This window comes from Eleutherodactylus coqui, chromosome 2 (genome assembly GCF_035609145.1).
Source record: "Eleutherodactylus coqui strain aEleCoq1 chromosome 2, aEleCoq1.hap1, whole genome shotgun sequence".
Lineage (NCBI taxonomy): Eukaryota > Metazoa > Chordata > Amphibia > Anura > Eleutherodactylidae > Eleutherodactylus > Eleutherodactylus coqui.
In genome coordinates, this window is record NC_089838.1 from 118,333,349 (window position 1) to 118,448,658 (window position 115,310).

At 45.5% G+C, this 115,310-nt stretch overlaps 1 protein-coding gene across 1 annotated transcript; it reads left to right on the forward strand.

The window, feature by feature from the left end:
- Positions 1-36,324: 36,324 nt before the first annotated feature.
- Positions 36,325-102,547, forward strand: WASHC4 (WASH complex subunit 4). Its single transcript, XM_066591450.1, has 33 exons — positions 36,325-36,450; positions 43,470-43,609; positions 45,881-45,934; positions 58,106-58,171; positions 59,167-59,212; positions 60,328-60,395; positions 65,599-65,681; positions 65,843-65,885; positions 66,005-66,108; positions 68,642-68,762; positions 68,924-69,047; positions 72,667-72,794; positions 76,428-76,588; positions 78,016-78,142; positions 78,600-78,725; positions 81,589-81,696; positions 82,515-82,661; positions 82,750-82,829; positions 82,950-83,055; positions 84,636-84,752; positions 85,219-85,387; positions 85,628-85,782; positions 86,415-86,489; positions 88,120-88,224; positions 91,900-92,034; positions 92,166-92,274; positions 92,493-92,559; positions 94,221-94,307; positions 97,750-97,897; positions 98,406-98,502; positions 98,932-99,128; positions 99,296-99,395; positions 101,939-102,547. Exons 1-33 carry the CDS (start codon positions 36,384-36,386, stop codon positions 102,001-102,003), a joined length of 3,525 nt encoding a protein of 1,174 aa, XP_066447547.1. The 5' UTR covers positions 36,325-36,383; the 3' UTR covers positions 102,004-102,547.
- The last annotated feature ends 12,763 nt before the right edge of the window (positions 102,548-115,310 follow it).

Sequence of the window (115,310 nt, forward strand, 5' to 3'; positions counted from 1 at the left end):
TATGTGGCTCAATGACCATGGAATGCTGACACTGAATAGTGTGAGGAGCAGGTCACCTGTACAGCAGTGGAAGGGTTACAGCTCAACACATTTCATCAGGGGATAAGGAGCTATCTATTATATATATATATATATATATATATATATATATATATATATATATATATGTATATATATATATATATATATATATATATATATATATATATATATATATGTGTATATATATATATATATATATATATATATATATATATATATATATATATGCCAGGGGTTCCGGCTGCTGTTTTTGGACTGGGTGACACATTCTTATAAAGGCTCTATAAGGACCCCTTAAAGTTTTGATCTCAGTTCATCAAGCTTTTTTTTCCCTCTCCTCCATCCCCCTGTCCCCATGTGCTGATGATTACACTCACTATATAGTGGTGCTGGTAGTGGGCATGGTGTGGTGGTATTATATACAGTATGGTGGTAATATTTAGTCCTGCTGTTTGATAACTAAAAACATAAGTAAATAATTTTTTGTAAAACCCTACAACCCTCTGGAAGTACTAGAGCTCGTCGCTGCAGCACTCCGCACGCCGCCCCCTGAATATCTTGAATGTGACTGTGTTATTAATGCAGTATTTCAGTATTTTGGGGCCCCATTTCTAATTTTGCCCAGGGACACACTTTAAACCTCTAAAACCATCCCTTCTTATAGAATAAGCAGTGTAAGCCCAAAGTGGAGGAAAATGGTCACCCCATTGGTATTAATGTACCTTGACGCCACCGGAAGCTAGGGCTTTGACAGGAGAAACGCCCCTGTCCCACCCCCAGGCTTCTGATAGGGTGAAGGGACGAAGGTCCTAGTTGCACAGTGTGGATTTCTTACTGGCAGCGCTGCAGGTTTACATGGAGGGCTCCTATTCTGCTTAGGCTTACATTATGACATTGAAATTCTGGCATGTTATAGTGGTAACATGCCAGCATGTACATGTCATAAGTTAAGCCTAAACACAATAGGAACTCTCCGCGTAAGCCTGCAGCGCTGCCAGTAAGAAATGCAGACGCTGTAGCGTGTGTGCTTGCTCGTGGGCAGCATTTCAGCCATGGCCTCATTGGCAGCTCACCCCTCCGTCCCGGCTGCAGGCTCTCCGCTGCATTTCGCCGACCGCATCACTGCTCGCTGAGGGTCGCTCCCGGAAAACAACCACTGGCGCCTGCATCACTGGTCCCTCACTGCCGCTCCCGGGAAAGTCACTTGCCTGAAGTGGCGCGGCGCTTGTGCAGTCAGGGGGGATCCGCCTTGTGGTCCGCCGGCGGGGAACCCACTTGCTGCTGGAGGTGCGCGGCAGCAGTGGCGCCAGCCGCTGTATGGCTTCTCTACAGATCTGAACACGCATTCTAGGACCTGCTGCCGAGAACGCTGTCCAGCCAATCAGCTGCAGTGGGTGTCACCCCCTGGTCAATCTTAATTCCTGGTGGCGTCAAGATACACCAATACCTACCCCATTTATAATATATATATATATATATATATATATATATATATATATATACATATATATATATATATATATATATATATATATATAGTCACAGCACATTTTACTTTACTAGGTTAGAACGGTATTATTGTATCTTGTCACCACCAGGAAGTGGTGGTGGAGACAAGACTGTGGAGGCTTGACACGCTGGTGACACCCCCTGTTCATGATTGGCTGCCCCATTCCTCAGGCTCCGGGCACTCAATACTGTGGTGTACTGTTGTGATGTTCCAATGCCATCTGCACTGCAGCTGTGACTGTTGCCAGTATCGCCCTGCCAGCACGACTGCTGTCACTGTGGGTGGCCATCTCCCCTTACAATGTTCCTTTAGCGACCCGCTGTTAATGTCCCCGGGCCCAATAGTGTGGCACCTGCGGTCCCCTTTACCGACCACGCTGTGAGGGTCTCCGGTGGCAGTAATAATAATAATAATAATAAACTTTATTTGTATAGCGCCAACATATTCCGCAGCGCTTACATAGACGGGGGATACAGAAAGACAAAAGTACAAAAATTACAGAACCACGGTTACATAGTAATCAATTGATGGAAACAATAGGGGGTGAGGGTCCTGCCCCAACGAGCTTACATACTACAAGTAATGGGGTGATACAGAAGGTAAAGGGGCTGGAGATTTGCACTGTATGGCGGAGAGTGAGGGGTGATATACACATAGACAATGGTCAGACATTTAGCCGTGTGACAGCAGAAACAGTATGACTGCAGGAGCGGTTTATGATGGCTAGCAGGGATTGCAGTCAGTAGGTCAGGGAGCATGTTATCAGGCGGAGTACAGAGGGGTTTGTTTAGGGAATGCGGTATGCCTCCCTGAAGAGGTGCGTTTTTAGAGCACGCCTGAAGTTCTGCGAGTCCTGGATTGCTCAGGTAGCCTTGGGTAGCACGTTCCAGAGGACCGATGCTGCTCTGGAGAAGTCTTGGAGGCGGGAATGAGAAGTTCGAATTAAAGGGGCGCTCAGTCTGGTTTCGTTAGCAGAGCGGAGAGCCCGGGCTGGTTGATAGATTGAGATGAGGGAGGCGATGTAGGGGGGCGCTGCACTGTGGAGGGCTTTGTGGATGAAGGTGGCAAGTTTAAATTGAATTCTGTATTTAACAGGCAGCCAGTGCAGTGACCGACACAGGGCAGAGGCGTCCGAGTAGTGGTTGGACAGGAAGATGAGCCTGGCTGCCGCATTCAGGATGGATTGGAGAGGGTAGAGTCTGGTGCAGGGGAGGCCGATCAGCAACGAGTTGCAATAATCGAGCCGGGAGTGGATGAGGGCAACAGTAAGCGTTTTTAGCGTGTCCACAGTGAGAAAAGAGCAGATTCTTGCGATGTTCTTGAGGTACAGCTGACATGTTCGGGCCAGAGATTGGATGTAGGGGGCAAAAGAGAGATCAGAATCAAATATGACTCCAAGGCAGCGGGCATGTTGTCTAGGAGTTATGGTGGTGCCACACACTGAGATGGAGATGTCAGGAGGAGGTCGGTTAGTGGAGGGTGGAAATACCAGTAAGTCAGTTTTAGAGAGGTTTAGTTTTAGGTAGAGAGAGGACATGGTGTTAGAGACAGCGGACAGACAGTTAGTGATGTTTTGGAGTAAAGGTGCAGAGATGTCACGGGAAGAGGTGTATAGCTGGGTGTCATCAGCATACAGGTGGTATTGGAGGCCAAATCTCCTGATTGTTTGTCCAATAGGGGCTGTGTAGATAGAGAAAAGAAGGGGCTGGGGACAGAGCCCTGGTGGACCCCAACAGCAAGGGGAAGAGGAGGGGAGGTAGAGCCAGCAAAGGAGACACTAAAAGAGCGGTCAGATAGGTAGGAAGAGAACCAGGAGAGGGCAGTATCCTTTAGGCCAATGGAGCGTAGCATATTGAGGAGGAGTTTGTGGTCAACAGTGTCAAATGCTGCGGAGAGGTCGAGGAGGATCAGTAGGGAGTAATCGCCCCTCGATTATCTGTCAGTAGGTCATTGGATACCCTTGTAAGGGCAGTTTCTGTCGAGTGTTGAGGTCGAAAGCCAGACTGTAGGGGGTCTAGGAGAGAGTGCTCTGATAGGTAGCTTACAAGGCGGGAGTAAACCAGCCGTTCTAGTAGTTTGGAGATGAAGGGGAGGTTTGAGATGGGTCGGTAGTTGGCAGCATCAGTCGCGTCCAGAGTCGGCTTCTTTAGCAGTGGGGATATGATGGCGTGTTTGAAAGAAGAGGGAAAGATGCCAGAGGTCAGAGAGAGGTTGAATATAGTGGTGAGATGGGAGATGACCACTGGGGAGAAGGAACGGAGGAGGTGTGAGGGGAGGGTGTCGCTAGCGCAGGTGGTGGGGCGAGCAGAGAAGAGCAATTTGGAGACTTCTTCCTCTGTCGCTGGTCTGAGTACAGACAGTGAGCAGGAGCTAGATGCAGTGCTGACAAGACTAGGGTCAGGGCTAGTCTGGGATTGGGAAGTTATTTCCTGACGGATGTCATCAATTTTCTTTTTGAAGTAAGCAGCCAGCTCTTCAGCACTGAGATCCGTCACCGAGGGCTGTGGTTTAGGGCCGAGAAGGGAGTGAAAAGTATCAAAGAGCCGTTTAGGGTTGTGGGATAGTGAGGAGCCTAGAGAGGTGAAATAGACTTGTTTGGCATGGTGGAGGGCAAGGTTGTAGGTTCTGAGCATGAATTTGTAGTGGAGGAAGTCTGCGGACGTTTGCGATTTCCTCCACAGCCGTTCAGCACTTCTAGAGCACCGCCGGATGAAGCGCGTTTGAGGCGTGAGCCAGGGTTGCCGTGGTCTACATCGGATGGCTCGGGTCCTGGGGGGCGCCGCTTCATCCAGGGCATGTTTGAGAGCGGTGTTGTACTGAGCGGCAGCCAGGTTGGGGCAGGTGAGGAGAGAGATGCGGGACAGAGAGGACTGTAGGGATTCAGCAAAGTTCTGGGTGTGAATGGCCTTAAGGTTCCTGTAGGTACTGTAGATAGGTGGGTCTGGAGAGATGTTAGGGAGCGTGACAGAGAAAGAGAGGAGGTTATGATCCAAGAGCGGGAGAGGGGAGTTAGTGAAGTTGGCAGCAGAGCAGAGCCGGAGGAAGACCAGATCCAGAGTATTGCCATCCCTGTGAGTGGGAGAGGCTGTGAGTTGAGCGAGACCAAGGGAGGAGGTGAGTGAAAGAAGCTGAGAGGCAGATGGGGAGATAGGGTCATTAGTGGGGATGTTAAAATCACCTAAGATGTGGGTTGGAATTTCACAGGATAGGAAGTGGGGGAGCCAGGCAGCAAAGTGGTCCAAAAACAGGCGAGCAGCACCTGGGGGGCGATAGATAACTGCTACTTGCATGGACAGCGGGCGGAAAAGCCGTAGCATATGTACTTCAAATGATGGAAAAGTGAGTGAGGGTACAGGGGGGATGACCTGGTAGGTGCATTTTGGGGAGAGAAGAGCACCTACTCCTCCGCCACGCCTGTCATCTGGTCTCGGGGTATGGGAGAACTGCAGGCCATTGCAGAACAGTGCAGCAGGGGAGGCCGTGTCAGACTGCTGTATCCACGTTTCTGTGAGAGCTAGCAGATTTAAAGATTTAGCAGTAAAAAAGTTGTGGATAGTGGGGAGTTTATTACATGTTGACTGGCAGTTCCAGAGTGCACATTGGGGCAGAGGGCAGTAGTGTGAGACCTCCTGGGCCGCTGTTGGCCGTCGGTTTCCTCATGCTGTGGTGGAGCAGGCAGGGGCGCGACGCGCCGGTGGGCAGATGGGAGTGGTGCGCAGCGCCACTGGCCCGTCTAATGCAGGTTAGGGGGTGAAGGCTGCGGACAGACCCGATGGCCTATGTGAGTGCTGCTGAGCACCAGTGCAGCGCCTCATGCACTGCTGGAGAAGGCAGCGCACAGACCTGGCGGTTCGCACATTTCAGCGCTCCTGACCAGCCGTGGCCCGCCTGATGCAGTGGGGGGACAATCCTGCAAAAAGAGCCGGCGCTCCATGCCAGCGCTGCTGAGCGCCAGTGGCCGCAGCTCATGCACTGGTGGAGAAGTGAACGGAGTGCAGGTGCAGCGTTTTGCCTGCCCAGGAGGGTTAGGGTAAGAGGTCTGTTTTACTATTAGGCTTACATTATTAGGTGTAAAGGCTTCTGCATTTATACCTAATAACAACACTAACAACACTAACACCTTACACTAACCTGGCCAGGCAAAAAGCAGTACATACACTGCAGCTAGGAACTTCAAGGACCTTTGAAAAGTCACCAATCGGGAGCTAGGGGTGTGACAGGGTTGTTCCTCCATCCAAGCCGTGTCAAACCCCTGGCTTCCTGGTGGTCAAGATGTAATAATACCGATTAGAACGATACAGTAAGCTCGCAGAGGTAGCACTTGGATTAGCAGAATATGGATGTCCTGATATAATATTCACACCAGCATATATTCACACTAATAGTCGGAGTTAGGGCGGCTTCGTGCAAATACACTCACCGCAGTGTAGCATGTTTGCACCTGAATAAGGTTTGGAGAGGGCTACAATCAGGGTTTTGCGCACGTGCCAGCGCATATTACTGTAATTTTTGCATGTGCAGGGTCACACGTGACACACCCTTTCTGTGGAATTGAATGGCTATTGAAGCGATTAGGGGCCAGCTGTCTGCTTTTTCCTGCATCTTGCACACCCTTCCCCTTGTGTATTTGCGCATCTCCCTTATACTTTTATCGGATTTTGGCTGCGGAAGATACGGCAAGTCCTACTTTTTTGTGTGCACAAAATGAGCGTGCAAAACTCACTTATGACAACAAACCCATTAAAATCATGTGTAGATTTTACACAAAGGGGTTGCAGTGGCCCTGGGCACACTTGTATGGTGGAGCCCTATATAGTTGGAACCCATGGTAGAGCAGGAAGTCATGTGCTCCTTTTCCTACCATTCAATTCAAAATATACAGTACTCATCTAAAGCCTGGTTTAGACACAACGATAATCGCTCAAAAGATGTCTTTTGAGCAACTTTCGAGCGATAATCACTGTGTGCCTTTACTGCGCAGAGTGATTGCTCAAATGTTGAGTGATCACTTTGTGCTCTGAGTGGGGTATGCAGAGAACAAGCGGGGCCGTTTGTCTTCTGCATCCAGCTGTTATCTGCTCGGAGCGCTTGGCTGTTATACAGTCGAGCGCTCCAAGCGGGGCATGCAGAACACAGCTGGAGTGCTGTGTTTTCCATACCCCGGTTGTTCACGGAGCGCTCAGCTGGTATATAGCTGTGCGCTCAGTGTGGAGTATGAAGAACACAGCTGGACCGCTCTGTTCTTCATACCTAGCCTGTGTTCAGGGAGCAGGATACAGCTGAAACAATAGTATCAGCTGTATCTCGCTGTGAACTCATGATAAGGCTGATCGTTGTCTTTCAGCACGCTGAAAGATCAGCGATCAGCGACTGGTTAATGAAAACTGCACGACGTCAGTTCAGTTAGACACGATTATCACTCAAAAGATGGCTTTTGAGCAAATTTTGAGCGATAATCGTTGTGTCTAAATGCGCCTTAATGCTGCAGACTGAACTCCCCTGTCCGGCTTACCTGTTGGTAAGGTGTCCAGATTTTCCCAGGGTCAAAGCTGGACAAAGGGGTGTGGTCAAAGGCGGGGCTTATCATGACATATGAGTTTACCTCCGCCATTATAAAAAATACAGGGCCGGTTCAAAAAAGACAGGGAGCAAATTCTGCAGCATTTCTGCATCCAAAAAACTGTCAAAATCTGTACAATTGGTGCAGATTTTGACTGGAAATCAGCCACATAGCTGCAGCTGATTTCATACTATACGGTGCTTCCCCTCCCCTCCTCCTTGGTTTCACACTGTCAGCGCTCCCTGCTTCTGGTTCCCCCAGCAATAAGTGACCCCACAGTACCCCAGTAGTATTAGCAACCCTTATACCAGCCCCAGCAATAATAGTAACCCTCACAGTAGCCCCAATAGTATTAACACCCCTATACCAGCCCCAACCATAATAGTAACCTCCATAGTAGCTCCAATAGTATTAGCGCCCCCCTATACCAGCCCTAGCAATAATAGTGACCCCCACAGTAGCCCCAGCCAGCAATAATAGTGACCCCCCACAGTAGCCCCAGCAGTAATAGTGACCCTCCCCACAGTAGCCCCATTAGTATTAGTGCCCCCTATACCAGCCCCAGCAATAATAGTGATCCCGACAGTAGCCCCAGCAATAATAGTGACACTCCACAGTAGCCCAAGCAATAATAGTGACCCCCTCCCATAGAAGCCCCATAGTATTAGCACTCCGTCTAAGACCCATATACTTACCTCTTCCTGGTCTTCACAGTACCGCTGCTCCTCTTAGCTCTGCTGCCAGCGTCAATCTGTGCAACCGGTCCACAGCAGTGCCTCCTCGCCCTCCTCTCCTCTTGCGGAACCAAAAAAGAGTCTTGAGGGGACGAAGATCCCAGATGCCGACACTGCTGTCAGTGTGTGCATCTGGTCGCGGCACTGCAGAGTAATTACCGGACAGGGAGCTGCGGCACCCCGTCCGGTAATCACTATAATGGTGACCCGACGTGACAAAAGCCGAACCAAACAGCTGTCCCGCAGGGTTCCCAGTGGAAAGCGAGACACAGGGTTCCACAGCGGAACTGTCCCGCCTAAATCGGGATGTCTGGTCATCTAATTGTTGGAGTCTGTGCTCACTTCTGGGGCCAATGGTCACATGGCCGTTTAAGCACATGACTACTGTGGCCATTTACTGGTCTCAATATTGTTACTGTGACCATTATTGGCCAAAGCAGTCAAGGAATTAGATTAGGCACATGATCACTGCACTTGGAAGTGAAAGGAAATTGCGCAGCTGCAGTGGCCAGTGTATTGAAGAGGTGAGTGTCAGTTATTTTATTATTTTTGTATTTGTATCCTGAGGATGTGGATACAGTTGAAAGTATTGCTGTCGCTATGGGGCTTAGTGCTGCCAGGAGGCCCATTGCAGAAGCACAATCTGTCCTATGGTTAAAGCAGCCATGATTGTAAGCAGCACAATGATATCAGTGTATTGTGCAACCTGCACCATACCGGCATGAAAACCGAGCCGATATACATTCATGTGAATCCAGCCCACAGGGGACTTGCACAATAGCAGCTTTGATTGCTATGTTAAAGCATTGTAGGACTTCTGTCCTGCAATGCCTTATCGCTTGTTATAGTGATCATAGGCACTGGAAAAGCAGGACGCCTGTATCTGGCGTCCCGTTGCTATAGCAACCCATCTGATGACACAACAGAGGGAAATCCTGTTAGATCATGTCACTAATATGACAGTCGTTTTAAATGCTGCCATCTTGGATGCAAATCTAATTTTTCCAGTGGGAAGGTAGATGTGTGATATATCAATATGGTAGAGAGTTTCACCAGAAAAACAATGGTGTGTATCATTCTAATGTAACTTTATTCATTCTCATGTTACCACAGTGATTTTTCTTCATTACAGGCAATGTGACTGATGCTGTTATCACAAGCAGAACGTGTTGAGATTGTCCTTAGGCCAAGTGAAGGAAGCACATGGTCATCACAGCAGATTTCAATCAACAGCACCAACCAGTCCTCCCATTATCCACAGTGTAGTGGCCAAACCTCTTTCCAAATTCCAAGAAACAGGTTCTGTCACCGATAAACCAAAATCTGAACGACCAAAAGAAGTTACTAATGAAGCATCAGCAAATGCAGTTCTGGACTCATTCAGCAGATTTGGGTTTATATCGCTACAGCAATGACAATGTTATTTATGGGGTTTGACAAACTACAAAAAAAAATTCAAAAATTAGGTCAGGATTAGTTTTGTCACCGTTTTGTACAATTGTAAACCTAATATAAACATAAAAGGAAATGTACTGCAACATTGTAACTGAAAATGTCTAAAAACATGGCATAATGTAGCTACATAGACAGGAAATTGTAGAGAAGATATATTTGGACTGGAATGTGACAACAAAAAAAGGTTATTTTGCCTGGAAGGCCAAAAGACGTTAATGTGCTAAGCAGATAAAGAATATCTGCAGGCAGTTATTCAGTCCTGTCCGGACAGCTGGGCACGTCCCCGCCTCTATAACTCCTCCATTGGTGTCTGCTTGCACATAGCTTCTTGCTAGCAGAGAGTATTTCTTGGAAATGCCTGGCAGGCGACTGCATGGGGGACAACTGTTTGGCTACTGGGAAGGAGGGCTAATGTTACCAATGGATAATTGTTTATTCCTCTTCTTTTGAGAATTAAACATTTTGGGCTCGTTCACACAGACATATTTGTGCAACATATTATCCGCATATACTTTACTTATGTAATACTCTGTGGTAAATTCCCATTGATCTACATTGAGACAAGCATATTTTTCACACGATTTTCAATGGCATGAAAAAATATGCAGTATGTCCTATTTTGCTGCATGTAAGGGCTTACTTAGGCCGCCTGTCCACGGGCGTATATTCATTGCGATCCCCGGGGCGATAACGCAGTGAGAGCTTTCTATAGTGTTGCTATGGAAAGCGCTTCCCCCTCTCCACGAGCGGAGAATCATAGCGATTCTCCACTCGAAGGTGGCAATTCGCTGCATGCTGCAAATTACCGCGATTCTCCGTCAGATAGGCTAACAGATCTGTCTGCCGGCTTCTGCTCCCGGGCGGCGGTATCCCGCGGCGGATCCCATAGAGATCAATTGTTTTGCTTTGTCCCATTATATTACTGTGAGTATCATGGCAGTATAATGGAAGAAAAACACGCTCGTCTGAATCCGCCTTAGGCTATAGAAGTAAGTCGGCCAGCGCAAATTTGCAGATTTCTCACTGCTTATTTACACATCAAAACAATGGCCCTTCTGTGTATTTGCTTGCATATATACGCTGTGTAAGTAATTGTGCAGATACCCCACAAAAAGACCAAAATACGCAGGGAATATGCATATTTTGGTCGTGTAAGTACTGAAATATGCATACGCCTGTGTGAAGTAGCCTTAGGGCTTATTTAGACAAGCGTATGTGTATATACGTTCGCCCGTATGGAATGTATATGCGCATGAACACATTTTTAACAAGCTCAAGTCCCGATTGTATTTGGCGATTTTAAAGCCGTTCACACCTGGCGCTGCAGTGTGCATGTAAAAAAACACGCTGAAGCAATGGCAAGCAAAGACTGGAAGAAATGCTTGCAATGGCGATAAAATACCTAATTGGGATGGGCTGCCTTCTTTTCCCAGCGTTATACGCAGGGTAACTCCCTCCCCCTCCCTTTTTTCAGCTACCATAGAAGTCCATGGCAGCTTTCTGCGTAACACGACAAAAGATATGTCAAGACTAGGGATGAGCGAGTATACTCGCTAAAGCACTACTCGCTCGAGTAATGTGCCTTAGCTGAGTATCTCCCTGCTCGTCCCTGAAGATTCGGGGGCCGCCGCAGCTGACAGGTGAGTCGCGGCGGGGAGCAGGGGAGAGCGGGCGGGAGAGAGGGAGAGAGAGATCTCCCCGCCGATCCCCGCTCCACGGCGGCTCCCGAATCTTTGAGGACGAGCAGAGAGATACTCGTCTAAAGCACATTACTCGGACGAGTAGTGCTTTAGTGAGTATACTCGCTCATCCCTAGTCAAGGCCTATCTATCCACGCCCCGTATAAAAGGTATGGCCGAGAAACATAGAGCAGTGCTATTTTTTTTATTGCACAAATATTTTGCGTGGAAAAAACACGTTTGTCTTTTGAACATGCTGCGATTTTATTTCTGCTTGCAGAAATCGTATTCGCTGTCCGCTCATGTGAGTAAACATGCGAATATTCTTCAGACTCGGTCGTGTGAGACCGGCCTGAGGCTCAGACAGACCTGGTCATTAAAGGAGTTAATGTTATTGTTAAAAGATCCTACATATTAGCATGCCATACCAGTATTTCCTGAATAACATTCCTCCTGGGGAAAACACAGGAGCATCATGGGAATTTACTAGTGGGCATGCAAATACCAAGGCAATACCATCCAGGTGGGGTGAAAAGTTGACCACTGATACACGCACATTGATATAAAACTTTATATTAAGGGCTATTTCACACAAACGTATTTGCGCAAGCATTTACACATGTTAAAAGTTTGCGCATTTAATGCAACCAAGTGATGCATTTGATTTCAGTAGCTTCATTCAGAAATTCCCATGATGCTCCTGTGTTTTCCCCAAGAGGAATGTTATTCAGGAAATACTGGTATGGCATGCTAATATGTAGGATCTTTTGACAATAACATTAACCCCTTTAATGACCAGGCCTCAGGCCGGTCCCACACGGCCGAGTCTGAAGAACATTTGCATGTTTACTCACATGAGCGGACAGCGAATACGATTTCTGCAAGCGGAAATAAGATCGCAGCATGTTCTATTTTAGCGCGGATTAAGGATGGACGGCTTCATTGAAGTCAATGGAAACCGTCTGACCCGCGCCCCTCCGCAATTGACATTGCAAATAGGTTGCAGGTACCAGTGTCATCGTCTAGCAATGCCACAGGAAAATTGGATTTTTTCTGCTGCTCTAGGTTACATATATAGTATATTACTGTGCAAGTTGTATTATTTTTTTGCTGTACAGATAGAGAAAAGGAGCAATTTCTTACTTTTTGTTCTAACATTGTTTCACACTGAATAAGCTGTTAAATTCTTCAGGTTATTATAGTTGTGTGGATATCTAATTACTGTAGACTTTGTATGTAACGTATATGTGCAAAAAAATGTATTTCAGAAGAAATTACTTTTTTTGTAACTTTTTGTAGATTTTTTTAATTAGATTTATTTAGGGTAGAAGGCAGCTATTAAACATGAGCTGTTAAGCCACCTTCACATGGCACATATATGCTGTAGGTTTTCCACATCAAAAACCCTCAGCAAATATGCTGTATATCCACAGTAGCCAAATCCACACCTAAAGGGCTTATTCACACGAGCGAGAATCTTGTGCAAGTTTTGTGTGTTGCGAAACGTACAAAATGTGCACGAGTATGCACTCTATTCTTTTAAATGGACTCGTAGCAATGCTACGAGGATAAAAATCCCAGCATTTTCTGTCGTTGGCCGTTCCCATGGAAAGCCTCACACATTGTTTTCAATGGTACCTTTAAAGACATTGCATGGCACTCACAGGCCGTGTGATGCCATGTTTCGCATTTAAATCAATTCCGTTTTCTGCATGCATTAACACTGGACGACGATCGCTCAAATTCTTCTGAACGATAATTGTCCTATATGAATGGTCCTTTTGCTGCTGGATCGCAGGCTTCTCACTCAGCGCTTCACCTTCTAAGTGAAGCTCTGAGCACGGAGCGTTTACTCAGAAAGAGAAGTCAGTGATCCAGCAATAGTTTTATGCTGACTGAGTGTGTTAGGGAAATTCAATGGATTGCTTATATGCTGCTGGGCTCGAAATTAAAGTGATATGACCGGTCATGAGAACGCAGGGACACACAGAGATGGTGGTATCTGTGTAGCATTCTGGTCTATTGTACAATGTACTCAATCTTTATAGGATTTTACAAAGCGAGTGGCTTTATGCCAAATACAATTAAAAATACAATTAATATTGGTATCTTAATACATCAGTTTCTTATCAAAAATGTAAAAAGATATAAAAAAGATATAAAAAAATAGTCCACGCATTGGAAGTCTGAATCAGGAGCCTACACTGCTAGCTATACATCTAAGACACGTGGCGTGGCCATTCTTTTTCGAAGGCGCCTGCCATACTCCATAGAAGAAGAGCTGGTTGATGAGGAGGGTAGATATCTGCTGTTAACAGTAAATATCTACAATAAACACTATACTTTCCTCAATTTATATGCCCCAAATCATCCAAACACTAATCTTTTGGCCAAAATTACTTCCTTCATACTCCAGAGAAAGGACACACACTTGGTTGTAGGGGGGGACTTTAACACCACTATTTGCCCAACCCTAGACAAATCCTCACTAAATGTGTCCCACACGCAACGCTCTAAAGATCTGACATATCTTATGGAACTGGGAATGCTTTGTGACCCCTGGCACACAACCAATACCACCTCCAGAGAATATACCTTTTACTCCTCGGCCCACCAGAGCTTCTCCAGGACAGATTTCTTTCTTATCATGCTCTCCCTGTTTGACAGGCTCTCTGCCACAGAAATACTTCCCATAGCAATCACGGACCATGCCCCGATTACTATGTTCCTCAGCGGTAGAAACATAGCAGTGAGGACTAGAACCTCGTCTTTTCCCTCACATCTATACAATTCAGAGGACTTTTGCGAATACTTAAAAACACACTGGGCTAACTATTTGGACGACAATATCGAACACTTAAACAACACCCCTTTGGTTTGGGCGGCGTCAAAACCGGTGATGAGAGGCCATGTGATAAGCTATGTCTCATTTAAGCGGAAGCAGATCAGGTCTCAATTCAGTAAACTCCAACTTTCCCTGCTGACTGCACATCATCATCTTGCTTGCTCCCCTTTCCAACAAAACAAACTGACCTATGAACACACTAAACAAACATTGGAAGCTTTCGTGCAAGGGCAGGCGGTTTGGCTCACTAAACTGGATTAGAATAAATTTTACCGCCAAGCCAATAAACCTGGCAGATTGCTGGCTTGTATAGCAAACTCACAACAAAAATGCAAACCAATCACACATATTACAGACCCAAACACAGGGGTGAGATACCCCGAACAAACAGACATAGAGAGGACCATATGCAACTACTTTGAAGACCTTTATAGGGCAACCCCCACTGACATAGAGAAGATAGATTCCTGGCAACAGTCTCTTACATTGCCCAAACTCAAACCGGACCAGATAACCTTCATGGAGTCATCGTTCTTGGAACAGGAGATACGTGAGGTGATCATGGCTGCACCAAACAATAAAACGCCAGGCCCCGATGGCTTTAGTAATGAGTATTACAAGATCCTGCTAACAGAGATGGTTCTCACAGTAACCAAACTATTCAACGATATATACACCCAGAATATACAGGTTGACTCGATTTTAGACTCCAGGACCATACTCATTCTTAAACCCAATAAAGACCCCACACTAGTCCAGTCCTATCGCCCAATTTCCCTACTAAATAGTGATTATAAATTTCTGACAAAGGTATTGGCCAACCACCTCCAAAGCCTACCCTCCACTCTTATACATCCCTCCCAATGAGGATTCACAATACACAGACATTTCACCAAAAATGTACGAATGGTCATCGCTGCAACGATAGACGCTGGTAAACCGCACGCCACTCAGATGTTACTACTGGCCCTAGACGCGGAAAGGGCATTTGACAAAGTATCTTGGCCTTTTCTAAATTCCAACCTACAGCATAGGAAATTTGGAGCAAATTTTTGCAATTTCATACAGTATATCCAATCAGAAATAAACACCACTTTTATGGTAAACGGTCATATAACCCAACCTATAGATATCTTTAAGGGAACTAGACAGGGGTGCCCCCTCTCGCCCCTACTATTTAATTTTTCACTGGACCCCCTACTATATCATTTTCAGCCAGTGCCTTTAGTACAGACGACTCAAGCAAGTCAACCTGATATTTCGGTAGGAGCGTTCGCGGATGACGTACTTCTAATCATTACCAACCCATCTAAGTCTCTCTCACTGATCCTGCGGGACCTTCGGCAACTGGGCTCTCTCTCTGGATATTTTTTTAGTCTGGAGAAATTGGAGGCTCTATTGCTGAATGGCCCATCGCGACCGAGCTGGACTCATAGATACCCCTTTCGATGGTGAGAAAACTCAATCTCATATCTTTGTGTACAGATACCCAAATCTTACCACAGAATATATGCACTTAATATCAAACCGTACATCACAACCCTAGAACAGACTTTAGTAAAATGGCGCGAACTCCCGCTGTCATAAATAGGTAGAGTCCACTTAATAAAAATGGAAACTATACCTGCTCCATGTTCTCTCAGTCTACCTCACCTTCAAAGATGGAAAAAAAATCAACTACTTGATGCGCACATTTATTTGGAAGGGAGGGAGAAACAGAATACTGTTTGATGTCTTGAGACAGCCAAAACTCAACGGTGGGCTTAACTTTCCCAATATAAGACTATACAATGTAGCGACACTCACGCGTATAATTATTGATTGGGTACAACATACTTCCCTATTCGTAGATACGGACTTGGAACAAAAATTCCTCCATGGGATTGCACTTCCTAATTTTCTACATCTCGCATATCAGGTCATCCCGTTAGACTGCAGAGAGGCAGGCATGGCAAAAATTACGAAAACTGACCTCTTCACATCCGAACTATTCTACGTTCTTAACTTTACTAAATAATCCCAGTTTCCAAAGCAATGCACCTCGGGGAGAATTCCTACGATGGAGGGCTGGAGGTATAACATAAGCTGCTTATTACAAAAAAAAGCGCAAAAGATGTTAACCCTTCCAGAATTACAAGACAAATACCCACAAATTCACATAACTCATACCTACAAGCCAAAAGTTACATTGAAAAAGTGCTCGTTAATGTTCAACCACGGGAGGGATTGTTGCCTGATAACATTTGTCTGACCCATCCCCCACACATGAGTAGACACACAACAAAAATATATAGTCTCCTGCATACGCCCATAGATCACACTACTTCTCCAACGGCCATTAATAAATGAACCGCTGATATTCCGGATTTAACAACATCCCAGTTATTGAAGGCCTTGAAATATAGCTTGTGGGTTCTCCCCTCAAGCCGATACGTAGAGATGACCTTACAGGTTTACCACAGGGCATACATCACCCCCCTCAGGGGATTTAAGATGGGAGTATTAACAACCAATAATTGCTTTTGCTGCCGGGAGGCGGGGGTGGGTCTCCGCCATTGTTTGTGGGACTGCCCGGTAGTTCAGACCTTTAGGATCAGAGCACATAGATTCACTAATACACATCTAACATCGTCCTGTCCGTTTAACCCGACATGGGCAATTTTTAGATACATTAATCAGGACGAAATCAGATGTACATCAGGCAGTCGAAAACTATTACACATGGTGGCCATGGCAGGGGTTAAAGCAGTCCTGCAGACGTGGATTGACGCATCCCCCCCTCCGTTATGGCCCTTTATGGAAAAACTATCTTTCCTCATGCGCATGGATTGGGCGGAGGCAACATTAGCAAAAGAGCCACAGGTCCAAAATTTCTTTGAAACATGGGTAAGCTTCATTGAGATTTTGCCTCAATGGGTAAAAGAAGCTATTAAGGAGTCTTTTAAACTAACTTGCTGGTACTTGGAGAGAGAGATGGTGGGAGACCCGCCAATAAACACCACATAGGAGTGTTCTGTGACATGGGTCGGGAGACCTTGGCGCCACGTTATGGAAACACTGCTCTCGGCTCTTCCAGCCTCCTCCCCCTGCAGAGAGAGACGCCGTATATCGGCCTGTGAGGGTATATATATATATTGCCATATGTTTTTTATGCTTTTATACCTGTATGCAAGTTCTATTCAAAGTTAAAATGAGAAAAAACTTAATCTGTCGCCTTACATCAGATATTCCAAAGGCCTTGCGAGACAAAGACAAAATGTATATTAAAACCCAGCAAAGGAAGAACCAGACACAAGGACGCGTACTTGGCTGTTTTTCCAGAGGCGCCGTAGCAAGATAACAAATGTTCAACTATGCATCTGAACTTTCACTGTCTCAGGCCGGAAATCCGGACTTCCCATATATGGTTATGAGCCCATCACCCATTCCTGGTGATGAGACAAAGGGTATAAGATCTCATGTAATCTGTAATAAAGCGCGAAGCGCAGTCATGTCCCCGTGTGAGAAACTATACCAGACCTCCGTGTGGTGTCTCTTCTTACCGCCGGCAGCGGGGCAAGTGGGGTGGGCCTGATTGGTGCTGTACTTAGAATTACCCTGACAATTTGGCGCCCGAACGTGGGGCGGTAAAACACCGGAGCTTACAACGCATTCCACCTGGATCCACGCCACGGAGAAGCCGTCCTGCTGCAAACCGAGCCTGATCAACTCACAGAACTCCAGGTAAGACCAGCATATATTTATGTTGTGTTTTACGCTGAGAGTCTTGCAGCGGGACTGACTATCTGTGTTTTGTGACCGGACGGGTTGGGTTAAGAGTTCTACACGGTAACTCGTGTGGGCTTCGGGTTTGCCGTCATGGACCACTGACCGTGATATGCGCACCAATCGCTCACCCAGAAACTAGTCTGTAGTCTATTTGTACTTTGAAGTCCGTAGTGTTTTAGCAATAGTGAAGGTTGTTTGTTGTATCTGCAGAATTTTTTCTCTCTTACTTTTCATTTGGTCTCACAGAAGAAGGAACCCTCGGTTATTTTAGTTGTTAATGGTTTAGCTAAGGAGAGGGAAGCACTCTGTGAGACAGGTCCCATAGAAGAAGAGACCCTCGGTTTTAGTTTAGTTTAGTTGTTGATGGTTTAGCTGAGGAGAGGGATGCACTCTTTAGGACTGGTTCCATAGAAGAAGATGCCTTCGGTTGTTTTGCCATATATAAGGGGCTGACAATTCGGGTCAGAAGGATGCACTCTATGGAGCGTGTTATTATTATTATTGTTGTTGTAATATGCGTAAGACCTTATTAAAGAAGACAGAGCCCCTCAAGGGCCGCCGCCGTGCGGATGAATTTTTAAACTGTAAGAAAACTCTAATGAAAATGTGTGACATCGACCCGCACGGTAGATTACAGTATGGTGTCTAGGAGGAGGTCTTTAGGACCAAGAGGCGCCTTGAAAGACCAAGGTTTGCTAGAAAGTGCTGGAGGAGGAGAGAGAGACAGTCAGAGTAAGTTAAGTATGTACACGTATTAAGAAAGTATCCGTAAGTGAAATGTTGAAAAGTACAGTAAGTGATCAAGAGGGTGTCGGGAGAGTGTCTATTAAAGGTTACATTGGTAGTTAGGGAGAAAGTGCTGAAGGAACAAGCAAAGTCGAGAAGAAAGTTACAATGCATGTGATTTGTTGGCAGAGAGAAAGAAGAAAAGGTGTATAATACAAGATAGATAATAGATATATATATGTGTGTATATATGTATATACTGTATGTGCAAATAGTTAACTGAGCTTGCTTTTAGAAGAGAAGGTTTTGTTGACATGTAGCTGCAGTCTATGTAAGCTTTTCAAGGTCAAGAAGATAACAAAGCGAGAGAAAATGCAATAATAACCCTGGATAATATCTTTGCTTGCTGTAAAGGAATGAAGGCTTGAAATGAATTTAATTAATTATACTGTCTTAGTAGGCAGGAAATATAGCAATTTCTAAGGTATATTCTTACTTATACAGGGGTTGAAAATGAATGTTGCAAGGTCCCAGCATATGTGTTAATTATAAGTTCAAGTGCAGGGAATAGTTAAGCTAAAACAATTCAGTCTGTGTTTCATATTCGTAGAGAGATAAGAGATGTTTTGAAAAGGTGGGGGCTTTCAGACTTCACGTTTTGTTCAGGGTCAAATACAGAGGAAGAAAGACAAGGGGGGCTGAAAGATACCCACGCATTCTAAAACACTTCAGCGTTTAATACAGCATATAATAGTTTCAGTAAATAAGAAAGATAGAATGTCTCAGTCACTCAGCAGATTTTTTTCACATAATTTGTCAAAAATAGCGCTCATTCACAATCTCATCTCAATAGAATCATGTACTTTATAACATTATAGCACTCACCTCAATGTTTTTCAACTGATGTATGTATGTTTGTCAAACTTTTTTTGTCTGTGCATCTGCATGTACTGGGACACCTTCAATGGGGGGTGACGGAGCAGACTTGAGAGCATGGATGGATGAGAGTTAGTGACCCGTGTTCGGGCTGTGGTGAGTGTGTGATGCAGGTAATGACTGGGGATAAAAGTTCCTACCCCATGCATGGGACTTTGCTTGGTTGAGAGGTGGACGTGTAGACTGTTAAGCTGAAATGAGCTGTGAAAAAAGACGCACGGAGCCAATATCGAAGGGGTGGAGCTAGATGATGTAATAGTATGTAATGTTTCATCCCTCTTCTCGACAAGGGAGGGGGTGAGGATCTTGAGCAGCTAGTAAACGTTTTTTTTTTGTTTTTTTTTCTCCTGTCTCAAATTTGATAAGACATTGCAGGCAGGAACAGACTAATAATGAATTCACTTAAAGGATCTCACATTTCAAATATGAATAGATGTTTTGTAGGTTATTCTTCCCCGGTGTAACTCATGTCTCTGTTATTGGTGCTAACATTTTACAGGCCTTATCTGCATCCATCAAATCTTTTTACAATGTTGTACTAACTTAAACCCGGCTACTATTCTTCCAATTAAGTACCCGGGTTCAAAGGGGGGGAGGAGAAGGCATAGGTGATCCAGGTATTGCAAATCAGCCATTTTTAAATTTTTTGCAAATCAGCCATTTTTAAAATAGGCATAGGTGATCCAGGTATTGCAAATCAGCCATTTTTAAATTTTTTGCAAATCAGCCATTTTTAAAATTTTTTGCAAGCCATTTTTAAATTTTTTGCAACAAGGTTCTGATCTTTTTGAAATAAAATACCAGCCTGATTGTCTAGCAGTGATGCAACAAGAAAATTTAAGTTTTAAAAAAGTTACTGAAAGCCCTTGTTAATAATGCATATTTTGAGTTGTTTTTTATAGATGGTACCAGGGTGATTGACGACTCCACACTGGATATGCAGTGGTTACACAACAAGATGTCCTAAAAAGCCGAATGCCTCCGCATGTCGCAGTACAAGAAGTGGAACTAAAAGCCCTTGCTGAGGCGTGTAGACTGGAGGAAGGTAAGATGGCAAACATTTACACTGACTCCCGGTATGCATTTGGCATAGCTCATGATTACGGCCCAACATGGAAGGCCAGACAGTTTTTTACCTCAGCAGGACAGCCAATTAAGAATGATGCAGCGGTGCAGTCTCATGGAGGCCCTACTTCTACCTGACAAAGTGGAAAGCTCACACCAATTCCTACACCAGAGAAGCAAGAGGCAACGCCATCACAGGCCACACAGCAAAGGCAGCGGCCCTCAAGCCGTGGAAGAAAAGAAGAAAAGAAGAATTTAACAATAACTTTGGACTTTGACAAAACTTGGACTTTGATAAAAACTTGGACTTTGATAAAAATTTGGACTTTGATATGAATTTGGACTTTGATAAAAACTTTGAACTTTGATATCCTAAAGACTTTACAGTTACAAGCCAGCAAGGAAGAAAAGGAAAAATGGACTAAAAAGGGACGGCGTATGGCGAACAGTCAACAGCACTTGCCTACCACAGTCCCTGTGCCCCATGATGGCCCAGCTGACGCACGAAAAGACGCACCTCTCAAAGCAGCAATGATGTCGGTGCTTGAACAAGGACGGGTGGCTCTTGGGTTTTCTGTAGCTGCTGCATCATCATTTGTCCAATTTTGCATGATCTTTGCCGTAAGCAACAGGGCAGAAGTAAATTTGCCACATAACACTTGCCTAGACCACTCTACCCATTTCAGGGATTGCAAATTGGCTACACTCAGCTCCTACTTGTTGGGAAGCATGAATATGTGCTTGTTGTTGTTGATGTTTTTCAGGTTGGAGACCTACTCTGTTACCAAAGTAGATAAGCAGGTAACCGCACAGAAGCTCATGAATGAGGTAATCCGCAGATACGGGGTACCGGAAGTGATTGAGTCAAACAAAGGTACACACTTCACAGGTGAAATAATGCAACACAACATGTCTGCTTTAGGTATATTCCAGGCTTTTCACACACCCTACCATTCGCGGAGTAGTGGGAAAATAGATACAAAAGGCAATGAAGAAAATGGTAAAATTTTGAATTGAGTGTCTTCCATTAGTTTTTCTTTTTCTCCGGAGGGTACATGCCACAGTAGCTGAATTTGGGGAATGATTTTCTTGTTAATTTTGTCATAGGTTTCTCCAAGGAATTGTCAATAATGTATTCTGTAGTCTCTGCTTTTCTCCCAGGTCCTACAGATGAGTGTCACAATCTGAAACCAGGTGACAGGGTCTATGTGAAAACGTTTGAGAGAGAAACCCGGTTTGAATGTCCCTACCAGATGTTGCTTACCACCCCAACTGCAGTCAAGCTCGAAGGAAAGCCCACTTGGATCCACACTTCGCACTGAAAAAACTAATGATCCTGCATATCCTTTAAATGCTATAATGTGGTACAATTCCTCTAACACACACAAGTAGTCACACACACCTTTGACTACTGTACACTAGCCATCCACATGTATACATAGATGTAATAGGAGTGCCAAGGGGGGTGCCAGATGAATTTAATTCTAGAAAGCAGGTTTTGAGTCCTTATTTGCTTTTGTCACTGTTAATAATAATGTAGATTGGATGAATTATATCTATTACAATCAGCAGAGGTTTGTAAACTACACCAGAGATGCTTTGAAAGGGTTAGCTGACCAGTTAGGGCCCACTGCATCCATGGCGTTCCAAAATAGAGTGGCCCTCGATATGATTTTAGTAGAAAGAGGTGGGGTATGTAATTTCCTGTATGTGTATTATCCCTTTGATCAAAAAGAGTATGAGTAAGGGGCTAGACAATGTGACACCAACATTTCCCTTGTTTGAAAAAGATGAAGAGCCAGTTCCGATAATGTCAACCACTATGTTATCAGAAGAATGGAGAAATGTACTAGTACTGCGCCGCCTCAGTCTCCTAAGATGGACTGTCAGTGGAATTCCCATTTGCCTAGGGTTAGTGCAGAAGACCTTAGGTTCCGGCGAGGGCACACCCTGTGGGGTGTTAACTTGTACAGATAGAGGGTATGGATGCCCGGAAATAAGCCCAGGGAATCCATGGCCTCCTTCTGAGGTGAGGTAGGGATCCCCCCTTTTTAGGAGTAGGGACTTACGGGCAGTGGAGAAACCCTGACGCAAGGGAGAGGCGACCGAGGAAGAGTGCAAGGCCTGGTACTTGATCTCCATATTAACATATTAAGTTTTTTAGGGGGGTTTGTGAGGGTATATATATATATTGCCATATGTTTTTTATGCTTTTATACCTGTATGCAAGTTCTATTCAAAGTTAAAATGAGAAAAAACTTAATCTGTCGCCTTACATCAGATATTCCAAAGGCCTTGCGAGACAAAGACAAAATGTATATTAAAACCCAGCAAAGGAAGAACCAGACACAAGGACGCGTACTTGGCTGTTTTTCCAGAGGCGCCGTAGCAAGATAACAAATGTTCAACTATGCATCTGAACTTTCACTGTCTCAGGCCGGAAATCCGGACTTCCCATATATGGTTATGAGCCCATCACCCATTCCTGGTGATGAGACAAAGGGTATAAGATCTCATGTAATCTGTAATAAAGCGCGAAGCGCAGTCATGTCCCCGTGTGAGAAACTATACCAGACCTCCGTGTGGTGTCTCTTCTTACCGCCGGCAGCGGGGCAAGTGGGGTGGGCCTGATTGGTGCTGTACTTAGAATTACCCTGACAGGCCGGCGTGAATACCTGGCTGATATATGGTAGTCTGAATGTGCCCTTAAGGGGTTAAAATAATCCCACACTCTCCACCTCGCTGTACTGTGCACATCTCCAGACCCTTTACCTTCTGTATCACCCCATTATTTGTAGTACCGTATGTAAGCTCGTTGGAGCAGGACCCTCACTCCTACTGTCTCCATCAATTGATGTAACCGTGGTTTTTGTATTTTTGTCATTCTGTATCCCCCTGTTTTTGTAAGTGCTGCGGAATATGTTGGCGCTCTATAAATAAAGATTATTAGAATATTAATATGGTGGTGTAATCTTACAATGTGGCCCTATGTTATATGTGGTAAATTTAGGCTAAGAAAGACACTGCAGGGGGCGTATGAATGCTGTACTATATATTGTGGTCCCAAATTTCAGGATTATGAAAAATGCATATTTGGAAACTGCCCTAAGGATATAGCTATATTGATATGTGACTCTGAGCCTATAATACATGGCCATGGGCATGCCATAGGTGCTGTATTCTTGCCTGGAAGCAATGATTCTGGAGGAGAATAGCTCTGTAATATGGCATGTGTTGCAGCATCCAAGACTAACTAGGTAATTCAATAATCAGTATAATACTAATTGCTGTCAGCAGCTCCACTAACTACCCAGACGAAGCAGTAATCCAAACAAGAAATAACGTATACAGCACTGTTTAATGACAATCAAGGATTTACAATTAACATTTTCTTCATAGAAGTATCCAATTATTAACATCTTGGATTAGGGAATGTCACAATAGTTCCCCCAAAACTTTGCGGCCTGCCTTTCTTCAGGGTCCTATACTGTACATAGGTAAGGCCATGTTCTTCCATTTATCTTGTGTTTATGTGGTGTGCACATTGACATTTTTCCTTATTAGGGTAGAAGGTCTCACAAGGACAGATTCTAATTGCAGAATCCGTAATCGCCATCCTTGTGGAGGATACGCGGCAAAACGCAGGCATTGAAAAGCATGAAATTTAAATTTTTCCTTCACACTCGTGGATACTTACGAATGGAAGCAAAATCGCAGCTGCTCTAATTCGCAGCGGACTCCGTACGGACAGCATTCATTGAAGTCAATGGAGGCGTCCAATCCGCAGCCCATACGCAATTACCCATGTCATCGCTTAGTGATGTCGCGGAAAATACAAACTTTATCTAAGCTAGAGGCAGTGCAACGGGGTACTAGAGCCTATATGCCTGTCTGCATCATATCTTGTATCGAAGCTAGAGGAGACCCAGTAGGGTACTAGAGCCTCCATTTCACCTGTATCACATCTTGTATCTAATCTAGAGGCGGTATAACAGGGTACTAGAGCCTCCATGCCCGCCTGTATCACATCTTGTATCCAAGCTAGAGGCAGTACAAGAGTGTGCTAGAGCCTCCATGCCTGCCTGTATCACATCTTGCATCTAAGCTAGAGGCAGTACAACAGGGTACTAGTCTCCATGTCCACCTGTATCACATCTTGTATCCAAGCTAGAGGTGATACAACAGGGTGCTGGAGCCTCATATTGCCTGTATCACATCTTGTATCCAAGCTAGAGGTTGTACAACAGGGTGCTGGAGCCTCCATGTCACCTGTATCACATCTTGTATTCAAGCTGGAGGTGGTACAACAGGGTACTAGAGCCTCCATGCCCATCCGTATCACATCTTGCATCCAAGCTAGAGGCGGTACAACAGGGTACTAGAGCCTCCATGCCTGTCTGTATCACATCTTGTATTCAAGCTAGAGGCGGTACAACAGGGTGCTAGAGCCTCCATGCCCGTCTGTATCACATCTTGTATCCAAGCTAGAGGCGGAACAAAAGGGTACTTGAGCCTCCATGCCCGCCCGAATCACATCTAGTATCTAAGCTAGAGGCGGTACAACAGGGTACTAGAGCCTCCATGCCCACCCGTATCACATCTAGTATCCAAGCTAGAGGCGGTACAACAGGGTACCAGAGCCTCCATGCCCACCCGTATCCCATGTTGTATCCAAGCTAGAGCTAATACAACAGGGTACTAGAGCCTCCCTTCAAGTGTTCAATTGTCCACAATAAATTATTCTTTTGCTCTGACATTGTAATCACTTACTTATATCAACCTTACAATCACATACATACATGTAATAGCTTCCGAGGAGTCCTTCTAGGGCAGGGATTATTTTGACAATGAGTGTACTAGTTGGTTCTGTGTTTTGTGAACTCCATCTGTGATCACTCATGACGCTCGGTGTCACTGTGGCATATTACATAAAGGCTTACAGCGGAGCGGTGTGTAACTGAAGTCATATCATGCTCAGAGGACACCAGAGTGTATACTGAAGTGTACAGTGAGAGGCTGTCAGGCGCGCAACAGAGGAGGTCTGTCAGGGCATGTGGCCTGTCTGTATTTGTCATAGAAGAGGTAGGGCACACATTGCGAAATTGCTGCGGGCATTCTGCAACTGAATGCCAGCAACAATACTTGCAGTAGCCAAATTCATACCATTTAGGTGCGGATTTAGCCACATTTTTAATTTGTAGATCAGCTGCGGAATTATGACCACTGTACTTCTAGGGATAAATTCTGCAGCATACATTGACATACTGTGGATCTAAAATCTGTCGCAGAAAATGTTCCCATGGGGGCGGAGCCTGACCGCGGAGTGTGATGGCCGCTTAGAGTGAAAGCTCCGTCACAGAGACAGCAATACAAGCACCCTGCTGTAGCGCATCTATCCCAACATGGGAAAACTGAACAAAGAAAAGAGTGGAGACCACCTGGGGACCCCCCGACCCGCCCGTGGACAGGCTGATCTCCAGAAATTCCTCAGATGGCGCCGGCGGCTGCAGCAGCACTACAGGCTGAGCGGGAAGGTGAGTCCTCCTCGGAGGGGGAAGATGAGGAAAGGATTTCAAGAAGTTTCAGGAGACATCTCATCTCCAAAGCCATGAGCCCAGTCCTGGCCGATTTGGCAGAAATTAAAGAAGAGGTGAGACACATGGGGAGAAGGGTGGAGGATCTGGAGGGTTGTTCTGCTGCCATTACCACACACTCACTTGAAATGGCACATGTTTTGAAGGCACAACACCTACAGCTGAACAAAACACTCCTTATGCAAGAAGATTTGAAGAACTGTAATCGCCGCAGTAATGTGCGCATTAAAGGTGTCCCTGAGTCGTGGGCGACTGATGTACTTCCAAAAATCACACTGGAGATCTTCTCGTCCCTGGTGGGAGCAGATAGAGCAGCGTCAATGTCCATTGAAAGGGTCCATAGAGCACTACGACCACAACTGTAGCTACGGACCCGCCAAGGGACATCATTTGCAAATTGCTTGCTTTTCCAGACGCAGTGGCCATCTTGGAAGCTGCCAGAAATCACCGAGACCTGCAATACGCTGGGGCGGCGATTTAATTGTTCCAGGACTTAGCCCCCACGACTCTGGCCAAACGCAGGCTACTAAAACCCCTGCTGGACGTATTGAAATCTAAAAATATTAAATACGCCTGGCTGTTTCCTTTTGGTTTGGGGGTGACCCTCAGAGGAAAGACACTTAATATCCGTACACCTGAAGACCTGCAGCACAGCTGGCAGTATCTCGATTTAGAGCCTAGAGCTCTCCCAGATTTCCCTACTCTGCCTCGCCTGTCGGCTCCCGAAAATTGGCGCGTGGTGAGTCATGCGAAATCTCCTAGGAGCAAACAGAAGAAAATAACCCAGAGATGACAGCACAGCAGACGATACCTGATTCGCTGATTAACTCTTTTGTTTGACCATTAAATACCAGGCAGAGCACGGCCGAAGCCAGGACTGTACGTTATAAAGCATGTTTATCAGTGGCTTTAAACCCGCTCTGGGTTAAGTAAAATATGGCTCGAGTATGGGCTCTGGGGGGGCCTCTCCCTCCCTCTTATATCATACAGAGGCTAGTTTATTATAGCTCCCCTAAAGAAGTGAGAGAGTTTCTGCTTTCCTTAATCGTACTTTAAATCCATTTTTTTTCTCAACTCTTCCTTCCTTACTTTCCCGCCTACCCTTTCTTACCCTTCCCTCCCTCCCTTTCTTACAATCTCTGCCTTCTTGTCAGCCCTCCCCGACAGTGTAATCTTACCCCAACCGGCTGGTTGTACAAAGGTGCAAAGAGTAACATCACACCTTGGTATATCCCGAAGCAACAAACAGCTAATACCTTTTCAAACCCCTTGTCCTGTATTATAGGTGCTAAGCTTTGTTTTCTGATTACGTGTTCCCGTCCTGCTCACAATGTCTGCGGAAACGCTACAATGTACGTCCTTCAACGTCCGGAGCCTCAACTCGCCACAGAAGAGGTATGGTGTCTCCCAGCTACTAAAAAGGTACCACACAAAAATCTTACTCCTACAGGAGACACACTTTAAGGGGAGTAGGTGCCTGGCCTTGCCTGGGAAACTCTTCCCACAGAGCTTCCATAGCTCCCATCCTCTCACGGCTTCCAAAGGAGTCTCGATATTATTCCACAAATCGGTGAATTTTATCCCCTTGTCGGAATTTTCTGACGAAGAGGGCAGGGTGCTGTTTCTAAAAAGTACAATAAACAATGTAAAATGAACCATCACAAATTTATACGCTCCAAACACCAATCAGACAGAGTGGCTAACCAAACAGATCAAAATCCTCAAGGAGTTTGCTACTGGCGCTGTTATTCTGGGTGGTGATTGGAACGTGACCCTGAATACGCTATTGGACTCCTCGAGGGGTAGATCCCAGGTCTCGCAGGGGCGATTGAGTAAAGTGATCAGAGCTCTAGGGGATTTGGATGTCGCGGACATATGGCGAACATTGAACCCCTCAGTTAGGGATTACACCTACTTTTCTCAGGCACACTCCTCATATCAAAGATTAGATTACATCTTTGTATCCTCAAGTCTGTTGTCATATGTTGAGGGGGCAGACATAGATGTAATCTCGATCTCAGATCATGCTCCGCTACATATGGACGTCAGGATTGGCTGTGATGGCCCTAGAGAGTGGAGATGGCGTATAAATGACTTCTTGCTAGACAACGAAGAGGAAAGAACGAAACGCGCAGAGTTTTTAGAGGAATACTTCCATTTAAACAATGGAAAGGATCTAAAACCACCTTTAGTCTGGGAGGCCCACAAGGCCTACATGAGGGGCATCCTCATTTCCTTGGGATCTAGAATAAAAAGATTGCAACAGCAGGAGATAGATAATCTATTATCCCAAATAGCTAAAATGGAACGAATATCTAAACTCTCTCAAACAAAAACTAGCTTGGAAGAACTGACTGACAGGCGGAGCGAACTTGGGTGACTTTTGAGATCTAGATTCAATAAGAAACACCGCTTCCTAAAACAGACCTGTTCATCCACGGTAACAAAGGGAGTAAGTTTATGTCTGCACTACTTAAGAAATCCCGTTCTAGAAATCACATTAACGCGGTCAAAGACCAGACAGGAAAAGTAGTAACCTCATCTCAGGATATTGACAGAGCTTTTCAATCGCTTTATACACAACTGTATAATTTGAGAGACCATTCTGGACCAGTTGATCAGGAACTATTAAAAGGTAAAATAGATTCCTTTTTGAATACTCCAAAACTCCCGAAACTAGATGGAGAAGCCGCACAGTCTCTGCTGATGCCAGCAACAGAGCAGGAGGTCGAGTAGTTGATCACATCTTGCCCCTCAGGCAAAAGCCCTGGACCTGACGGCTTCTCCTCCGCCTATTATAAAACCTTTAAGACAATCTTAATCCCGAGATTAAAAGATTTATTAAACTCTTTGATACAGGGCAAAGACCTTCCTAAACAGTCTCTGGAAGCTCATATCATTCTTATACACAAAGAAAACAAAGACCCAGAATCATGTGCCAGTTATAGGCCAATATCTTTGATTAACTTAGATATGAAACTATGGGCCAAGTTACTCGTTAAAAGAGCGGAGGACTTTGTTCCCAATTTGATTAATAGTGAACAAGCAGGTTTTATAAAGGGAAGGGAGGGTAAAGATTATTGTTACAGACTACTCCATGCTATGAGACTCGCACAAACACGTAAAATACCAATGGTGCTAATAGGAAGGGATGCAGGAAAAGCATTTGACCGCGTGAATTGGCTTTATTTGGAAAGGGTTTTAGCTTGTTACAATTTCCCGCCGCCCTTGATCTCAGCGATCTTCTCACTATATAGCAACCCATATGCGAGGCTGAGAGTTAACAACACCCTTTCACTTGCTTTTGACATCCGGAATGGCACCCGTCAAGGGTGTCCACTCTCTCCGACCCTCTTTGTCCTTGTATTGGAACCACTTCTACAGGAGGTGAGACAGCACCCGGATATAAAGGGGATTACAGTTGGCCAGCACTCACTTTCCGCAGCTGCGTTCGCCGACGATATCATGTTCGTGATATCAGAACCGGAGAGAGGGGTACCGAATCTAGTCTCGTTATTGGAGACCTTCAGTGCCATTTTGGATTTCAAAATAAACTTCTCTAAATCCACTATCCTCAATGTGTCCGTTCCATCAAATCTTAGCAAAACCCTAAAGACACAGTCACCCTTTACTTGGTCGGAAACCACAATAGATTTCTTAGGTATTAAGATTACAAAAAAAGTAGAGAATCTCTATACCACCAATTTCCAACCCCTCCTCCCATATGTCAAAAATTTACTCCGTACATACGATTTACCCTACATCTCATGGTTTGGGAGAAAAAACATTGTTAAATCTTATGTCCTACCCATCATTATGTACAAACTCCGTATGCTTCCAATTTTGATTCCCAAATCCTTTTTCCACTCTCTCCGCTCTCTATTCTTTAGCTACATATGGAGACAGAAGAGACCACGAATAGCTTACAACCTCTTGGTAAGGAGGAGAGGGGAAGGGGGGATTGACATGCCATCTGTCCACGACATTTACAGGTCAATTCAGCTCAGCTATTGACTAGAATTGATTCGTCCAATGAGAGATCCTCTTTTACAACATCTAGCCAAGAATACGCACAGTGATACTCTGCTAGACGACCTCTGGTGCCCCGCTAAGAGTCTATATAATTCTAATCTGTTCAATCCCCTGGTAAGGGGCCCCTGTGAAACCTGGGACACGTTGAGGAGCTCCTTGGCCCCAGAACCATTGCCAATAGCGCCAATAGGCATCATATGCAAACTATTAGGATTCCCTATGGATTCCTCAGTCAGGAGCGTCTGGGAAAAATTCTCGGGTTTAAAACTAGGGGATATCCAGTCATTGGCTCACGAGAAGGCTTTGGATGTGCTCCAATCACTGAACCCGGACTTACATCTCTCCTTTTTACAGAAAGCTCATATTACTAAAATAGTGGAGGATTTCTGTAAGTAATACAGGTGCACCAGACCAGTTACACCATTTGAGAAACTCTTTCAGGAAGGGGTTCCTAAACATAAATTAATTTTGCAATTCCACAGGAGATTCATCTCTCCCCCATTGTTCTTTAAACCGGCTTTCCTCGGCTCTTTCCTTGGCTGACACGAAAATCATTCTGCGAATGGCATTTGGCCTTTCTCCGTGTGCCCTCCTCCAAGAAAGCCATTACAAATTATTAGCGAGATTGTATAGGACTCCACAATGGTTATATGCACATAATCTGGCCACCCATGAAAGATGTTGGAGATGCGACTCTGCTGTGGGTTCTTACCGACACATCTGGTGGGAATGCTCCGCACTTTCCACCTTTTGGAGAGAAGTTGAGAGCTCAGTTAGGTGTATCAAACCGGGCTTCTCACTATCGGCTGAAAGAATTTTCTTGTGGAGGCGGTCAGCAGACTTTCATCCTCTTAAAGACAAACTAGTGGCTCTTCTTATTGATGCTGCTAAGGCTCTAATTCCTGTCCTGTGGTTACAGAAGACCCCCTCCCTCACTATCCCAGTGGAAAGAAAAGGCTGATCGAATTTACAACCTTGAGGAACTTACTAGCTGGAAAAGGAACACACATGATAAATTTGTTAAGAAATGGGAGCTCTGGAAGCCGATGTCCTAGGGCCCTACTTCAACGAAGTGAGAGTGGCGCTTTACTAACCTGCCTGGGGGTATCGTGTAGGGGACTAGCCCATGGACCTGGCAGTGGAGTGGCTCCCTGGGTGACCCCTCAGGAGTGGCTCTGGAGAGGCTTCGGATGTTGATAAAAATCTTTTGCATGATCCCATGGAGGAGAGCGAGTGATGCGGATTGAGTGGAGTGGGTGAAGAGATGTGGAGGACGAGATGAAGGGTATTACCACCGACATTGCCACCCCCCTCCCTACCCCCCCTTCTCTTCCACTTTCCTCCCCCTCCCCCGTTTCTGCTTTTCTTTCTTCTATGTTCGTATATGTTTAAGAATTCTTTAATGGTGCCCTGTGGGGTATACATGATGTTATGTGAAAGACCTGAGATTGACTAGTTGTATAATCTTTAGGCCTGATTTTTTATGTCTTGTCAGGAATACATATATAGACATATCTTCATCATCTGTGATTTATGTTGATTAATGAAAAAACTGTAATAAAAATTTGATTTGAAAAAAAAAAAGAAAATTTTCCCACAATGTTAAGGATATTACTTGTACTGTTAAGGCAGCAGAATTTCCACAGCGATTCCACCGAATATACAGCCTGTGTGAAGGCAGCCTTAGGCTGGGTTCACACAAGGCGGATTTGCTGCGGAAATTCCGTCTAGAATTTCGCCGCAGCAAATCCACCTGCCGCCACTAATCCTGGGATTAGCCAGCCATGTGGACGAGAGTTCTCAGAAATCTCGTCCACACGGGATGGCAAAACTGTTGCAGAAAAACCGGCAGAAGCCGGCATTGCGGTGCGGATTCGTTGGCCGCAGCATGCCTATTCTTTTTTTTTTTTTCCGTTCATATTCATGCGAGATTTGTGCATCTCGCAACGCACAAATGTCGCGTGATTTCCTCACCTGTGTGAAGCCGACCTTAGTCTCACTTTTCTGCTCTGACCCCTTGGTTTTTATGACCGTCTAAAGGCCTATTTACACGCAACGATTATCGCTCAAAATTCGTTTAAACGACTTCAAATTAGCGATAATCGTTGCGTGTAAATGCTACCATCGTTCACTTTTCGGGCTGAACGATGACTTTTAGGTGAGCATAAAATCCATCCTTCAGCAGGTGAGAGATAACAAGGACCACACAGTGTGTTTTGCATGGGAGTTGGAGATAACATTGTATTCTGTCGACAGCCCATGCGAGAACAATGGAGCTGTGTGCAGAGCTCCGACCACATGCTGTGCTCCACAAATAGCTCCAGGAGGCGCCTTTACTCGCAAATGAAGCTGATAAAGTGTTAATGGACATTAGTGTCCATTAACACTTTATGCAAAATGATCACTAAAACTTTCAATCATTCAATCGTTTGAAAGATTATCTCTGTTTGTAAATGGGCCTTTATGCCGGGCTGCACACAGACGGATTTGCATTGCATAATCTGGAGCGGGTGTCCACACCGGGATTCCGCAGCAGATACCGCCCATAGCATGCTATGGAAAAGTTGTTTTTCCTACACGAACGGAAATCAATTGTGATTTTTTGCTCACAAAGGAAAAATTGCAGCATGCTCTATTTCTGTGCGGATTCCACACGGACATCTGTCTGACCAGCGGCCCTTCCGCAATGACATTGTGGAAAGTTAGTGGATTCTGCATCAACGCCTAGCAACGACACTGGAAAAGCAGGGTCGTGTGGAATCTGACAAGGTTGTATGCAGCTGGCCTAATTTTACTTTTACTTCTTGTTAAAAAAATGCAGCGTTAAGGCAACATAAAAAAATGCAAGTGTGTGGGAGCCCTTTGTGGGGTCTCACATGACCGGATTTGTATTGCGGATTCCGCGATCGCCATCCACACGGACGATCCTTGGGGAAATGCGGGCATTGACAGGCATGAACTTTCGATTCGCACAAGAAAAATCCCAGCATGCTCTATTTTACAGAGGAATCCACACAGATGGCCTTCATTGATGAAAATGGAGGCTGTCCGACCCGCAGCCCACACGCAATTATCATTGTGTATGGGCTGTGGCAACCCGCATCATCACTAAGCGACGGCGTGGGAAATACAAAGAAAAAAAAACCTGTACTGCTCATGACCGTCTGCGTGCCTCCATGGTCAAACGCAATATAGTTACTTGCCACACGCAAGGACACTTGTTAGGCTCACAGCCATAATCCGCTGTGGGCCTCCTCCATGCGGAATCCTACCCATTTGTGTGAGTATGGAATAAATGTTGCTGGTGGATACAGCAGAGTGAGTAACAGAGAATGTAAAGAACGTACATAAAGATGCCTTGGGTTTAAATATTAGCAGTGACTATAAATGTTATGTAACTGCTATATAGTAAAGATTTATACTATTGCAGTTCCATCCTACTTTTGACTTATTCCACCGAGAACAGTTGTAAGTGATGGAACACCAGGCACCTGTATGTGGTAAGAAATCATTTAGATAGCTCAGAATAGGAAATTTCCCATTTCAAATTTATCTCATTACTCAAAATTTTCATGACCTGCAACTCATAACGGGACACATTTATAAAAATGATCATAATGCTGGCAGTTTCAGGGCTTATTCCGACATGCGTATATCAGCCGGGGTTTCACGCCCAGCCGATATACGCTGTCCCGTTCTGCAGGGGAAGGAGGCAGGCCAGGCCAGGAGCAGTGCACTGAGCTCCTACCCCCTCTCTGCCCCTCGCCACTGTTTGCAATGGGGGGGGCTAAGTTCCGCCCCGTCCCCTCCCATTGCAAATAGTGACAAGGAGCGGGAGTTCAGTGCACTGCTCCCCCTGCAGAGAGAGACAGTGTATATTGGCCAGGCGTGAAAACCTGGCCGATATATGCATGTCAGAATAAGCCCTTAGGCAGGATTCACACGGGTGTCAGTAATATCACAGAAAATCGTGCTTCCACACATGAATATTTTTTTTTTTGTGGGCTTTCATCCTAATATATTTAAATGAATATTTTGCTACATATGTAACACAAGCCAGAACAGAAAGTCTATCACAAATTGTGAGCAATTTTCTGCTCATATTTAGTAGCGTGATTTTACATTTGCGCAGAACCCCTTTAATCCTGCAGTGACTATCCAGTTTGCTATGGACTGAATTTACCTAGATGTTGCCTGTTGTTGAGGATTACAATGGCCCCTGTAAGCTGCCTGTATAAAGTATAGAGGCTGCTATGATCTAAACGTATATTCTGCTTTGGGCAGCAGTCACCACCCAACAAACCCGAGCAGGCTTTGGGTCCAGCGGTCCGGGTCTTTTAACCCTTTCCAATCCAATTTGTATCCTGATTTTCCTAGGGGGCTTACTCTTTTTCTGCTGTTATACAATGGCGCTATCTGCTGGCTAAACCCAGTACTGCATGAGGTGACACATTGGATAGGCTCCGACAACAGAGAGGCTGGCAATATACAGTAAGAGAACCCTGACGGATGTCTTCCAACATCAGAGCTGTACAGCCTTAAATCATTATGTCTTCAGAGGTCAAACAGTGGATTGGAAAGGGTTAAATCATCTGTACCCACGTCTAAAAGGGAACATGTTGTCAACTGTAAGCACAATAAACTAGATTACAGTGCTTATAGTTTAGGTGGCATGGAGTCCAAGGAGACTCTTTTCGTGCTCGTTTGGTACCTGACCCCTGTTCCTGCGGTATTCCCTGAAGAAGCGGCCGACTTGACTCTTTTTGGAGGCTGTGCATGCACTCTCCCATTTATCTCTATAGGGGTGCGCACATGCAGTGTTCTGGGGGGAGCTAGGGTGGTGGAGCACACTCTGGCTTTGCCAGGGAACACTGCAGGAATGGGAGATCGGGTAGGTGTGGGGGAGCTAGAGGTATTAAGGAAAACCGCAAAGAAATTCCACCATACCCTACACTGTAGAATGGCTGTTTGAAAACTATATTCCCGGACTCTACTATGTTATAGACAGCCTCCAAATCTGAGGAACCTTATAATCAGGAGTACATTGCCCTCTGACACACAAAAAGGAACTTATCCCTGTAATTTATCTAAGTTCAAATTAAGTTCACCATGTTTGTGCCCTCCCATGTGATCATGTTTTAATATAAATACGTTTTTAGATTCGTTCTATTATGCCTGAGGAAGAACCCCAAGAAGTTGGAAAGCTCACTATAACCTCATGTACTTTTGTTAGCCATTAAAAGGTATCTTATCTACAAGATTACTTGGTCTCTCTTGCTGGGAACAATCACGCATTGCCTTCAAAGAAGTGTGTACAACTGACTAGGACAGCGTCACTGCAGGACGCTGAGCACTTCTTGCTCCGCCACCTTGTGCCTTCTCTGTCATGCAGGCGGGGTGCCAATGTCATTACACTGCCTGTGGTGTTCCACATGATTCTGGCCAAATTTGCCGACGACACAAAGCTAGGAGGGATAGCTAACACTTAGAGAGAAGATTCAAAAAGATCTAGAAAAGCTTGCACAGTGGGCAGCGACTAACAGAATGGTATTTAACAAGGAGAAATGCAAAGTCCTACATCTGGGCAAGAAAAATGAAAAAAGCACATACAGAATGGGAGGAATTGGGCTAAGTAGGACATGTGAAAAAGACTTGGGTATACTAATAGATCATAGACTGAACATGAGTTAACAATGTGATGCAGCAGCCAAAAAGGCAAACACAATTCTGGGATGTATTAAGAGAAGCATAGAGTCTGAATCGTGGTTATACACGCAGCATTTTACCACACGCTCGTGTGAGCCCGGCCTAAGACTGGTACTGGGCACAGCCATCTGAATATAGCTTAAGGCCAAGTTCACATGAGCATATTATTTGTGCACTTATGCAATACGGATGAGTCTCCTGACCTGACCCTGGGTCTACTGACTTCAACTTAGAGCATCGCAGATCCATATATAGTCATTAGACTCGCGGTCGGGCTGGGCACTTACCCATAATATGCCTGCGTGAGATTGCAGGCATACCACAAGCTGAGAACCACTTCGCTACACAAAACAATAAAGATATGACTTGTAGGTCAGCTATATCAGAGCTAGAGGACGGGACAAGTGGAGGAGTCCTCAGCAGCCAATCAGATAACTGCTTTCATTTTTCCAAAAAGGCCTTAGAAAAATAAATCTGGACTATTCCTGCCTTCTATCAGCAACAACTCCGCGTCTCTTGGCATTTACTTCCCAAAGTTTCCTTGTAAAAGAAATACAATAACTGGAATCTGCCAGCTAAAAAGATGGCAGCGAGTGAGCCTCTCCCTGTCTCTACGCATGCCCAGCTCCTGAGGCAGGGGGCGTGCCGAGGCAGGAAGTCACGTGCCACCGAATGTCACGGGGGGAAGCAGGCGGGCGGGGTCAGCAGTCATCCCTCGGTTCTGGACGGTGATGGCGGCCACCACGGAGACCATCTCCCCGGACTGGGAGTTTGATCGCTTTGATGACGGTTCTCAGAGTAAGTGTGTGAACGGGGAGCTGCCGGATCACTGCTCGTACTGACTGCACCCTTTATTCTCACTTCTTCTTATTAAAGGTCCTGTGCAACTGAGTGCATGCAGCTATTGTTCTCTGTGATCAGCTGGTGTCATGATGAGCTGTAGTATTGCATGGCTGGATGATGTCAGGTTGGAGCCCTGCATCAGCCTCCAAAAGTTGTTCTATTTCTTCCTTCCACCAGAGCTGTCGCTCTCCGAGGAAGCGACTGCATACGTGATCCGGCGTACGGTATTGTGCAATATGTCCTTTGATTTCTATACAGGCGACAAGAAAGTTGCGCCATTCAGATTTTGCGAAGATCACATGACCAGCAGAAATCAGGCTGGAAACGTCTCGTCCTCCATTTCTACATAGGAGTGAAGTTCCCGCACTATGGCAGCTGCTCTGTGAATAGGAGCCGCTGAATGAATGGATAGACGGACGTGGGACACAATCAGCGAGACGTTCAAAGGAGCGTCTGTGTGCCGAGCGTCCGTGCGACGGAAGATGAGTAACGTGCCGCTGTTCCTCAGCGCTGCAGTGTATTATAACGCCACTAACGCGGTTCAGTCCATCAAGGTTGCGGCCCGTGATTGGGAACGCAGTAGATCCTCTCCGGACGTCAGAGGTGTCCAGTGTGCACCGTCCTCTGTGAGCTGGAGACACCCTCTGTCTTCACTGCGGAGGAGTGCTACAATGTATCAGTTTGTGTTCCTTCACATCAGGGGTTTTTGTTCGGAACCTCCATTGCTGATTTCCGGTAAAAAGGACAAGATGAAATGGCGCACGTGCCGCGCTGTCTCATCCTGGCAGATGCAGCAACAGGGAACAGGGCCTATTTTAGCCAGTGGGGTCCATTCAGTGCCATTTGATCACGACGGCTCTATTCGGCCAAGGGTTGCATTTTCATGTCCCCCAAATGGAGCATGAAAATAGAAACCCCTAGCGCTAATGTGAACGGGCCCTTAGGGGGCGCTTTCGCAGAAGTGGAATATTTCCGCAATCAGCACCCCAAGATGTAGAGAATTCTGCATTAAAATCCACATGTCAACCTGCAGGTTATGGCGTGGGAAAAACCCAGCGGCAGATTACGGCTGGGCTCACAGAAGTGTGTTGGAATTGTGTATTACACGCGTGATGTGCAATATACAGTATATCGCCGCAATTCTCATTGCAAAGACTAATCATCCTGCAGGGTTGGGAATACTCAGTGTGCTTTGAATTCTGCTCATTCTTTCCCACAATGAGTCAATGGGGTTTAAAAAAAAAAAAAAAAAAAAAAAGCCCCCCTGTATATTGTACTGTAAGGCTGAGTGCCCGCCGCCGGGTCAGATTCAGACTGCAAGATCTCACGGCGCACCGCTACACATGCGCGGTGCAGAGAATGACGCGCCGGCGAAGATGCGGATCTGCGGCAACTTGCCGCAGGACAGCTGGCTTCCATTGACTGCAATGGAAGCCGTCCGTGTGAGGCTCGCACTAGAATAGGACATGCTACGATTTTTTTCCTGCCCGCAAGCAGAAAATCACAGTTGATTTCCGCTCGTGGGCATGGAAAAGCGTTTCGCAAAGCATGTCTATGGGCTGCATTTGCTGCGGGATCTGGGTCCTGAAGACATCTTCAGTACAAGTGGAGTAACAGTCCCCCCCCCCCCCCCTCCCCTCTCAGCCGGCGTGTCGCCTCTACGGTCTGCTCCTGGGACCACTGGGACAATGTACAGCGGTCTTAGTCCAGCGGCTCCTGGACAAGGACATTCACTGTAATACATACATCTTCTTCATGCTGGGCTGTTCAAGAAGAGGATTTCAAATTACTGTCAAATGGTATCATAATTCTTCATTTCTTCACTCCATTTACCCAGAATGCCCTTCAGTGTGCTGGTGATGTGGAGTGGAGGAAGGCTCGGGGCCCCATATTTGGTGGCAGTGTTCTAGAGTTAAACCTTTTTGGGAGTCCATTAATGGATTGTAGAACAGGGTGTGTGGCTCTTCGTTGGACAATGGAGCTGGCTGTACTCTCTATGGTCCCGAGATTTCCTGAAGAAGGGTTTATTACACCTTTTCCTTCAGGCCGCACGCTTAGTCGTCCCCTGGTACACGAGGTCCACTGTAATTCCTTCTGTTCGGGAATGGTTGGACACCTTTGAGAACTTGCATCACATAGAGGAGCTTATTGCGGAGCACTCTAATGTGCATGATGGATATTTTGGGGTGTGACTGACCTGGCTGATATTTCGGGAATCGCCATCTTTTGAAGAATGGATGCGCTCTTGTGACTCCTACATGAGTCCATTCTTCCCTTACCTACTCCCCCTATTCCTCTTCCTTCCCTATGTTATATCCTCCTGTTCTGTGTGTCTGGTACTGTTTGTGTGTTTATTTTACCCCACTGCTTTCATGTAAAACCTTTTTATTTTGGACTTGTCATATGTGTATTTTGCTCTTTTCGGACTTTGACGATGGCTTCCAGTATGTTGTATATTTGGCCTTTCCATGATAACCATTGTATTACATAAAAGTTATTGAACCATAAAGACCTGTGCTAAAATACATTCTTGTGCAGAACTGTGGCTCTTCATGGCAAATTTCACACTTCGCAATGCAGAGAGTGAAATCCGTGGCAAATGTGCCTACAACACAGGCGGTTGTTGTGGATTTGTGACAAAAACCTCAGAAGTATCCGCCAAGGCTGGATGTAGCCTTAGGAGTCTACATGTGGTCAGCTTCTGGATGTACATAAAATTGTTTCCATTCACTGACTGAAAACAGAGATCCTAAAAATGTGGGGAGGAGCAGGCTGGTGTCTGAAATATGGTTAATTGGAACGTTCCAAGTGTTTCTTCACACAATGGGTTATATCAAAATCTAAAGTTATCCTGAGAACAGGGACCCCAACAGTCCTCGCATGGATGGAGCAGAGGACTTGATGTGCGCCGCTGCTCCATTCATTTCATTGAGTACAATGCAATTTCCATTGCTGTCATTGAAGTGAATGGAGTGCTGACACACATGTACTGCCACTGCTACATTCATTACTCAACACTCCGACCCCTTGGTTATTGCGATTGTGGGCGCCCTAATGGCTGGACCACCACCGATCATAAAGCTATCCCCTATCCTGTGCATAGGTAATAAACCCTTTAAAAGGAACCTGTTTGGCAATTGGGTGCAGTTTTCCTGCTCCTATAATAGAGCAGGAAAACGTAACCCATTGATGAAGATATGAACGAACCCTTTGTGTGTAATATACACTACGTAGACAAAAGTATTGGGACCCCCACCAATGCTGTGCTGTCAGACGAGGGGGATATGCAAATCGGATGCGTTTGCATTAGGTATAAAGGAGGGTATCGCACAGGTGTATTGCAGTACAGAAACCATCAGAATGTCACGAGGTGTACAGTTGATAGACTTCCAACAGGGTATGGTGGTGGGGCATCACCTGAGCAACCAAGCATTACGGAACATCAATGCAGTTTTGGACCTTCCAAAAGCACTTTTGGCAATGTTGTTTGAAATTGGAAAGTATCTGGTGTGTGAACAGCTTAGCCATGGTCGGGGAGACCTTGTAAACTGGCAGAACGTGGGCAACGAAGCCTTGTACAAGCTATGAAGGCATCACACACATCGTCAATTGAAACGCTCACCTAAGAAAGTCTCTCAGGCCATTGGAACATACACTACCACAAGAACTATGCATAGGGAACCACATGTGAAGGGTTACCATGGACAAGCGGCTGTACACAAGTCCAACATCTCAGCAGTGAATGCACAGGGGCGCCCGCGATAGTGCTCAGAACGTCATTCTTGGACTGTAAGGCTGGTTCACACAGGGCGGATTTGCCGCGCGGCATTTGGCCACAGCAAATCCACCCGCGGCCGCTAATCTCGGGATTAGCCAGCCATGTGGACGAGATTTCTCAGAAATCTCGTCCACACGGGACGGCCAATCCGCTGCGGTAAGTCCGGTTTCAGAAGATGCACCATGTCTATTTACCTTTCTTTTTTTGTTTATTTTCGTCGCGGCCGCGCTCTCTTCTATGGGAGCGCCAGCCGCAACGGAAAAGCGAGCGGCCAGGCCGCTTCAAAGCCGCCGCGGCTTAAACCGCGGCGGTTCTCCCAGCGGAGATCTCACGGTTTTTGGTGCGGCCAAACCGCGAGATTTCCGACGGGAATCCGCCCTGTGTGAACCCAGCCTAAGTGAGTGGAAGCAAGTGCTATAGACAGATGAATCACGGCACACCATCTTCCGATCGGATGACTGCACTTAGAGGTGGTGGTTGTCTATAGAGCCGTTTCTACACAACTGTTCTGTCCCCACAGTGGCGTTTGGAGAAGGTTCTGTTATGGTACGGGGGTGTTTTTGCTGGGAAGAACTAGGGCCAATGGTTATAGGAAAGTCCAACCTCTACACCAATGGGTACATAGACTTTCTAGACAATATGGCATTACCTACCCTGTGGCGATACTTTGATACAGCCCCATGTCTCTAGCAACATGGCCGAGCACCATGCCATACTCTACGCAGTGTTTAGGCTTGATGAGTGGAACGTCTACAAACTTCGTTGGCAAACCCAAAGTCCAGAACCCAATCCCATCGAGCATCTTGGGGACAAACTAGAATGCCGTATCCGTGCATGGCCAGCATCACTATCTGAACCTCTCCTCCAAGAATGGAGCCAAATTCCTCCATACATCTTTCGGGACTTGGTGGAAAGCATGTCTAGGAGGGTTACTGTAGTCATTAAAAGGCCAAAGGTGGCCAAACACCATATTGTAAAGTGTGAATAAAGTTGTGCTGTGATTGGTTGCTATGGGCAACAAAGAGATTTTCTTTCAGACAGCTTTCATAAGAGTGTGGTGCTGGGCTACATTTCCATGGCCCGCCATGTGTATATTTCAGTGTAGCTTTTACTCATTACCATTCATTGGGTGAAATACACAGTAAGATCCAATTAGGAGTTGTTGGTGTTCCCCAAGTGGCACATGCAGGCATTTCTATAGAGGAGAGATTTGTAGATGAGATCTTAGTCCCAGCGAAGCACTTTTCTGCAGCACTTCACAACAGGAAATCTTTCTAAATCCAGTAACTGTCTTGTCTGCGGATATTACATGGTATCCTCATTTACTAGTGAAATCAGCATTTTTAGTACAATAGAACTGTTGAGAATCTGTGAGGAGCTCAGGGATGATGAAGGCACGTGTTCTTTCACTAGGATCTTCATGTGACTTCCATCAGTATGACATGTCCCAGACGTGATCGTTTTTCCTGCCTTTTGAGTAGTGTAGTTTGACTTTTTGGGTATAAATCTGAAGTCCTTGTAGTTTATTTAAATATGGCGACTTCATGGCCTCACTGGTTCAGCTCTTCTGTACGGGCGGCTCTGCCTGGCACTTACAGCTTGTCTCTTTAAGCTTTCTACAGTATTGTCCGTATAGACAAGCCCCTGTACTTGTGTAGAGATGGGAATGCGTGCCCAAGCATGGCACTTTTTTGTACAGTGTAGACGTTAGGCTGCTTTCACATCTGTGCTGTTCGGAGGTTCCGTCGCAAATCTGGCGAAAAATACCAGAAGTCGTCGTCCTGCGTGCCGGACTTTTTTATCCAGTAATATGTCAGCTGAACAGAAACTGTAGGGACCCCTTTATAATCAATGGGGTCCGTTCGGTGCTGTTCATGTTAGTCATAAGACGGATCCATTCTACCAGGGGATTCCCCCTTTATACTCCTATAACAGAGCAGGAAAACTCGACCCCTGAGCACAGATGTGAAATCAGCCTAAAGGGAATGGAAACTGAAACTCTGCATGGAGGACTGAAAACTGATTAGAACCGGTGCTGGGCAGCTGAATGCAGTGTGAAAGAAGTGTAAATCTCTACCTTCTTTCTGCTGTCCTGAATACTCACCTAAGCTCAAGACTGATCAAATCGTATAAAATCAACCCAAATCAAATCAGATTTGAGTTTAGATGAGCAGGTAGAAAAGCAATTAAAGGGGCTCTCCAGTTGTAAAATATTGGTGGCCTATCCTCAAGTGAGGTCACCCATAGTAGATGGGCTTGCGTCTGTCACTTGAGACCCTCGCCAAACAGCTTTCCACCTAGTTGTGCAAAGAGCTGATTTCTGCAAGAAGCAGACAGCACTGTTGTTGCTGCAGTGGCCAGGCTTGGTATTGCAGGCCAAGGTTCCATTTATTTCAATGGGAATTTGGTATGCAATACCAAGCCTGGCCACTGCAATAAGAACACAGATTTCTGCTTCCAGCAGAAATCAGCTCAGTACATTAGTGCGCACCAGCCTGGCCAACAGCTACTGGGTAGGAGTCACAAATGATGGACCCGCACTGATCTACTATCAATAACCTACCCTGAGGATAGGCCACTACTTGTTTACAACTGGACAAACCCTTAAAAGGGTGCACATCTCTGATTTGGTACAGATCTTCAGAAAATGTTAAATTGAATTCAAATTGAAGGGGTGAAGTCTTCTGTAGATCCGCACCAAAATCTGTGACAACATCCGCAGAAAATCAATGACGTTTGAATGGGCCCTAAAATATTACAAAAAAATAGAAATTCTCTCGATCCTGAAAGCCTAATCTTCATTTGTATAGTCAATGACGAATATAAGACGGCCACAGGAAAACTGTAGAGGTCAAGTGACCCGATGTTTCGCTTACTCTCTGTACGATGATGCTCCACATGGCATCCGCATTCAGCTTGTTTGGCTGAAACATGGAATTGGAGAAGTACAAATCCATCCTGTCCCCCTACCTGGAGACATGTTGTAGTTAGTAGATTATTGCTGTAATGGAATAAACTGACGTTCCCGGGACGAGCTGACGTAATCACTGGACACATGTCAAAATTGTAGCTAAATCAAATCTAGTACCTTCATATTTAAAAGATGTAATTAATTAGGGAATTTTGCCGGATTCAGCTTTAGGTTCAGATTAATTCCATTACCCAGAAATGAGACTGTTTTTCTTTTTGTTTACAGAAATTCATGCAGAGGTACAACTTAAAAACTATGGAAAGTTTCTAGAAGAATACACGTCTCAGCTTCGAAGAATAGAAAAGGCTCTGGATGATTCTATCGGGGATGTGTGGGACTTCAGCCTGGATCCAGTAGCACTAAAGGTATTCTCACATTGAAGATGACCTGTCATGTCACCAGAAAAATAAAACTGCCGCCATGCCTTTTATTGCCTGTTGTCCACTGATTGTACATCCAATTTTTTCCCTTTAAGTGCCCCAGTTCCCCTGCAATCAGCGCTGTTACTTTTCCACGTCTGACATACAAATTAACCCTTTACAGTCCAATTTTGTTTTCAAGGTTTCCTAAAAGGCTTTCTCTTTTTGCTGTTATACAACATTGCCATCTACTGGCTAAAGCCAGTGTGTGTGCGTCAGAGAGGCTCCGACAGCGGAGTGGCTGGCAATAGATGGTAAGAATACCCTGTCGGACGTCTTCTGACTTTGGAGCTGTACAAGCTTCAATCAGAATGTAGGAAGACATCAGACAGTGTTGGAAAGGGTTAATGAATAAACTGATAACTAGTGATCTCCCCTGACAAATGCCAAAGGGGAGTGATCTTAATCTGCTCTGTCATTTTCCAGTCAGTGCAAACAGTGATAGAGCAGCTCCAGCAGCGTGACGTCAGGAGACCTGAACCTTCTCTGGAGATCACGCTGTGTTCTGACAGCAGCCCACGCCAAGCCACAGGCAGCCAGCCGGGAGAATCTACTGCTCTTCAGCGGTGTATGGGTCTACTCTGCTGTGCCGTGGCTAAATTTAGACAGGTTCCTTCTGCAACTCTCATAAACTCCCATAGGTTGAGCTCAAGCGTTTAAAAAAGTCATTCAAATGAGTAAAAGTGAGTGGTGATCACTCAGTGTAAATGCAGCCAAGGATTGAGCGACAATCGCTAAAACGTTCACTTTTTTTGCTCATCATTCATTTTCTGTAGGTGTAAAAATTGTCTCGTTCACTTATCACTTAGTTTAAATACAGATCATTCAGTCCTTCTCATTCATTTATAGTCATTGTGAATTACTGACCGATGTCTTGTGTGAACAAGCCAACGATATATTTGCTGTATAAGCAGATTGTGAAGGTGAACTCTGACCTTGTTGGCTCCTTCGAAGGACAAATCCAGCAGGTCTAAATGGACTTTAACCTTCTATTGATTCTTTATTTGGCAGCAATTTTCCACGCCTCTACCCTCCTCTTCCTCCAGCTATCACTGGGCACGTCCTGACCCTGCAGTTAGCATTTGCAGTATCTCTCTTGAACATAGTGCCTAAAGCTGCGGTCACACGGGGCGTAAATCCTGCAAAAGCTCGCGGAATGACCGCAGCAGGACCGCACGGAAATACCGCTGGGCGCAGGTTTTAAAGCGGCTTCGCCACCTGCATTCTGCTGCGGCCGTCTCTCCCTGGTTGTAGTATATAAGGGGTTAAACTGCCACGATCTGCTGTTTGTCCGCCAGTAGCGGTTGGAGCAGGAGCCTGGCTGTCAGTAGTTAACCGAGCCACCGCCTTAAAAAGATGTACATGCAGGTTTAAATCCTATTTGTGAGGTCAGTAAAAAGACTTATTGACATCACTAAGGGGTTAATGTAATCTTCAAAAGGCGTATATATGCAGCATCTATGGGTACAAAAACATACGCCAAACACACCTCATGGCCAAAATGTAATTTGAACGGACATTTGGGTATCCAATAGAGGAAAGCGGGTATCTTGTGTAAACCTAGTATATTATGCTGATTTGCATGACTTGTTTCCTCTTTGACATTCACAAAGAACTGGCTTATACAGATTGATACAGTGTAATTACAGTGTAGCGTCTGTAATCGGCAGTAACCTCTTCACTCTTCTGCCAATTTCCGTTTTTTTCATTTTGTTTTTCCTCCGTACTTTAAAAAAAAAAAAAAAAAAATCCTAACGTCTTCCTTTTCTGCCGACCGAGCCATCTGAGGGCTTGTTTGTTAAGGGAAGTGTTCTTTTTTCACTCGGTAACATAGAATGTACTAAGAAACGTTTAAACATTCCTAAGAGGAGTGCAAAGGAAAAAAAACTGCCATTTTTTGGAGGCCTTGTTTAAAAACAAGTGTTTGCTCATTCGCACATCATTGCATGTGAACAGCGCCCGTTTAGTCGTTCGGAATTGCGTTCTCATGTCGTTCAGTTTATCTGTATAAACAGGCTGCAGGAGTGAATTCATTATTTGATTACTTTATTGATCCATGTAGTAGCAGCCTATGGTAATGCTTTTTGTTTTATTTTCTAATTTTGTGTGTTTGCTTTTATTTTCATTTATTTGGATATTTTTATTTGTTGTTCTTTATTCTTCGAATGATGTGTTTTTAATAAACCAACTTTAATCTAGTTTTATTCCTTATTTCAGCTTGTACCCTATGAACAGTCTTCCCTTCTGGAACTCATCCGAACAGAAAATAAGGTAATAGAAATATACTAAAGGTGACATTTCCTAGTTATATGGTTAAAGGGGCTATGTAGGCTTTGAACATTGATGGCCTTCACTATCTGTTCAGTGGAAATTCAAATTCTGCCACCCAAACGGCCCCCCTGCTTATCAGCTCAAACAGCTGATATGCTTGGGTGACAGGCCAGTGACGCCCCCCTGTTCCTGATTTGCTGCACGTCTGGCTCTCCTTCCTCAGCCTCACAGGTCCTGGTCACTCACCACTCCGGTCTCCGATAAGAGTGTCCCGCTGCCTTTCACACAAGCCGCAGATGTGAGTGTGCCGCTGCCATCTGCTACGGCAGGGCTGCTCCGGCCCCCGCTCTGACTGTAGCTGTCGGCTGTGCCTCCCCCAGCAGCGCTGCTTTGACTGCATCTACCCTACCATCTCCCCTTACTGGCCCTGCTGTCACTTTCTTCCCGGCAGCAGTCTCCCATCCCTCCGCTCCCCTTACCGGCCCCACTGTCAGTCTCCCTTGCAGCAGTCTCCCACCTCCGCTCCCCTTACCGGCCCCACTGTCAGTCTCCCTTTCAGCAGTCTCCCACCTCCGCTTCCCTTACCGGCCCGCTGTGAGTTTCCCCGGCGGCAGTCTCCCTCCTCCGCTTCCCTTACCGGCCCCTCAGTGAGTCTCCCCGGCAGCAGTCTCCCTCCTCCGCTTCCCTTACCGGCCCCTCAGTGAGTCTCCCCGGCGGCAGTCTCCCACCTCCGCTCCCCTTACCGGCCCCTCAGTGAGTCTCCCCGGCGGCAGTCTCCCACCTCCGCTCCCCTTACCGGCCCCTCAGTGAGTCTCCCCGGCGGCAGTCTCCCACCTCCGCTCCCCTTACCGGCCCCACTGTGATTCTCCCCGGCGGCAGTCTCCCACCTCCGCTCCCCTTACCGGCCCCACTGTGATTCTCCCCGGCGGCAGTCTCCCACCTCCGCTCCCCTTACCGGCCCCACTGTGATTCTCCCCGGCGGCAGTCTCCCACCTCCGCTCCCCTTACCGGCCCCACTGTGATTCTCCCCGGCGGCAGTCTCCCACCTCCGCTCCCCTTACCGGCCCCACTGTGATTCTCCCCGGCGGCAGTCTCCCACCTCCGCTCCCCTTACCGGCCCCACTGTGATTCTCCCCGGCGGCAGTCTCCCACCTCCGCTCCCCTTACCGGCCCCACTGTGATTCTCCCCGGCGGCAGTCTCCCACCTCCGCTCCCCTTACCGGCCCCACTGTGATTCTCCCCGGCGGCAGTCTCCCACCTCCGCTCCCCTTACCGGCCCCACTGTGATTCTCCCCGGCGGCAGTCTCCCACCTCCGCTCCCCTTACCGGCCCCACTGTGATTCTCCCCGGCGGCAGTCTCCCACCTCCGCTCCCCTTACCGGCCCCACTGTGATTCTCCCCGGCGGCAGTCTCCCACCTCCGCTCCCCTTACCGGCCCCACTGTGATTCTCCCCGGCGGCAGTCTCCCACCTCCGCTCCCCTTACCGGCCCCACTGTGATTCTCCCCGGCGGCAGTCTCCCACCTCCGCTCCCCTTACCGGCCCCACTGTGATTCTCCCCGGCGGCAGTCTCCCACCTCCGCTCCCCTTACCGGCCCCACTGTGATTCTCCCCGGCGGCAGTCTCCCACCTCCGCTCCCCTTACCGGCCCCACTGTGATTCTCCCCGGCGGCAGTCTCCCACCTCCGCTCCCCTTACCGGCCCCACTGTGATTCTCCCCGGCGGCAGTCTCCCACCTCCGCTCCCCTTACCGGCCCCACTGTGATTCTCCCCGGCGGCAGTCTCCCACCTCCGCTCCCCTTACCGGCCCCACTGTGATTCTCCCCGGCGGCAGTCTCCCACCTCCGCTCCCCTTACCGGCCCCACTGTGATTCTCCCCGGCGGCAGTCTCCCACCTCCGCTCCCCTTACCGGCCCCACTGTGATTCTCCCCGGCGGCAGTCTCCCACCTCCGCTCCCCTTACCGGCCCCACTGTGATTCTCCCCGGCGGCAGTCTCCCACCTCCGCTCCCCTTACCGGCCCCACTGTGATTCTCCCCGGCGGCAGTCTCCCACCTCCGCTCCCCTTACCGGCCCCACTGTGATTCTCCCCGGCGGCAGTCTCCCACCTCCGCTCCCCTTACCGGCCCCACTGTGATTCTCCCCGGCGGCAGTCTCCCACCTCCGCTCCCCTTACCGGCCCCACTGTGATTCTCCCCGGCGGCAGTCTCCCACCTCCGCTCCCCTTACCGGCCCCACTGTGATTCTCCCCGGCGGCAGTCTCCCACCTCCGCTCCCCTTACCGGCCCCACTGTGATTCTCCCCGGCGGCAGTCTCCCACCTCCGCTCCCCTTACCGGCCCCACTGTGATTCTCCCCGGCGGCAGTCTCCCACCTCCGCTCCCCTTACCGGCCCCACTGTGATTCTCCCCGGCGGCAGTCTCCCACCTCCGCTCCCCTTACCGGCCCCACTGTGATTCTCCCCGGCGGCAGTCTCCCACCTCCGCTCCCCTTACCGGCCCCACTGTGATTCTCCCCGGCGGCAGTCTCCCACCTCCGCTCCCCTTACCGGCCCCACTGTGATTCTCCCCGGCGGCAGTCTCCCACCTCCGCTCCCCTTACCGGCCCCACTGTGATTCTCCCCGGCGGCAGTCTCCCACCTCCGCTCCCCTTACCGGCCCCACTGTGATTCTCCCCGGCGGCAGTCTCCCACCTCCGCTCCCCTTACCGGCCCCACTGTGATTCTCCCCGGCGGCAGTCTCCCACCTCCGCTCCCCTTACCGGCCCCACTGTGATTCTCCCCGGCGGCAGTCTCCCACCTCCGCTCCCCTTACCGGCCCCACTGTGATTCTCCCCGGCGGCAGTCTCCCACCTCCGCTCCCCTTACCGGCCCCACTGTGATTCTCCCCGGCGGCAGTCTCCCACCTCCGCTCCCCTTACCGGCCCCACTGTGATTCTCCCCGGCGGCAGTCTCCCACCTCCGCTCCCCTTACCGGCCCCACTGTGATTCTCCCCGGCGGCAGTCTCCCACCTCCGCTCCCCTTACCGGCCCCACTGTGATTCTCCCCGGCGGCAGTCTCCCACCTCCGCTCCCCTTACCGGCCCCACTGTGATTCTCCCCGGCGGCAGTCTCCCACCTCCGCTCCCCTTACCGGCCCCACTGTGATTCTCCCCGGCGGCAGTCTCCCACCTCCGCTCCCCTTACCGGCCCCACTGTGATTCTCCCCGGCGGCAGTCTCCCACCTCCGCTCCCCTTACCGGCCCCACTGTGATTCTCCCCGGCGGCAGTCTCCCACCTCCGCTCCCCTTACCGGCCCCACTGTGATTCTCCCCGGCGGCAGTCTCCCACCTCCGCTCCCCTTACCGGCCCCACTGTGATTCTCCCCGGCGGCAGTCTCCCACCTCCGCTCCCCTTACCGGCCCCACTGTGATTCTCCCCGGCGGCAGTCTCCCACCTCCGCTCCCCTTACCGGCCCCACTGTGATTCTCCCCGGCGGCAGTCTCCCACCTCCGCTCCCCTTACCGGCCCCACTGTGATTCTCCCCGGCGGCAGTCTCCCACCTCCGCTCCCCTTACCGGCCCCACTGTGATTCTCCCCGGCGGCAGTCTCCCACCTCCGCTCCCCTTACCGGCCCCACTGTGATTCTCCCCGGCGGCAGTCTCCCACCTCCGCTCCCCTTACCGGCCCCACTGTGATTCTCCCCGGCGGCAGTCTCCCACCTCCGCTCCCCTTACCGGCCCCACTGTGATTCTCCCCGGCGGCAGTCTCCCACCTCTGCTCCCCTTACCGGCCCCACTGTGATTCTCCCCGGCGGCAGTCTCCCACCTCCGCTCCCCTTACCGGCCCCACTGTGATTCTCCCCGGCGGCAGTCTCCCACCTCCGCTCCCCTTACCGGCCCCACTGTGATTCTCCCCGGCGGCAGTCTCCCACCTCCGCTCCCCTTACCGGCCCCACTGTGATTCTCCCCGGCGGCAGTCTCCCACCTCCGCTCCCCTTACCGGCCCCACTGTGATTCTCCCCGGCGGCAGTCTCCCACCTCCGCTCCCCTTACCGGCCCCACTGTGATTCTCCCCGGCGGCAGTCTCCCACCTCCGCTCCCCTTACCGGCCCCACTGTGATTCTCCCCGGCGGCAGTCTCCCACCTCCGCTCCCCTTACCGGCCCCACTGTGATTCTCCCCGGCGGCAGTCTCCCACCTCCGCTCCCCTTACCGGCCCCACTGTGATTCTCCCCGGCGGCAGTCTCCCACCTCCGCTCCCCTTACCGGCCCCACTGTGATTCTCCCCGGCGGCAGTCTCCCACCTCCGCTCCCCTTACCGGCCCCACTGTGATTCTCCCCGGCGGCAGTCTCCCACCTCCGCTCCCCTTACCGGCCCCACTGTGATTCTCCCCGGCGGCAGTCTCCCACCTCCGCTCCCCTTACCGGCCCCACTGTGATTCTCCCCGGCGGCAGTCTCCCACCTCCGCTCCCCTTACCGGCCCCACTGTGATTCTCCCCGGCGGCAGTCTCCCACCTCCGCTCCCCTTACCGGCCCCACTGTGATTCTCCCCGGCGGCAGTCTCCCACCTCCGCTCCCCTTACCGGCCCCACTGTGATTCTCCCCGGCGGCAGTCTCCCACCTCCGCTCCCCTTACCGGCCCCACTGTGATTCTCCCCGGCGGCAGTCTCCCACCTCCGCTCCCCTTACCGGCCCCACTGTGATTCTCCCCGGCGGCAGTCTCCCACCTCCGCTCCCCTTACCGGCCCCACTGTGATTCTCCCCGGCGGCAGTCTCCCACCTCCGCTCCCCTTACCGGCCCCACTGTGATTCTCCCCGGCGGCAGTCTCCCACCTCCGCTCCCCTTACCGGCCCCACTGTGATTCTCCCCGGCGGCAGTCTCCCACCTCCGCTCCCCTTACCGGCCCCACTGTGATTCTCCCCGGCGGCAGTCTCCCACCTCCGCTCCCCTTACCGGCCCCACTGTGATTCTCCCCGGCGGCAGTCTCCCACCTCCGCTCCCCTTACCGGCCCCACTGTGATTCTCCCCGGCGGCAGTCTCCCACCTCCGCTCCCCTTACCGGCCCCACTGTGATTCTCCCCGGCGGCAGTCTCCCACCTCCGCTCCCCTTACCGGCCCCACTGTGATTCTCCCCGGCGGCAGTCTCCCACCTCCGCTCCCCTTACCGGCCCCACTGTGATTCTCCCCGGCGGCAGTCTCCCACCTCCGCTCCCCTTACCGGCCCCACTGTGATTCTCCCCGGCGGCAGTCTCCCACCTCCGCTCCCCTTACCGGCCCCACTGTGATTCTCCCCGGCGGCAGTCTCCCACCTCCGCTCCCCTTACCGGCCCCACTGTGATTCTCCCCGGCGGCAGTCTCCCACCTCCGCTCCCCTTACCGGCCCCACTGTGATTCTCCCCGGCGGCAGTCTCCCACCTCCGCTCCCCTTACCGGCCCCACTGTGATTCTCCCCGGCGGCAGTCTCCCACCTCCGCTCCCCTTACCGGCCCCACTGTGATTCTCCCCGGCGGCAGTCTCCCACCTCCGCTCCCCTTACCGGCCCCACTGTGATTCTCCCCGGCGGCAGTCTCCCACCTCCGCTCCCCTTACCGGCCCCACTGTGATTCTCCCCGGCGGCAGTCTCCCACCTCCGCTCCCCTTACCGGCCCCACTGTGATTCTCCCCGGCGGCAGTCTCCCACCTCCGCTCCCCTTACCGGCCCCACTGTGATTCTCCCCGGCGGCAGTCTCCCACCTCCGCTCCCCTTACCGGCCCCACTGTGATTCTCCCCGGCGGCAGTCTCCCACCTCCGCTCCCCTTACCGGCCCCACTGTGATTCTCCCCGGCGGCAGTCTCCCACCTCCGCTCCCCTTACCGGCCCCACTGTGATTCTCCCCGGCGGCAGTCTCCCACCTCCGCTCCCCTTACCGGCCCCACTGTGATTCTCCCCGGCGGCAGTCTCCCACCTCCGCTCCCCTTACCGGCCCCACTGTGATTCTCCCCGGCGGCAGTCTCCCACCTCCGCTCCCCTTACCGGCCCCACTGTGATTCTCCCCGGCGGCAGTCTCCCACCTCCGCTCCCCTTACCGGCCCCACTGTGATTCTCCCCGGCGGCAGTCTCCCACCTCCGCTCCCCTTACCGGCCCCACTGTGATTCTCCCCGGCGGCAGTCTCCCACCTCCGCTCCCCTTACCGGCCCCACTGTGATTCTCCCCGGCGGCAGTCTCCCACCTCCGCTCTCCTTACCGGCCCCTCTGTGATTCTCCCCGGCGGCAGTCTCCCACCTCCGCTCTCCTTACCGGCCCCTCTGTGATTCTCCCCGGCGGCAGTCTCCCACCTCCGCTCCCCTTACCGGCCCCACTGTGATTCTCCCCGGCGGCAGTCTCCCACCTCCGCTCTCCTTACCGGCCCCTCTGTGATTCTCCCCGGCGGCAGTCTCCCACCTCCGCTCTCCTTACCGGCCCCTCTGTGATTCTCCCCGGCGGCAGTCTCCCACCTCCGCTCTCCTTACCGGCCCCTCTGTGAGTCTTCCCGGCGGCAGTCTCCCACCTCCGCTCTCCTTACCGGCCGCTCTGTGAGTCTTCCCGGCGGCAGTCTCCCACCTCCGCTCTCCTTACCGGCCCCTCTGTGAGTCTTCCCGGTGGCAGTCTCCCACCTCCGCTCCCCTTAACGGCCATTCCACTGTCACTCTCGTTTCGGCAGCAGTGTCCCACCTCCGCTCCCAGAGTGGCCAATGATTTATTGCTGGGATGGAGGGTTACGGTTAGGGTTAGTTTCTGTGTAAGGCTTACATTATTTGCTGTGAATACTTCGATGTTACTGCAGCCGTACAGCTAATAATGTAAGCCTAAAACTAACCCTAACCCTTCATTCCAGTCATAACTACATCCCCACGTTGCTAGGACCTTCCTGCAGGCAGCCAGTAAGGACCTTTGGGGGCGTGCCCTTGACCCTTAGCTCTAAGTCTAGGTCTCCACCCATTATTGTGGTAGTGACAAGATACAATAGAACCGTTTGACTTCCACTGATCAGATGTTGATGGCTTATCTTAACCCCTTAACGACGGCCCCATCGGGAAACTACGTCCTCAGAAAGTGGGCTTTAATCCTAGAGGACGTAGTTTTATGCATCCTCTTTGGATTAATGCCCACTTGCCTGAGGACGTGACAGCTCCATGCTGCCGGTGCCCGCAGGTAGCCGACAGCATGGAGCTGTCATCCCAGGATGCGAGCAGTCCGCCCCGGTATTGCGATTGGCGCTATCCAATGGATAGCGCCGATTGCAAAATAGTAAATAAAACTGTGAAAAAATGTAGATATTCAGCTGCCCTGATAGATCGGATCCATCAGGGCAGCTGAAAATACTCACCCGGCTTGTCGGCGGTGTCCCCCGGAGATCTGGTCCTCCCGAACCTGTCGGCGGCCTTCTGCGCATGCGCGCCAGACGATGACGTCACGCGCATGCGCAGAAGCCCGGGAGCCCCCGGCAAATTAAAAATCTCCTGGCTCCCGGCTCCTGAAGGTAGCTGGGAACCAGGAGGTGTTGCCGGGGACCGCTGTGAGCAGTCCCCGGGCCCGCGATCGCCGCTATTGGATAGCGGCGATCGCGAAAAAGTTGGAAAAGTAAAAAAAAAAAAGTTAAGTTTCACCTCCCCTCATGGATCGGATCCATGAGGGGAGGTGAAAATACTCACCCCCGGTCCTCTGCGATGTCCCGAGACCCGAAATCCCCATTTGCGCATGTGCGCCCGATGATTGACAATTCAAAATTCCTCTGCTCCTGGCTGCCACGTGTAGCCAGGAGCAGAGGGATGTCACCAGGGACATGATCACTGTCATCCAATGGATGACAGTGATCATGTAAAGTAAAAAAAAACTGCAGAAAGTAAAAAAAAAAGTTTTAAAAAGTTAAAAAAACTTGCGTTTCATCTCCCCCCACGGATCATATCCGTGAGGGAGGATGAAATGACGTACCTAAGGCTCGCGGATTTATCCGCGGACCTTACCCCAGCTTCTGCGCACGTGCCCCTCGCCAATATGGCAGGCGTATGCGCAAAAGCTGTGGTAATTTAAAATCTCCCTGCTCCTGGCTACAAAACTTAGCAGAGAGCCTGGAGATTTCACGGAGAGCCGCGGTGAGCGGTTCCTGATCACGTGTTCGCGGTTATCCAATGGATAATGGCGATCATGTAAAAGGTAAAAAAAGGTAAAGGTTCATCTCTAGAGATGAGCGAACCTACTTGTTTCGAGTAATTACTCGATCGAGCACCGCGATTGCTCTACAACTACCTTGTATACGGGCTGCGGGTACCTGTGTCATCGCTAAGCGACGGTGCGGGAAATACAAATAACAAAAAAAAAGTGTACTGCGAATGACCGCCTGTGTGAGTAGGCAGTTATGCGCAGTACATTACGCGGCCGTACGCAGGGTCACAGCCGGGCTCATAGATGGGATCCGCTGCGGGCCTCCACAAGCGGATTCCACCTACGGCCGTGTGAGCCCGGCGTTATTCAGACCGCTACCTGTAATACGTATTTTACAAGAAGCCCCGGGAACACTTGCCTTCATGCAGTTCCAGGAGCAGCTTGTTGAGCGTCTTCTGTGTGAGACCGCCGCACCTCATCAAGCTTACGAAGACTTACGAAATGCTACTTTTTACACCCCATACCCGCCGCTGAGGTCAAGAAATGACCCCCAAAAAGCATGGGAGGAGGGAGGATACCCGGTTTTATTGCCCCATGGGCCCATTCCAACCAGCCTCTGTAATTACCCCTGTCTTTGGAAATATTACACAGTTCACATTATTACTTTTATCTAAGATTTGGGGAATGCCGAAAATGGTGGAGGGGGGGGGGGGGATTTTTTTAAGGTGTCAATTTTTATTCTGTACAAGTGGGCAATGGGGCCTGGAATTTATTCAGTTGTGCCCTGCAATCCAACGGGTGTTCCCTCCATTATAGGCCTTGCCATGTTTCCTGTAAGTAGATTAGGGTCACAATGGGTATGTTTTTGAACACGGGACAAACGGGGGGATCCATTTTGGGGTGAACATCTTCATTCCTATGTACACTGTACAAAAAAACTGTTTTAAAATTGACAAAAAAATGAAAATCGTAATTTTTTCCTTCTGCTTTGCTTAGATTTATTCAAATACTGTGGGGTCAAAATACACAATACACCCCTAGATGAATTCGTTAAGGGGTCTAGTTTTTAAAATGGGGTCATTTGTGGGGGTTCTTTATCGTTTTGGACGCTCAATGGCTCTATAAGTGGGCAATGGGGCCTGAAATTTATTCCGTTGTACCCTGAAATCCAACGGGTGCTCCTTCCATTATGGGCCTAGCCATGTGTCCTTTAAGTAGATTAGGGCCACAAAGGGTATGGTTCTGAACACGGGACAAACAGGGGTATCAATTTTGGGGTGAAAGTCTTCATTCCTATGTGTGCTGTACAAAAAAAACTGTTTTTAAATTGATACAACTGCCAAAAAAATGAAAATTGTAATTTTTTTTCCTACTGCTTTGCTTAGATTTATTCAAAAATTGTAGTGTAAAAATACACAGTACACCCCTAGATAAATTCGTTAGGGGGTCTGGTTTTCAAAATGGGGTCACTTGTGGGGGTTCTCTTTGGTTTTGGCCGCTCAAGAGCTCTACAGATGTGCTAGGGGGCCTAAAACGCCTTCATGGAAAATTTATGTTCTGAAAACCACTGACTACTGTTTTCGTTTTGGGCCCCGTTGTGCATCCAGACATAAGATTAGGGCCACAATGGGTATGTCTCTGAACACGGGACAAACAGGGGTATCCATTTTGGGATGCAAGTCTTCATTCATGTGTGTGCTGTACAAAAAAAGCTGTTTTTAAAATGACAGAATTGACAAAAAAAAGAAAATCACAATTTTTTTCCTTTTGCTTGGCTTGAATTCATTCAAAAACTGTGGTGTCACAATGGGCAGTACACCCCTAGATAAATTCGTTAAGGGGTCTAGTTTTCAAAATGGGGTCACTTGTGGGGGTTCTCTTTGGTTTTGGCCGCTCAAGAGCTCTACAAAAGTGCTATGGGGCCTAAAACGCCTTCAAGCAAAATTTATGTTCTGAAAGACACCGACTGCTCCTTTCATTTTGGGTCCCGTTGTGCATCCAGACATAAGATTAGGGCCACAATGGGTATGTTTCTAAACACGGGAGAAACGGGGGTATCCATTTTGGGGTGTAAATGCTAGGAAAAAAATGTCTTTAAAATGACATATTTGCAAAAATATGAAATTTTATTTTTTTTCTCCTCTAAATTGAATTAATTCCTGAAAAAAACTGGTGGGGTCAAAATACTCATGACCCCCCTCAGTGAATACATTAAGGGGTGTAGTTTTTAAAATGGGGTTATTTGTGGGGGTATCTATTATTCTGACACTTATGAGCCTTTGCAAACTTGGCTTGGTGCAGGAAAACAAAGTGCTCCTCAAAATGCTGAAAAGTAATGTTAAATTTGTACATCCTCTAAATGGTTAAAAAAAAAAAAAAAGTTTTTCAAGTGTGCATTCAGAATAAAGTAAACAGATGGAAATATATATCTTATCAAAAATTTGTACAGTATGTTTGGACATATTTGAGATATTACGGTTGAAAATGTGAAAAATGACAATTTTGTTCAAAATTTTTCCAATATTGGTACTTTTAATAAATATACACAAATTATATCGGTCTCTTTTTACAACCTAAATGAAGTACAGCATGTGGCGAAAAAACAATGTCAGAATCACTTGGATATGTAAAGCCTTTACGGAGTTATGCTACGTTGAACGACGCATGTCAGATTTCCAAAATTTGGCTCCGTCACTAAGGCGCAAACAGGCTTCGTCACTAAGGGGTTAAAGATAGGCCCTCAATTTTCAAAGCTTGTATGGCCATTTAAAAAGTTTGTGAACATTTCAAGCGTAACATTTAAACAACTTGTACTTATGTGATAGCCAACATGATAAATGTCAAAAGTGCAAATCACGTTATCAAAAATGACATTTTTGTGTTGAAAAATGCCAGTGCTGGCCATAAGGGGTCTCCCTTTTTTCTAATTTACTGTCAATTGGCTGTTGTCAAGTGATGCCTTTCTCTAGTAACAGAGAAAACAAGAACAGGAAGCGAAAGCGTGATGCTCATGCAGCCTATTAAAGCCTATAGAGAGGAGAGCGTGGAGAAGGAGAGAAGCAGATGTGCTGATAGAGCTAATGAGAAGTTATTTACTGTTCACATCTCCACTGCTCAGTATTTCTCTATGGTTCTCCCTGATGTTGATATAGCTGTGCTTTCTATAGATTTTTAAGTCAATCTTGGTGCAGTAAAAATGACTCTTACACATTTCTCTGCGGGTCGGTGCGAGTGCAAATTTTTACATAGTGTTGGTTTTTTTTGTTCTTTTTTTTTTAAGGCATTACTACTTTTGAAAAATACCCTGAGCCCCATAGATTAATTTTTCCATTGATGAGATGCATGCGACATTTGATCGATTATTACATTTTTATTTTAGAAGCAATGTACCGAACACAATTCTGATCTTTTGTGTCAATTTTATTTTATTTTTTTTTAGCGCCACCCATTACATAGTATGTTAGGTTCAGTGAAGACAATTGGTTACAATAATGTAATATCTTAATAGTTCAAACTTTTGCGAACACGACAATGCCAAATGTTTATTTTTGGGGGGGGGGGGGGGGGAGCGGGGGGAGGGTTTTTGAATGTTAATATTTTAGTAGATTAAAAATATTAAAATGCATTGAACTTATTTTTTACACTTTTATCTTTCTTTAGTCCCCATCGGGGACTTGAACTTTTGGAATAGTTAGATTGTTTATACAATATTCTGCAATACTTTATATATTGCAGTATATTATATTCTTAAAGTAAGCCTTACTTTATTCCATGGTAGCCCTGGGAGCCTTTGCTGGGCCCCAGAATGCCCCAGGGCTGTCTCATCCCCCTCCCGTTTACCAGGTTAGGTGCCACAGCCATCAGCTGTTCAACGTAGCTGCCAGGTATACAGTGGGTTCAGCTCTCTGGCCTATTCCATACGCCCCTGAGTGCCAGAAGGTGTACGTGTACATCATTTTGTGTGGAGGGTTTAAAGCAAATTCTTATATATACTGTAGATTCATTTGTATTCCAGTGTTTAACTTTTTAATTTCTATGTCTTGTTATATTTTGCGTATTTTTTTCTTTTAGGTTTTAAATAAAGTTATAACCGTGTATGCTGCCTTGTGCTGTGAGATTAAGAAGCTAAAGTATGAGGTAAGTTATTCTCCTGCTATCATGTATTCTTGTTTGCATTGGTCACATGATTTGTGTTCTGCCGAAAAACTTTTTGCTGTTTTACATTCAGGCTGCGGTAACTTGATCTTCCTCAGACAGGGGTGTAACGGAAAGTTCAAACTTATTATTAAAGATGAAGCAGCGAAAAAAGTAATTTATTGACCCTCGCTGTACAGACTGCGTGTAGTAAAGTGGCAAGTCTATAACCGTAGATCATAAGAATGTATCGGGAAGTGCAATTGTGTATTGCTGGTTCTCGCATCATCCGTAGACTATAGGGTCAGCTGCTAAGCGCATAACTATGGTAGCTCCAAGTCGCACGCAATACTTATATATTTACGGTAACTTAATAGATTTGCCTGAAATGTATATTAAGACTTCTGGAACTTTCTACTGGGGCCTCAGCAACTAGAACATGGTGATACACACATTTGAAGCGCACACCAAAGTTACAAATATTGCTAAATTGAGTTTTCATTGATCTCTTGTATGAAATAAAATGAGTACAGAAGGAATCAGTTATATCGCTCCAGCAGTTGGGCGCACCAGGTTAAGCTATCCCACCAGTAACTGGAGGGTGCCTCACACTTCAAGCACCACTGGTCTATAGTCTGACATTGTCATACTGGTTCAGATGGCTAACCAACCAATACTACATCAGGTCGGACGGCTTCCATTGAATACAATGGAAGCCGTCTGTGTGTACACCGGAAGAAAATTGGTCATGCTGCGATTTTAAGCCGCGAGCCAAAACCGTAATTGGTTTTCGCTCGTGTACATGAAAAATCACTTTCACCATAGCATGCTATGAGCGGTATTTGCTACGGAATCCAGAGGCGGACGCCCACACTGGATTCCGCAATCCAAATCCACCCGTGTGCATTCAGCCTTATTATGATAATTCTCTGTATTTTTGTGTTACAGCTTATGGTTCTTTGTGTAATTCTTCTTTTTTTGATTTCCTTGTGTAATAGGCAGAAACTAAATTCTACAATGGACTTTTATTCTACGGGGAGGGAGGTAAGCCATCCTTATGGAAGTTTTTTTTTTTTTAACTGGGTTTAATGTTAGGACAGGAGTTGTATACTCTTAAACATCAGTGAGATGCCTCTAGATATAAGGTATGCCAGCCATTATGTTCATCAGGGCAAGGGGGTCGACAAGCTTGGTACCCCCTACCTCCCAAGAATGAGGAAGCTATACCACAATACAGTATCTGCGAAGAATCAGAAGGGTCTGCTGCCCATCATTTCATAAAGCTAAGCATTTAGCATCAATGTTCATGGTCCAATTGTGCCTTTTTTTCCCTAAGGTTAAGAGATCACTACAGATTGTACATTTAGCAGTGCCTTGGAGAGAGACGCTTAGAAACTTAGATTTTAGGTTTTCCACTCTTTATGGCTGGCTTAAACCAGTTTCGGACTAAGCGACATAAATATATAGTGGTTGGTCCTGGGGTTTAATCCTGCCCATAGTAAAAATATGGTACGATATTAAAGCTCCTGCATTCTAGCAGGCACAGGGTGGGTGCTCGGCTGACCGTTGAGCACCCAGACAATAGATGACAAGTGTTTTTTTTTTTAATCGATTCTGCCTCCTCTTTTGCAATCTGCAAAATGAGCGCTATGTAGAGAATAGAGGAAGCGCTGGTGCGGTTTCCTCTATTGGTCCAGGTGAACACCAGGTGCCCCCTGGCAAGGCAGAGCTGCTGGATATTAATCACCGCCAGGGCTGTTCTGGGTCTGCTATTGTCACTACAGGGAGATGCTTTCTCCTGTAACGGAGTCTCCCATTGATGCTTCAGTTATGGTAGAAAACTAAAAAATTTAAGGAAGGCAAAAAATTCTGTGCAAAAAGTTTTTGGGTAATTGACCCATATGCCACGAAAAAAAGATGCAAAAATAATTTCTAAAAATTACTGAAGATTGTCTGGCCTTTTAAGACCAAAACACTCTGGTCCTTAAGGGGTTAAAAACACTTTTATAACATAACAAACTTCTTTTTGTAATCAAAATCCTTATTTTGAAAAGGTTATGTTCTAACATAGTTCCCTTGATTTACTTATGACGAGGCAGAAGAGAAAAGTACAATTTCCTGAGAATTTTAAATTGCTGTGTCTTGTGATTCCTTTACAGCCCCGGAATCCAGTATTGTGGAGGGAGATTCCCAGATACAAATGGGAAGGTTTGTCTCATTCCTGCAGGTAAAGTTTCCTCCAAAGAGAGAGGCTGATATTCTTCTTATCACTGGTTAGATAGTGGCTCTGTTCTTCTGCATGTAATGCCTTGTCTACACCCTTAGTATGTTTTTCATGTGAGCGTTTGGCTCTGGCCTACATAAGAATAATCTTGGCCACTGACTGCTGGTTTCCCAATTGTGGCATTTACTTGGGTGGATTTTTTGGGGGGAAAAGAAATGCAACATCCATTCACATTTTTATGTCTATAGAGAAGTATTGAAAACTTGTTTTGGAGTCAGTGCTGGTAGTGTTAAAACACAGCATTCTGCAGGTATGACATTTTTCTCTATCGTCTTCTTTGTAGAACCTCTAGTATGCCAAGGAAAACGCACAACTAAGATAATACTAAAATACCACCAAAAATCACAACATGAAAAAAAATGATGTTAAACACATGGGAGTTTATTTACTAATACAATTCTAAAGGCTACAATCAATGCAAACTTAGACTAGACAGTATTAACCCGATTATCGTGGGCATAGGCTCCCTTACCAGCAATCTCTCGGAGTATGTCGATCGACAACTGCAAAGATTTGTGGTCCAGCTACTGGCATATTTAAAGGACACCTCTCACCTATTACAACTACTAATAAATTTTACATGGAAGACCACCTATACCCTGATAACTTTAGATGTCTGCTCCCTGTATTCCAGTATCCCACATTCTTTAGGTGTCCAAGCCATCGCATCATTTCTAAAAAATGACACTTTATTACTACCCAAACAAAAACAATTCATATTAGACAGTTTAGAATTCATTCTTCAGAACAACTATTTCAAATACAATAACCACTTTTTTCTGCAAATAAAAGGGACCGCCATGGGCACGAAATGTGCGCCCTGTTACGCAAATCTTTTCATGGGGGCCTTTGAGCAGCAGATCAAAGACCCTCGAATGGTTCTTTACAAACGCTTCATAGATGATATCTTTATCGTCTGGAATGGCATCATCGAAGAAGCTAAACAATTTTTACACACATTAAATACGAATAGTTGTGGCTTAGAATTCACTGGGACTTTTAGCCCGACGGAAATCACCTTTTTGGACCTTGATATATATATCAAAGAAGGAAATCTACATACGAAGACCCATTTTAAACAAGTGGATGCAAATAGTTTCCTGGACTTTAGGAGTTGCCACGCAAAACAGTGGAAGACGAACATACCATTTAGCCAATTTAAGAGGATACGTAGAAATTGTTCAAGTATGGAGACATTTGATGAACAATCCAAAATTTTATACAAAAGATTTGAGGAGAAAAAATACCCCAGAACTCTCCTAGACCATTCCCTTAATAGGGCTAAATTGGAAGAACGATCCCTCTTGACCAAAGAGGGGACACCTATACATTCGACTAATCCTCCCGATCTTTGTTTTATAACAAGGTATAACTCCAAGGAAAAAGACCTTAGAGATATTCTTAAAAAACATTGGAAGATTTTAAAAAGTGACCCTTTCATTATGGATACCTTAGCCACTAACCCCAACCTAATTTTTAAACGGAATAAAACACTGGGCAACATTTTAGCTCCATCACGTCCTAAAAACAAGCATAAAAATAGAAATGTAAATACTAATCCTACACTCTTTTCCACCTTAAAAGGGGCCTACAAATGTGGAACTTCAGGATGTAAATGCTGCATGAACATCTGCCACAGGAGAAAACATGTGGAGATGGGGCAACCGAACAACCCCTTTGAAATAAAACAATACCTTAACTGTGCCTCTGAGCACCTGATTTATTTGATTGAGTACCCATGCCCGAACAAATACATTGGCCGGACAATCAGCTCACTACGCACACGCATCAACCACCATCGACACAATATCAACAAAAATTTTCACAAACATAGTTTATCGAAGCATTTCTTTTTACATCACAATTCTGATTCTTCTCTATTAAAAGTCACCCCTATTGAGCAAATCCCCAAGAGTGAATTCTCCAGACTAAAAGCCAAGGAGATGTTCTATATATATCATTTCAATACGTTACATCCCCATGGCCTAAATGAGGTTCTTTAAAAAATCTAGGAGTAAAAAAAACCTGAGAACAAATCTAATAACAACCAATCACCTCATTATCTATATAAGTTTGGTATAATACTTCAGTTATATTTAACCATTATGTTCATGCTACCATTATGATGTATATTATTTGTATGCTCCATTATTATCAGTATTTTATGCAGTAATATTTTTAGCCATACTTATTTGAATGGATTTATGGTCCAATGTGTCGTAGCTTTTATTATCATATATGTTTTATATTTAATTTTTAAACTATATCTATATATAATCTTATACATTTTTATTACTTACATCTATAAGTATTTGCTGTTTTATTAGTCCTTAATGTTATATAGCCCTATTATATCTATATATATATTTTATTACAAGCATTTTTGTCATTTATCAAAATTTTTGCAGCACAGCCCACCTCCCACCTCCCCCTCTCGAGTTCCTTGAACATGCTTTTTATAACAATACACCTCTTATCTATTAGTATTTTCTGTTCAATATATGCATTATTTAATTCAATTTATTCTTAATCTATTACTATGTGTTACTCACCAAATCCACTTTTAGATCCTCTATATGCATATTGCGCTGTCAAAGCCAACCAGCTGACGGCGCTAAACATCCCTTCGGCTTCTACGTAACCACGCATTGAAGCCCTGACGTTACCACGTCCAGACACAGGAGGCATAATACACTTATGTATGCATAGGACCTACGGAGCACATGACAAGTCATGTGCCCCTGCCATGTCATCCTCTGGCCCAATACCCGCCCCTTCAGTATGCGAGCGGTCATGTGACACCTAACTTTCCTCTGTAATGTCTCCCCCGCTCCTCATAAAGCCCATTCCACATAGCGGTTTCCCTGTTGTTCACCAGGGGATTTTTTCTACTATTAGTTATCCCTCTTTTTGTCATTATTTCCTTTCACCCTCCTCTCCCCCTCCCCCCCCGAGCCATGTGACCACACACGACCCGTTAGGGGTGGTAACCATCTGATGCTGCTTTTACTCATTCAGGTAGTGTGCACTATAAATGTAACCATGTTTTACCATTATGTATGCTTGATAAAGGCTGATGTTTCAACCTTTTATAATGTCATAACTTGGACAAGACTTATTTCTACGAGCTGACCTGGATTTTCAGGGGTGTCATTTGCACTGACACCCCTGCTAAGTAAGTTCCTTCTGCCTTCTCACTCTACTCATCCGGTTACTGGAGCACGGGGGGGGGGGGGGGGGGGGGGGTTTCTAACATATTGTCTACTGCCAATTTTGGATTCAGGGTTTTCTAGGGGTTTTTCTCTTTCTGCCACTATATTCCGCCATCTGCTGGCTAGAGCCAGTACTGCGGTATGGGACATACTGGAGAGACCCCTGACAACAGAGCGGCCAGTAATCTGCAATAAGAAAACCCTGCCGGACGTCTTCTGACATCGGAGCTGTACAGCTTTCAATCAGAATGTCTGAAGACATCAGACAGTGGATTGGAAAGGGTTAAATTGCGCCAAATTTATCATAGTGGGCCTGCTGAATGATAAATCTGTTGAATTGTAAGACTGCCTAGTCTACGTTTAGACTACCTATTGGCTCAGGTTACGCCAAAAATCATGCCAAAATGTTGGTGCAATTTAGCACAATTTTGGCCATTCTTTCTTCGAACAAGTAAAAGAAAAAACAGTTCAAAGTGTCTAAAAACACATAGTAAATATGGCACAAAGCATTTAAGATAGATTTTAGTATAATTTGCACCCAAAAATTCATATTTTGAATAGTAAACCGCATTGTATTTTTAAACGTGTTTTACAATGCAGACGGTGTGTGACGAGTCCCTTTTGACATCACTAAGGGTTAAACTGCTGATCTTATAACTGTGGTTTCCTGGTTGATCAGATGGCATATGCCGCCACTCCGCCCCTATAAGCGGCAACTAGGATTTATGGGGTTTGCAGTGGTCTCTGCAGTTGGATCTTCACAATCATTCAGAATGACATGTCCTAAAAATGTTTGCAGTGATTTTAAAGGGGTTTATAGTAGAGCCGTTAACCACAAAAAAAACATTGTTAGGTCTTGGACGGAACATTTATTCGTTGTGAGTGAAATGTTAATTTCTCGTGGATTGCGTCCCCTTCAGACAGGCATAGCTTAGTTTGAGGTTATTGAATATGATCTGCCATGAAATACAACTCAGTAAGAATGGTACTCTAATTAGTTTCCTATTTTTAGCTTCTTGTGGGGGCAGATACTTACTTATGAGTCACTGAAAATTATGAAAGAGAATGCTCAGGACATTGTGTGTCATGTAGTGCCTTAAACTTGAAGTGTCCTTACAATGTGCTGTCCTGGTCTGGAGAATCCAATTATATGTACTGACCTGCTTGACTATTATGTCAGTAGGCTCTGTGGCCATAGCTTCCCATATACTGTAACAATGGGTAATAAAATACAAGGCAGTGTCCGTCCATCACATCATAGATGGTAAGTATTTAGTGTATTAAATATGTATCATATGCGGTTGTTCCATTTACTTCAGTATATTTCATATACAGTAACATTTCATTAAAGGCAGATCTGGGTCTCCTCATAACCTAATGTTTATAGGCTGTGATGTCCAATAAATAGGCTGCTGCAGCCAATAAGAGCTCAGCATAGATCACAGAGTTCGTGGCTGCAGCAGCCTACTTACTGGACGGCAGAGGTTGGCTGCAGTCTGAAAACCTTACGTCATCAAGGAGCCATTGGACTCATACAAGCATTAAAAAAGAATTACATGGAAAACTGCATTTTGATGTGGTTCCAGCCCACTGTCCATGGGTATGTTCATATGTAATAAACTGGGTACGGATTTCACCCCCTCAGTTGGAAAGGTGGAATCTGCAGCGGATCTGCACCAAAATCCACAACATTTGCTGCAGATCTTACTTTTGCAGTTCACTCTTCTCCTTCTTGATAGTAGTAGATTTCATGTTGCCTCATTTGGAATCATCATGGAGGTTCTCTAGCTTTTTCTCTGACCATCCCGTTACCCAGAATATTTGAGTGTTTGGCACCTATCAGGTCCTGCTGTACAAGATCCCATATATCGTCATTGTGATGAATGTGTTGTCTGCACTTCTCCTTCATGCACACGGCTCATGTTTTCTTCCAGGAGCTGTCCTGTTTTGTTACAAGGTGCTACGAGGTGGTGATGAATGTCGTACATCAGTTGGCAGCCTTGTATACTAGCAATAGGTAAAATTCTCATCTGTTTCTACCTGCAGAACTCTCCCTTTTCACAGTTTATGCCGCAGATCTAACATCTGCATTGATCTTTTGATGTATTGTACTTTGCTGAGGGTTTTACTTTTTAAAATATATACAGACTAATGACTTCTAATTTACTTCTATTACAGGAACGAATCCAAGATCATCGAGACTTCTGGAGTTCATTTCCTGGTGAGATGCTTGTCTGTATGATGGAGGTTTAATAATGTATTTCTGGTTTTTCATATGTTAATGACTATAGCTATAATTTTAAAGCCCTTCACCACATTGTCTGCATTCCCTTCCTCCAGACCATGTATGAGCACTTGGGGGAGCTGCTGACTGTTCTGTTAACTTTGGATGAAATCATTGAGAACCATGCCACGCTGAAGGATCACTGGACGATGTATAAAAGGTAGGGCAAGTCGGGAGATGTCCCAGAGCAAATCTCTTCTCTAAGGCCTTGTGCACACTGCATCAGGGCCTTGCATTTTTTACAAGGGAAAAGGCTCCACATTTATACAATAAAAGTATCTATAGGGCTTCATTTATCTGATGGAAGCCAACCCCCGTCTCCTTTTGGCTTCTATGGTGATAGTATGTATCCATATACCTGTTTTTCGACTGTAGATGAAAAATAGGGGTTTGGTACTGTGTTAGCCAGTAGGGCAAAATGTGATTGTTCCCAGCAAGAGAAACCAAGTAATCTTGTAGATATGATACCTTTTAATGGCTAACAAAAATACATGATGTTATAGTGCGCTTTCGAGCCTACGCAGGGTTCTTCTTCAGGCTTAAAGAACCTTGCGTAGGTTTGAAATCTCACTATAACATCATGTATGTTTGTTAGCCATTGAAAGCTATCATATCTACAAGATTACTTGGTTTCTCTTACTGAGAACAATCACATTCTACTGTAGACTACACTTTGCTATACAGAGGGCCACAACAAAAGTATACTGTGCCGCAAATATGTTTTAAACAGTGGCATACATCTGAGGTATATGTTAGAAACTCGTCCCAATCTGTATTTCTGACAAATGGCTCAGAAGCAATGTACGTCGAGCCTAAGCTGTTTATCTTCTGACTAAGTAGACGCATACTGATCAGCCATAAATTTGAAACCACCTGCTTAATACTGTGTAGGTCTACTTCAAGTCATTAAAAGATCTCTGATCTATCAAGGCATTGACTCAATAGGCCTTCTGAAGGTATCCTGTGGTATCTGGCACTAAATGGTCAGTAGCAGATCCGCACATATTTTATATCCTATAAGTTACGAGGTGGGGACTCCATGAATGGGGAGTTGTTTTTCCACCACGTTCTATTGGTCCTGGATCAGATTGATTTCTTGGGCGTTTGGAGTCCAGATCGCCACTTTGAACTCTTGAGTTCCTCAGACCATTTTTAAACCACTTTTGCAGTGTGGCAGGATGCATTATCCTTCTGAAAGAGGGTACTACCCTTGGGTAATATATTGTCATGAAGGGAAGTACCGGCTTTACCACAAAGTTTACGTAGATGGTATGAGTCAAAGTAACTTTCATATAAATGCCAGGACCCAAGGTTTCCCAGCAGAACTTTACCCAGAGCATCATGCTGCCTCAACTGGCTTGCTTCTCCCCATAATCCATTCTGGTGCCATCTATTTCGCAGGTAAACGATACAGGCACCCGGGTGTCCACATGATTTAAAATAAATGATTCCTCAGACAAGGTCAACTTCTTCTGTTGCTCCATGGTCCAGTTCAGAAGTTGATGTGCTCATTGTAGGCACTTTTGGTGGGGCACAGGGGTGAGTGTTAGCACTCTGACCATTCTGCAGCCACGCAGCCCCATATGTGGCAAGCTGCACTGTGTATTCTGACCCCCTTCTATCATAGCCAGCATTACGGTTTCCAGCAATTTGTGCTACAGTGTTTCCTCTATGGGATCAGACCTGGAGGGCTAGTCTTTCCTTCCCAAGCTCATCAGTGACCCTCGGGTTCCCATGGCCCTCTTATCGGTTGTCCTTCTTTAGACCACTTTTGGTAGGTACGAACTATTGCATGCCAAGAACATCCCACAATGTCTGCCATTTTGGAGTTGCTCTTACCCCAGTTGTCTACCAATCACAATTTGGCCCTTGTCAAAGTTGCTCAAATCCTTATTCTTGCCAGTTTTTCCCCCCTGCTTTCAACATGTTAACATTAACAATGGACTGTTTGCTTGTTACCCAATATATACCAGTCCTTGACAGGTGCCATTTTTATAAGATAATTGTTATTCACTTCACCGTTCAGTGGTTTTAATGTTATCGCTCATTGGTGTATAGTAGACATTCTGCATAAAGTGCAGTATCTTGCTATACTTGTGCATGCCTAGCTATCTGATTTTTGGCGTATGTCAAGGTTGGACAAATCCCAAGAGCCATGTAGTAAATAATTCTAGAAATTTAGAGCCAGTGCCTAACTTGATGTCTATCAACACTCTTTTCTTGCGTACTTGGGGGACACAAGCCATGTGTATATAGTTCCTGCCATAAGGTGGATGATTCAGAAATTAAAATGGTTGTAAAATAGTATCAACCAATGCACTAGCTTTTCCGTAAAGAAGCGCCACTCTTCTCTATGGGCTGTCTCAAATATTACAGCTCAGCCTTATTGATGTGAACTCTAGTATTTCTTGAAATGGTTGGCTCATCCGACACAGTAAAGGCTTGTAGAGCGCTCTGACTGGCTTGTTCTTGTAATGTTTCTACACTGTATATGTCTTAGTGGTCTGTTGTTACTTTTCTTATAGTTTCTTGCTCTATGAATATTACAAAGCAGAATATCAACTGCTTTTAGGTCTCTTAAAAGTTTAGCAGCAGCTCAGCAACTTTTTTCTTTACATTTCTGTACATAAAATGTTAGTTTTGATTCTCTTGGTTCAACTCTTTTTACCAAAATGCATCACTTTTTCCCGAAGGTTATTAAAGTCGGTACATCACAACCCGGGGAAATTTGGCATTCAAGAAGATAAACTGAAACCTTTTGAAAAGCTGCTTTTAAAACTAGAAAGCCAGTTACTTGATGGCATGCTCTTCCAGGTACTGTAAATAAGAAAGCATGGAGTCTTATGATGCGTACATTCTTATGTTACTGTGGTGAAGTATGCTTTTAGATTTCTTCCCGTAGATCAGTTGGATGTTTTGTGAATTGTTAGTTTCCTTGCCGTATAGTAACAATATTTCCATCTCCTGCTTTACAGGGATGTGTGGAACAGCAGTTTGACTCTACCAATGGCGGTGTATCTGTCTCGAAGAATGGGACTTTTGCAGAAGAGTTTGCACATAATATTCGCACAATATTTTCTAACGTAGAAGTTAAACTTGGTATGTTTGTGTTGTACCTTGTAATATACACTGCTGGAAAAAGAATGGAACATGTCATAGTACAACCCCAAGTCACTTAAACTTCAGAGATATCAATCTGTCCAGTTAAGGCCCTTTTACACACAAAGATGATTACTCAAAAGATGGCTTTTGAGTGATCATTTTGCATAAACGACTACTTGGTACTAATGCCTATTAGTACTCTTGAGTAGCGTGTGAGCCGCTGGGAGCTGTATTGAGGGAACAGACCATCCACTGTTCTCTGAATAAATCCCCTTTGTTCTGCCGGTGAGGTTGACAGCTGAGATAATGTAATCAGCTCTCCCCGGTCAGAACACAGCGTGCGGTCCATCTTATCAGCTCTTCTGCCGAACGATGGATTTCATGCTGAACTGAAAATCATCATTCGGCAGAAAAGTGAAATATGGGCACATTTACATCCAATGATTATCGCTCAAAAGCCAATCAGTAGTGATTGTGAATTAGTTTCACCTGCTTTAGGAGTCACAGTGGCCTATCAGTTCTTATAAACCTTGACAATTTTTTCACCGACAAGAACTTTACTAATACTAAAATTTTAAACCTTTATTTATATATATTTCTAAAAAAAGAGCCGTATGCATATACGCACAAATAATTCCTTAAAAAGGATTTCTTACTACTTATATGTCCGTGTTATGCTGGGACAAAGTAATAATGGCTATTATCCTTGTTCATATATATAGCCAAATTCTTTAATACCCACATAACAGGGAGTGTAACCATAGATCTGATCTAACACACCCTGGTACGTTAGTAAAACCTTTCACTGTCAATTTTACCCTCTTATCACATTGAACCAGTGAAGAAAAATTGTTTGGTATAATGTAGGTGATTTTCATTCATGTGTTACAGTTTATTAGAGAGCCTATTTGATGCGTGTTTCTTTAGAAAAAAACTTTTCGGCTTTTCCACAAATATGGAGCTTTATTCAATTACTTCAATCTCAAAATCCATCTAAATCCATTAATCCATCAACGCGTTTCTATGATGCTCAAATTTATGCATCATTTCATCAGGATGGAAAAATTTCTTTTATAGCGTTTAGGCTTATTAATGCCCTTGCGTTATCTCTTAATTGTGAATAATATGCTCCAATTCACACACGTTGTAATCTACTTAGTTCAAATAGGTTCCATTACCAGAACTCACTAGCCCGTATTGGTAGAAACAGAGCAAAGTTCAGTGTATCAGCCTAGATTAATTCGCAGGTGTATGATAGAAACCATCTGCAAGCTTCTAAGACTGAACACTTTCTCCTCCTCTTTAAATCTGCTTTGCTGGAATAGATTCCGGTACTGGAACTTAATAGCCTGTACTGGTAGAGACAGAGCAAAGTTCAGTATATCAGCCTAAATTAACTCGCAGGTATATGATAGAAAACCATCTGCAAGTTTCAAAGACTGAGCACTTTCTCCTCCACAACGATACTCAGTCAGCTGTGCTTATACTGTCTATGCTGATAATGATAGACAGCTCGTAAGTGTCTGCTTGTTGCAGTTACAATGCATACAAGCACCTCAGGCTGAGCGTCAGTCTGTCCTCATAATCAAAAGCCCATATTTATGGGGCATGTAAAGTAATAGCCCACATTTATGGGGCAAAGATTGCTTAGCAAGTATCGCCTAGCAAGCCCACATTTATGGGGCAGAGGAGTCAAGAAGCCCACATTTACGGGGCATAGAAGAGAGCTACAGCCACGCTATGGATTTTGAGATTGAAGTAATTGAATAAAGCTCCATATTTGTGGAAAAGCCGAAAAGTTTTTTTCTAAAGAAACACGCATCAAATAGGCTTTCTAATAAACTGTAACACATGAATGAAAATCACCTACATTATACCAAACAATTTTTCTTCACTGGTTCAATGTGATAAGAGGGTAAAATTAACAGTGAAAGGTTTTACTAACGTACCAGGGTGTGTTAGATCAGATCTATGGTTACACTCCCTGTTATGTGGGTATTAAAGAATTTGGCTATATATATGAACAAGGATAATAGCCATTATTACATTGTCCCAGCATAACACGGACATATAAGTAGTAAGAAATCCTTTTTAAGGAATTATTTGTGCGTATATGCATACGGCTCTTTTTTTTTTAGAAATATATATAAATAAAGGTTTAAAATTTTAGTATTACCGTGTTTCCCCGATAGTAAGACACCCCCGATTGTAAGACGTATCGGGGGTTTCAGGGGGGTCGGCCAATGTAAGCCGTACCCCGAAAGTAAGACATATGTCTTACTTTCGGGGAAACACGGGGGTATTGCCGCCTCCCTCTCATCTAGCTGCGCGCCACCTCCTGCCCACTTCCGCGCCGCCCCCCCTCCATACGTCACCGCGTCTGCCGCCTTTGGCCTCATGTCCACGGGGAAATTAATTAAATCAGAATTAACTTACCTCTCACACGCTCCGGATACTTCCTTCGCTGCGGCGTCATCTTCTCTCGTCGCGGCCGGATCTTCTTTCTTCGGCTCGGCGGATGTGCATGATGACGTCGGTGACGTGCCCCGCGCATGCGCCGGGCCGAAGCAAAATGATCCGGCCGCAACTGAGAGAAGATGGCGCCGCGGCGAAGAGAAGAACCGGAGCGTGTGAGTATTTTTTCATGCTCCATTTTTGATCCAAATGAGCGCCGCCTCCTGCCCACTTCCGTGCCGCCCCCCTCTCCATACGTCACCGCGCCAATATAAGACATACCCCGAAAGTAAGACATAGTGGGGCTTTTGGGGATAAAAAGAAAGTAAGACACTGTCTTACTTTTGGGGAAACACGGTAGTAAAGTTCTTGTCGGTGAAAAAAAGTTTCACCTGCTTTGGTGCAAATGAAAGTGACAACTGGTGGTCTGGAGAGGTAACCGCAAGACAGTCCAATAAAGGGAATGGTTTTGTAGGTGGTGGTCACGGACGATTCCTCTCTCCTTATCCTTCCTGACTGATTCTTCTAGTTTTGCTAGTGTCCTTGTGACTATTAGTAGCATGAGGCAATACCTGCAGCCCAATCAGGTTGTACAGGTAGTCCTGCTCCTGCAGTATTACACACTTATACATACTGTCGCAAGAAGGTTTGCTGTGTCTCTCAGCACAGGCTGAATAACATGGAGCAGATACCAGGACACGGCCCTTACATATGGAGAGCTGGACAGACCTAAAGAAGGGCATCAATCCAGCATCTGGTCCATTATCTGCTCCTTTGTGTGAGACGTAACAGGAGGAGCACTGCCAGAACCCTACAAACTAACTTCCGGGGGGCTACTTATCTGTATGTTTTTGACCAAACTGTCAGAAATCGAATTCATGAGGGTCTAATGTTCTGTAGAGGCACTTGACCTACATGGCGCAGCACCATGCAGAGAACACCAGAGTTGGCAGATCCATAATTGGTGCCCCGTTCTTCTCACCGATAAAAGCAGGCCTCATACTGAAAACATACAGTATGACACATGAAGGGGTCAGGAAATAATGGAGATCGTAAAGATCCAGTGTGAGATTTTTAAGTGTTTCCTTCGTTTTTTTTTCAGCAATGTAGTTTGCTGGCTTCTTGTGTGAACACTGACTGATGTCTGTTCTTGAATCTCTAGGAGAAGCCTCTGAAATTGATCAGCGGGACAGATACGTGGGACTGTGCGGACTGTTTGTCCTTTACTTCCATATCTTTCGAACAGTGGACAAGAAATTTTATAAATCTCTTCTAGATGTGTGTAAGAAGGTACAAACCATATCATTCTTTCATATTATTTAGGTTGGTGCCTCTTGACCACAAACTGTGCTGAGCTGGTAGCACCATCAGCTGCGGCGTAATTCTCTGCGTTGGACCACTATTATTTTGCGTCTTGGATGGTGTTGGGAAGTGGACATACATAGTAGACCTTTGGTTACACAAAACTAAAAAAACCTGGAATTGCTTAGTTTTGTACTATAAAAATTTCAATTCAGAAAGTAACGCAGTGATTATGCTGCTGCTGGAGTTCAAATTTCTTGAATGTTCTTACCAACACTTTGTATTTTAATGCAGTCTAGTTAGATTACCGCATATATCTATGGTCAGTGTGGGATAGGCTACTGCAGGAACTTAGATAAAGTAAATTAAGGCCAGGCTCGCACGAATGGGTCGGATTCGGCATGCAGATATCCGCAGTGGAAAACTCTCATACGTGTGGAATCCGCGGTATGATAGAGCATGCTCCGATTTTTCTTCTGCTTGTGGAATCCGCAATTCCAACCTGGAAGTGTTCCACAGAAGCGGCAAAAATCAATTCATTTCAATGCCCGTGTATTACCGCGTATTATATGCGCAGATGGCGATCGCAGAATATGCAATTCAAATCTGTTAGTGAGAGACTGGCCTTATTCAGAGGCTGATCAAAAAATTGCCTAAGATTTATTAAACGCAGCTCTATTACTGAATTTTAAAGGGGTGTTCCACAAAAATAAATAGTTTATAGTTAAATCCAGCCTATACTTTTTAATCTGTTGAACTAAAGTATGAAACAGAAAACCTAAGCAAATACAGGTGCCAGAACAAACAGCCAGAAGGCATTCCAGCTACTGAAGGTCAAGGTTGCGACAAGGGCACCAAATTACAACAGCAAGCGAGCAGTTTATAGAGGAGCAAAAGTCTTCTGTAGTACATAATACCAGTTACAACTGGGACTGAACATTACAGTAGGAGAGCAAAGGCTCACTATACAAGGCCACGATCTTTCCCAGAAACTCAGGGCCTAGACAAATCTGTTTAAAGGGAGCCCTGGAAAAAAAATCCAGTACATGCGATCTAGCACCTTTTCAATATTAACCGCAAGCTAGTAAAACAAGGCACCAAGTCCAGGATCTAACTGGAGCATCGGGTATTTCCAGGGAGATGAAAACTGGCACATGCTCACACCATGAGGGGTTATCAGTGGTATCTGAGGGATGCCATAGTAGTGCATAGTGGCTCAATAGCAAAATGTCAATACAGCTATAACCGTGCTGGACAGGCAAAAAGTAAAGGTCCATTTACACACACAGATGATAGCTCAAAATTCGTCAAAAACTGACCAATTTGAGCGATCATTTTGCATTAGGTACTAATGGGCTAATCGGCACATTAGTAGCTAACTAGCTTCATTTGCATGTATTTAGAGAACAGCGGGTGGTCTGTTCTCGAAATACGTCACTATTGTTCTCCAGCAGGACAGCAGCTGAAAGAATGTTAGCACTGCATTAGAACTCAGCGTGCGGTCCCTCTTTTCAGGGACAACTGATTTTAAGCTGAGCTGAACTCGGCGATGGATGAAAAGTACACGGTAAGTGCACGATGGGCACACATTTACAAGCAATGATTATCGCTCAAAAGATAGCCTTTGAGAGAATTTTGAGCAATCATCGTTGTGTGTAAAAGGGCCCTTAGAGTAGTCCCTATCTCTGGAGTGTAACACACACTAGATTTCTACTAGTTGAAGTCAACACATGGTCTGAAGGAACAGTTTTACCTGCGAGGAGGGTAGGGTACCCCTAGGGATGGAGCAGTCTACAGTCAGATCAAGGGAAAAGTTGAAGTTGCACCCATCCACGATAATACCCTCTGCAAAGTCTTCTTAGCAGGCCAACATCATTCTACCTGTCTTCACCTGACCCTGATTGGGAAGTTGCCAATTTGCAAGAGTAAGGTATTTTAGATTCATAGCTTAAGAAAACATATCTGCCTTCTGGGTTGACAAGAGTGTCCAGTACCTCATGTGGGATCAGAGTATGAAGAGCAATCGCGTCTCTTCTGGATTTCGTTGAAGGATTCATGCTGTGGAACTATGCAGTATAATAATTATCTTGAATGGTGGGAATGTGCCCGGACCAGAAGTGTCTCCCCTGTAAGAATGTGTGACATCTATGTTTGTGGGACACTGAAGCTCTGTACATTGAGCAGAAGTCTAGTGGAGCCATGTGGCATAAAGAAAGGAAAAATGCAAACAAAATCGCAGGGGAAAAAAAAGGGAGGATGAGAAGAGGGAGAGAAGAAAAAGTCCAACTGACTGGGGAGGAGGAAGAGGAGCAAAGAAGGAAAGTGAACAGAACACCCAACAAAGTCTGAGAAAAAGAGGAAAGGCTTGGTTATAGACCAAGCAAACTCCATGGACAAAGTGCTCGTCTATTCGTAATTATAACAAGGAGCCACAGCCATTCTAAAAAAATGTTGCATAGGATGACTTTACAATGAAAAAATGGTAGGGAAAAAAAATCAAGGAATGCACCATGGTGACCTCTGGGAATCCTTCCAGTCAGCTAATATAACTTTCCATTTCCTTCCTAGTGGGAAGCGAACAAAGTTCCCTGATTTCAGAGAGCTTGCATACCAAGCATAGAGGTAGAGAAGGTGCCTGAGTTACAGACCAGGTGGCAGAGTTCTTAGAAGAAACAGTTGTAGATTAAAGGTGCCCCGTGAACCCAGGGAGGTGAAAGAGGAAGAGTCTTGCTGTTTCATTAGGCCACACACAGCAGGGGGTCTTGTGGGACAAGGGGAGGCAGGAGGGGTTTACTAGCAGTTTACAGGGGGCATAAATATGTTCAAAGCCATTCTCTCATCGCTCCCTTGTGAGGTTCGCTCACCTCCATGTGGGCTGCCTGCTTGGCAGGTGGCAGCCGCTGTCACAAGATCTCCAGCTGCTGCTCTGAGCCCTGATGAACATATGGTTGAGATGGCGGTGGTCTCTCCTGCTGGCGAGCTCCCAAGCAGGGCATGCCTTTTCCAGCTTTAGCCTGCGAGCTAGTCAAGGAAGGACCATAGATTGTCCCACTGATCTGCTGCCGTTGGATGTGCCGGCGAAGAAACTCTGGTGGCTGGGCAGCTCTCCCCCATCCCCCCCCCCTCCCTCTCCACCTCACCCCTCCCCAGCTCACTCACCCTCCCTCCACCTCCCCCCCCTCCCTCCACCTCCCCCCCCTCCTCCCCCCGATTAACCATTTTGGGAGAATAAAGACCCCGGAAGGTAAAATTGGTGGATATATATTTTGAAGTGGAGGACAGAAGCTAAACTTGAATGTTAGAATGGCACTATTCTAACATTGGTCCTGGAGTATCTGGGGATATAAAAGCTTTGTTTTTTCTTTCATAAGTCTCTAAATTTAATTAAAATTTTTTAAGCGGGATTCAACTATAAACAATATTTTTCATTGGACATCCCCTTTAATAAATTAACCAGTGAATTGCTTTTATAGCTATTAGCATTGTTACCTTTCCAGGAATGTCACAATCGTACACCTTAGCAGGGTATCGGAGGATTTCAGATCCCTCACCCTGATTGACTATGTCACCAAAATACATCTGGCCGCATCACTATAGTTTTTCTCTTCCCTGTGTTTTTAGGTACCAGCCATCACATTAACAGCCAATGTAATTTGGTATGCCGACAGTTTTCTAATTCAAAAGGTTCCAGCTGCTGCCAAATTAATCGACCGGAAGAGTTTACATTCCATTAAGAGTCAGAGAGAAAGCTACCTTCAAACCAAGACTCAGTCTCTAACCAAGTAGGTCTGCTTCAAACCACAAGCTCTTATTCAGTGCTCGTTTTCCAATGAATTTATTTCTTTATTTTAGCTTTAATTACAATTTTTGTATTTATTTTTTGCTAAAAAGAGGGGCTAACTCAGAACAACCAATGTCCTAACTATCCTATTCATCCTATTAAAAATGTGTTTTAAAAAATTGTTCCTGCCTCTCAAAAATCATGAATGGCCAAAAAGTACAGTTGTAATCAAAATTACTTAATTCCCCTGTTAGAAGTTAGGTTCATTCCACAAATTTTCAGCTGTTTGCAAATCAAATGAGAATAATTTAATAGAACAAGTGATTTTATTGACTTGTGCAGTCTTACAATTATTCAACCCCTTCATGACAAGCATCTAAGTAGAACATGAAAATGATTATCAATAAAAACTACAAGTCATCCTGTAAATAAACAAGCCCTCATGTTGCTACTTTGATAGAAAAGTAGAAATGTTATGAGCCTTAGGGTGCATTCAGACGACCATATATCGGCTGGGTTTTCACGCCCAGCCGATATACGGCATCTCTCTCTGCAGGGGGAGAAGGCTGGAAGAGGCGGGAGCAGTGCTCTGAGCTCCCGTCCCCTCTCTGCCCCTCTGCACTATTTGCAATGAGAGGAGGTGGGACGGGGGCGGTGCTAAGTTCTGGGAATTAGCTCCGCCCCGCCTCTCATTGGAAATAGTGCAGGGGGGTGGAGAGGGGGCGGGAGCTCAGAGCACTGCTCCCGACTCTTCCAGCCTCTACCCCTGTAGAGAGACGCCGTATATCGGCTGGGCGTGAAAACTCAGCCGATATACGGTCATCCGAATGCACCCTTAGAATGTGGCGACAAACAAATTTTTCATATTTTTTACAAAAGTAGTACAATATAAAAAGAACCTATAAATTCGGTATCCCTGTAATCGTGCTGACTGTCAAAAGAAAGATAGCGTTATGTAAACATCACGGTGAACTCCATAAAACAAGGCAAAGCCCAAAAAACAATGACTAAATTGTGGTCCCTCCTAGAAAGAAAAATTGCTTCATGTCATATGTACCCCTAAATGATGCCATTCAAAAATACAACTTGTCTCATAAAAACGCCTTTATGTGGCTGTCTACATTAAAATACCAAAATGTAGGTTTTTCCACAATTGATGACCTATCCTCAGGTGAAGAATAGCAGATCTGACTATCAGTGAACTGATGAGAAGCTGCTACGGCTGACCTTTCAATGGTTAAACTTTGAACACTGTGGTGAACAGACGTTTCAAACAAGGTTTGGGAGAGGCATCACTTCCATGACCAGTGGGGTTTTCTTATTGTACACGCACACAGAGCTTTGAACATAGCGGATTTTGGGATAAAAGGGGATATTGAACTTGTGAAGCTTCTTAATAGTAATCCAGAAATGTCTGTTTCTCTTAAGAGACGTCCAGTCATTCTATGTTTTTGTAAGTTCCTGGATGATGAAGATGGAATCCATATTGTCAAAAGAGCAAAAAACTGAAAAATTTGCTGAAGACCTGACCAACAGATGTAACGTATTTTTACAGGTATTGTTTACTGCACGGTAATCTCTGACACTAAGGCCGTGTTCACAAGGCCGTATTCTACACCAGTATCCGTAAGCCAAAAACTAGGAGTGGAACCTACAGAGCAAAAGTATAATGGAAACACTTGTATCTCTTCTGTATTGTGACTCGCAAATATTGATGCAGAATACCGCCGTGTGACCGTGTCCCAAGGGATCCAAACATGGGAAATGATACATTTCATTCTATGTATAGAAGGGATCTGTTCTACTGGCACTTTGTGTTAACTTTTCCTACTTCCCTTGAGACCAAGCTTGAGTTGTGTTGTCGGGAATGTGTTTAACAGTTCAGTGACTGGTTTAATCTGATCCTTGTAGTTTGCTGTATAGAATGGATATTAACAGTTGGGTTCTAACCCTTCTCAGCTAATATCTCTAAAACGCATCCTTTATCTGCTTGTGTTTTTGTCTTTTTTCAGGGTTTTCTTTATGCCTGTAGCCTTAGTAACATCATCAAAACAACAATGAATTTGTACATGTCTATGCAGAAACCTATGACCAAGACGTCCGTTAAAGCTTTGTGCAGACTGGTAGAGCTTCTCAAGGTAAGGGGCCGTTGAGTCGAGACAATTTCTCCTTTGAATGAGTGAACAATGTCAGAGTTCGCTGCAGCAGCCTGTTTATACAGCAGATACATCGTTGGCACATTCAAACAGAAAATCCTTCAGTCGTTCACATTCGCTATAGTAGTGAATGAGGAGGACTGAGTGCGCTGTTTAAACTGAATGATAAGTGAAGAAGCCAACAATGATTTTTAGTCCTGCATAAAATGAACGATGAGTGAATAATTGGTCGTTGACTGAACAGTTATCATCACTTTCGCTCTTTTGAACATGAATCATTCCGCGTAAGGCCCAATGTCCACAGGCAAACGTGAATTGTGGACGATCTGCATTTCAATCCGCCCATGAATTAAAGCATATGAATTTGATTTGCAGACCTTTTGGTTTGGAAAACAAATCACAGCATGCTCCGTTTTGCTGCGGTTCCCACATGGACGGCTTCCATTGAAGTCAATGGAAGCCGTCCGATCCGCGGCCTGTTTGCACTGCGGATTCCACAGGAAAGCAGGAGATTTACATTTTTAAAAATCCCTACTGTGCATGTGCGCTGGCTCAACCGACGGCGATCCGCAGTGAAGACCCAGGCAGGTAAACACTGTCCTTGGCCGCAGGCAGGGTTGGATACCGCTGCAGGCTCGCACATGCGGGTCTGACGCGCCCGTGGACGTGAGACCTAAAAGGGCCTTAGGTTTTATTTTTTTTTTTATTCAATACAGTTCAATGTAGTTAGCAAGTGGGACAGCCTTATTACTCATGTGATGGTTTAACTGCCATATGTTTTTTCCCTTCAGCTACCAAAATTATTTTTGTTGCATCTTTTTTATGTCTTCCGTGACAAACGGGACTATTTTTTTTATATCTTTCACTGACTTTTGTTTTGTTTTATTTGGGGCAAAAAGCTCAAAAAAGATTTATTTTTTTTTTCTCTAACATTTATAGTTGTTTTTTTTTTAATTAGTATAGTTATGCTAAAATAAAGTATGGGAATGAGTTCCTCATTTTTGTTTTGGACGTTTTGATAAATAAGATGTATGGTTTTGGATTACAGGGCGCATACGGTGACTGTTTTGGTTGGTGTCTGCTTTTAACCCTTTCCAATCCACTGTCTGATGTCTAAAGACATTCTGATTTAAGGCTGTACAGCTCTGATGTTAGAAGACGTCTGTTGGGGTTCTCTTACTGTATATTGCCAGCCTCTCTGCTGTCGCAGCCTATCCAACGTGTCACCTCATGCAGTACTGACTTTAGCCAGCATATAGCGCCGTTGTGTAATGGCAGAAAAAGAGTCCCCTAGGAAAACCAGGATACAAATTGGATTGGAAAGGGTTAATATATTATGTATATATTGTTAATTTTATTCTGTAATTGTATTTAACTTATTCGTGTAATTTTTTTTTTTTGTAACCATTTTTATTACATTTTGAAATTTTGACAAGGAAGTATTTATCAGGTACAACACAGTGTGATTGCTTTTAGAATCAAACAGTATACCAAATTAGGTAAATGACAATTCCATATATGTTGTTCTGAATGATTAAAAACTCTTAGATTATGTATGAACTTCCTCATCCAAGAAATCACAAAATCAAAGATGGCCTGGTCAGGGCCAACCTACTTAAAAATGAAGAAGGGAGAGTAGTCTGGATAGAGGGATAGAGGGAAGGAGAGGTGACGGAATGGGGGTCCTATCTCGTGGGGTCAGTGTCCGGAGGAGGAGTACAGGGCTATGTGGTTGTGTTTATAAATGGTAATTTATATGGTGTTTGGGGGCCACTATTTTAGGAAGGGAGCGTGTAGTTTATCCATGGAGTCTAATATGGAGACAGCATATAAGACCTCTGAGGGATGTTCACATATTTTTTTATTTGACACTTTCCCACTGTAGCTGAGGCATCCATAGGAGCCCCAGTTATAGGGAAAACATTCCCCCTGTATTGACAATAGTCACTGGCAGAGCTGATCAGGGTCTGCTAGGACCCTGCAGCTCTGCTGTGCCAGGGGATCCCGGCGATCACGTGACTGCCGACTCAGTAGTGGAAGAAACCCTTCTACTTTCACTTCTTAGTACATAGCGCTCATTGAGCGCTGTGTACTCTGGAAAGAAGGCATAAGGGATTAAAAACCACTCCTGCCTTTTTCTTCAGGTTTTGAGCTGTGACTAACAGCTGAGAATCTGACCTGCTACTGATTGATTGCAAAAGCATGGGCTTTAATTCCCCGCTGTATTTTTACTATTGGCTGGAATTAAAGCCCAGGACCAAGCGTCGTAAATTTACCGTGCTTGGTTGTTAATGGGTTAAAGGGAATCTATCATCAACTATAAGCACCATAAACAAAGTTTCACGGGAACACGGGACCGGGCAAGTGTGAAAAGGGGCTTCCCTGACTTCACATCACTTAAACTGTAAGCACTGTAACTTAGTTTATGGGGCTTGTAGTTGATGACAGGTTCCCTTTAAATAGTTAGTAGTGACTTTGTATGCTAGCTGCGCCATGAATAAGAACAGGACGATTGACCAAAGCGTATATGAAAGTGTTTAGTGCTATACTCGTTTCATGCTGGATTATTCTTGGGCTCAATGAGGGCTATCAACTGGTGGTATCACAAGTGCTGGACTATTCCTTTTCCTGAAAATAAATGGATTGGTGTCATGCTGTCTGGGATCCCCAGTGATCAGTTGTAATCTGCAGGGATCTTAGTATCTGTTACCTTGCAATGCCGCCACAGAGAAGATTATTTATAGAAAAGGAAATCGTATTGACACAATGTTTAGTCCATTCACTTAATTTTAGTATTTTTTTCCCCCGTGGCGATCAGCAAATAACACAGCTGTCTTCCAACCAGGCTATAGAGCACACTTTCCATAGAAGAAGTATGGTGGTCGCTGATTCTGTATGTCACATTGCTCAGCACCTTCAGTATCAAGCACTTGCTGCCATAGCTGTTGCAAAGGTAAGACTTCTTCAGCTCTTCAGGCCCTTTTACTATTAAGAATCATTTGTGTAGCTCTTATCGGACAGTCTTTTCTCCTGGACTGTTTTTAGTTGCTTGTAGCTTATAGTTGTCTGTACTTGCTAAAAAAAGGCACTCGCTGCACTGACTTCCTGGTGACTGGTTGACTTCTGCTTATACACAGCGGTCCCCAGTCTAAAGGCTCCTTTACACGCAACGATTATTGCTCAAAATTCGTCCAAATGGCTGAAAATTAATTGTTACATGTAAGTGCCGGCATCCTGCAGTTTTCGTTTGAATGATGGTTTTTACTTCACATAAAATCCATCGTTCAACCACTGAAAGACCTGAGCAAATACCCATTTGAATGTATTTCGCTCATCTTTCGAAAGACTGCAGGATGTTCTCCTCGCGGCAGGTTTACACTAGCCAGGAGTAGAACAATGGAATGTGTCTGTAGCTGTTTGCACAGCTGGGCATGTGTTTAATCACAGGCTGGGCTCTGCAAACTACTCCTACAGGTCCTTTTACATGCAAATGAAGATGATAAAGTTAATGACCATTAAAACCATTAACACTTTATGTAAATAGATCGCATAATCTTTCACAATTTTGGAAAGATTATCTTTGCATGTAAAAGGACCTTAATTCCCTTATGTAAAGTGGTTCCTGTAATAAGTAGTGGTTCCGCACATTCCCTTCTGTAATCAAACAAGCAAGAGCAATTTTGGTCAGTGAAAAACTGTTTTATTTATTTTTTTTATTCTCATTCAATTTACTTCCTATTTTGTAACTTTTTGCTGCTTTTATTATTGCAGAAGAGGGTAATTTCAGACAAGAAATACAGCGAACAGCGTTTAGATGTCCTCTCTGCGCTGGTCTTGGCAGAGAACACTTTGAATGGTCCTAGCACAAGGCAGAGGAGGCTTGTAGTGGCCCTAGCATTGAATGTGGGGACACAAATGGTAAGAATCCCGTGGGTCACTGGTACATTCACTCCTGGAATGACTTTGTTTCATATAATACACTTATTTTACCTGTCTGGTGTTGCAGAAAACCTTTAAGGATGAGGAGCTTTTACCACTCCAACTGGTTATGAAGAAGCTGGACCTCATAAGTGAGATGAGAGAAAGGTATATCCCATTGCTTATGCATATTCTGTAGCTGCTGTGCTGCCATTGCAAGTACTGAAGTGACAGATGGCAAATCTATGAAATACGGCAATCTGATGAATGTTCACTCTTCCTTCGTAGAGTCCGGGCACAATGTGACTGCTGTTTTCTGTACTGGCATAGAGCAGTGTTTCCAATTTATTTAGATGATGTGTATGAAAATGCAGTGGATGCGTCCAGGTTACATGTGAGTGACTACTTAGAATTGTCATATGATTACTGTATACGATCATTGCTATATTCTGGCTGCCCATAATTCAGAAACTAACCTGGCACACACTCCGTGTCAGTGCCGGGATACAGTGAGGTCAGTGCAGAAGCTTCCGCTCCAACCCCAGTGTATCCCGGCACGGACGGTCGGCGCTGCCTGAAAAACTCCTTTATCTCTGGCAGATTCCTTGTATAGCGTACAATAGCTTAAAATGAAGTATGGCTTTCAAATGGCCACTGCAGTGAAAACCTGTTTTTCAACCCTACACCCCTCACCTAATTGTCTGTCACATTCTGGAGGTCTCTTCTGTATATTGCAGTCACTTCCATGCAGTGCCGCCTCCTGTCTGATGCTTTTTAGGCACCATGGTGAAGCTGAGATTTCTGTCTCTACTTTCACTATTCTGCACTATCAATCCCATGATGCATCAGCACAGCATTACATGAGAAGCTAGAATCTGTACCATCTCTGCTGCAGGGAAAACACTTATCACATTTATGTATTCACCTAAATAAGCTACAAAACCATAAATAAACAGTCAGGAGGATGAGCTGTGATCGTAGCTACCTTATATAAAAAAAATCACCAGTGTGGCCCTGTATTAACCCTTTCCAATCCACTGTCTGACATCTGAAGACATTATGATTTATGGCTGTACAGCTCCAATGTTGGAAGATGTCCGTCGGGGTTCTCTTACTGTATATTGCCAGCCTCTCTGTTGTTGGAGCCTATCCACGTGTCACCTCATGCAGTACTGGCTTTAGCCAGCATATAGCACTGTTGTATAACAGCAGAAAAAGAGTAAGCCCCCTAGGAAAACCAGGATACAAATTGGATTGGAAAGGGTTAATGTTCCTGTAATATGTATGATCGGCCTCAGAATTGCACAGATCAGCATTGATTGATTGAATCTGCAGTAGATTGCTAAAGTCTTATTAAAGATAGAAGTCTTGCACAAAAGCAGAAAGTCCCCTGGATCACCTTGGCCTCTACCAATATAACATAACCATATAAGCTAACAATTTAGTAGGGGATTCAAAGCCCCATTTACACACACAGATGATCACTTAAAATTGATCAGAAACTGACAGTTTTGAGCGATCATTTTGCATGCGCTACTAATGGGCTAAACAGCCCATTAGAAGCTAAGTAGCTTCATTTGCATGTATTTAGAGAACAGCGGGTGGTCTGTTCTCTAAATACAGCAGTATTCTCCAGCGCTGCCTGCGGAGAACTCAGCCTGCGGTCCCTCTTATCAGGGACAACAGATTTTAAGCTGTACTGAACTCAGCGATGGACGAAAAGTGCACAATGGGCACGCATTTACACGCAATGATTATCGCTCAAAAGATGGCTTTTGAGCAAATTTTGAGTGATAATCACTGTGCGTAAAAGGGTCTTAAAGGACTACACAAAGGTGGACAAACAGTTTGACACTAGAGAAGATTATAATCTCCTATGTAACACTGCCTGCTCCAATTTACCATCTTCAATTCTCCTTTTTTATATAAAATCGCTTGTAGAACAATGTATTCACACGTTTCTGTTTCATTCAGTATATGTTCAGTGCGTTGTGGAGCTGTGTTCCTGCCATGATGCATGCTAGACACCTGGAGTCTTACAATATCTTACTGAAGTGCTATGATAAGGAAATCATGGAAGTTCTGACAGAGGTATGTGCGTTTTATCGTTCCCTATAGTGTTACTCTAGTAATACAAGGGGGTCTGCAGCATCCAGTCTGTGATGGATTTCTGTAATTATTGGATAATTCTGCTATGGTTTTTGTAGTCTGTTGTGAACCTTTATCATTACCTGTTGGATCACCTGGTCAGTTGGCATTCAGTGTCATGAGAAGACCACGTATAATAGATGCAGACATCTGTTGTAAAATGTTGATTGCTATAAATGGTTATATTCATACCCTGAAGCGTAGGAAGTGATGGTGTAACTGACTGGTCACATTGTCCTGCAAAGCTGGCAAGGGAGTGAACTTTGTGCTAGTATTTCTAATACGTTTTGCCGTTGGCTGCCTGGCATGAAAGTGGCAAAATAGTATTCCTTTTGAATGAATGTGCTTTATACTAACAAACACGATACCAGTTCTTGCTTTTACTGATGTCTTGCTTTTACATCTTTAGCATCTGTTAGACAAACTATGTAAAGAAATCGAGAAGGATCTCCGCCTGTCTGTTCATACTCACCTTCAGTTGGATGAAAGAAATCCATTTAAAACTGGCATGAAGGACTTGGCTCATTTCTTCTCGTTGAATTCAATCCGCTTCTTTGACAGATTCATTGACATCAAAGGTAATGTAGAGTAAACTCCATATATGTAGCACAACAGTATTAACTTCATATACCTTGACTCTGTAAAAGAAATTGCTTGTGCACTTAATCAAGTGATAGCCCCACCTCCTTGTCGGGGACTATATAGGTTATTGGCATGGACTGTGTGTGTATATAGTATAATCAGCAGAGCTGGTCCTTTTTTTGCATAGCAGTGATCTCTCATTCATAAGTTGCAATAACTATTCATTTGTTTTGCAGCCTATGTAACCCATTATCTTGATAAAACTTTCTATAACTTGACAACTGTGGCGCTTCACGACTGGGCTACGTATAGCGAGATGCGAAATTTGGCCACCCAGCGTTATGGCTTAACAATGACTGAACCTCATTTACCAAGCCAGACATTAGAACAGGTAAGTATGCATGAAGAAATGCACCACCACACATATGCAAATACATACGCAATAATAAAGTGCAAATTTGTTATAGAAGCTGCTATGATCTGGTCCCATCTGCCTTTTCGCCATGTATGGACTGGTAATGTTGATCCAGGTTTAGTTAAACTGCAATCAGCTGTTGAACTTGGCTTAAGGCAAAAGTGTTGCACCAACGCGTTTTGATCTAGGTTCGATCGCAGATCAGTTGAACTTGGCTTTGTGAATCTTAGAAGAAATGTATTGCACATGGTGATTGGTGACTGTAGTCATGTGATCTTCCTAGTACTCCTAGTGATGATAAAAGCATGAAGGCTACCAGCATCGAATGTGGGTGTAATGTCAGCACCCAGGAAAAGCCCATCAGCCTTGGTCTGCCATCTTGGATTTCAGCTGGTAAACGAAGTTTAACTAGTTTGTTCTACCAAATCGGTGGATCAAATTGAACCTAGATTTTCCCATGTTGGTGCAACGTTTTCCTACTTGATCTTAGGTCCGCTTTCGTTGACCTCAGATCAAAACTTTGGTGAAACTAGCCCTAAGTCCTATAACCTTAATTGTGGAAGATTGATAACTGAGGGTCATGACCAATTCTGCTCCTTTAATTGTAGGGTTTGGATGTTCTGGAGATCATGAGGAACATTCATGTGTTTGTGTCTCGCTACCTCTACAACCTCAATAACCAGGTAGGAGATTGTGTGCTTTCCATCACATAATGGTTATTCCAGTGCATCTCCTACTAGTTGCCCCACTATTTGCTTAGTTAATATAACTTCTCTAATGCTCACTATGATATTAGACTATATATTTCTCGCGTTACATTGTTCTCGGTGAGATCATTCTTGTAGTAATGAGGCATTAATCTACCTTCAAACATCATTATACATACAATATGATCACACATGAATATATTTCTTTTAGTACCAGTGCTGTTATAGTCCGTATTATTCACTGATCAGAGGTGCATTCAGGATTCAGAACTGAAATCGCCCGACCTTCTTTGCTGGTTTCATCTGCAAGTATGTTGGATGTTCTTGCAAGTGTAGTCTGTATACCAGCTACCTTGCAGCGTTCTGATGTAAAAACATTTAGTGCACATGGGCTCTGCTGAGCTATAAGGCGTTTGTCTGATGGCAAGTGTCTCACCGGTTTCCCATAGCAACCATCGGAAGTGTGAGTGCAGCTCTGAATTATAATTCAATTATGTAGAGTAGTTATAATTTACATGAACAGCGATGCTGCGAGGTAAAAAAGAAATCGCTGCATGTCCTTTTTTTTTCACGCTCCTCGGAACTCATTGGCCATAGGACAGTCGAACTTTTTGCATGCCGTGCGATGTGATGTTTGTCGTTGAAATCAATGGGAAACAGCTGACGATCCTCGGACAGGCGTGAAACAACTGCCGGAGGATCACACTTTCACAGAAGTAATGTGAGGCGGTTTTGCATGAAAAACTCCTTGCATCTGCAGGTCAAATGCACATTAACAAGCGCAATATCGGTTCAGGGTTCTTGGCCTGATATCGCACTCCCCTGTGTAGCCGAAGTTTAAAGGTGAATATACAAATATATAGGCATATAACTTGTCTATTAACCTAGTATTCCTGAAGTGTAGCAGAGTTTTCAATGCGTTTTTATAAAATACACCAGGTTCTCCTTACCCTCTCATTTGCTGCTGTTTGCACCCTGTTTCTTGTTTTTAAGTTCTGATTTTCATGTGGTCTTCCCCATTTTTCTGCTGCCCTGCTGTTTTGCAGTCACTTTTCAGGCAGGGGGCGTGTTGCAGGCCTAGCATACAGCCAGTAGTTCACTGTCCTGTGGTTCCTTTTCTTGACTTCCCATGCTGTATTGCTCTGTCTCAGGACCAATCAGCAGGCAGGCAGTATCAGAATGCCAGTCCCCCCCTTTTCTGGGACGCTTTGGGCATTCAGACCAAATGGTTGATTGGCACAATATAATGTGTAGACACACATGCTGTTAACAGCAGGAGAGGCAGGGACTGTGGAAATTGTCGACCCTGTCTGCAGATCTCTGAGCCTGCGAAGATAGCTGCTTCCTCACAGCTAAGAAAATGTCCCACACTATCCCAGTAACTATAGAAGCTCAATCCCTAATAGTCAGTGGATTGCAGGGGGGCTGGAAGAGAGACCCTTAGTGGTAGCCACTTCAAACTTTATTTACAGTGGTAAAACAAAGTTTGTAAATGAAAGTCTATTACAGAGACTGAGACACACGGGCTATTAGAGGAGTATAAGTTGTTTGAAAGGTTATTACCCTTCTTAATATTTCTATTCTTCATGTTCCCATTTCTTTGCAGATATTTGTAGAGAGAACCAGTAACAACAAACACCTAAACACCATCAATATCCGGCATATTGCAAACTCCATTCGAACACATGGCACTGGGATCATGAGTACAACAGTAGGCATTTTTTATGGTCTATGTTTTGTTCATTATGCAGACATTTTTTTTGAAATGCATTGATTTTTGTCTAAAAATCACTTTTTCTTGGGGGACACAGCAAGACTTTGGGTATACCTGCTACCACTAGGAGGCGGACACTAAGCAGAAAAAATATTACTCCCACCAGCTATGCCCATCCTGCAGGAATTTAGCTAAATCAGTTTTAACTTACTGTTTTGCCCGCTGCTCCTAATGATCACACTTGGCAATTAGCACTAGTGTTAATCATTCACAATGTTCTTTTCCATAGAGGAGTGATTGCCTCGTCCGCCCACTGTATTGGATAACCTACATATTTACGGAGTATCAGACAGTTGCTCTATTTAGTTCTCATTCCAAAACTACTTTAACAGACATATAGTTGCATAATCACACCCATAGAGATAATCCCTCTCCCAATCCCATGCTCTCCTCCTCTGGAGGCAATGGCAAGTTGTGGATCAGATTGTTGAACATGTTGTCTAGCTTGGTCGGACCACATGGACTTCAGTAGGGAATGCTGTTCTAGTCTCTTAATTCTCCTACATCAATTGCTCTCCTGTGGGGTAAATTTCCTTGCCAGGGTGGTTCCAACAGTTCCATTTAGTATACTGTAGTACAGATTCCTTAAGGGCCATTCTTTGCTCTCGTTCCGTTGAAGGTCGCAGCATCATCGGCCTATCTAGGCAATCATGCGAGGACACAAGTGTTGCCACAGCCAGGTCGAAGATGGCCAGTGCACTATGGTGCATTGAGTCTCAGCTTCCAGTTCTTTGACGGTACACAATATTGGACCAGTCCTGGGATGGACACTTGTCACTTGATAGATTAGGCGTGAGGTTATTTTTCAACTTGGGTTTTTAACCATAATTTTAGTTTGTCCTGTACCGCTAGCAAAGAGGGGTAATCCCATACATTTCGATAGTTTACCACCACAGGGCATCCACCCTGTTTCCTATCCCACACTACTATAGTTCTATTATCTGGTAACTGAAAATGCTAGGGTACCACCCTTTCTAGTAGGTGTCCTACACTAGAGGGTAGACACTTCCCAGTCATAAAAGGATCTTGGCAAGTGCTTTGGCCTCCCTTGTGAGAAGGCCTCTTCCTAGTCCTCACAACCTTGTTCTCAGTTCTGCAGAACACATTTCCTTAAATTCCCTCCTGGACCTGTAAGTTCCTGGACCCACTAGTAATGGGATAATGATCATACTCATTATCTTCATTCTCATTGTCCCACCCGTGGAGACTGCTCTGGAAGATCTTGCTCTGTTCCCCAATGACACAAACGAGAAAACAGGATTTTTGTTGCTTACTGTAAAATCCACTTCTCGTTCCGTTCATTGGGGGAACACAGCACCCACCCAGTTTTTTCCTGTCTTCACAGATTCTTTATTTTTTTCTCCAGATGGAATCCTTAAAGGAGTTTTGTCATTACAACAAAACCCCATCCCGCAGCTGGGCCCTTCCTTAAACAAAAATGAGGGCATACTCGGCGCTGGCATCAGCTGTGACGTCTGGGTAGACAGGCTGGGGAAAAAACATGTAACCGTTGTGGTTACAAAACCCCTTTAATCCTTTCTGATTTTTACCTGGCACCATCTGTTGTTCTCACGTTCTGCATTATTTTGCGGTCATGCATTCATTTGTGTGGCTGCTGCTGTTTTCCTACGAAGGGATTTGGCTCATTGCCTGCAGGAGGGACATAAGTGGTGGGAAGAACTAACACTCTTTCCGCTTAGTGCTCGCCTTCTAGTGGTAGCAGCTATACCCAAGGTCTTGCTGTGTCTCCCAATGAATGTGACGAGAGGTAGATTAAACGATAAGCAACAAAGTACGGATTTGTAACTGGGTTGTCTTACAAATGTTCAACTCTTTGGCATATGCGGCCTCGATATATGAGCGTACATAGCAAGCTGCATAGAGCTCTTCACTAGCAGGTTTGTCAGACTGGTGTCAGGTAGATCAGTCTTTAACCCTTCTCTCTCCTCCTCTGAACGATCGTCTAGACCCGTGATGGCGAACCTATGACATGCGTGTCAGTGCTGCCACGCGTAGCCATAGTAGCTGACACCATTAGTGAATACTGGCAGGGGCCGTGGCTTCCCTGCTGGTATTCACTAACCAGCACTACTAGCAGCGCTGATCCCGGCGCACACTGTGATGTCAGTGTGCAGCCGGGATCCCCCTCTCCCCTCCCCCGACGTCTCCTACCTGTTGGTTCCGCGAGAGCATCCGCGGGAGGAGGCGTCCGACAGCACATTGACGTCACAGTGTGCGCCGGAGATCATCTCTGCTAGCGGCGCCAGGCACAGGAGGAGCGGAGCTTCCAGGAGGTAAGTATGTGGGTCTCGGGCGGCGCAGTCACTGCTAGGGGGCCGCTGTGGGGGGCAGAATCACTGCTAGGGGGCCGCTGTGGGGGGGGGGGGGGCGCAGTCACTGCTGAGGGGGCCGCTGTGGGGGGGGGGGGGGGCGCAGTCACTGCTGAGGGGGGCGCTGTGGGGGGGGGGGCGCAGTCACTGCTGAGGGGGCCGCTAGGGGGGGGGCGCAGTCACTGCTGAGGGGGCCGCTGTGGGGAGGAGCGCAGTCACTGCTGAGGGGGCCGCTGTGGGGAGGAGCGCAGTCACTGCTGAGGGGGCCGCTGGGGGGGGGCGCAGTCGCTGCTGAGGGGGCCGCTGTGGGGGGGGGGGCGCAGTCGCTGCTGAGGGGGCCGCTGTGGGGGGGGGGGCAGTCGCTGCTGAGGGGGCCGCTGTGGGGGGGGGGGGCAGTCGCTGCTGAGGGGGCCGGTGGGGGGGGGGGCAGTCGCTGCTGAGGGGGCCGCTGTGGGGGGGCGCAGTCGCTGCTGGGGGCCGCTGTGGGGGGGCGCAGTCGCTGCTGGGGGCCGCTGTGGGGGGCGCAGTCGCTGCTGGGGGCCGCTGTGGGGGGCGCAGTCGCTGCTTGGGGCCGCTGTGGGGGGCGCAGTCGCTGCTGGGGGCCGCTGTGGGGGGCGCAGTCGCTGCTGGGGGCCGCTGTGGGGGGCGCTGTCAACGCTGGGGGCTCATTTTTACTGAGATAAGTGAGGGGGAGGCAGCGAGAGTCTGTGCTATGGGTGTTTTAGGTTTATTAAATACAGTTATACATTACAATTATACATTTTTATTTAAACTATAAATATCGCAAATTTATGTTTTTTTTGCTCGTTTTTTGGGCGAATTTTGACACTCCAAGCTCAAAAGGTTGCCCATCACTGGTCAAGACTCTAGACTGATTTATGAACATAAGCAAGTTAATATGACCAGTGGGGGCATTGAAAAAAAAGCAAAAAGAGGATCTTTTTGTCGCCTTTCACCCCTCATGCTCTGCACTAGAAGTAATTCTAGTGCAGAGGAGTGGGGGGGGGGGGGTCCTGCTGAGTAGTTTTAGTAATACAGGGTAGGTGGACCCATCACGGCCAAGCACTTTACCTGATGGGAGATTTTTTAGGATATCTAGAAGCTCTTCCTCCATTATAGACACACCTATGGAGGCTGTGACTTCCTGAGAAGAGTGTAGGGAAGTGACAGGACAAGTAGTCGCTGTGTAGGGACAACTTTCTCAGTTTTGTTTTTTGCTCAGTGTTTCCTTTTGAAGGTGTCAACTCTCTTTTTTTTTTTCCTCCTATACTTCTTTTTTCAGGTCAATTTTACATACCAGTTCTTACGAAAGAAGTTTTATATATTTAGCCAGTTTATGTACGACGAGCACATAAAGTCCCGATTAATCAAGGATATTCGGTTTTTCAGAGAAGTTAAGGACCAAAATGACCAGAAGGTAAATTCAAGTGTAATGGTGGAATATATCGTGTTTCCTGCCATGGTCTGAATGGGAGATATTCAATTATTTTGCCTATTTCTACTTATTTGCAGCTAATTTCCTGCATCCTTGTTTTTTCCCCCTTACAGTATCCTTTTGAGAGAGCAGAAAAGTTTAACCGTGGAATCCGGAAGCTTGGCCTCACTCCCGATGGACAGAGCTACCTGGACCAGTTCAGGCAACTCATCAGCCAGATCGGTGAGCTACAATGGCTTAGAAAAAAAATTGTAACTCTATTAAAATAATTTAAAAATCTGCTGTTTGCATAATAATTTGAGAAACTCCCAAAGTAAAGTAGTAATAGAACTTGAGTAATGTTGATCGGGTTCTTGTTTGAGAATGGTGGCAGCAGATGTTTCCCGTTTCTTGCCTTTTTCTTATGGCTGCTTGATGCTCAGCGGTACTTTTCTTTGCAGGGAATGCAATGGGCTATGTCAGGATGATCCGGTCTGGTGGCCTTCACTGCTGCAGTAATGCAATCAGGTATACATATAAATCTTCAAATTCCTGGAAAAGCAATATTTAGTTATTACTTTTCGGTCAGTGTTCTGTAGTAATACACATGGCCGGATAGGTTCAATGGCATGTAGAACTTTACAACCAGTCTTATATCGTGTAGTGTATCTAAAATGAAAAATTAGGCACCTGTTGCAAATAGTCTTGATCAAAACTGTTAACCTTGTGGTTATGGAGATATATATCTCCATGGCAATAGACTGCGAACAAAATCATGTGTAGTCTGCTCCTGCAGTTCATACTCCCTCCATACTGAAGGTATGTTGCCAAGTAGTAGTGTCAATGGCCATCTTTACTTATATACTAATACAAAGATATACAGAGACAGATACAAACACCCAGCAGAATGCAGACAGGCAGATTGCAAAGGAGCATTGCACAAGTGCAAGATACTGATGAGCAGCCACATATTGGGGGATTGGGGAGTGGATGCTTAGTATTACACTTGCACATTCAAAGGGTGCCAAATGCAATTGATACATGTAATGCACCATGCAGTCTTACAACCTAATCTTGACGCCACGTACGATTCAGTCCAGAAGGTTGCCCTGCATCTCAAAGTGAGCCACACTGGACCGAAGTGGTTTTTGTACCTGCCCTTATATATCTCTGTGTTAGTATACAGGTAAATATAACTGCTTGCAGTGATATTTGAGTTGATTTTTACCAAGTAGTAGTGGACTGAATGGAGTATGACTGCAGGATCAGACTATACAGGGTTTTCCTTGTAGTTTGTTACCATGGGGACACAAAGTTCAACAGTGGAGCTGTAATCACAAAACGGCACAACTTCTTTTGATCAAGACTATTTGCAAAGTTGTTTCATTTTTTTTAACTTTTAGATGCAATAACAAAATAAGTTTGCGAAAGTCCGCAAACATTTCAATAATCAATTCACTTACTATAGGACCTGTTGGAGACTGAAGAACAATTTCAAGGGTACGTTCACATGGGGCAGAGTACATGGTGCTGTTGGTGCCCTCTGACAGCTTCTAGTGAGCGCCGTGGCACTGGTCAGGTTATTCCACATCACCTGACCAGTGGATCTGAGATCACTAGATGCTGCTGGGGAGCCTATGCTGGGGGGCGCTGACAAACACCATGTATTCCGAGGTGAGGGGTGCTGTGTAACTACTAAAATCAGCTGTGGATACACAGCTAATTTCTGGTCAATATCTGTACCTACAGTGCGGAGCTTGACAGATTTCTATGTAGAAATGCTGCAGAACTTGTCATGGAACTTTACGCAGTGGACATTCCTTAGCCTTTACGCCCCATATGAACGTACCCTAAATAACAGTCAAAACTCCAGAGCCATCCATACTGGGCTGCAAGGCAGAGAGCAGTTTATCATGTAAAGGACTTGTCCCATTTGGACAACCCCTGTCCATGTGCCTTATTAGAGCATATGGATATCATAGAGGAAGATCTCTGCTCTGAAGCTCCCCCACCCCCATATATTAGCCATAGTGGTTCCTGCTGTGTAGGACTCTGTGTGGCCAGTTAGAATGGGTGCTATGTATAACTTCATTTCCCCTTCAGCAACTTCTTGGGGCTGGGTATGGAGAAAGGCTGCTTGCTTGTCTTGTACTTATTTTAATGCAGGTTTTCTTTAAATTGTTTCCTAGATTTGTACCAGACTTAGAAGATATAGTCAACTTTGAAGAACTGGTGAAAGAGGAGGGTTTGTCAGAAGAAACTCAGAAGGCTGCAAGGTAAGCCTTTTTAATATTGTCAAAAAGGATGAAATAAGTGGAGCATCCCTGTGGTGATGTAGAGGTTTTTCAAGGCTATGGTGAGGCTGTGGAAGTAGATGACTAGGATGTGAAGATTATGTGAGGCTGCTGCCAGCCAGGTGGATGCTTTACTGGAAGTAGACATGAGTGAATGCAAACGAAAGCGTAAAAACACTAGCTTGAGTCACAACTATCCAAAATAAAGTGGGTAAAATGGCTGTTTGGTGATAAACCAGCACAAAGTGCGTTTCGAGGCAGAGAGCCTGTTAAGTGGAGCTAGGGTATAAACAGCTGTGGCTAAAGCCCCATTTGCACCCAACGATTATTGCTCACAATTCGTTCAAACGATGGCTTTTGAGCGATAATCGTTGCATGTAAACATAGTATGTAAGGCTGAATGAAGACAATGTCCATCTAGTCCAGCCTGTCTATCCTACTGTGTTGATCCAGAGGAAGGCAAAAAACCCCAAGGCCACAAGCCAATTAGCCCTTTTGGGGGAAAAATTCCTTCCCGACTCCCTAATGGCAATCAGACTGTTCCCTGGATCAACCCCTAATAGTTCCTACCTGCCTATATACCAGGATTGACACTTGACCTAATAATTATATCCTGTAATATCCTTCTTCTCCAGAAAGACATCAAGTCCCCTTTTAAACTCCTCTATGGATTTTGCCATCACCACTTCCTCCGGTAGAGAGTTACACAGTTTAACTGCTCTTACAGTAAAGAATCCCCTTCTATGTTGGTGATGAAACCTACTTTCCTCTAATCGTAGCGGATGTCCTCTTGTTACCGTCGTGGTCCTGGGTGTAAACAGATCGCGGGAGAGATCCATGTGTTGTCCCCTCATGTACTTATACATGGTTATTTGGTCGTCTCTTAACCTTCTTTTTTCTAGAGTAAATAGTCCCAATTTGGATAGCCTCTCTGCATATTCCAGTCCCGTCATTCCATGTATTAGTTTAGTTGCCCTTCTTTGAACCCCCTCAAGCACTGTAACATCTTTCCTGAGTACCGGTGTCCAGAATTGTACACAGTATTCCATGTGAGGCCTGACAAGTGCCTTATATAATGGAAGGATAATGTTCTCATCCTTCGCCCCTATACCTCTTTTAATGCACCCCAAGACTTTATTTGCCTTTGCAGCAGCTGACTGGCATTGGTTACTCCAGTTCAGTCTATTATCCACTAATACCCCCAGATCCTTTTCCATATCACTTTTCCCCAGTGGTACCCCATTAAGTGTATATTGGTGACATCCGTTTCTCCTGCCCATGTGCATAGTCTTACATTTTTCAACATTGAACTTCATTTGCCATTTTTCTGCCCAAGCCCCCAGCTTATCCAGGTCCGTTTGTAGCCGCACATTGTCCTCCGTTGCATTAATTATATTGTATAATTTTGTGTCATCTGCAAATATTGATATTTTGCTGTGCAGTCCCTCTATCAGGTCATTGATAAATATGTTGAACAGAGTGGGGCCTAATACTGAACCCTGTGGCACCCCGCTAGCGACAGTGGTCCAATCAGAGTACGCACCATTTATTACGACCCTCTGCTTTCTATCATTGAGCCAATTTTTTACCCACTTACACACGTTTTCGCCCAGTCCGAGCTGCCTCATTTTGTATATTAGCCTATTATGTGGCACGGTGTCAAAGGCTTTAGAGAAGTCCAGATATACAAGATCAATAGATTCTCCCTGGTCTAGCTTAGAGCTTACTTCATCGTAGAAACTGATCAGATTTGTCTGACATGAGCGACCCTTCATGAATCCGTGCTGGTGAGGAGTTATTCCCTTAATCTCCTTGAGGTACTCATCGATGGCATCTCTCAGAATCCCCTCGAAAATGTTTCCCGTTACTGAAGTGAGACTTACTGGCCTGTAGTTACCAGGCTCACTTTTGCTCCCTTTTTTGTAAATTGGAACCACGTTAGCAATGCGCCAATCCAATGGTACTACACCGGTCTTGATAGTGTCTAGAAATATTAGGTATAGCGGCCTAGCTATCTCGTCACTTAGTTCCCTTAATATCCTTGGGTGTAATCCATCTGGGCCCGGCGATTTATCAATTTTAGTTTTCTTTAGACGCTTCCGCACCTCCTCCTGCGTTAGGTATGAGATATTTTGTGAGGGGTTCTTTTTATTCCCCTGCATCTCGTGTGGCATTTCCTTTTCTTTTGTGAATACACTTGAGAAAAAACTGTTTAGTAGATTTGCTTTCCCTTCGCCATCATCAATGATTTCTCCTGCATTGTTTTTTAAAGGGCCAGCGCTCTCCCTGCAAATCCTTTTGCTGTTAATGTAGTTGAAAAATAGCTTCGGGTTGTTTTTGCTCTCTTTGGCGATCCGTCTTTCTGCTTCCTCCTTGGCAGTTTTGATCGTATCTTTGCATATTTTGTTTTTTTCCCTGTATGATTTTAGCGCTTCTTCGCTGCCTTGTTGCTTTAGTAGTTTGAACGCTTTCTTTTTTTCGTTTATTGCCCCTCTTACCTCTTACCTCTAAACGCTTCTATCTTTCACTCTTCGGCTGAACGATGATTTTTAGGTGAGCATAAAATCCATTGTTCGGACGGAGAGAGATAGCAGGGACCGCACGCTGTGTTCTCCACGGGAGCAGCTGTTTACATTGTATTCAGCTGACAGCCCGTGCAAAGACAATGCTGCTGAGGGCAAAGTCCAGGCCACATGGGATTTGCAAACAGCTGCTGGAGGCTCATTTACATGCTAATGGGCATAAGTATGCATTAGTTTTTTTTGCAAAATGATCGCTAGAACTGTCAGTATTTCCATCATTTGAAAGATTGTCTTTGCGTGTAAATGAGCCTTAATGTAACATCTATATCTATCGTTATCTAATTAGTCCAGGCTGACTCGGACACTTTAGTTGGCTCTGACTAAATGGATACAGATTAGACAGCTGGGACCAATGCGATATTCCTGCAAACAATTTTTTGCATTCTCAGTTACTATACACGTATGTGCGCCAGGCAATTTCCTGCATAGCCGCTTATAATGCAGTGTTCTCCTCTGTACACCAGACCTCCTTCGTTGCCTAGATGGATGCAACCCTTCATCCTAGTTAGTGCCCGATTCTCTGCCCATATATTGTAGAGCTAAGCTACTTTACAAGCCACAACTGTCTATACCCCAGCTCTGCTGAAGAAGAGTCTCTTTGCCTAGAAACGTGTTTTGTGCTGGCTTATTACTGATTTTACCCTCCTTTTGGAAATACTTCTTTTTGGGATGGTTGTGCTTTAAGTCAGTGTGTTTACACTTATGCTTGCATTCCTATAAAAGAACTTCAAATCCCACCCTGCCAGTATGTTTACTACTATAGTCGGTAGAATATTAGTAGTATTGAACTGATGGCTGAATTGTATTACATACTAAATCCCGTGTTGTTTTTTTCCCCCCAGACAGCTAGATTTCGTGCTCAGCGACCTAACCAGAAATTCAGCAGAAGGAACAGAATACTTTAAAATGTTGGTGGATGTATTCGCTCCTGAATTTCGCAGTGCAAAGAATATTCACCTCCGGAACTTCTACAGCATCGTCCCACCCTTGGTATGTTGCATTGCCTATCTTACTGTGTAGATGTATGGAAGTCACTGTTGGCTTTCTGCATACTTTACCCTTTACACCATATACAATGTAGCAAGTTTTGTTTACCATTTTTGTTTGTCAAGCTTAGATTGACTTCTGGTAGACTTACATTACACATATACTTTATTAGCAATTCTTCTAAATTGTCGCTTGTACAACTGTAATAATCAAAAAATGGAATAGTAATGCTATTATGGAAATTATCTGGAGTACTGGACAAATATTCTGCCGATTCTCATTGCTGTCCATAATTGGAAATCTACTCTCCAAAGGGTCAGTCCCCACTGGACTTGCAGGGGAAGGTCTGTAACTTTCGATCTCCCCCTCCTATTGGCCAAAGTTGCGGGGCAGTAAAAGAGTGACTACTTCAGCAGACATGGCATTGCTGGCTGTTTGTAGCAGGTTCTCTTTCAGACTGTTTTTCTGGTTGTGATATTGGAATCTTGAAATTCCTTTTTTGTTCTTCTAGACACTCAACTTTGTTGAGCATTCCATCAACTGCAAGGAGAAGTTGAACAAGAAAAATAAAGTTGGTGCTGCTTTTACTGATGATGGGTTTGCAATGGGTAAGTTACATCTGCCTAATTTTCGGATGCAGTTGCTTGAAATGTTCACTGTATACACTTATTGGATGGATGTAGGTGGTTATACACACTGAACTTTCATACATTTCTATATGTGCTCCTGTGCAGGGTCCTCTTCTAACTAACCTGCTGCTCTTTGTTCTGAAAATGTAAATCACTTACTATTTATATATGAAGAATTTAATATTGCTGCCATTGACTTTTAAGGGGATTGTGGCATAGAAATGTCAGCTGCAGAAAAAATGTATAGCCCAATACAAGTTCTCTATGATAAGCTGCTTTCTGGTAGTTAGAGAAGCCAGGTCTGTGGCAGTCAGGTTACATCAGCTTCTCTTCATGTGACAACCCCTTTAACTCTTGCCTATTCCTCAGTGGTTTTCAAATTCTGTTCCCTTTGTGTGTTTCTTAAAGGTGTTGCCTATATTCTGAAGCTGTTGGACCAATACCGAGAATTTGACTCATTGCATTGGTTCCAGTCTGTAAGAGAAAAGTACATGAAGGAGAAAAGAGCAGTCTCTAAGCAGCAGAACGTGCAGTCTAACAATCAGGATGAGAAGCTGCTTCAGACGATGAACCTTACCCAGAAGAGACTGGATATCTATCTACAGGTGAGAATTGTTTTTCCTGGCTTTCATATTTTCCCATGTATTTATATGGCAGCCCTATCATGGATATCCACAAAGCTGACCCATAATACTGCCATGGGCCGAGTCCTGACTGCTGGTTTCTTCTGTTACTTTTGTTGAATGACACGAACTTCTATCTTCTTGTTCAGGAGTTTGAATTCCTTTACTTCTCGCTGAGCAGTGCAAGAATCTTCTTTAGAGCGGACAAAACTGCAGCAGAAGAAAATCTGGAGAAGAAGGAAAAGGAAGGTCTGTATAACACCAACCGATGTGAGCTTGTAAGCCCAATGCTTAGTTGCCACAGTGGATAACTCTATACATTCCCCTTTCCCATCTACCTCTCCGCATTGAAATAAACACACACATTTGCCCAAGCCTGAGTCAGGATACAACTCCGCCCACCCGTGGCAGCCAGTAGCTGCACAATCTTGCTGGGTTGTGGTTGCATTATGGTTACCACTTCCCTTAGTATATGTGGTAGATATTTGACAATCAGTTGGTTATTGAGTTGCCTGCAGTTTATGAACCTTCTGTCCTTGCAGCTCTGCAGGCACTGACTTCCTGCTGGGCTTGTGGTAGATTTCTTATATATCGCCTTCAGACTGAACAAGTAAAGTTGCAGAGAGGAGGGTTGGATTCTGTGATCAGACAGGAGTTGTATTATACACAATCTCAGACCTCCCATTGGACAATGCAACTAAAGTGCAGTTATCAGTAATGTGTGTTTCACCTAACGCATCTGAGAAACCAATCACTAAAGAAAGTTTTATATCTATTAAAGAGTAACTGCACTTTTAGAAAACTAATGACATGTCAAATCAACGTATCAGAAGTTTTGATTGGTGGGGGTGTGGAGACCTCCACCGATCACTTAAACAAAGGCAGATTCCTTGGCTTCCTCTCTGGCTAGACATGCTCATACAGTCTATGAACCGTCTTCATTTAATGAGTAATGTCTAATGCAGGAAAAGGAGCACAGTGCTTAGCTGTTTGTTTTTTCCCTTTTGTTCGGTGGGGGTCTCTGCCTACAGAACAGACCTGCACCTATTAAAACTTCTGACAAGTTGCTATGATATAGAGGTTTTCTAAAAGTGTGGTTACTCTTTACTTGAAGGGCATTATGGGTGGCCATGAAAAGGGTTTATCCCACAAACTATTACTTACACTTTCATCCAGCCCATAATTCAAAATATTTTTTGTATTTATACTTATTGAAAAAAATGTTTTTGCCCCCGTAATCATAGAATAGCGCCACCTACTGTTTCTCTTGTGTCCAGCTCAGGACTCATTCTACCTGATCAGTCTTTCTTCCCTCTGTTCTACAACACTGAAGCAAGCCTGAGTAGGTGGGTCCACCTTGGAAGAATTAAGCCAGCAGCGCATGACCGGTTTGGATTTCAGATCCCGCACCAGAATCTGACCCCTGCTTACCTGTCACAGTCGTCTTTTCTTCTGTGCTGCAGATGTGCAAGCCATTGCACATGCACGGTACAGATTTATCCGTGCTGTCACTGGGCGATCACGCAGAATCCCTGACCTTTCTGCAATGATTGCGGGAGGGCTGTGGGACTGACTGCTTCCATTGACTTCAATGGAAACGTCTGTGCGTAGCTCGCAAAAAAAAACACAGCATGCTGCGATCTCTCCCCCTCGTGAGCAAAAGATCGCAATTGATTTCCGCTCATGGGCAAGAAAAAAAGTGCTTTCCATAGCATGCTATGGAAGGTATTTGCTCTGGGCCCTGGGGGTGGACACCAGCCCCGGATTCCGCAATGCAAATACGGCTGTGTGCAAGGGTGCCTTACTGAGGTGGATCGGACACAGAATAGCGCCTTTCTAACATTAGTTCTGTAATATCTGTGGATAAAAACCTTTTTTTAACATCTTTCCACTCTGTAACATACATGAACGTAACAGAGGTGTGGGGCGGGTATGAAACAGACTCGGGAGCCAAGGTGGGTGCTGGCTGATACCTGGCACAAACAGCTGCGATTGGAGCTAGTTCTGACTAGCAGAAAAGCCAGAAGTTTGCTGTTCAGTTTTTTTTTTACGGTCTAATGGCAGGTTAAGGAAGTGTGTTCTGGTGGTATATGATCACTTAAATGATTGCACCTCCAGCAGGAATTACAGGTCAATTTTGACTGCGGTACTTAAGCTTGTCAGTTGTCCCCCCACCACCCCCTTACGTGTCAGCAGAGGGCTGATGTTTGCCATGGTAGCACTGGGCCTAGTGAAAATTACAATGTACTGCAATGTTGAATTAATACGGGAGTATTGCAGTATATTATAGAAGCAATCAAGTTCTCTGAGAACTTAAATAAACAAAAATAGTTTAAAGAAGTGTAAATACAAAAAATATTTATAATTTGTGGACTGGATTTAGCGATAAACAATTTTCATGGGCCAACCCCTTTAATCCTTTCCAATCCACTGTCTGACGTCTAAAGACATTCTGATTGAAGGCTGTACAGCTCCGATGTCGGAAGACGTCCGGCAGGGTATTCTTATTGTATATTACTGGCCGCTCTGTTGTCGGGGGCCTCTCCAGCATGTCCCATACCACAGTACTGGCTCTAGCCAGCAGATGGCACCATTGTGTAGTGGCGGAAAGAGAAAGCCCCCTAGGAAACCCTGAATCCAAAATTGGATTGCAAAGGGTTAATCTTTGACGTCTTAATTTGACACCCACTTTAACTTTAGTCCTGCATGTTTTAATCTTTTATGCTTGCCATTTATGTGACTTGGAAAATTACAAGTTCTTATACATATATTTGTTTTCTTCTTCTGCAAAGAAACTTCTAAAGCAAGCAATGACACCCTCTCAGTCAATTCTGCTGCGGACTCTGTTATGAAATGAGAATATGGCAAGTTCCAGGAAATGTCTAACCTGTCAGTTTGGAAAGCTGATTGTCCACGATGGTAAACTGAAGAGACTGTACACATACAACGCACCTCACTAAGAGCAGTGGTCACGGCAGATCCCAAATATTTCGTTAGAGCCATGGCAGCAGATACATGGAAAAGGAGCAATCTGGATCTCTTGTGTGGTGACAACTACTGATGAGGAACTTAAAGCCATTAGATGTAAATGAACATAATACCTTTTGTGCAATTTAACATAATGGATAACAGATCTAACGGGGTAGCCTCTCAGGATCCACTGGTTTTAGCAAATACCCAGGGCTTCACTACAGCAAGACTTTAACATTACTCTGATGAAGATGCAGGAGAGTAATAGGAACTACTTAATGTATATTAAGATGGAGTGACATGAGGAGGATGTGAGCGTGTATATGTGTAAATGCGCACTTTTTGTACATCAAATGTGTATTGTAAATGTCATATCTTCAAATGTAAAAATGTATAAAATATATATATACAACACTCCAACCTATCAGGTGTGCTCTTTCCTTTGACGTTCTTGGATAATGGATTGAAAGTACAAAAAAAATGATCTTCAGGGTGGCAACATCTGAGATGTGCCCACTTATTACCTGTAGGTACAGGAAGCGGGGAAGATTAAATAAAGCCCCTTCGAATCCATTCCCATCCAGTGTCTTCTAGCAGCTGAAGACTGCTTTATGCAGGTGTATAGGAAGATTTTATGAGGCCATTTTCAGGTGCTGGAAGCGACACAGCGCTCGGATGAGCATTGCAGTCCCCTCATTCTAGTAATCAGTGGGAGCCTCAATGATGAATTTATTAAAATTGAAAGAAAAAAAAAGTATTGATCAGTGGGGTTCCCACAGCGAAGACCCCACCCCCACCCCATCACTAGAATGGCTGTGACGCTTACACGAGCGCTGTGCTGCCTCAGCTATGTTTGTTCCTTTTCGATTGCTTCTGGCAGATGAAAACTGCCTTACAGAAACTTCTTTATCATCTCTGAGGCGTCTTCAGCTGCCGGAAGCAGCCAAAAATTAGTAAACCTATCCAAAGAGGGGGCATGCTGCAGCCCCCTCATTCTAGCAATCAGCAGGGGTCTCAGCGGCAAGACCCCCACCGATCAATACTTTTGACATGTCTCTATAACATGTCAAAAGTTTTCTGAAAGGGCAGGTATTCTTTTTAAGCAGGCAGTTCATGCTTGAAAACCCGCCAATATAGCTGTAGTAAAAGTAGTTTGCCAACTCGTGGTGGCAAGGGCGATGCCTCATCACACGTTACTGCCAAGGGTAGCACAACCGGTTATTAGATCTAGGGGAGCAATTACTTTCTCACATTGAAGTGATAGGTTTTCAATAAATCCTCCTCAAAACAGTAGTACGCCTTAAAAGCTGCATTTCATGTTTTACTCATGTTGTCTATCTTACAATTAGTTGAATAACTGAAACCTTTTTAATGTGACAAATTGGCAAAAATCAAAGCTTGAGTGAGGGGACTTCCACAGGTTTTTGTTTCTGAGCTACTGTAGTGGTGATTGGCACGTGTAGACGGTGGAAAAGATCATGATGAACAGCAGAACTACTGATTTACTATCATGTCGCTGTCACATAATTTGGTGGCACAATCTTTAACTGTAAATGCCACTTTCAGCAACCTTCACATTAGGCATGTGCCCAACAAATGGCTCACAAGAGCGGTCTCTAGGCAACAGCGGCTCTTACAATGATGGAGATGTCCTTCAGAGCCCCAGCGATGATTTTACTAATGACTTGATTGATCCTTGAATGTTTGAAAAAGATTTTTGCTTGTAATGGGCCTATCATAGATGTAAGTGTTCACGAACACCAGGGCCAAATATCCCTGCAGAGTTCTTTGTCTATTCAGCAGAGCACTTAAGGTTTTTCAAAGCTGTAATAAAATCCCACTTGAGAAAATATTTAGTTTTTTGAGGATTATGAATAACTTGAATTTAACTTTTTTCCTGAATTTGAAAAATGCCTGAGAACATGTGCAAAAATTGGAACACCCAAAACCTATCAATCAGTAGCACTCTTTTCCACATCTCTAACTTCTATTAATATTTTTAAGTTCCTGAATCCTGTATGTATGAAAAGGGTTTCACTACTTAAGGGAGACATGGGCGCCGGCATAGCAGCTTTTTCGCATGTGGATCGAAATCGCAGCATGCTCTATGGTCATGAGGATCTCACAGGGATGGCTTTCATTGAAGTCAATAGAAGCTGTCCCATCCGCGGCACACTCGCAGCTGTTAAAGCGGACGTGCTGCGGATCCACGGGAAAGCAGGGAATAAAAAAAAACAAAAAGACACTGCGCATGCGCCAGGCATCCGACGCATCTGCTGTGCTGAAGAAAGAAGATCCGACCGCGACTGAGGACATCCGCGCTGGATCCGGAAAAGTAAGAAGCTGCCTTTTAATGTCTATTTCTGCGGGCATGCACTGATTCGGCTGTGGGATTTAGCAGCCGAATCCATGCGTGCCTGTGTGAGCCAGGCCTAAAGGGAGTCTGTCACCTACTTTTAGCCCTATAAGCTAAGCTTATGTGTTGAAAGAAGGTGATCAGCTGAGTCTGGGGATGTAAGTGTTATACTTGCCACCCCGGTTGTTTCCCTGGTGGCACCGCCAAAGGCCGCTGCTCAGTGCACTGTGTAGTCCGCCTTTTTAATAGGCAAACTACTTAGCAATGCCCCTCAGTGCATTGAGCAGTGGCTTTTGGCACTCCCAGCAGGGAAACGACAAGGCAGATAAGTAGAACACATCCCTGGACTCAGCTGGTCGCCGACTCTCAGCCCATAAACTAAGCTCATAGGAATAAAAGTAGCCGACAGAATATCTTTAACATAAGAGTCTAGCAGTTTTTCTTTTTTCTTTTACACTGAGCGATTTATTCGCATTAGTGAATGTTGCCAAAGTTTTCTCATTCGCTAGTGTCGCCTGTTTATAAAGAATGGGTGCTGACTTGCAACCCAGACAGTTATACACTGGAATTCTAAGCTAACGGTGCTTCATTTGAAAGCAGACATACAATACTCAAGGTTTCTCTCCTCCAGCGACATTTTTCATTCTTGCAACTCATAGAAATGCCTCCAACGTCTTTTCATAAAACTATTTTGCCTTGACCATTTCTAAATCCGGACCTGAAGTTTAGAAATACCACATACTTTGCAGCACAACAAAAGCCAACTTACTGAACATGGGATTCAGCTGTGCAAACATCTAACAACGTTTTCTCATAGTAGATAACACTTTTTTTTTTTTTTAAATTTGTCTTTATTAAACAGGTTAAAACATACATTCAGTGTTATCGTAGTTTTGCAGGATTTTTCTTTGTTTCTTGTATCAACCTGCATTTTTTGTATTTTTATAAAACATAAAATAAAACATTAAATCAAACAAATTATACATATTAAATCAAAACTTTTGACCCACTTTGACCACAAGTTTTTGTTTTTTTGGTCTACTGACCTGTTTGTTGAGGATCTGCAAAACTTTGTGGAGGCCCCGCACGGCTACGGCACGGTCTGTGTTTCACCCTAGATAGGTATGTCTCCTATTGCCACCTGTTCCTGGAACCAGCAAGTATAGTGGAAGGAGCTTCTCAGTCTATCTTTTACCCTTTGTGGTAATAATTGAATGAAACTCCCCCAGGTTTCAAAGAAGGCTTGTACCTTTTTTTCTTTAAAAAGCGATGTTTCTGCCCAGTCCATTTGAAACAGAAACGCTAGCTTGTCCAGGAACAGTCTAAATGGAGGCCCTGTTGGTTGTATCCATGTCTGTAAAATGGCCTTTAGTCCTGCCGCTGCTATGAAGTGCAGTAATTTCCTGACACCCCTTGAGCAGTGATAGGTTTCGGGATCTAAATAGCCAAGTATTGCCCATGTTGGTTCTTGTGGGCAAAAGTTCGTCAGGTGTGTTTTTGTGTAGTCGCCTATTCGTGTCCAAAATTCCTGTATTGAGGGGCATGTCCACAAACTGTGGTATAGGTTTGCGTGTGGTGCTTGACATTTGAAGCAGTTTGAGGTATTGTAAATTCCTATGTGGTATCCTCTGCTTGGGGTTAGGTATGATCTATGAACAATTTGCAATCTCATCTCTAAGAACCTGGCCGATGGTAAATACCTATGTGCCGAGGTTAGGGATTTCATTATCAGCGTCGGTGTGAAATCGGGGTTGTCCGTGGCCCATTTGCCCACCCCCGGATCAATATCCTCCTGCTCTCTCATATTTCTTATTGCCCTGTATAGCTTTGAGATCATGCCCCGCGGACCCGTTTTCCTGGTCATCCAAGTGTCGCCTGTTTGTACCCAATCAGGTTCTTGTAATCGTGGTATGAGTTCTGTGATGTAATGTCTGACTTGCAGGTACGAGAATAGTGGAATTCGGAGTTCGGGGTATTTTTGTTTCATTTCGTCATGTGTTAAAACTCGTCGTTCTCTTATGTGTAATAGTTTATCTATAGTATGTATTCCTTGGGCCCCCCATTCCCTAAATATATTGTGGGGATTACCGTCCTGGAAATTGGGGTTGTTCATTAGTGACAAATACAGTGATGTTTGTGGCGATGTTTGGTTATCTTTGCGCAGTTTATTCCATGTTTTCCAGGCCGTCAGTATCAAGGGATTCTTTTTAGTTTTTTCTGGGAGTTCTGCATATGTGTGATGGAGGATATTCTGGAGTCGTGTTGTGCCGATCATCTCTTGTTCAAGTGGTCTGTTTGTGAAGTATGACTTATCGTGAATCCAGTCGTGGATGATTCGCGCCTGGGCTGCTAAATTATAGTCTCTGAGATTAGGTAAGTTAGTTCCTCCGTTCTCTCTATGTTTCTGTAGCGCTTTGAGCGCAATACGCGGTCTTCTTCCCCCCCATATAAAGTTCCTATATAGGTAGTTTATTCTTTTTATATCTTTTAGTTTTAAAAATATGGGTAGCGAGTGTAGGATATATAATAAGCGGGGAAATTCTATCATTTTTATTAGGCTTATCCTTCCCAAGAAAGAGATCGTGAAGTTTTTCCATGTGTTTAGGGTAGTTTCTAGTTTTTTGATGTGGGGTTCTATATTTGTGCTATATAGTTTGAGTGGGCTTCTTGTGATTTGTACCCCCAAGTATTGTATAGCATGTTTTTCCCACTTGAATGGATATTGTGTTGACCACGGGGGTTTGGCCGGTCCTCTGAGAAGCAAGGCCTCTGTTTTGTCTAGATTTAAAGTGTAGCCCGAGAGTTTACCGATTTTCTTGATTTCTTGTAATATGGGGGTTAGTGTTTCCCTGGGGTTATTTATCACCAATAGGAGGTCGTCTGCAAATGCTTCAACTTTTATCTTAGTACCACCGCAGGTCGCCCCTGTAAAGAGTGTCGTTTGTGTCAGGTATCTAAGTAGGGGGTCTATTGATAGATTAAATAACAGTGGTGAGAGAGGGCACCCTTGTCTGGCTCCTCTAAATAGATCTATGTTGGGGGTGTTAAGGCCGTTGACTGTGAGGGTGGTAGTGGCGTTCATTTGCGTCGTGTCTATGTAATTCGCAAAGATCTGTCCAAAACCTCTTTTTTCCAATATTATGTTTAAGAATGGCCAGGCCATCTTATCGAAGGCTTTTTCTGCGTCCAGACTCAGTAGCATCGTAGTTTGGCCCTCGGGGTTTTGTGCTGCCACCGTCGCCGCTATGGCGGCTCTGATGTTCTTTAGAGCAGGGGTCCCCAACCGCCGGGCCGCGGCCCGGAGCCGGGCCGTTGGGTGCTTAGCGCCGGTCCGCGGCACCGCCGGGAACTTTTACTCTAAACACAAGGCCCGCGGGCCGAATCCGGCCCGCTGCCTTGTGCTATGTGGCCCGCGGCGTGCCGACGCCGCTGACCACCGAAGCGATTACCAGCGAGGGCGCCGCAGCTCCCCGCTGGTAATCGCGCTGATCCCGGCGCACACTGACGTCTGTGCAGCCAGGATACTCTTCCCCGAGTCCCCTGCTCATTAGTTCCGCAGGAGAGGACTCGGGGAGGAAGCGTTCCGGGCTGACGTCAGGGCAAGCAGACAGAGAGCGACAGCAGGGAGGAGGTAAGTCTATGGGTTGGGGGGCTACTTATTACAGGGGAAGGGGCTGCCAATTACTGGGAGGGCTGGTTATTACTGGGGGCTACTTATTACAGGGGAAGGGGCTGGTTATTACAGGGGAAGGGGCTGCCTATTACTGGGGGGGGGGCTGGTTATTACTGGGGGCTACTTATTACAGGGGAAGGGGCTGCCTATTACTGGGGGGGGGGGGGGGGCTGGTTATTACAGGGGAAGGGGCTGCCTATTACTGGGGGGGCTGGTTATTACTGGGGGCTACTTATTACAGGGGAAGGGGCTGCCTATTACTGGGGGGCTGGTTATTACTGGGGGGTGGGGGCTACTTATTACAGGGGAAGGGGCTGCCTATTACTGGGGGGGCTACTTACTACTGGGGGACCTGCTTATTACAGGGGGGACCTGCTTATTACTGGGGGGTTGCTTACTGGGGAGGGGGGAGGGGGTGTGCTTATTACTGGGGGGAGGGCTACTTATTACAGGGGAAGGGGCTGCTTATTACTGGGGGGGAGGGGCTACTTATTACAGGGGAAGGGGCTGCCTATTACTGGGGGGCTGCCTATTACGGGGGGGCTGCCTATTACTGGGGGGGGGGGACCTGCTTATTACTGGAGGGGTTGCTTACTGGGGGGGCTGCTTATTACTGGGGGGGGGGGTGGTTATTACTGGGGGGGAGGGGCTACTTATTACAGGGGAAGGGGCTGCCTATTACTGGGGGGCTGCCTATTACGGGGGGGCTGCCTATTACTGGGGGGGGGGTGTTCTTATTACAGGGGAATGGGGTTGCTTATTACTGTGGGGGCTGGTTATTACTGGGGGGGGACCTGCGTATTACTGGGGGGGGGCTGCTTATTACTGGGGTGGGGACTACTTATTACAGGGGAAGGGGCTGCCTATTACTGGGGAGGCTGCCTATTACTTGGGGGGGGGCGCTGCCTATTACTGGGGGTGGGGCGCTGCCTATTACTGGGGGGGGACCTGCTTATTACTGGGAGGGGACCTGCTTATTACTGGGGGGGGGGACCTGCTTATTACAGGGGGAGGGGCTGCTAATTACTGAGAGGTGGGGGCTGTCTATTACTGAGGGATGGGGGCTGTCTATTACTGGGGGGGGGGGGAGATAAATTATATGCTGCCCTATGTGTGTTCTGGGGGGGGGAATTATACACTACCCTATGTGTGTACTGCCAGGACATTCTAATGTCATAACTAAATAAGAATGCACTAAACTCCAACCCCCTTCATAACCCCGCCCCCTATAACCAAAGCCCCGCCCATGTCCCGCCCAACCCTGCCGGGCCTTGTAAAAATGGTCTTGCTTGAAGCCGGTCCCTGGTGCCAAAAAGGTTGGGGACCACTGCTTTAGAGCACTCCTCCCCTGTGTAAAGCCTTTCTGTGCTGGGTCTAGTATGGATGGGAGGATTAGCTGGAGTCTGTTGGCTAGTATCTTGGACAGAAACTTGTAATCACAGTTTAGCAGTGCTATTGGTCTGTAGGATCTTGGGTCTGTCAGGTCCTTGTTTGGTTTGGGAAGCAGTATCGTTCTCGATGTTCCAAAGTCTTCTGTCTGTGTGTTGTGTGTGTATATTGTGTTGTAGAGTTGAGTCAGGACTGGCACAATGTCTGCTATTAGTATTTTATAATATTCTGCGGAAAATCCGTCGGGGCCCGGTGTTTTCCCCCCTTGTGCTGTTGTAATCGCCTCTCGTACCTCCTCCTCGTGTATGTCGGCGTCTAGTAGGGATTTTTGCTCTTCTGTTAGTTTTGGTAGATTCACGGATTCTAAGAAGTTATTTATGTCTTGTACGTTTGTTGGTTCTGCCCTATATAGATTTTCGAAGTATTCGTGCAGTATTTGAGCCACCTCTTCTTGTTTTGTTGTAAGACTATCCCCATTAGTATGTCTTAAGGTCAATATTGGCTTGTGTGGCTGTCTTTGTTTGGACAAATTGGCTAGCAAGCGTCCCGTCTTATTACCCCACCTGTAAAATTTGTTTTTTGTTAATTGGTTTTGCCAATGTGCGTGGGTGTGTACAAACGTATTTAGTAGGTGTTTCGCTGTAAGAAGGGTTTGGTATGAGTTGTCATTGTGGGAGTTCGTGTGTTCTTTTTGTGCTTCTAGGAGGGAGTGGTGTAGTGCCTCAAACTCTGTTTGGAATTTTTTCCTCCTATGGGACAAGTAGCTTATGATGTGGCCCCTCATCACTGCTTTTGAAGCCTGCCAGAATAGGTTTGTGTTGTCTATATGCGCATTATTGTCGTCTGCGTAGTTGTTCCAGTGGATTTTCAGGTATGCTCTAAAGTCCTCTGATTCCCATAGGAATGAGGGGAAGCGCCATATTTTGGTTAGCCTTTGCGGGGTTCTCAGTTGTAGTCTCATTACTATCGGTGCGTGGTCGCTAAGGGATATTGGGTGAATTTCCGATTGGTAGTGGTATTCAAAAATGCTGTTTGATATTAAGAAGTCTATGCGTGAGAATGAGTGGTAGGCGTTGGAGCAGCATGTGTATTCTTTGCTAGTGGGGTTCAAGAGTCGCCATGGGTCACATACACTGAGTTGTTCTTTAAGTGTTAGTAGTGCATGTGTGGTTGAGGTTGCTTGGGTAGATGGTCCCGTTCTGTCTAGTGTTTCGTCTTGTATGCTGTTAAAATCGCCCCCCAGGATTATTCTGTCGCTTAGATATGGTTGTAGTTTTTCTATTAGTGTGACATAAAATGCTGGTTGGTCAGTGTTGGGGGCATAGACGTTCACCAAGGCGTACGTTTGTTCATCCATTTTCATTCTCACTATTAGGTACCTTCCCTCTGGGTCCGCTATGCTTTGCAGTATTGTGTGTGGCATATTTTTTCTGGTCAGGATGGCTACCCCTCGTGACGCTGATGTGTGTGAGGCTGTGTAACATGCGTCTATCCATGGTGCTCTCAGTTCTCCCTTCCCCTCTTTCTTCCAGTGTGTTTCCTGCAAGAATATTATGTCTGGCTTGTATCGTTTTAGATGTGTCAGTACTTTTTTCCGTTTGATGGGTGTGTTAAGTCCGTCTACGTTCCAAGATAGTGTTTGTATTGTGGTGGGTGTTTGGTATTCTGTTGTTTCTAAGTCTCTAGGCATGTTGGTAGGTGTAGTTTGGTCATAGTTACCGTAGTTTTTGCCTCTTTTTTTTTGTCGCATCCCTCGGTCCCAGCGAGCCGCGGATGCAACTGGATGTTGATCGTGCCGTGCCTGCGGGGCCTCCTGATCCTCCTAGTGGTCCATTTTTTAAAGGTCAGATGGGTCGGAAAAAAAGAAAAAAAAATGAAAAATGTGAGAAACATAGTAATAATAAACATGTAAACTTTAAACATCTATTTCGCCTTTTCTTTTTTGCGTGGCGTGTGCCACATCCACTGTATTTGGAACAGGATTGTAATAAAGAGCAACAGTACAGTTCCTTTTTTTTCAGTCTTTTTCAGCCTTGTTCTCCGTTCTCCTCCATCTGTAGGTGTCTTCTTGCTTCCTCCGGGGTATTGAATATTAAGGATTTGTTACCGTCTTGTATCCGGAGTTTTGCTGGGTACAGCAATTGGAAGCGTGTGTTTCGTTCGTGCAAGCTTTGGCAGATCGGGGTGAACAGTTTGCGTTTCTGTGACACCGCCACCGAGAAGTCTTGGAACAGCAGGATCTTTGCCCCTTGTATTATCAGTTCTCCTTGTCGTCTGTAGGCTCGTAGAATTGCTTCTTTTGTTGTCCAGTGCATATATTTTGCTATCACTGGGCGAGGTCTGCTTCTGTTGTTACGCCCATCCCCTGGTGGGCCGATTCTGTGGGCTCTTTCTATTGTTAGGGGGTCATTGGATATATCGATCTGTAGCGCTTGCGGTAGATCCGTGGTTAAGTAGGCTATAAGCTGGCTGTTAGATACTGTCTCCGGTATTCCCACGAAGCGGAGGTTATTGCGACGGTGTCTATTCTCCAGATCGTCGACTTTTTCCCGGAGCATTTCAGTTTCTGTCTGGCTTCTTTGTAGCGCGGTTTCTAGCGTTGCGATGGTCTGTTCTATGCTCTGGTTTTTTGTTTCTAGTTCTGTCAGCCTTTGGGTGTTATCTGTTATTTGTGACATTGCTGAGTTTATGGATTTGTGCAGCGCCTCAAGTCTGTTATCAAATAAGGGGAGAAGCATTTTTGAGACCTCTTGTGCCACTAGTGTCGCCTGCGTCATTTCTGCACTGTTCGTTGGTTGTTCGTTAGTTTGTATAGAAGAAGTGTCCATTGCTTCGTAGTCAGAACTTGGTGAAACCGCAGCGCGTGGTGGAGTATTTTTTGAAGGGGATGCAGATTGATGCGCAGTCTTACTCTCCTTTTCCTTGATGTTTTTGACGGGTCTACTTTTTTGTTTTCCACCTGTGGTTGTTTTGTCTATGTCTGACTGGCGGGTTGCTCGTGTTGGGGTGCCTGCACTTCTTTCGTTTAGATATTTGTCCATTTTTCTTTAATGACCTCTCGGTGTCGAGTGTTTTGTGCGAGTTTGTTGTATCAGAAGTTGTTTCCTGTTTCGGGTTGCTGGTGGTTTATTTTTTGTTGTGGATGTGGCTTTTTGTCTTAGATCTATTTGTTCATGTCTTTTTTGTTTAGTGTCTTTATGTCAGGTCCCGGCTTTTCCTTTACTATTTCTGTCTTGTTTTCCTTCTTTCCCACTTTCCCAGTGTTTTTTGTCTTGTTTGGATATTGTTTGTGCTTAGAGTGGGCTTCGGGTAGGTTTCGGGGGGAGGGCTATGTTTTCCTGTAGTTTTTTGTTTGTGTTCCCGGTTTTGAGACCCTTTCTTTTATGTCTGTTATGATGCTTGGGGTTTTCCCCTACTGTGGCTTCTATTCGGCTCCTCCCCCTGACTCTTATAATGGGCGGGGTTTGTCTCTGACGTCACGGCCTCAAATCTAGGCCGCGGCTTCAAGCGCCGCTAGGCCGCAACGTTCCGGCTGCTCCCCTGTAGGATCGCCGCTGCAGGGATGTCCCCTGGGCCGTTCGGAAGCCTCCCAGGGCTTCACTTCCCGTCTGGCGCTGGGTGGGGGCCTTGTCTGTTGGGGTGTGGGGTCGCAGCCTCTATCGCCGTCCGGCCTCTACCGCTGTCCGGCCCCGGCTCTCTGGCGGCCCCCCGATGTGTCACCTTACCCTCGGTGGGGCTCCCGTGCCTCTCAGCTGCTCCCCGAGGCTCTCACCCTCCTTGCGGCCCGGTCGGCGGTGGTCGCGGCTCACGCGGCCGGAAATCTAGGCCGCGGTCTCAGGTGCGGCCTATGTCGCGGCGCCACGAGTGCTCCCGGTGCGCCTCTGGCAGAAGTCGGCGGGTCCGCTCGCCCTTCCGGATACCCTCCAGGCAGGTAAGGTCCCGGTGGCTGTTGGGGTCGGGGTCGCGTTGTTCTTCCCGGTCGCGTCCCGCTCCTTCTCTCCTTTTCCCGCGGGTCGGATCGGGTGGTTCGCCGGGGGCTTTCCGAGTACCCCTCGGATGTGGGGGTCTTCCGCCAAGCAAGCAGGGGAGATGTCCGTCCCCCGCAGCTGCTTTTTTTGTGTGTCACCAGAGGGTCCCGGTGTCTCTGGGAGTTGTATCGCAGGAGCCCTGAGAGACACGTCCTGCTCCCTCTGTGTCCTGGGCGGAAGCCAAGTCTCACTAATTTGGTAGCGTCTCCAGATAACACTTTTTAAAGTAGACGCACCCTTAGTTATGAACGGTAAGATGATCACATGATAACAGATATAAAATAGATTACATTGTTTATTTGTCATGGTTATAGAATTGCAATCAAATAGTCATATTTTAGTGCAGAAATTACAACGTACTCCCCAAGACTTGCCGACTGAGATCCGAATCATTTTGCAAGTTGACTGCTTAGTGATTATTACTCAGCTTTATCTGAACTAGTAGTGTAAGTTCTCTGTAAACATTTGCATAGACTTTGTCCAGTCTTTAGAAAGTAAAATGTATAGTACATACAAATCTCAAACAGGAATGTTATGAAAAAAGGAATAATACAGAATAACACAAGGTTTAAAAGACTGTAATGTTAGAGAAAACCTCTAGTCATGACCATCCTACACTGATGTCCCATCCTGTAGGATACCAGTGATCACGGGTTGGAAACTACAATAATGAAAATGTATAACTTTTTTATTTCTTGTTTCACATGATGTATAGTTTTCGTCATATTATAAATCCCTTCTGCCCAATGTAACAGTGCCAGCATGCCCCCAGCCAACTGATCGGATATTTGCTGGACAGGAACTGTAGCGATAATCCAATAACCTGGAAGCATTCACAAAAAATGTGATACTGTTATAAGACATTGGAAAACAAAATAATGGTCTCTGGCTTCATTTGTTTAATCTCTGAAAGAAAAAGGAATGTTTTATACAGAAGTGTCATTGCTCACAGCGGAGCGGGCCGGAGACCGGTCTCTCCCCAGCTGCCTCCATTTACTGTAAGCAGACAGTTGTTCAGAAGTGAATGACAGCTGTTTACACTGAAGTTAAAAGTTCAGTTTTCTACATGCAAAAACTCAACGATTCTCGTTCGCTCACTGCATGTATGTACACAGGACGATTAGTGTCCCCTGGATAAGGGCTATATGACTGTGACAGATATCCAGTTGTGTAATAACAATAAGAGTGCATTTACACACAACTGATTTAGCACAGATTTTAGTGCGGCGCGGCAGCAGATTTCATCCCTTCAATTTGAATGAAATTCTAAATGGAGAAATCTGTTGCAGATCTGCAGCAACATCTGAGACAAACTTCGCAGCAAAGCACTGATGTTTGAAAACATCCTAAGGCTAATGTCACACAGGCAAATGCCGTATCTGCCTGATCTCCAATGTGAGATATCCCCAGCGATGCAAAGCGTTTGTGTCAAAAGCGCCTCACATTACTTCAGGGAAGTAGCGATCCTTCGGCACGGGCTAAGAACTGTGCCGGAGGATCAGCAAGCGTTTTCCATTGCTTTCAGTAGGATACCTTGCACGTCGTGACATGCTATTGCTCGCCCCATTGAAAATTATGTGCGACGCGTTCCGAGGGAATGACCAAAGATAGGACATGCCACGATTTCTTTTGCTCACGAGGTGGAGAAAAAATTGCTTACGTATATGACGTCATTCAAAAGAGTTGGGTCCATATTCGTGCATCTCACAATGCACAAATCTTGCGCTATTTTTGCAGCCGTGTGAAAG

What these genes read in the sequence shown, in the direction of transcription:
- WASHC4 (XM_066591450.1), top strand. Translation starts at nt 36,384, where the DNA reads ATGGCGGCCACCACGGAGACCATCTCCCCGGACTGGGAGTTTGATCGC. An exon ending in GGTTTGTCTCATTCCTGCAG is followed by an intron (nt 60,396 to 65,598) that starts GTAAAGTTTCCT and finishes GTTTTCTTCCAG; the next exon opens with GAGCTGTCCTGTTTTGTTAC. An exon ending in TGATGATGGGTTTGCAATGG is followed by an intron (nt 98,503 to 98,931) that starts GTAAGTTACATC and finishes TGTTTCTTAAAG; the next exon opens with GTGTTGCCTATATTCTGAAG.